Below are 139,338 nucleotides of genomic sequence, written 5' to 3'. Positions count from 1 at the left end.
ACCTCTTGCAGAACCCAGCTCAACAACCTCAACCAGAACTGGGATTCCTCCTTCCTGGCCAATTGCCGTCCTTCCTTCTGGAATAGTTGCAAGATTCGACAAAACAGCAACTGCCTTATCAACCATACCTGCAGCAGGGTCCATCAATTCTACAAGGTACTTCACTGCACCAGCCTGCACAATACGTGCCTTGTTTTCATGAAATATTGACAAGTTAAACAAAGCTGTGGCAGCATCTTTCTTTCCCCTTGGGGTTCCATTTCCCAATAGATCTACTAGAGGTTGAATTGCTCCTGATCTCCCAATCCTGACCTTGTTTTCCTCAATGACTGAAAGACTGAAAAGAGTGGCAGCAGAGTTCTCCCTTGCTTCAGGACTACCAGTCTGAAGAACATGAATCAGAGGTTCAATTGCATCTGCATTTGCAATTGCAGCCTTGTTGTTATCATTAATTGATAAGTTGAGAAGAGCCGTAACTGCATTTTCTTGTAATTTGGTGTCTGCTGAATGAAGTAGATTAACTAATAAGCTAATAGCACCACAATTTGCAATCACAATTCGATTATCCATATTATGCCTAGCAAGTAGGCGAAGTTCAGCAGTGGCATTTCTTTGCACATCCAAGGAAGTACACCTCAAGTCCTCAACTAGTGTTCTAACCTGAGCCTCAACACCAGAAAGATCAGCCCTTGTTTCAACTGCAGGAGAAGAAACAATTCTTGGAACAAAATTCTGAGACGGTCTACGCCAAATAGTTTGGCTTCGAGATCTTGTCTCCAGTCTTGACGCAAACTCTGGCTCTCTTTGTGGTGTAATTAAATTAGAAGCTGGCTGGGGAGCCGATGTAACCTCCCCCGAAACATCAGAACCATAAGTTAAGCCCTGGGAGGGTGCCTCATTGCCATCACCAGGCATTGAATTAGAATGGGTGCTAGAAGCTGATTGAGTTCTATTATGACCCTGAGATGACTGTTCATCTGCCCCAGCACTGTTGTCTCTAGATGGGGACAAATAAAGCTGACCACTTCTATCTCCGGAGTTGACCAATCTATCCTCAGAACTTCTCCGTGGCACATTCTCAATATCCAGCCCATGTCCATTTCCAGCTACTCCAGGCAGAGAATCCTCAGAAGATGAATGTGGATGAGATGGAGGTGATCCCTCTTGTTGGATTACACTAGATGAGATTAAGGACCCGATAGGAGAACCTAAAGACCTAGTTGAATCTGGTGATGCAGAACGATTACTCCTGGAATGTGGTTGAACATGGGAATCCTTCGGTACACCAGACTCAGCATGTGCAAGAAGCAAAGCAGGCTGGTTCAGGCTCATAGACTTTAAGGGATCAGGCAGCTTCACATTGTTTGTTTCACACCAATTTGCAATTAGTGCCTTCACAGTGTAATTAGGAATGAGGTTGGTATGTGCTAGAGTTTGCCGTGTCTTGGGGCAAACAGTAAGCCCAAGATCAATCCATTTCCTGATAAATGCCCGCTCATAAGTTTGTCCAGATGCAACAATTACAGGGTCTGTCATGAGTTCAAGTGACAAAGGGCAACAGAAATCGGCAGGTATTGATACAGGGCTACAGCTTTGGGACTGTTTCATCAAAACTAGGCAGTCATGCATGTGGGTGACAAGAGCAATCATTTGATCTAAATATTCAGCTTCTCCATTCTTCTCAGCTTGTTCAGCATTCTCTTTCAATTTTTCAAGGGCTACAGCCTCAATGAGAAGCTCTTGATTTGATTTTAAGCGCAAGCAGTCGGCAATTTTTGCCAGGCTGTCCGAACTTGCTCCAGATGCCTCCACTTGATCCTTAATAGCTTCTGTAATAATTGCTGATGTTTGTTCACTACCTAAATGCTTGAGTTTCTGTATGCAGAGCTGCAACTCAAAGAACACTACATTAGGCAAACAAGTCATCATATACACAACCCACAGCCAATTTTTCAACACCAGCAAAATAGAATTCATTGAATCAATACCTCTAAAGATGCCACACTTAATTCCGCGGGGAGGAATCCATCAAAAGACTTCAGCAGCTCAAAAATTTCCAGTCCAGAAGTTTTCACTTTTGCAATCAGTGATTCAACTTGCAGAACCTACATATCAGGCAAATATTATGTTCCACTAGTCAATGGTTCCAAAATCAGTTGTCCCAATTAACATGCAGCACAGGAAAAGACAGATTCTATTTCAACATATTAAATTAGCTGAAATATTCTGTTCTGCCTTCTTCCTTGCATTAATATTTTCAAGATATTTGTAAATAGAGGATCTCAACACATACAAAATAAATTTTACTCATCAGTGGCTGCCAGTTCTCAAAGAGCTCCCTCAAATCTTCAACAGCATTACCAAGCCCAGTAAATGCCTTTTGAAGCTTTTCATCAGAAGTTACTTCAGCATCAATGATGGCATCCAGAACTGGCTTTACCAACTTCAGTATCTCTTCAATCTTTTGATAATACTTCTGAACTGGTTGCAAGTTTAAGTTTTCACGAGCTGACAGATGAAAAAAAGATGATATACTGTTTACAAGCACTTTTAGCAACTTTATCTCCATTCCACCTGGTCAATCGAATTGAGAAAGGGTTCAGAGATCAAGAATGAACTCTCTTGAAAGATTCCTTTACCAAAATTTAGTGAACTTTAAAACAAGACTATAAAGAAATGGAATTTTCACTACAACAAATAGGTAACAAATAAAAAGGAAGAGAATTATTCCAGCTTAAACCAAGATGCAACAATTACACTGTTTTATAACAAGTGCAACAGGAAGAAAGAGAACTTCTGACAGATAATAAAACATCTTTTCCCTAAAATTTGGTCAATAGAGAAAGAGTGGCACCTTTATTGATTGTTGTGTGTAAAAAATCGCATCCACACATACGGGTTTTCTAATCTGCTTTCAGTCAAGCAAGTCAGTTATACAGATAAGGAATCAACTTGTGTGTATGTCAGTAGGTTGTGCATGAGAGAGAGAGAGAGAGAGAGACTGTTTGCCTGAGTAGTTGACAATATACAGAAATAAATTATCACATCCAGTTATTCAGAGCATTTTCCACCTCCTATCATTGAGAAAACCTGAAGGACCTAAATTTGAATGATCTCTTCTATTTATGTATGAAATTTTTGAAAAGACAGATCTGGTAATTCAAAACCTAAAGGGCACCTTAAAAATAACTTGATTCTTTTATATGCTCACTTGTATAGTAATATGCAAGACGAACAATTAAGATTAGCTGCAACTCAACAAAAATTTATAGCCACCATTCACACAAAACAGAAAAAATACCTTACTTCGTAAAGCTGTAAATTTAATCCCTCATGCAATCTTTCGTATGGTGCTGATCGCTGATAAAGTAAACAGAGGGAAGAAGAGTATCCTTAAAATGACTTAGGTCAATTGGGCTATTATAGAAGGAACAACAAAATGCTGATAACCTGCAAGAGAAAACTGTCAACCGTGAATCCCATAGAATGCAAATTAACTTTAGATACGGTAATCTGCTCTCACTACTTCACTTAAAAAAAAATGAAGTGCAACTTGCAACTAAGTTGTCAAAGTGGTGAGAGATAAGTAATTGTTGGCAATCACTTGAAGCATTATTTCTAGGGAGAAGCATCATTTGTTGTCAAAATAAGAGAGTATGGGAGAAGCTTTGGTGCGTAGGGATAGACATTTGCACGAGAATGGAGATACTTGAACCACTAGGCCCCACCTTTCAAACACCGAACCCTGCCTTCTCTTCTTGTTGGATTTGCATCTTTTTACACCACAACACGTCTAGATAAAGGATAGGGGACAGGGGACCTATGCCCCAATGTATTTCCTTTCCTAATAAGTATTCTAAAAAAGAAGATCTGTAGCTTGTTCTTGCCACTTCAGAAAGCCAATAGGTAATAGAATGTGATGAGAAAGTTTTACAAGAGTGCATAGTAACATTTAAAGAAGTTTTTATGGATGTGCTTTGCAAAAAGGGTGGAGAAGAGAAGTGAGGAATGAAAGACGGCAAGAGATTAGTCAGAAACCAAACAACAGGTCTGGATGCTTTCCTGTTGCATGGTACACTATTCAACAAATCGAAGAAACTCGGTTACTGAGAGTGCATACTCAAACTAGAGCCAACTTCTAAATCTAAAGTCCGAAACCGAAGGACCAAAAAATATGACCACGGGAAAAGTTTATAAATCCCTATTAGGGAACCAAGATAAAATTTAGCTTCAAGCGCCTAATGAGTTTCATGCCAGCATATGGTTCAGTAAAACAAGTATTCATGATATAAGTGCAAAAACTGGGAAAAGAATGAGTAACATGACTTGATATTACTTGATTTAGTATGCCGCAGCCAGGGTATAAAGGCATTCCAATGGGCAATAGGGAAGCCTAAAAATAAAATTCACAGACACTTTCTAAATGACACAGAACTGACACCAATTGTAAAAGGAGGACGATGTCTTACAAAGCATGACAATTGAGACAATTATCTAAAACTGCAAATGCTTAGTAAATTTTTCCCATAAAAATAAAATGAATTTCTTGAAGAAATGAAGGATTATACAATATTAGTACTTTTCAAGCTCTATCAAACCCTACCAGATTTATAAAAATTCAATTGCAGAACCATCGACTTCATTGAGGTGTACCACAAGCAACAGCACCAGAAAATACATATTTAAAAAAAAAAAAAAAATCTGCTTTTAAGAAATGAAAATTGAACCTGACAAACATACTTACCTTGCCTAAAAGCAATTGAATTTTTTATGGTTTGACCTCAAAGTAACAGTGACAAGCCTTGGGTGAGGTTCCTGTAAGTGATTATGGTTGGCAAACATTTCCACGCAAACCACTTGAAATTTCAAAAAAGCAGGCTAAAATCAACAACTATCCCATAAACCTCAACGAAACCACCAAGTGCTTCTCAAGAATACAAAAAATTTAGACATATATCAAGAACTCGAACAAAAGAACCAGATAAATCAGCAAAAGCAACATAAATAAGCAATTTCCTATTCATATAGAAAGTGAGAAAAACCAATTCGTAAGTAACAAATCAGTACATGAGCATACATTTCACATCCACAAGCGTCCAATTCACGTCCACGGCAATGGAATTAGGATTCCCGAGATGAATTTGTTCTCTTTCTGAGCTTAATTTTAATTGAAATGATTTTGGAAGAACAAACGCGATCACAACCACAAGGATCAGGAACAGAAGACGAAAAAGAAAAACCCTAGGCGACGGATCAAATAAATTTGCTGAAGAAAGGAGAAAGTGAATACCTTGGTTGGAGAAGAAGAGAGCAACGTCGTCGTTTTCTGGAGGGGGTTTGGTTCAACTTGGTAACCTTTCCCCGTCTAAAGACTTTCTGTAAAATTTCCTCGTCGTTCAGCTCCTGCTGGTGGTTTTCTCTGTCATCGTCTTTCCCGTGTTATTTTATTTCTCTTTTACTACTTAATGCTTTTATTTTGTCCACGTCCTTTTTTTTTTTTTTTAATTGTCCCGGAGTTTTGGTTGTGTACATGAATAAACAATTAACCATATTTGTCTTGGGCTCAAATAACGAATTTGTAATCTATCTTCTTTTTTCTTTTTTCTTTTTAAAAAAAGGTTGGAAAAGCATTCAATTTGTCCCCCCCCCCCACCCCCAAAAAACTTAAATTCTTATGCTATGTTAAGATTTTGTTTCAAGTTTTGTATGTTCTTAGGACTCATCAAAGCACTACTATTTAATAGGTAACTTTCAACCCCAAAAAAAAAAAAAAAAATCTTCTCCATTTTGCATAAGACAGTTTCGATTCATCTAATCAAATGGAGATTGAGTTTAACATTCAAGAACAATGCTTCTTCAACAATTAAGTTCTCAATCAATAGTAGTATTACGAGGATATTTGACTCTTGACTATGCAACATTTACCATGTGAATAATAATACGTTTGTTTGGATTGGGTTTTATTTTCCCAAATTTATTTACTTACATCATCATTACAATTTCCAATACACCTTTTTACCTTCCCAATTACCTTTTTATCTCACATACATCACATCACAAAAAGTGCTACAGTAAAAATATCTCTAATAATTCACAATCCAAACAGATTTGTAGTATTAAAATCCAAAAATTATATTCTCAATCAATAATATTGCGAGACTATTTGACTCTGCAACACTTACCGTGTGAAAATGTTGCAGTGTCTTTGAATAACATATAGAAAAAGGGGATAATAAACATATATATATATATATTTTAAAAAACCGAAATTCAAAAGATACCATGGAATTAGGGAGAAAGCGGTTGAAGAAGAGATATTTTGTTAAAAGGTTCAGGTTTTATGTCCAAATCAGCAAAGGTAGGAGTTGGTGGGTTTATTCCATATGTGCAAAAGTCGAACGGTTGGATGATACATTTTAAACGCTTTTAACCCTCAAATCAGTGGGTCCAAATTTGAGCGTGTATTGTTGGTGAGATTTGTAATAAAAATCAATCTTCTTACTTATAACCCAATATTAAATAGCACATCATCTCATCTTCACAAACTTTATACTTATGCCTTGTTTGGATTGCAGTTTTCTGGATTTTTTATAAAAAAAAATACTGTAATGATTTGATATATGTGAAGTAAAAGGGTGATAGGAAAATGTGTTCACGGGAAACGTGACAATTTTTTCTGAGGAAAAAAAAAAGCATCATAAGAAATAAGTGAACTGCTAATGACAAGTATTTAACAGATAATTCACATAGTTAAACTGCTAGACGAGTAATTAATGATACGCAAGCCCAGATAGATTTAGAATTGCTTGTACGCCTGCCGGATTGTTTGATAAAAGGTTTGATAATTGTTGCATTTGGTTTCACTTTTAACAGCTTCATGTTTTTCATCCGTTCAAGATTGAATTGATAGATGATGAAAGAGGTCTGCTGGAAATATTCCAAATGCCTCCCGTGAGGGTGACAAAAGTGCCACATTATTACCTGGAATTTTCCGTTGTATTGGAGTTTTCTTTTAACTACCTTTCCTTTTCGGATGCATCAAATAACACAAAACAGTGGTGAGATGAGATGCGTCTCCAATCAAATACTAAATAATGGTGGTGCATCTTTTTTTTTTTTTTTTGTATTAAGGTGTTAATTTTGGAAATAAACAGGAAAAAGAAAGAGTGATCCGAGTCTAATTCTTTTCTTTAAATACTACTAGTGCATCTTCTGCCGCGCGCGCCACTTCCGACTTTCTCATTTTGACCACTTAAAAACCACGAGGATTATCAATTATGAGAGACTCCCAGGGTAGAGCGTTAGCGGCCTGTTCTTGCACGCTTGCTGTCTCTCGAGTGAAAGTCTGCTACCAGCGTAGTCGAACATGTCAAAGTTTTGAGGTGGTCGGTCAACTTTTATATTCTTCCAATTTCTGTCGTTCTCACCCCACCAATAACAAGGTGAAAATACACAATTATCTTTTCGTATTTTACTGGGGTAGGACTTGGGAGGAGGATATTTTGGGAAGGTCAGAAAATATCCAGCCATAACAATATCATCGCATTTTCTTTCTAACGTAACTCTTTGACTCCGTAATTCTTGGATTAGCAGAAAAATTAAAAAAAAAAAAAATTATTTGAAGCCCACTAATTTCTTCTAGGTGTTTCTAAAAGTGAAATTTCAACTCTAATTGAGGTTAACAACGTGGCTTCTCCATTTGCTAAACTAATAACAGAAATCATTCAATTACCATGTATATCCTAGATTGCTTTTTTTTTTTTTAACGTCATGTTGCCTCCATCAGCAAGCTGGAAGTCATGTTGCCTCAGTTTGCCTCGTCCCGTCGATCATGCTTGCAGTAGACCTGAACAGAAGAATTAATGGAGTACAACATACTAGAAGCTCGGATTACTTATTCGCTTGTCCAACCAACAAACAACCTACTTGACTCGCAGGAAGAATCCTGCAAAGGGAAGCCAGGAAGATAGTCAATCCAGACCCATCAGGTCAGTCAAAAAACACAAATACTAGATTTTGCCTCGTAACTAGAAACAGCAACAGATATGAGGTCCCTAATGCAGGTAAGAAAATGGCAAGAACAAGCTTGTAGAGTTTTTTGCCAAACTCTTAGCTTAGAGCCTGTAGTGGCTGTAACAAAAACTCAGCTTCCAGTGGATTACCACTGGCAGCCCCCATGCATGCAGAGCGCCAACTTAGGCTGCCATTCATCAGCAGCGACCCTCAAATACTGCTAAATTTCAGGGTTCAAAGGGTGAGTGACACTTGAATCAGCCTTTGTCAAAATGCAAACGTTCGAAATTGAAAGGGAATCCCACTATTGAGAAATTTCATAGCTCACATAATAGGAAACTAGCCAAATGCAGCTATGCATGATCATCTCTTGCCTTCGTATACTTGCATCAAAGGCAAGCAAAGATGATCATGCAAGTATACAGATGCCAATCAGATAGATACCAACATCCTTTTACTAGATTGCATCCTTCAATTATTTAGAAGGGATTAAAACATTACCTTCAATCTTGGATTGGACCTTCTTACACTTTTTGATGAAAGAAAGCAAGGACACCTCAGCCCAATGCAGAGTCAAGAAGAAAACTAGACTTCCAGGTTGCAAGGCAGGCCTGCCTTTAACTATGATGGAAGAAGGCAAAGTGAACTTCGGAGTGACATTTTATCTTTTCCACTGCTTATATCGACTCGTCAAGAAAAAAATGGAGAATAAAATGAGGCAAAACCACTTTTAACATGAAAAAAAGAGCAACCAAAAAACATTAGATAAAATTAAGGACTCCTTGCCATAGGATTAATTCCAAAATACTCTACACTGGCCAATATCAACAGTGACAACCTCCACCCCCACCCTTCAGATTAGGAAAAAAAAAATGTATATTGGAATCTACTACTACATACAATACTTCACCTCAGATCTATATTGGGCCTTGCTTTTCCCATCTCCAATACATAGAGGGATGAGAATTGCAAAATTGCACAGAAACTAGTACAAATTTCCCACAAGCGATTCAGGTAAGTGATTGTCACCATCTTTGTAGACACCTATTGCGCGTTCCAGAGATGGAAAACATTTATATGCACAAGGGATCTTTCTGGCAGAGAAACAGTTGGCAATACCAGAGATGGAAAGTCCTGAGTGCTGCGCACTTGGCAAGTCATTGACAGAATCATCGATTAATTTCCTGAGTTTGTGAGCCTCTTGAATTTTAATGGAAAATTAGAAAAGGTAATGCCTCGTGATACAAGGTATACTATAAAAGCCACATATGCAGCCGTAAAAACAAATACGACTGATGTAAGTATCACTCCACTGACTTCAGATGAGAAGAAATCCACTAAGAGATATCCGTTAATCAATATGATCAAAACAGCAACTAGCCATGAAATTATCTGCAAGAAGAAACCCAAGAAATTCAAAAGATCTGTGTATAAGTTGTGTCTCTATATGTTGATTCTGATGATGCCAGATCCAACTATCACGTATTGGTCTCTTAGTTGTGTTTGACCATTAAATGTATAAAATGACAAAGGCTCCAGAAATATACCACACTGTGGAAATGTTATGGCACCTAGTATGACCACGTAACTTTGGAATAACTAACAAACCAGAAGTAACGAACCAAAAACAAAAGAAAAATATCAAAACGTGCAGATTGTAGAGGTCACGGAATAAAGAAGGTAAAAACAAGCACAAGACCTGGAGCCATCATCACATACTTGAGCCTTTGCTTGATCATGGGCAAGAACATTAATTATAAAAGTTCTCGAAACTTTGTGGCAGTAATGTGGAATTTTTGAACAGAAAAGTGCAAGATTTGTGCACTTCGTGATTGGTAAAAAAACTAATTCTAGTAACAAGAACATTAGGTCCTCATGAGAAGAGTCCACACAAAGACAGGTCATTGGTCAAAGACAAATAGTATCTGTACAATCAAACCTATTTCCCGGCAAACATGCCAAAAGCTAAATAAATTAGTACAGAAAAAAAAATTGACTTGTTTTTTGGTCAAATTACAGTTTCTTCAACTATAAGTCAAATTACAAATCAGATGGTGGTTACAAGGACTAAATAGGGAGTGGGGAATGACAAAATCAAAACTAGAAAGTTATATTATGTCCTGGATTCAGATTTAAAGTTTCTACCCATGATGTAGAGGGCATATACGTTTTAAGCTTTTAGAAAGTACTAGATATAATACCACGTGCTCCTAATAAAGCCAGATTATGGGATGGACAGAACACTCAAATTAGTTTGTCATGCCAAAGACAATGTTGAGTTGAATGCAAGACTAATGTGAGGAGCTACAATTTTCATTCCTCTACAGTAAAGTACTCCAAAGTGTCACACAACAGCAGAAGTCAACCTAAGAACTCCAAGAATTTGGATAAATACACACAGAACTTGTTCATAAGCCTCTAGCAAATGACCACAGAAGTTACACATCACTTATATCATAGCAAACCAATTGAAACAAGAATGAGGAGGAAAAATTCCAATTACTGCATATCTAATGAGAATTTAATACAACTAAAATCAGAATGTCATCAACATTGCAGCACAATGCAAAATAACATTTAAGCAAGCTGATCAAGAAACTAATCCCTGTAGAACTATAAAATTGCAATGATAGTTCTCTTTACCAACATCAAGGAATCTAATTTTATAAAGTTAGCTGTCAATGTAGGCTATAATGAATGATGAAAATGCACAATTAAATGCAAAATTGTCATATCTTTTTAAGAAGGGAACATACCTTCAGAATGGGGCCAATTCTGAATACACCCATTATGTCCTCCTTGGAGACCAGACAAAGTAGAGGAATAAGGGCAAAGGGTATCTGAATTGACTGAAGTATGTTCAGCCACTCATTCATAGTATCCAATGATCCTTCAGAGGTTTCAAAAATAAGAGCAACAGCCAGGGTAGGAATTATGGCAAAACTCCTAGTGATCAGTGCTCTCAGCCACTTTTTTAACCGTAAGTTCAAGAAACCTCCCATGATAAACTGACCAGCATAAGTGCCAGTGATGGTGCTACTCTGACCAGCAGCTAATAATCCAATAGCCCAGATGTATATAATTGGAAGCAATCCTCCACCGTACTTCTCCTCAAGATACTGGCCTGCATTCACGAGGCCAATGTCATTGGCTAGTTCAGTACCATAAAATGCCTTCGCAAAAACCGTTGTAACAAACAGATTGATGATGAAAGAAATTAGAAGGGCAGCTGCGGATTCTATGGAGTAGTAGTTGATTGCTTCTCGAACCCTGCCTATCTTGCGGGCGTCGATCTCTCTTGACTGTACAAGAGCGGAATGTAGAAATACATTGTGAGGCATGATAATGCAACCCACAACTCCCACTCCCTCCTTTATTGTTTTGGAGCTCAGTTTTGGAACCAAAACACCTAACATCCCAATGGACAATGTCAGATATAGGCAAGCTTAAAAATACACAATTGAATAAGGTACCACATATCGTTAAAATAATAATAATAATAATAATAATTTAGTGTCTCACCAAGAAGAAGTTCAACACCATTTGGTTTTGTTTCACCAAACATCCATGCAAACGAGAGCGCCATGGTTGCTATGAGAATTGCAAAAAGTGCTTCGAGCTTCCTGACCCCATAATTTTCGAGAAATAGAAATATAAAACTGCATCACGACATCATGGTGGAAAATCAAGTCAGCAAGTCAAATCTTGGGAAACATCTTCACAAATCACAGAGAGTAATAACAAAAGACCTAACAAATACGAGTGTTCCAAAATCTAGTAAAATCAAATGGTTACTTCACATAGCAACCACCCCAGAAGCTAATTACTTGGTTACCTAAAATTCTCAATAAACAAACGATCCATCATATTCTTAAAAACCATTCATCATCAGCATATCACAAGAGTCACAAAAAAGGCATCAGTCTTTCACATTCAAAGGTCTAAAGCTTAAAACTTTAGAACAGACAACCACTAAACACAAGCATAAAAATCGAAATAAATCACTCAGAGCAGAGGGGGAAAGAAAGCATTTTACCAATCCAGAGCAGTGATGACGACACCAGCCCAAAGAGGCAACAACCCATTACTCAAAATCTTAATAGCGATGGCGCTGCCAATAACCTCCTGAATATCAGCCCCAACCAAAGCCACTTCAGCCATGACCCATAAAAGAATCCTAGCCCACGTGGGATACTCCACCCTACAGAGCTCAGCCAAGTGTCTCCCAGTAGCCACGCCGAGCCGAGCCGACAAGAGCTGGACTAAAAGCCCCATAGCCGTGGCCCACAACAGCAGCCATAGCAAAGAATACCCAGCAATGGCACCCGCCTGAAGGTCCCCTTCCAAGTTACCCGGATCAAGAAAAGCTATGCTCATCAGAAAACCCGGCCCAGTGAAAAGCCAGAGCTTCTTCCAAGAGAATGGCGGCGCCTTGGTGGAGCAAACGTCGCTGTTATCTCCTCCTCCTTCATTAGGTTCGTCCGCTCCTATTATGTGAACTTTTTCTGTAGAATCATAGGCTCTTTCTTCATCGGAAGAATCCAGAAGTGGGTTCACCAGTAATCTCTGTTCCTCTTCGTCCCGGGGAGGCATTTTTTTGTCTCTCGTTTTGTTCTTCTTCTTTTTTTGTTTTTCCAAAAAAGGAAAAACCCTTCGCTGTTGAAGAAGGGTCGCTTTTCTCTAATTACAGGAGAATAACACACATAAAAACACAGTGATGGAGTGGGATACAGGGACAGCGGGGAGGTCTATATATACATGGGTTTGCTTCTTCTCGACCCCTTTTTTCTTTTTGTTCGAGGAACAGGGATGAAGAAAGGAAGCGAAGAATAAGACGGTTAACAGATGGTCATCTCTTTCACCTAGTCTATATATTTCCCTTTTTTATCATTTCTCTTGCTATTTCTTTTCTGCATTATTATTTGTAGTGTGCTAGGACACAAATATATAAATCTTTGGGCCCGTGAGCTTTTGAGGATTGTCACTTGACAAGGCTATAACGGTCATTCAAGATTGTTTTTGTTAGTCTCAAAAGACAAAAAAAAGATTGTTTCTGTTTCTTTTTTTAATCATCTTCGTATGGTTCAAAGATCCTCGGCATTGCGCTGATCAGAGAATTACAATTACGTGTTTGGTGAACTGGAAATTGGCCACCATTCATATCTTACCTGAACATTCTCTTGATTTGGAATGTAGAACTGTCTGTTGGAATGATTTTCCTCTTTTACCGGTGATCTATAATTTGAATCAAAATGATATCTTTGTTTTACTCTCTCAAAGGAAAGCATCGCGCGGTTCAGGGCACCACGCAATGTGTATATTCCAAGTGATATCGGTGACAATTTTTCATCCAAATCGCAAAATTAAAATTTAGATTCAGCTGCTCGATAGTATTTTAAATAATATTTCGATTGCATTTTCTCATTGCCGGACAATTTAGGTCGCCAATCATTGCCTGTAAGTTGGAAATGCAACAGAAGACAATAATATTATCTTATCCAGTGGTAAGCGGTGAGATTACTTGCAGGCTGCAATTGGCTACAAATCTCATCCCACCGCGGAGTTTAGGTTGGGCATTGAACTGACCGATGGATCCTACTACTTTCTTTCGGATTTGTTTGGATAAAGTATTATTTTAAATAATTATTATAATATTTTTTATAATGTAACGTAAGTACGTGAAATAAAAAAAATAATAAATTAGAAAATAAATTTATGATTCAAGTGAAATATTATTTGAAAATTTTTCCTATCCAAACAGATCTCTTTTATTTTTCTAATGCCAACGGGCACTTCTTTTTTATGTCAAATCAGATAATTTCAGAAGCTGCTCATACTAACTAGTGGGTTGTAAGACATCTGTCTTCAGATTCCTGTTTTTTGGTTTTCAGTTTCTCGTTTTTATGGGTTTTTGGGTCCACCGTGTTTATGGAGAAACAGATAATAAAGAATAAAACATCATGTTTTAGGATTGAGCTTTGATTCCTTCTGCTAAATCTTCCTAAAACCTTTATATCACTCGTATCTAAGACATTTTGGAATTCGTTTTCAAACCAGGGAAGAAGGCTGTCCAGTATATTTTCCCCTGATTTCATGTCTGTCTTTGATGCTAAGTTTTTTTTTTTATCAAGTACACAGCAACTAAAAAGGAGATTTTTTTTCATTTTCAAACAAAATGGGGAAATTGTTAATTATAGTGGTTGAAAATGTCGTGTTTCCCACCTTTTTTTTTATTGGGCATAGAATAGTGATTAAATTCATGGAAGGAAAATAGCACATATTTAAAGGGTTTGAATGTGACATCTTAGTAAACTCTAATATGTGACTCGTTGCAATCAATTTGTTTCATATGGCATCTTATTATAAGAAATAAAATAAATCGTATTCACATCTGTATGCTTAGGTACTGATTTTAAAAGGCGAACATGAAATTCATCACAATTTACTATGCCATGACTCGAAACTTTTGATATTAAACTAATCTCATAAAGTCTTAGATCAATTTCTTCAATTAACAGTGAGTGACAGTATATATATATATATATATAATACGAATGTATATAAAATTGATTACTCTTTTTTTCATTTCATAAATAAAGGGTGAAAGTTAGAATGTTGTAAAATGTTTGGCACCGGGATTTACACATTTATTACCGCCAAGCCCCTAACGTATGACGCAGGCTATAATGGTTGGTGTCAATTATATATAGTCCTATTCGACACCGAAATTTCGAATAGAAATTCTAGTCGGGATTAACGCTGCTGAGTAAGAATTTGAATGAAGCTAAAACCCAAACCTCATAAGTCGTAACACACACAGTTGACATTAGAGTACCTGTTGGAAGTCTCCAAAATTCTCACCGGGACCGGCCCCGGCCCACGAAAATATATACCACCATTGAGGTTGCGGCAATTATCCAGAAACTCCCCTCGCGTGTCAGATTCTGATGGGAACTGCGATCCATGAAAAATTTTTACGTGGAACTGAACGGATAGGCTGGAGGAGGAATGAAATGATCGAGGAGACGACTCCTTCGCTCCTGTCGCCACATATCGTGTAATTGGTGGGGCCGGGTTGGAGAGGGGTGGGATGTGGTGTAGGTGCAGCGCAAGCAGGCGTGTGGGTTTGTCGTGCGGGTCCTGGCGTAGCGCGAGCGCATCGTATTCCCTTTGACGACAAAAGCAGAGCAGAGAGCATAGAGCACGACGTTTTTGTCCTAACGCCAAGTCATTAGTACATTTTACTTTTACTCTTGTTGATCTTTTTTTTTTTTTTTGTCAACACAGGGGTATCTGGAGGTAGCGGTCTGGGACTGGATACCTGACACCGCCATTAACCCCAACTAATCCCACTGCGCCTGAGAGAGCGGGCCCCACCGAATCATCAGGAATTTACCCCGGCTGCCCGAGCTCGGAATCGAACCCAGGCCCTTCTCACTCAATGGAGCTACAAGGACCGCCCGAGCAAACCGTGGGGGCTACTCTTGTTGATCTTGTGATGTGATGACACCGGTGACTGACTATTGCATAAATCATAGTATAATCTACAAGTGGACACGTAGATTAAAAAAAAAAAATTTTTTTGGTGATAATTCAAACTTAAATAAGTAATATTTGCCGTTCATTTATTAGACCTTGTTGTTGTTACCATGATCAGATTCAAGGGTTCGTTTGGATTGAACTTTATTTCTCCAAATATATTTGCTTACATCATTATTACAATTTTCAATATAATTTTTTATCTTTTCAGTTACCTTTTCATCTCACATACATCACATCACAAAAAGTGTTATAGTAAAAATATCTCAAATAACTTACAATCCAAACAAACCCACTTGGAATTCTAGCGTGTGTCTCCATTTTGCTTTCCATAATTTGATGATTTCTCAATCACTTTCTAATCATTTGGCATACAACTGTCGAATTTTAAAGAGAGGGAGATAAAGTTTTCATACGTCTAAGAAAGCAAGTTTTGCTTCGCAATTTTTTTTTTGGGAAAAAAAGAGAGTAACTTTTACTTCGCAATTCAAAGAAACTCTAAATTTAACAATGGGAAACAAATATATGACAGTCCAATTCAAAGCCTAATATTAGTTACTAGACTGGTGTCCGAGTCGAACCGCAATAGTAGATTGGACAATAAAATTTTTTTAAACAAACTCACGTTTCTAAAACTTGGGTCCAATATTACACGCTCCCGAATTTGGTGATTTTCTGTCAATTTAATGCAATCAGATTGATCCTTTTACTAATTATGGTTCGTGTAGATTGTAAAATTGTCCCAAGAAATCTAGCGATCACATGAATAGCAAAGACATTTGCTAATATACAACCGTGACATGTAAAAAGGAGTTAAAGTTCATCTTTTTCTCATGACTTTCTTCATTACACAAACCTTATTTTCCTTGGAAAAGGATTTAATCAATTATATTGGCATTATGTGGATAATTTAGAGTGCGTTTAAAGTGAAAATAAATATCATTGTTCACCATCCTTGCAAGACTAATATTAAGTGTGCTAATCTCGTATAAAACTAGAAATTGGTTTAATTTAGGTTGTGTTTGGATTGCATTTTTCTAAATTTTTTGTAAAAAAAAATTATTATAGCGATTTGATATATGTGAGATAAAAAGGTGATTTGAAAATATGTTCATGGAAAACGTAAGAAATTTTCTTTGAAAAAAGACTGTTCAAACAAGGCTCTAGATGTTTACTCTCAAGAGTATAGTTCAGCAAAACTTATTACTCACATCGGCAGTTGTATATTAAGATCCAAAAGTAGGCATGAGAAAATTGAGAATCCGAACAAACAGGCCTTTGATATTTGAAAAAAAATTAGAATTGCGAGATTCGGCAAAAAAGCTTTTTAGTTTTGAAAAGTTAATGAACAAAATACACAAAATTTGCCGAAAAAATCAACTTTGAAATCACTAAACTGCAATTATAGTATTGGAACGGGGGAGATTGAAAACGGACTTTGAAACTTCTTAGTATGGCTTTAGACTTGTGTAATTTGTAGTAACACAAATGAAAGATCATCCTGCTGTCCTTTTGAAATGATAATTGCTGATGGGGGAATATGACTTCTTCCTTTCAATCGGTGTATGGGATGTGACCCAATAATAAGACAACATTAATGTCCTCTTCCTCGGATCATTCCAAGCTGCGAAGTGACATACGAGCAGCCATGTTTTGGAAGCCTTGATGTTGGCGTTTTCTATGGCTGTGTGGAGTGAAAGTAAGGTGGACCCATGTAACCCGGTGAGGCATGGGAATCCAGGCGGGAAAGGAAAAAACGAAATCACTGCCAGCTGGAATGACAGAGGAATGGAAATGAAGTGGGCAATAACGAAGCGGGTGGTGACGATGGCCTGTCGGTTCACGGAATAGTAAGAATCGTAAATCGGTGTATGAATATTACTTATGCTTAAATTAAGTTTTGGTGATCGTGACCTACGCATAAATGAGTGTGAAGGTTATTTGTTAGAGGCCGTCATGTGCACTCAACAAAAGCTGAAGTTATCATTGTTGGGGTTATTCATAATATGTAAACCCGTTGATTACACTTTGTTCCCTTCAACTTGAGCCTTTGTAATTCTTCGCAACTCTAAACTCTAAATATGTACATTTTACACCTTGTGATCAGCTTTTTGTCAGGATTAAAATGAAGTTATATTTTTCATGACCAAAATATTCTTGACTGATTCGTAAACACACACATAATAACTGTAACATAATAAATACTTATTTCTTTAATAAAATTAATTAGTGCATTTTGGATGGAGAATTCATCATTAACGTTTGACTAATTAATGAAGGGGGCAAAATATATATATTTAAAGTTTAGAAGGAAAAAAGTATTATACTGTAATAAAGCCTATGCAAAAATAGGAGACTAGCTAGAGCCTAGATGAAGAGAAATAACGCTGGATTTGGAAACTTGGGATTAATACGCACATGTCGTAGAGTAGTTAACTGTAAAAGTATCATGCATTGTGGCGAGGAGGCCATTGGTTTAGCGTGTGCTGAAGAGTGAGAATGCAGAGCTTAAATAAAGATCGTAGCGACAAACCCCCGCTACCCTTTATCGGTCATAAGCTCACACAATTTTCGTCTTGAGGGGGGAAAATGGATGGGAAAAAAGTTTGTGGCATCGTATGTCGGTGTTGCAACAATTTGATGCGCATGAATAATTATCCACAAGGACCTTCATGAGTATGTACCCGGATTAGGCTCCTCTCCATTGCTTCATTTTTCCAATTTCCCTCAATACATACATCTTTAGATGATAGACACGTATATAAAATGGCAATCAACACATGAGATTGACTATTTTGGCAATTTATGTCTTAACTAACTTCTTAAAATTTGACAGTCTTTATCATAATTGGAACTAATGCTTGATTGCCGAATATTTAGAAGATTAAACCATATGAAAATAAGATGAGGTTCAATCTCCATCAGATTCTCTCGACTCAGTAAGGTCACCTCTTAGAGTAGACTCCCCCAGTAGGAGTAGGAGTAAACTATATTAGGTTAGATATGCCGTTATTATTATTATTTTTTTTAAAAAAAGATGAGAAGTGTTTATGCTTTGTACCCAGATTTCTCTCTCTCTCTCTCGACTCCAACAATTTTTTTTTAAAAAGGATACAAATTTTTCAATAAAATACAAAAAATACACTAATATTTGATTATAGAAATCTTGTCCTATTCCACGATACATTTAGATTAAAAATAACAAATCATATGTTTCGCACAAAACATAATATAGTTAAATTTACAATGAGATTGTAAAAATAATTGTGGCAAAAAATTTATTTAGTTTTCAAAATAGATTGTTAAGTTTATAAGTCAATCTTTGGCTGAACAACATGCCGTATTTTGTTACTATAGCTTTGTACGATTGTGGAATATGAACGGTAAAAGAGTGATTCTTCAATTGTCAAATTATCAATGTTTATTATAAATTATTGTAATTTAGCCAATCTTTTGCTATTGCAATAGGTTTTTAACCACTTCCGTCGCATTAAAATTAAAAGGAAGCTATTTTGTACTTCCAAATAGTAAAACTGCACATTGTTCGAAATTAAAAATCGTAGCTAAAATAATTTTTTTTTCATTGGTTGACTTTGTAAGTTAATTGTTTGCACCCGTAAAACATTAACGCTATTTTAAAAGATTTACATTAACTAAAACATTAATACTGGCCATTTCTACTACCAAACAACAAAATTTGACATTGGCTAACAAACAAGTACGACAATGAAAAATAGCCCACTGGTTAGATAAGTAATTTCAAGTATTTGCGCTCGTGAGGTTATAAAAAAAAAAGTTTGCATATTAAAAAAGGAATTCATCAGCCAATGGCATTAATTTTTAAATTAAAAAAAATTGCTTTTGTACGAACCATTTTCTCGTCTCGTATAAAGTATCGTCAATAAATTATTTTGTACGACTTAGGCGTCCCGGTTAGTGATCGGATTATCGAACATAATGTTAGTGATGGAAATCTATAATCAAACCAGAGAGCATTGTATTCAAGAATAAAAGATAAACATGAAATAATAATATGAAGTGACAGTAGAGTGTATGTTGTTTATCCCAGTTGCCACTCTTTTGGCACGATATATTTTGTAGATATTATTATTCGGTGACGAGGCTCTATCCATCGAGATGACGTGGGACCTGAAGATGGCTTCCGGTGGACCATCGAAAATGGCGAGAGTACGGCTTTTTCAATTAGCGACAAACAACGGCGACACATAGAGGCAGGAAAATAGAACAGTACCAAAGCATCAGCATCTCTTCGCTTGCTCTTTAATCCGGCTCTCTTTTTCTTGGTGCTTACTTTTTTATCTGGCGTTAAGCTGCCCGCTGATGGACGTCATATTCCTTTCACAGCATCTTGCGTGAAGCAAAAGCATATTAAATGTGAGAATATTTTAGGGAACGTCTAAATTGTTGTAATACTAGTCAACTTTTGATTTCTCATTTATTTCAAAATTTTAAATTAGCACTTCAATAATAAAAAGCGTCAGGTTTTGATCTATTTTCATTATTAAACAGATGGTTTCCTGCTGTGGTTTTTTTTTTTTGAAAGCTAATTCTAGACTGCGATTTGGGACTCATTACTCTGATCATTTGGCAGATAGCAAAGGATTCTAGGCTTGATTTGATTCTTGGATGATGCGGAGATGGGGAGTTAGAGACATAATAATAGACCTTGTTTGGAATGTGATTATTTACAAAAAACAAAAAAAAATCTACATTTTTTTGTAAATAATTCATTTACTTTTAATTGTCTTTTTAACTCATATACTATCCTATTTTAAAAAAGTGTTACAGTAGTAATATTTCCCTCAAAAGCTTTCCAAAAATCGCAATCCCAATGGTCTCGTTCTCGTGAAATGACCATTTGGACTCGTATTTTTTTTTTTTGTCAACTTCAAGAAACCTGACTATTGACTTTACAAACCTAAGTCCACAGTACACCTCAAAAGCCATGGTAACTAGTGAGGGTACTGAGGAGACTTATAAACCCAACACCCAAACCCCCCCCAAGCGATGTGGGATAGAAACCCCACAGGGTGCCCCGCTGCTAAGACCTAACTAGACCCCAAGCCCCCCGTAACGGAGTTTCTGTCTTTTTTGTCAACTTCAAGAAACCTGACTTGGACTCGTATTTGATAGCGAGTTTTCTCTTTCTTTCTCTGAGTCAAGCTTGAAACGCAAAACGATTTTGATTCTAAAAACAACGCTTTCAATGGATTCCGTTCATACGGATACCAGGCTGTCCCACTATCCTTAGTAGTGTGTTGTTTAGTCCTCCTCCTTTTTTTTTTTTTTTTTTTTTCAAACCCTCTTATATTTATCGGTCTTCTACACTTTAATTTTACTTGGGGCGATGTTATTCTTCTGGCCCTTCAGAGGTAGTCAGAAATTTCGATTACGACATTAAAAGTGGCAAACTATCAAGTTAACCTCTAAACAAAAAAAGAAAAAAGAAAAAAGAAAAAAGAAATCAAGTTAACCTCTAAACAAGAAATTTTTTTGCTACCCTGGAGGTCTAAAATAAAATTAAAACGTATTTTTGTTCAGGAAAATTCTTTTTCTATTTTCTTCTCTTATTTGGGTAAATTTTTTATTCACCTTAGTACATCCTGACAGAAGCAAATGGGAATAAATGCTTCAAACAATACTTTTATACACACAAAATAAAATAAAATTGAAGAGCTAGAGTTAGTCTGTTAATTTTTCATAGTGCTCATGTTAAGTGATTAGACCTTTTTAAAGTTTTATACGTCATGAATATGCCGCACCAAATTTGGGAGAGTAGTCTCTTTCAAGTTGTTAACGATTGATTGGACTCGAACCTTTACAAAAACAAATAAATAGACAATCGCACTCGACTAATCTTGTCTTAATTTAACTTGCCAACAACATTGTAGCCCTTTTCTACATTCATACATTGGGCTTGGGCTTCTGACAAGAAGAGTGAAATCTAGCTTCCACTGCCCATTTATGTACAGGTGGGGAAAGGTAGAAAAAAGAAAACTTGCCCCATAGTTCAGGGCGAGTTTGTACAGCAGCAAAGGCTCAATAATAATGGCCCATTTACATCGTTTTGTGATTTTCCGACAAACTAACTACACAAACAGTCTATTTACAACTAAAGAGAAAAGAAAAGGAAAAACTAAAAAAAAAACTGAAGCAAAATTTGACGGGCATCATTTCAGGAAATGAACAGCTTTCTTACTTTGTGAATATATCTGCGGCATACAGGGCAAGTCTTGGTTTCCCCTTCGGTAATCCTGCACCATTAATCCCTCTGTAAGTTTCAGAAATACTGGGAATGAATATGGGAAAAAAAATTGTTTTTTTTTTTTGGGGGGTTAAAATTTTAAAGTCAAACCTTCGGGCACAAATGGAACAAGTAGCACAGTGACCACAAGGGATGAAGAAGCAATTTCTTCGCTCGTCATAGCAAATTACACAAATCTTTCCATCATATAAATCGTCCGAGGGACTGCTACTGCATTTTGCAGACTCTAAATCTTCTTCACAGGTCCCATAGGTGAATGGAACCACCTCTTTTGCTAGCAATGTATTAGTTTCAGTTGCAGCCCGAGCCGCCGTGGCCTGGCGGTGAATACTGCTGCTGCTGCTACTACTGCTAGCATCTCCATCGCAATGTCCCAAAAGTTTAATGATCAGTGCAACAATCATCATCAGCAAGGCTGAAAAACCATTAAAAAAAATTGAATGTACAAACAAAATTAGTTTCCCTGCATCACTGAGTTGCAAGACAAATCCTAAATTATTATTGGGGAACGTTCCATTGACTTTTGCGATGTCAGAAGCCACAAGCAACGTAATAAACTAATGCTCTATAGAGTTCTTCGTTTTCATATAAACTAGTAATGCTCTATGATGAAGCATTAATGTGGGAGAAACCCACCCAAGATTGCGACATAAATGACGATGCGGCTGGCAAAAGCAAGCGCGATGCTCCACTCGTTCTGTTCATCCTGCAATCAATGAGACGGACCAAACAGATTAAAATCTTGAAATTGAGGTAAAATTGGTTGCCAAAGGAAGAAGAAAAAAATGAGAAATATTTTTACATCATGGGTTGTAATCAGGATGGCACGGTTGTTGGTCATCATGTGAAGTTCACTACCCGGAGTTGTTGGAAAGCGGTATGCCATTTGACAGGTTTTTGTGGGTATTACTGCTGTTATCTTCTGTTGGGCTCGCTCCTCCTCTGAAAGTGGAAGCGGTGGAGTTTGATATTGCTGCAAGATACGGGAAAAAAGTAAGAAGAGGGAGCCATAGATTAGAGAATCTGGCATGTGTGGGGCGTGCACTGTGGCATCTATAACTGTTGCTTTTGTAGCACTCCACTTCTTTCCTCCAAGGAAAGGAAAGTGGAAAACCAGCTTTTACTACTTTTTATTGAAAGTGAAAGAATTTATTCTTTTTTCAACACCGATAAATCCCTCAAATCTAACCCGACCCACCTCTCTCTCTCTCTCTATATTCCTTTTTGGAAAAGACGAGATAACGTATTCTTTTCTCCTCCTCCGTCCGAGAATCTGACGGGATTTTAACACGGAAGCAGGGGAAGTTCAATGGTTCCAAGAATTCAACCTAATTCTAGAGCCCAAAAAAAAAAAAAAAAATTGAACAGAGGGGAGTGGGGAAGAGACCAAGTTGATTGGGTTAGCGGTAAATTGACTCAAGAAACAGCAAGAGGAAAAAAAACCGCATTCAACCCTCCCCGCAAAACATAAAGCAAGATTCCACCATTTCTCCCTTACTTTCTTCGACAGAGATAATTATAAAGACGGAGACAAATTCAAAACCAGAATGAACAAAGAAGATTACTGTAGAAATTTACCTCAAAATCTCTTGGACATGAGTTAATACCCCCCGGAACAAGCAGCTAAATTTTCGAGAATTGGAGGATAGAGCTTTAAAGAAGGGTCATGAAGAAGTGCCAAAAACAGAGCAGCTCTGTCCTGAAATGCAAAGAAAAGAAACGAGCGCAGCGCCGTGAAGACGAATGAAGTTCATGGTGGACCTGAGACCTTGTATAGCTTTGGGTGGAAGGGGAGTTCTGGTAGTTGCTTGCTCGATAATGTGAAGAAACGAGGGAGAAATTTTAATAGGAGGACTATTAGTACAATTAGACAAGATGATTTTTTTTCCTTTTTAGCTCTCAACTAACTAACTAGTTCACTCTCCAGTTTTTGGGAACTTTTGGGGAGGCGTGTCTCTGAAGTCTGAATGGTAGATGGTCTTTTTTGACAGATTCCCACTCCCACCGGCCCATATCCGTATGACTTTCAGACGAGCTTCAAATTCATGGCATTAATAGTACGCCGACAACAAATAGAAAAAAAAGGAAAAAAGCAAATGGTTGGAAATGGAATCATGACAACAGAGGAGGAAACGCATATTTCTGTTGATGGCGTAAACAAACGAAATTACTTGTTGACAAGAAGTTGAAAAGACGGGGGTGGGGCGGGGTGGCGTGGGGCGCTAGTTACAAGTCACAATAAGCAGTTAGGCAGCTTCTTGTGAAAAAATTTAGTCAACGGCGTACCATTTACTTACTTAATCATCTTGGATGTCCGGTGGGATTAATCTCGTGTTTAAGTTTAATACCACTATAACTTCAAAACCCATTAAATAGTCGGTGGCATTCAATGTACTAGCTGTACTTGGAGAGCTTATTTAGCACTTGATGGGGCTTCTGATGAGAGTAAGGTGGAATCATCCAATCAGAGGCTAAAAATGAAGAGCATCAAATTGAAATCTGTCAAGAAGTAAAATCAATTCAGCAGCCTTTAGCTTTACTCTTGAGATTATGCTTTAAATGAATGACGTCAGTCCCAGATTTGCAGGGAGAAGGAGGGTAGGGGCGTTCTCGTCCCGATCCCGAATTTCCGGTGCAGATATGTGAATCAATCAACAACATTTGCAGGATGAAAGACCGAAGAGGGCCCAAGCTCAGGGGTACGTTTGTCCAGATCCTAATGTAGGATGATATTCTCGATACGACGTGGTCCTCTCCCTGTCACTTTCTTGCGTGGCAGGATTTGGGCAGGTAATTAATATGTCGGACCGGCATATGATGCGTACGTAGAACTAGGCTATCAACGAGATTTCTCTCTCTGGATCCTATCCCAATTAGCTTGGGTGGGCCTTGGGAAAATTGGACGACAATCTTCTGCAACATAAATTTTATTCTTCGACAACCGTGCAAAAGAGTTAATGAGGGATGGACATCCGGTACCTCTTTTCAAGGTGGCCCAATGCATCTGAAGAAGGACCCATGAACTGCCCGGGATAAATCCGTTTTCTGTTTCCGAGACAGCCCAAAATGTTTAAAGCCTGATCGGCTCTAGCTCGATAAAAGGGACCTCCTTCGCTTTGAGCAGAGATTTTGAAAGAATACACACACAGACATATCAAACGAATTATCTACCTACACTCTCTCTTTGTCTTTGTGATAAGGGAGAGGTGGAATTTAAAAAATGGGAGATTTTAAATTCAAAACATCTAATTTCTAGACTAAAGTCTGCTCACAAAATAATATGATCTCATGATTCAAAGAATTGGCATTTTGTCCCGCAAGTACCAGCAAATTTTAGGATGATTGACTGTTAATGCACTAATTATTAACTAATTTAATCCACAAATCTAATTTAGATCTAATCTACGGACGTAAAATAGCATTGCTAAAGGGGTAGTAATGATTCTTTAGAAAATCTTGAATATTTAGAACATTTATTGAATTGCGGGTTCTTTGCCAAAATCCGATTGCTCGATTCTAAATTAACAAATGAAGGGGGAGGTAATTTAATTTTCCCCCTGCCTATTGAGAATAAAGAAATAGTCACATATCTCGCTGTGTCCGAAGAGACTTCCATCACATTTGACTGTGCACCGATCCAACTTACAAGACCATAACTTATACGCATTTTGTATTATGCTGCCTTATTTAATTAAGTTCAACTATAGCTTACAGATGACAAAGTTTCATACAATAATCATTCTTTTTCAAAGTAATCTCGTAATTATTAATGCCACCTGTTAGGAGGCAAGTTTGGCATCATTGAAGTCTCCCCGTTAAAGATAGAGAGAGAGAGAGATCATGATCATCACACAATCTCTCAACAGGCGGAATGATTCCTGGAAGCTAGGAACTTACCGCTAGCTAACTTTTGTGTAACTAATTAAGGACCCCTTCGGTTGTTTGTGGCATGGATGGGAATGAAACCTTCCAATAAGTCAAGTATAAGAGCGGCGGGATTTGGTGCCCGTGATTTCAACTACCATATGAGAAGAAGATAGAATCAGATACATAGATTTTGCAAATGCAACCTGTGGCAGTCTTGGGACTACTGGGTGACAAAGTTTTATAAGCAAGCCGACATGCATGGGGTCTTGATGCATCGTAGGAGCTCCATAGGAGGAAAACAAAATGAAGGCATCCGAAAGTGGTGGTTGGGAATACTTTTCTTTGACGTGAGATTATGATTTATGCAGCGTTACGTCGAGAAGTTCCTCAGAATGAACGTAGCGCACAGCTGGAGCTAGACGGAAGACCAACAACGCCCATCTCATTTCTAATGCTGAAGGAAGGAAACTGGTGCTGCCAGAAATTGAGTCCTGTGATGTATATGCTGCCAAATATCCAGCCTAACAACTAATTTTTGTGCAAGAAGCTGACACATCAGCCAAACTTAGCTAGGATTAACAACTAGTACTAAGTTGAGAAAATTGTTTGAACGGAGTATTTTATTAAAGGGTCTCGATGCAGTTATTTGATTCAAATTCTAGTTTGATTACAAAGATTCTATTTTTATTTTACGGAGCCCCCAACGCAAATGAGGAAATACTTCTCGGAAATTGCCTGGACTTCCCTACCTGATTTATTAGAGAATGCATTAAAATTAGGGATAATTTCACAAACGTCCCCTGAGGTTTATGACAATTTTACTCAGCCCCCCTCAAAATTTTCAAATTACACAAACCTCCCTTGTCACAATAAATGACTATAATGACCTTCACTTAATAAATAATTCATAGTATAATGAAATGAGATTAAAAAGAAAAAGAAAAAGAAACCTGACCTTTTCGACTATCATGTTTACAAGTTACAGCAAACGACAATTGTCTCTTATTTTCTATCACTTCGTTCTCATCTATCAACTTGCTTTCAAATTAACACAAACCATTGCCTATAATTGTAGCCAATCACACCACAAGTAATCCCTCAAACTCTACTATATATTATCCCTTAAAATTATTACAAAGTGAAGGAGACGTGAAGTCTTGAAATCTTTTGACAATAATCATCCTTGAAGTCGTTAACTTGTAAATTCTGAAGTCCGAGGATAATTAACTAAAATTGATCTGTCAATCTCCATTATTTGGACATTTAATTAAGCAACTTGCTCCCTGAAGCTAACTACTTTTACAGGCTCTTCTTTCCAACTAATTAGTTATCTATCAATTTCAGTTGAGTGTCTGACATTGATTGACGGAAATTTTAGAAGTCAGAAGGCACGAATCATATATATTTTTCTTTGTGGAATTTAAAAGACCAAACTAAGCTGCAAGCAAGAACATGAAGGTTCAAATTAGAAGCAGCCCAGCAACGATACTCCTCTAATTATCGTAGCGCTTGTCTCATAGGTGACCAATGGACACGTAGAAAGAGAAGCCTTATGTGTTAGCTTTTCGAAAAAGTAAATTAAATCAAGAAGTATTTATATGCAAAGGAGTAATAAAATTGGACTAATTGGCGCCAATTGAGCACTCCTTGCAAAACCCATTTTCGTGAGCTACAAAGCTAACTAGAGGAGATAGGGAGGCGCAAACACTGCTAAAGGTTGTGTCTCAATAATTTTGGTTCTCAAGAAAGTTGAAAATTGATGCTAAAGGTTTGTTCGTCTTTTTCTTAAAAACTGATTTTGATTTGTATTGCACTACTTTTTCCCCTTTTTTGATCCTTTTGGCGTGCAACTTTGCACTGCCATTCTACATTCTACTCATCCTTCATATAAATAATAATTTGTTACTCGAAGCAAATTCCCCAGCGTGATCATTTTGATGAAGTTTATAGGACCCTGTTAAACTAAATAAAGTTCAAGGAGAATCATCACTGCTGATTTTTAGATGCGTACAAAAGAAATCCACAGCCGGCTAAAGACACTGCAGCTTCCATGCAAAAGAAACCGGTTGACTGAGCTAGCTAGGTCATTTGCAAAATTTTATTACGAGTAAGAAATTTACAATCAGCAGCCAGAATTAGTCCAAGAAAACAATGAGAGGATACTCTAATATGTCACAGGGAAAAGAAAAAAAAAAAAACGCCAGTTAACAAGAATAATGTGTAGCACGTGCTTGCTGCGCAATTCAAATCCATGCAGATAAAGACCAGATATATTTTAGGCAGAGACAACAATAGCCTCATATCCGCCATCTTTAACAAGTGCTGACGAAGAAAAGTTCATATGGCTACTCAAATTTTATTACACTTTTTCTACACACACACACACATATATATATATAGATATATATTGACAAAGCGAGCGACAACAACACTTTTTCTATATTTGCTGTCTTTCTTTCTGACATGCTTTAAGAAAGGTAGAGGACGAAGACCACCATACATTCAGTCAATATATTCATATCAATACGAATTAGTAATTACATAACATCATGGGACAACACGGCAGATTATATGAACCTATCTATCAAACAGACCCAAGTCCAAAGACAACGCAGATGTCAAAAGATAATTATTAAAGAAGCCAAGCCCGCTTTTAACCCTTCTTCTTCTTCTTCTTCTTTTCTTCTGGGCCCAATCAAAAGCTAAGACTAAGATCACAAGCAGCAACGACACTGAAAAGAGAGGGCACAGCAAGAAAGAGTGTTTTCTTTTTTGTCCATGTGCCAAGGGGCATGCACGGTTTATTGGTGACTAACCACATACTACTAACCCTTTTTTTCCTTTACGTATCTCCTCCATTCCAAAGCCGTCAACGTCGTCGTTCAGGGGCCCAATGTGGTGCAGCTGGGCTATAGTGAACCGAGACCACCCTGGAATCAAGAAGTTCCATGATGGGTGCAAAACTGACGCACCTTGGGACCTTGTATTGGTTGATCGAAGCACCCCTCGAAATTGCATAGTCCATCAATTCTTCAAACGTACCGTTTTTCACTACCCTTATTTCTAGTGGTCCAATTGAGTTGTCAGCCACTCGCCCCTGTCGATACACTGAATTCAGAGCCTCTTCTATTGCCAGGCAGCACTGGTTCAACACCTCATGAGTCGGTGGGTTGGCCGGATCCTTCACCAGCAACTCCCAGTAGATAACATAGTGCCCCGGGATGATCTTAGTATCCGCATAGCTAGTGTATTCAACCACACGCGTATCAAACTCGCGCAAGAGTTCAGAAGCATTTTCAATCCCCTTTTGCAACTCGGCCTCGTCGGTCTTGTCCGCATCGATGCTTAGCAGAACATTCTTCCTCCTGATGAACTTGAACTGTGGCGCTGAGTTGTGGAAGCCAGTGACTCGAAGGATGTCACCCACCCGGTAACGGCAGAGCCCGGCATAGGTGGTGATCACCAGTTCGTACTCCTTGCCGACTTTCAAGTCAGCTAGATCGACGAGCTTGGGTGGAGAGTCGCGAGAGAGTTGAACCGGATTGGCCGGGTCGTGGGGGAGGAACTCGAAGTAGCCCATGTTGGCCATGATGGTGTAAGAGACTTCAGAAGGCTTACACATGGGCTTCAAATTTAGGCCGAAGTAGCATTCGGAAGATGCGTACATGGTGCATGCAAGTGGTAGCCCACCGCTGTAATAATCAAGAGTGGGAATATACTGAGCCATTGCACCTGTAACAATCACGTCAAGGTACTTGGTGTTAGGCCAGATTCTGGTAATGATCCGATCCCAGTTTTCGCCTTCACATTCCTTGACGATGAAGTCAGCAAGATCAGAGTTTGGCTTGAGGATCTCCGCCATGCGTTTTCTTACAGATGGGTCGGTGACTTTAGGGTTTAGCACCCCGGTTTTGATGTCCTCAGAAAGTTGTTTCCAGTTGAGTTGAAGGAAGCGAATGGCACGGAGAAGGCCGGAGGCAAAGACGGCGCCCATTCGGAGGACTTCTTCCCGCATGAGGAGGCCACAGAGCATTTGAGTGTACATGCTCTGGAAGGAATCAGCGCAAAGAATGGCCTCATCAGGGCTGGTGTAAACCAAGTAAGGGTCATAGGGTCTGTTCTTGAATTTGTCACTCTTGTAGTAGCCAGTGAGCACCGGACGAGCAACAAGCCCACTTGGTGTCTTGGCTTCTGCCTTGATGAAAAGGAAGTACAAACCCTTCCCCTTGTCCAAATCCGGGACATGGCTGTTCGTCATTAAAATATCAGATCTTGTTTATTTGTTGTAACTGCCAATAAATATATGCTGACAACAACCAAAGTGCAATCATAATATACGGCCAAATAAGTTAAAGATGAGCAACTGAATAATTCTATACTGGCAGGGTCATGACGGGTTCACAATAGTAATAATCCAAAGTACAATCATACTAATAACTGCTAGTGCTCTACTCACAGGTTCATGACGGGCATGAGAAGACTGTACAATTTTTGTCTGCGATCCCATTCTTCATGAATTGTTGGCATCAGCTTCCTTTCTCCAGCAGATGTGCCAGAACTGCCAAAACCCATTTTCACATACGCTACAGAATTAACGAAACCGTTTTCGATATTCATTTGCCACATGAAAGTTTAAAAAATCATGTTTCTGTTTATTTTTTCCTCTTTTTTTTTTTTTTTTAGAAAAAAAAGAAAAGAAAAGAATAATTTGCATACTACCGAGTACAAAATTGTACCAGCTAGTAAGATAATTTAGTTCAGCATACCTAGTGAGGAATTCAGAGATGGGGTGAGACGAGAGAATTGGAGAGCGATCACCATTAGCAATACGTTGGATATAGGGATGAAGATCCTCGTAAGTCACAACAGGAATTTTGGACTTGAAGGAGTCCCTGTCGGTTGCCCCTCCAAGTTTGAATTCCCTGAGGTATTCAGTTTGGGCATTCCGGCTAAGGATTTCAGCCAAAACCTTCTCCTGCACGGAATCACAGTTTCTGGTCATGTCTTCAATAAACTGAAGAGCCTTGGCATCATTCTCACATGCAGGAGGGCCAAGCAGGGTGGAGTCAACAGCCATATCCGAGCGAGTAACTAATTATCAAGAGAGAAAGAAATAAGAAACTGTAGAGGAATTAGCGAGGGGATTAATGGGTGGGGAAATCAGAAATGAAGAGGGTGGGGTGTGGGTTTTGGAATGGGGAGGAAGGGTTGGTTTTTTTATAGTGAAAACCGGGTAGCATTTCGGGAGGGAGGATTGCGATTGCTTGCTGCCATCGATAGGTTTTTATTATTTGTTGACGTCAGTTTCCACGTAAAAGAACTTGTTGTGCACTTTGGGATGGATGGATGGATGGATGAGCCGGTCGGGATTTTTAGTATTTTACTTTTGGCGGAGTTTATAGTTACTGTGGTTTACTTTTGGACGTGGAAATACAATTTGTCGTACATAATGTAGCAAAGGAAGGGGACACGTGGGCCCGTAGGACGTCACCTTTGTCCCTCCGAGATAGACAACGTGGACCCACAACGACATCCAGGTCAGCGTTCTCCAGCTTGGCTACATTTGTCCGAAGCTCCCTCCCCACGGTACTCTCTCTCTGGTGGTGAAGTTGTTGGTCACGGACAACGATACCCCGCCGGCGAACAAGGCCTCCGTTTAAATATACTACTATACCATTCCACTGGGAATATAACATTTCTTTGATGGCTACAATCCAATCCTAGGTTCGCATATAATTAATATTTTCCTTTCCAACGGGATAGGCCGGGCGTTGGCCACCGCCTAATGCAGCCTCCTATTTGTTTATCAATAATACCGCTATCTAATAATAGCATTTACTTACGCCATAGCCAATCCAAATAAACCAAACAAACAAAAATTTTAAAAAAAGGGGCCAATCCAAATCACTAACAACGAGAGACTCTAGTAGCATAACACATATTAACTTTCAAAATTACAGATATACAAAAAAAAACTGCGTCAATGTTAATTTGTATTGGTTAAAATTGAAGTATCTACAATTTAATTTGCATTGCTCGGATTAAAGTATCTACGGATAAGAAGGAGTGAAAATATCTAAAATATATATATATATATATATATATATAGGAATAACATTCAAAGTCATAACATTTCTATTTCTTTTAAAGTAAGTAACCCGGTGCCCCCGCGTGAATGGTCCAGCGGCAGCGCCTCTCACCAGTGAATCTTGAGGTCACAAGTTCGAGTCTCCGCTTCGCTGGATTTCTCCGCGCACTTAACGCGTTCGGGCCGGGTTGGAGCGCCGGGTCCGGGCCACAGGGGATTAGTCGGGTCTCGTAAGAATTGACCCGGACACCCCTGTGTCGACAAAAAAAAAAAAAAAAAAACCCGGTAGAGTGGGAATGTTTAGGAAATTGGTGGTTTATCGTGTTAGCAATCAATTAATAAAGTGAAATAAAAAAAATTTCGTACACAAGTAATCACGTGGGAATTTCCATGTCCCCATAGCTGTTGTAGAGTGAGATATATATATATATATCTATTGGTTTTCAGCTTTTAGTATGGTGTAAGTGATGAAATTATTTGTATTTTCTATGTATAAGATTAGCACGAGCGGATAACATATGACTATCCCTTCATCACAATGCAATGTTTTCATCGCCAGATTTTTTTAATGGTCATGTCAAGTAGAGCTGTTAAAACGAACCGAGCTGTTCGGTAGCTCGGTTCGTTTCGACTCGTTCGTGTTCGTGAAAGGCTCGTTCGAAATTTAAAACGAACCGAGTTCGAACGAATTTTTGTGTTTGATTAATAATCGAGCGAACACGAACATGTTCGTGAGTTTTAACGAACGTTGGCGAACATGCTAAACGAACGTTCGCGAACACGAACATGTTCGCGAGTTTTAACGAACGTCCGCGAACATAGACATAATTATCATTTAACAAATTTTAGGGTTAATTTTATGGCTGGATTTTTATATTTGAAGGGCAAATTTCTTTGTTTATTTGTTATTTTTATGTTAATGTTAGTTATATAGTTAATGAATAATAGAATTTAGTCACGTAGTGCTTTAATTATTTTTTAGAATGATTAATAATTTGCATGGCATATTTAAGGCATAAAATAATTTGGATTCGAGCATTTCGAACATATTCGCGAACGACTCGTTTATGTTAAACGAGCCGAACTCGAACTCGAACTCGAACACGAATTTTACTTAACGAACCGAATACGAACACAGGTTTGGAGTTCGAAAATTAACGAACGAACACGAACGTTGTTCGAACTGCTTAATGAACAGAGCTCAAACATGAGATACTCGATTCGATTCGATTCGTTTACAGCTCTAATGTCAAGTCACGGAGACTTTTGATTTAGTGCTAAAGCTTCTTGCAATTACGAGTGTCCGAATTGTCCGAGTGGTTTTCATCCAATCAATCAGACCATCTCATTCGTTCGGGTAGCTGCTGTTGCCAATTAATAGCAATCCCGAGGGAGGGCAGGGTTTATTGATGGCCGTCCGTAACCATGATAATAAGCTAATTATATACCGTATGCTCTTTTCTGATGTGCCTCCAGGGTGTGACAAATTGAGGAGCATCCTTCTTCAGGATAGCCATGATCATAATTACTACTACACCAAAAGACGGCGGGTAAAACCCGATCGATTCTCTGTTTTAAATATTTTAATTCTTCGACAATCTTGTGCTAATGGCAAGAGATTGAGTATTGTGGGGTCCAATGCCTTCCTAGGGTAAGAGACTTACCCGACCCACTTCTTCTCCGATACGGACCTCAGATCTTAGCAGGAGAGGCCCGAGATTCACAAGCATTCTGATAATAATATGATTGATGTGTTTCAGTCAGCAGCCTACAGTCGATTTACTGTCATTAAAGCGATCATCGGCTTCCAAAGATCTGGACAACACCCTTCTATAAATTTCCTATTTTTTTTCCGAATGCTAGAGGTAACTCATTTTCCTTATCTATCTCGCTCTTTTTATTTTGAGCCTTATCATGATTACTAACTTAAGCATCGGAGGTAGAATGGTGACCTAGCCTCTCCTGCCCTGTTTCTTTCTGTTGCGAGTGCCGGATCCAATCCAATAGTCCAACGACCCGGTTTGGCTGATCCGTTATTGCACAAGTATGCTTAATGTAGGACATAGATATTGCATGTCATTTAGGAGATTTTGTTTCATCCATTCACAAAGATTGACTTGACCTTTTCGAAGATACGAGTTAAGGAGATGTCTCCAGCTCTAGTACGCGATATACATTTTGATATACATTTTCCCCCACTTTTGGGAGAGACCCTTGATATACTCCTTTCATGTGTGATTAAGTTAGGGGCTGCATTTCACAAACGGAACAGTTTGAAACTCTACGACACATTCCGGAAAAAATATATATATATATATATTTTTTTTTTCGTCTTTTGGATAAGAATCTGGATACCTAAGTTTTATTTACCATTTATTATGCAATCAAGGGCTGCAGCTGCACTTCTCGAACGGCGTAGCCTGAAACCTTTGACCCATACTACCCTCATCCTATTACTGAAAAATGGCAGGTTTTTTCCACGCCTCAAATGCATTTCTGATATGGGAAAACCAGACTTGCTACAATCCAGAAGTTTCCTCACCTACTAGGGCAGATATCTCGCCCACTGAGATGGATTGGAATTTGTAAAGTGGCGATTGGGACAGGAGAAAAGGAGAAGAAGTTTCCAATCGGACAATAAAAATAAAAATAAACATTGATCGGAGGCAAAGTACTTCTTATCACAGAAGGGCGAGAGAGATGCCGAAGAACTTGGACACCCAAAAAGCAGTGTTTAACACTACGATCTTTAATTACTTGGTAACATCCGTGTTTACCTCAATCCTTAATGTAGATGTCCAAGATGCCGTATATTAAGCTGACATTATTCATGCATGTAACGAACCTTGATTAAGCAATTGTCGATGGCAGCCGAAACGAAAATGGAACTGGGATCATAAATGGTTAATTTGCCATTTATGGTTTAGTACTTTTAGAAACCTAGGAGAACATCTCTTAAATCATCCTGAGGGCCTGATACATTGTAGCTCGTTCTTTTCTTTTACCACACTCTTTTTTAAGAAAAAGAGAGTAACTAAAGTAGTACTACTTAAACATGTGAACTGGATAGGAGTCGAGACGAAGTTGAAAAGCAAGGGGATCAAATTTTTTTAGTGTAGAGACTTTCACAATTAACGTGCATGGTTCTAGTAAGATAGTGTGTAGCTTTTCTTTTTTTTTTTTCCAACAAAAAGTTAAAAGAAAAGCCGCATGTTGTGCTAGACCCGAAATAGAGAGGAGGTTGTTGTCCATTGAGAGATGGAGCACATTATGTTATGTAAATTTCATGTGTCGAAGTGGCAAAGATTCTTCATTGCCATCCCGTCATAATGCAGGAAAAGTTAGCACATCGTAATAATCTCATTTTCTTCCAATTTCATTGCTATGTATAACCAATTTGAGAGCTTTATATGCGAGTCTGTGTTTAGTTATTCTTTTAGTGCTGGTACCAATTTGATAATAAGGGTTCGAACAGCGAAACTTTTTTGCGCGTCCTTGTTTGCTTCTCGCGATTACGGGTTTAGACATCCGGCTTGAAGAGTAATCAAGTTGAATACGACTACGCATAACCAAGTCAAATTTTGCATTATTTTGCTTGCTCTACGGTCCTGCGGCCTGCCTGCGTGTTTGTGTTGTTTTGGCGGTTGAATTTTTTTTTTTTTTTTTTTTTAAGAAAAAAAGACTTTTAGGCCACAAGACAAAAGGATCGAGATTAATTATGAAACTACTGGTACAACTGAGGAAATTGTTTACATCTGCAATCTGCATACGCAAAATCATGGAAAACTCTACACGGTACGGTACCGGTGCAAGTACAGACTTTTTCTAACTAATGGTTGGTGATTAGTAGCACGGAACTTCAAAATAGCATAAGCGTCAGAGAAGCTAATCAATTGAATACATTTGAGTAACGTCATAAGACTTATTCAATGTTGATATGTTCCCACGTAATAGACAAAGTTTGGCATCATTTGTTCTTGTCATGGATAATTGTAAAAGGATTTATCTATCTAGATGGAAATGTATGGTTAAGACAGCATTACTGTGCACTAGCACGGGCAACTGATTAAGTACGCCTTGAAAAACCGCCCTTTAAATCCAGACAGTCTTGCGTCCAACCTGTGATTGTAATCGAGAAGTTTGAAAATCCCATCTCCCACATTGGCTGATTAATAAACCAGTTTTTTTGTTGTTCCCCCACATGAAAATTGCAGAACTTGACATCTTTGGTTGCGTCTAGCAATAACGTGCTGCTCTGCGTTCTATATTGCACGTGCACTTGGGAAAAATGCGGATGAATATGAAATTTTAGTCAGATCAGAATCAAGAGAGACGGACGACCCTTCTTCTACTGCAGACGTACATGGTGTCGTAATTGTTGCAAGTAGTGTTATGTATCTGGAAAAATGGAGGAACATAAATGGCAGGCATCTAGGTAGAGACAAAAAGCAATCCATGGCCCTTTATTGGCACTGCTGCCACCGTCTTTATACCTTCTAGAACTGCCTCATGAAAAAATAGCTAGGTAATTATACGTCACCCGGATGGTGAACCGTTTCAAGCCTGCAAGCAAGCCGCTGTGCAATTGTCGACTCGCATATTCCAAGCCAATCTTGCAAAACTTTACCAGTAACCATTTGTTTGATACCTTTCTCTACCTTAAAAAATGGTGCAGCTTGGATTTTTACAATCTTAATAACAACAACAACTGCTTGGGAACATTCAAACAGTTAGGGATAATGAAGTTCTCGTAAGTTGAGCCTAGCTTATATTGCTGGTTGATAATGATACCTCCTCACTGGTTAATGAAAGGTTCCTCCCACGACAGAATCATATAGTTACTCTGTTTTTCTTCTTTTTTTTTTTTGGGCTTTTGAGAATTAAACGATATGCTTACTACTTTGCGTCTGAATTATTCTCTCCATTGGTTCCAAATCTCCATTTAGTTTCTAATAGTATTAGCCATTCATTCCTTTTGAAGTTTTAGTCGCTTGGTGAACCATGTAATAATTGGAAAAAATAATTTCTCTTTAGCAAAATCTGCTTGAGATTAGCATATAAAGGCAAAAGTTTACGGGCTATGTTGAAGTGAGAGCCTAGATTCCTCCAGGTGCTAGGAAGAAGAAAAAAAGTGCCCCAGTCCGGTTTGATTAGTAGTGAGGTAGGGCTAGAATCCATTCAAAAAGTTTTCCAGGTCATATTCAATTCATCTAGTTCTCGACTCTAGAATCTCCCAACCACTTCCAAATTGACGTTTCACGTTATCTGAAGTTATCTCGTTGATTTTTTTTCCTTCTATCTTCCAACCAACTCCAGTTTTAAGATGTGTACATCTATACCTCTATTATTTAGTAGCACCATTCCAACCAATTTCCAGGTCATTTTTTTTTACTGTTTCATGATCCACCTGTTCACTTGAGTGAATTTAACAAGCAACCCCTCATTGAACAAATTATACAAGTATCCTACTTGTGTTCTTTTGGAAGATTTCAATCTTTGTAAGGTAACAAAAGCACCTACCAAAATAGCGGAACGTAGCAAAATCTGTGCAGATCAGCACGAGTCATCTGATTTTGTTTTGGATTCAATGAATTTATGCTCAATCGCAAGTACGACTTCTGTTGGCCATTTCCAAATCTTTGAGCAGCTGGGGCACTGAATTTGGCTACATCACGGTGCTTTCAGGTTTTTTCTGGCCCGATTTCGTCAATAGCTCTGCACGTATCTAGTATGGAACCGGAGCTGTTGTTACCATCATGTCCCCGTATTCGTTTCAAACCATGACAGATCTATGTCTACTCCTCTTCCAGAGAATGATTTTGTGGCAGACGATGAATGTCGTCCCGACGGGCCACAGGTCGATAGTACAGTACACTGCATCTAGCTAGCTATTCTGTATTGTAGGGTTTTATGACTAAAGTGCTACTTTTATGCACCAATTGATTTGGCCAAAAGTAGTGGCAATTGACTTCCAAAGCCCGTCCCGTCAATTGAATTTCATTTTCCGCTGATAACTTTCTTGCTGATCAGGACCAACTCCTAATTTATTTGTTCTATGATTGAATATTAGTAAATGTGAAAAACATAGCGGACTTCCTACTTCCTTATCCTAATACTTGATCAGAGCTAAGCCTGGTTCAAGAGTCGAACATCACCCCAAAAAAATTAAAATATATAAATAGCTAGAGAATGAAAATTCTGCCTGCTCATGCGACAATTCAAATCCACAAGCCACATGACTTGAACTGTCAAACATGGTGCTTGCTTCTATTTTACCAAACAAAGAGAGCAAGTCATGCCATCTTGATGTGGCCGCTCACACGGAACCCTATGTTGATATTCAACAGTTTAATGCTAGTAAGACAGAAGTCAATAAAGACTTGTGCTGGCACGGCTGCTCTCTCTGGTCTGGAGCAGTGAAGTTAAAAAAATACACAGGCAACCAGCGGAAATTCTGTCTCTTGGACTTTGGAGGAGGATTCCCTGAAAGCGGTAGTTGCAATGCGGGTGTATAATGCTCTTGTTGAGAAATCACAAGCACCAATAGGGCAGACTGCCATGTATGTGCATTATATCTGGAGTTACTAATGCTTGTTGTCTGAGGAACTGGCGTTATAATCACAGGCACCTGACCTGGCTGGCTGTTGCAGGAAACATGGTCTGGATTTTGATTCCATCCCGTGATATTATTATGTAGTATTAGAGACACCTCGGATACAATTCCGTCACCACAGTTGGTATGTCTCCGCCGGGCCTTAGAATTATCTAACCTACAGATTTTGCAGGGCTCAATTTTAATAAACTAACTCGAGGCTGTAGCCTTGTGTGATCTTAACTTACCTTTGCATCATAATTTAGGAGTTAGTCAGCAAATTTGAGAGATGGATCGGATCCTAGAGTGTATATTAATGTATTCACAGAAGCCCTTTTTTTGATGAACATTAAGTGCGAGTATTCTTGTATAAAGACAGCTCAGGGAATTGATCTTAAGATGCTGGTGAATACTAGCTACTTTCCGTTGATAATATGTAACGAATCCATGCATGCACTTTGTTCACAAAAATCAATCTTCTCCTGCATGCTTTGGAGGAAAGAAAGAACAACGGGAGTGCAAACCACCCAGTCGCGCATAAGATCCCCGCCAGGAAGGAACTTGATAATTTTGGGTTGTTTTTTTTAGTTGAAAAAAAAAAAAATTCTTCTCACCTTGTATGATTAGTCATAGAAGTTGTTCCCTAGGAACACAACAGCTCGACCAGCCATCCTATTCCTGAGATTAAGTCTTGTACTAGGACAAGGAATTAGGCAGCTATGCTCTCAATTTTTTTTTTCTATCTAGTTAGCATGACGAAAATGGAGAAAACAAATGAAACGCGTATCAGAAGTAAAAACTAGAATAAATTTTTTTTATTTATTAGTCAAATTGGAAAATCATTTACCCAGTCTATGTCATCAACTGGTTTGGTTATAAAATGTGCTAGCATATGACTTGCTACATTAGCTATTTTAGATATAAAAGAAGCTGTATATTGCTCAAAACCTGGTGTTAATTCACCAGTGTCCTTCAGGATGGTTGCTAGATGTCCGTCCTGCACATCATCGTTGCTCCTCATTTTGTCGGTGGCTGTTTTGCAGTCTGATAGGATTGCAATTTTCCTCCAGCCTGCCTCCAGATTGCAATTGGGAAAAAAAACCGTAAGTTAATCGGCTAGAACTGTGCATGAATTTTGCAGAACAATTTGGGTTGATTGATGTACGTATCGAGAGTCAATGGAATTGAAGTTTGAACGGGGAAAGATGGGTTCGGACGGCAGCCATTAGATTTTTAAAAATCCTCATACATCCCTCTCTACCCATCAAAATCTAAGTCAAATTTGCCTATAAATAAATGTAGCAAGTCCACAGACGCCATGGGTTCGCTCTGTGGTCAATTCCTGGGCCTGCGTTTGGATTGACTATGAAGGCAATTATTCTTAAATTGGCGAATCCTTTGCCTTGCACCGCAGTTGCAAGAAATACAAAATCTTTACAATAAATTCCAACTATACAGTAATAGCTTTGCTGGAACTCTCATTAGGAATTCCGTCAAGGCTATTGAGTTGACAAATCGCAGCACGACAGGCTTGCTTAGTCCCTGTTTTCCAGTTTGACTTTTGCGGGATTTGTGTCGCGCTATTGATCATTGTTAATATTCCAAGCCTCTTGCCTAATCCCCCAGGCTACTGGCTGGAGTGTTCTGTTCTGTTTGTTGGCCAGCCAACATTGTTGAAGGTTTAAAACTAAATTTTGACTTTTTGGGTCGTGACACGTACTCGTAGGCTTTGGTGAGGTCGAGTCCGTACACGACAAACCGAAAAAATGGTGTAGATATTGGCCCAAGACCCAAAGCCTGTAGCCCTATGCCCATGTTCCGCACCAACTTGGAGCCAAATTTCGCCCGGACTGTTCTCTTCCTGTGCCCGGGTCTAGGTAGGTTTAGGCCTTCTAGAATATCCTCCTCAAAGAAAATGAGGGCGCTTTTAAGAAATCTCCATTTCCTTAAAAAAAAATTTAAAAAAAAAAGAAAAAGAAATATTCTTAACCAATCATTGGGGAAGTCTATTGGTCACTGATAAACCTTTAAAACTCTGCCAAACTATTACAGGCAGGGTTCAAATTTCTCTCCCTTAAATTGGTCACTGATATATATATATGAAAGGAGTCGTATTAAAGATGCTTCACTTGTGAACACATTTGCAGTTGAAAAAAAAAACTAAAATTATTGGGATCTGGTCAAAAAATTCTCTCAATTTAAGAAGGAATTTAAAATTCATATCAAAAAAACGCGTAGCAAGTGCACCTGCTTGCCCTGGGAGTGAAATATTAAAACCAATCGTACATGCCAATGCATAACCCTGTTACTATTACTATATTTTATTTTCGCATAACTGTTTTTGTAACTTTAGAATTTGGTAATATATAAATACACAGTAATTTCATAAACAAAATATTTATTTTGCCTAATTGAAAATGAAGTAACTTTTCTTTCCAAGTCTTGAACTGCCGCTGACGTAACTTTTACTATTATGCCTATCTGCGAAGAGAAAAACGTAAAGAACATCTTCATTTTGCTTCTTTCCTCTTCTTTTCCCTTGTTCCTTCACCAAAATCCAGAATGTAGACCGACAAAGAGGATCCCTGTTTATTGTTTCGACTGATCAAGTTTTCATTCTAACGAAAATGTAAATTAAAACGTTCCGCCTAAAACTAGAACACTAAGCTCCTTTCCACGGAATCAAAGAAGCGATTGAATATCTTGTTAATGGGTGTTTAGTAAAATTCTTGGGGCTTGGCTTCGGAAGACAAAAGCGTAACGTTATAGATGGTGTCAAATTTACAATAATGTAAGACTTGGGTCGAGCCCTGTAGGAGCTTTAATCGTATGGAAGCTGCAGGGCCAGAGCAAATTAATTGCATCCTCAAGCACAATGGGTTTCCATGCCGCACCAACGCCAGGAGTCACTAAATCTGGCCACCATCTTCGTCCCATCTCTGCTTGCCTTGTGCACCAGAGCGTGGGGCTGCACAACACCATCATCGTCTGGGATTGGTACCTTTTGAATGCCTTCCTTTTGTCTCTTGCAAGCATTTTGGTGACCACCCAATGCTTGTGAACGACAAAACTTCCTCAAAGGTTGCATGAGAGAACCTTACTGCCAGTGGTCGTCTTTCACGAGGTATATTAATGGCCGTACCACAGATGGGCCCGTCCACATTGAGGCTTAAACTCAACTGCTCGCGACAAAGGCTGTCATCTTTAACATTCCCTCCATCGTTGTCATTATTGGTTTTCAGTTCATAGTCTTGGCCCATTGCAGAATTGCAAGAATTTAGCAGGCATTTCGATTACAGGGTGCTCAAGCGACGGAGGCTCATAGAGTTGTATAGACGCCATCACCGCTTTAGCGGACAGAAGAAAGGGAGGAATACTTAAGGCATCAGAAGGGGCAAGAGGCATAATTTAATTTCGTCTCATCTTTGGATACGTGTTTCCACCTAATCATGATTTGTTAGGAAGCGCAGCTCATGTCAGTTTATGCTATTTGCCTGAAAAATGTAGGATTCTCGACTTGTCTTGCAAGTTTTTTATGAGCTTAATGGCATAAACACCATGATTCTACTTAAACATCTGCCGAGCAAAAGGCCAACTATATTCACGAGTTGCCACAATGTTAGTCCCTTGTTTGCTCTTCCCTTTCTAATGATGTTGTTTCCGTAATATTAAGACTTGAACTTGAGGGAAATCATAATTACAAAATTCTAACGCTCTTAATTCATACTCACTGAGAATAGCGTAGATATCAGGTCCCATTCTCGAGGCGTGTATTTGCGATTATATTCACATATGCGCAGTCGTGTGAAATTAAACATAATACTAAGACTAATCACAACAAAATATTAACATACAGGCATCCCTGCCAACCAATAAATGAGTCGGAAAATATTTTGCAAAGCTCTCAGCAAATTGTGATCCAAATGATCTAAATACTGGAGGCCTGCACCAACCAACCACCCACACACCCCCCACCCCAAAAAGAAAAAAGAAAAAAAAAAGACCACTTCATCTGCAGAAATAGCCATCAAAAGTAAATTAAAGGTACAACTGCAATTGCGGCCTATGGAAACAACCTGTTAGACCCCCTAACAACCCCGAGCAAGCTCGCATTTATTCTCAGAATCGAGTTCCAGAAATTCAAAGAAGTCCGAATACAATAAAGAAAGTATGTCCTGAGTTCAACCTCTCTCTCCTAAAAGTGACTGTGAAGGAGCTTTCAGGAAGAAGCTTCCGCACATATATTGGAATGATGAATCAGAACTGGATCAGCAGACCATTTAGTTTTCAATTATTTATCTAAAAACATATGTTCATGCTTACAATTGCAATCTCAAAGAGTTATTGGTCCATAAAAAGGTTTAAGTGCCACTTAAAACACAGATATCCAGTTACCAAACATCCAAATCTAGTTCTTCTAACATTGTACTGCAGGTAAAGCATCAAGGCACAGTGATACCAAACTCCAGTAAATAATAAACATTGCAGAACTGTACATTTGTCACTTTCCCTAAGAAAATAAATGTCAGATAGGCAGGAAATTTTGAAGAGGGATTCTATGACAGACAAAGGAAACAATCTCAATTACTTTCCAGAAGCAACAAAAAAGGAAGACCCCAAAGCATACAGCTCAGCTCCCCAACTAAAGGCCCTACAGCAAGCTCCATGGTATGACACATCCAGCACTTAGAATGCTGGTCCATAAGTCAATACCTTAAGTACCTAGATATGAAGAACATCAGATATTGGTGAATACCATGGATAATGCAAACAAATTTCAGCATCTCAACAGCAAGCTACATCTCACACAAGTAGGTTTATTCTTCCAAAGGCACGGGACTGACCCACAAATAAAGATCTCAGACATTCTTAGCAGAGTTTATGAATTCAACTAAGCAGGACAGCGAAAATCAATCAAGAACTTTTCCTATTTGTTCCATATGTTCTTCATTTTCTTAAAAATAAATGACAAGAAAATGACAAAAACTGGCTAGACATGTACACAAGAAGTCAAACAAAGCTTTACAATCTGATGTTGGCAAATAATGTGAAAATCCTAAACTCGGATACTAAATGACAAATAAATGTCTTATAGAGCAGAACGCAATTGTGTAATGGTTTTCCAAGCACTAAAGATGGGGGGAAGCAAAAGATACATGCATTCCCAATATTCAAACCGGCAGATGCTCAACAATTTCAAGGTTGAATGTAAATCATATTTTAACTACATTAAGCCCATTGCCATGATAAAGGGAAACATACGAATTAGCAACAGCAGCAACTAGTTGAATAATTTAGTACAGATCACTGAAACTTCCCTCATGCTCCGTCAGTCATATTATTACTGGTCCCTTCACAAAGCACATAATACAAGTATACACAGTACATGCAGAATAGCAACTTTGTCAAAATTTACTACTAATTGACCTTCATAGAGACTTTTCAGACTTCTAAGATGAAGTCTTTAAAACTTACAAACAGAAGAAAGATCGAAAGAAGAGCATTTTAAGAATATGGAAATTTTTTCTGCATGCGTTTGATAGTGGACAATTTGTGTTTTGGATAAATCTGAAGATTTCTCAATCCAAGTGAATCGGAAATGAAATGAACATGAAAAATCACATACTAGGCAATTGGCCATATTGCGTTAGCGACAAGGGCAAGTGCGAGAGAAAATGATACCCTGAGACAACTCGCAGCAAGTGCGCGCCTCGACAGCGATGTGCGACGTGAGACGAGTGGCGGCTACCACGCTGTGCAGAGGCAGTAGCGACTGAGTGCAAGCGAGAAAACCGCCGCTCCTGAGAGTCAGATAAGTTTAAATTACCGTGTACATGATTAAGATTTAACAGGCCAGGGATTTTTTTTATTAAAAAAAGAAAGGTAACAGGGAATGAAGCAGGAACCTGAGAAGGTCGGAAGAGAAGAGGCGGCGAGAAAGAGCGTATTGGCCGTGAAGAGGAGCTGACGAAGTAGGACGGAGACGGGGGAGGGACGGCGAGGAAGAGCGTGCGGTGGAAGCTCTTGCATTTGAGAGGAGAGACCTTGAGAGAGACCCGCGCCAAGCCATGTTTTCGTTGCTCGTGCTATTCTGATTTTGAGCCCGTCAACAAGAGGTTTAGAAATGCCCAGTAGGGTTTTGGAGCTGTAACAGCTCGACGACGTCGTCCGCTTTCAAACTCTTTTTCTTTTCTCTTGTTTTCTTTTCTTTTTTGGTGGCCAGAGTGCATCATATGAACTTTTTGAATTTTTGTTTTATTTTAATAAAGTTTGGGAGGCTTCAAAACTTACGGCTCCTTTTCCGCCTAGCATGTGATTTTTTTCCTTCTCTTTTTCATTTTTCATCCGCACCACCCCGTCGGGCCCCCGCCAAAAACCAGTAATTTGTTTCGGCCCTTTTGGTGCATCGGACAGCCTAAACCAGGAGTCTACCAGTAGAACGGCCTCGTGGATGAGATTGCTTTTACCCAAAACATGCTAGTTTTGTTTCCATGTAGTTTGACTCCCCCAATTTTTCGTCATAAATAGCAAAATTTAATCAACATTTTTCGCACGGTTTCTTAATGAGGAAAATTAGTAACACTCAATTTGATATCTAAAAATGCGCCATTCGCCTTCATCCATTTCTTGAAACTTGCATTGCAACAAATTTTCTCTCGCTTAGGTAATGGTGAAGGATGTTTATCAGGAAGGAAAGAAAGGAAAAAAAAAAGTAATGGTGAAGGGTGAGATTAAAAACCAAGATTAGTCTGATTAGTTACTGATATAGCTTGGGTCCTTGAAGTTGGACTAAAATGAGGATCTCTCCAACCCCGCTGGATTTGCTTTCTGTGTTGGATTTCACATTTTTTTGGGCTTACTCCAAAATCCCAAATAACAACGCACTTGGAGCCTGTAGACATTGCATTATTCACTCCATCTCACTTTGATAGTCCTGTTTTCCTTTTTCGTCTGTCCCAAATTGTAGTCCACTTTCCAATTGAAGAATGTAGTTGTATTTTAATTTTTCTAAAATACCCTTATTCAATGTAAGTTGTTGTTACTATAAACCTACTCCATTTAATGAGAGTTTATTCCTTTTTTACCATCAATTCAAGTTCTCATAAAATTGTACTCTAATTAATGTGAGAATATTTTAGAAAAATAGCTACCTAAATTGATTGCTCCAATAAAATTAACTATTTTTTCTTAAATTGTGTGAAAAAAGAACCTGGACTATCAAAGTAGGATAGAGGGAGTATTTCGTAGCAGACACCCACCCCACCCAAAAAAAATTCACAAATTCGATATACACGCCTGCTTAACTCGAAATTTTCACCGTTTCATTCGTAAGGACATATGAGTACTTAATACTAATAAGAAGCACAGGAATTAATTCAAGTAAGAACGAAGAAAAAGAATTTCACCTCCGCCAAATTCCCCACCAAAAAAAACAAAAAAACCAAGTTTGACCTGCTAAACGCCTAAGACTAAAACCAGTCACCAAGAAAAGAAGTAACCGTGAAGTAAAAAGCCAGAGAGAAGTCAACAACGATGATGATTACAACTTAAAACGAATGTTAACTAATTAATTTCCTATCCATAACCCCGGGGGAATTTCATTTTGTCTAGCGCATATGGAATGGAAGTGGGTAGTCCTTCTAATTACTTCTAACATTTAAGGCTGCTGCTACCCAACCCACCACAACATTCAATTCCCTTTTGAGACCAGTGAACAGAGAGTATTTTGATTCGCCCACCACCGCCTATTCCTACCTCCGTGAATCCCCCGCGCCACCCGTTTTCAATTTGTCTAAACAAATACTAATGTAGTTGACCACATGAATAAATCTCGAAAACAAACGAATCGCGTTTAACAATTTGTATAAATTTTGCTGCAGTGTCACTTGTAGAACACTAAAAGAGATGTTAACCTTGAATTGAATTGACGCCATCCATATTTCATTGCTTTGTAACACCGGAATCTGAATTTCATTGATCAAACCTTCTTCTTGACGTCTTCAAGTCTCGACGACGCACAAGTGATGGAGGAGGAGGAGGACCACCAGACAGCTTCTTCTCCATCGAATTCGAACCAACTAGACCTCTGCAAAACGGGGTGAATTTTTTTTTCCTTCTTCTTCCATGCTCCAATATTTTTTATTGCTCATTGTTGGCTGAGCTGCTTCTGCTCCTTGAGTCGCCGTAACACCCCTTCAAAAGCTGTTTCGAAGGCATCTCTACTATTCTCCCCATCATCACCGGGCATAGCATACAAAATTGTAGGTATTAAGTTAGTCACCCGTTCTCTCATCATCTGAATCTCTTCTATACCATAGCCCTGCAAAATCTTCTTAATGGAAGTACCATTTCTGACTTTGTTCTCACCTATAAACACCGAGAACCTCTCCGGGTCATCCCTCATGAACCATTCAAACTGACCGTGGATGCTCCTTTTCCAAAAGAAAACGGGTATCGAACCCGCTAACATACAGTCAAACGTGGATCTTCTCGTGTAAGCATCACCTCTAGGCTGCAAACAGAAATTCGAGTCCAAAAACGACTCCAGAACCGCCGGCGTTCCCTCCGCACAGGGAGTCTTAGAACAGTCCACCGCTTTGCACGAATCAGCCTCCTTCCGACACTGATCTAACAACAAAACCCTGAAATCGTTCTTTATCTTCTTGCGTCTTCCACCAACGTAAGTGAAGAGCTTTGACCGGTTGCGGGTCCGGACAAATTTCAGCCAGCTCTCCAGCTCAGCTTTGGACTTGGGATGAAATCCCGTAGGGTAAGGAACGCTGATCTCCGACCGATCCCAAGGATTACGCTCGATTGAGAGCTTTAACGTCTGCCTCATGGGAGGCATGAGAAGGAAGCTGGACCCCCACTTCTCATCGGTGTTCCTTCTGAAATCCCAAGACATCCTTCCCAGCATGATAAAATGGTCAGCCCCTTTAGACCTCTTCCAAGAGGGTTGGCCAGTGACCCACTTGAGCAGGCTCTCGCATTGAGAGTCTCGCTCGCTCGCACTAGAGTTACCGTACAGGTACTTGGCAGTTGCTAATCCAGCATAAAAGGGGATGTAGAACGCCGTGGCCGAATCTGGGTCGTAGGTTCTGCACCTGTAGTTGGAAATCCTCGCATGAAACATAACCTCCCCGGAAAACATGTGAGTCCAGTACCAAGCTTGAGTAAGATCTCTGGGCATAATCCCGTCGAGGCCGGTGGCTTTTGGGCCAAATCCATCGTTGGAGAGAGTTTTGCAGAGGGAAGTCCACGGATCTAGATCGTAGCAATTATCCAACAGCTTTTGGTTGAAGATCGGAGGAAGGTCGTAAACGTAAATGGTGCCATATTTGCACTGCCCATCTTGGGGAGCTTGGAGACGCTGTCGTAGACGGCGGAAAGAATGGTAGTGCTTTGGAGCACTGGTGAAGAAGAGGAGGAGGAGGATGGGTAAGAGAAGACCAGCAAAGAGCCAGGCACGACGGTTCTTGGGTTTGTCGAGAAAATTCCGTCTAGATGTCGTGAATCTGGCGAAATTCTGCATTTCTTCCCTTGCCTCTACTCTCTAGTGTACAGTTGGTAGAATCGGCGAAAGTTGCCTAGGGGTTTGGCTCCTACCTATTAGTATGACACTACCGCCTCCTACCAGTACCACGCTAGTATTTTTTTTATTATGGAAACTTTAATTACCGACGAATAGGAGCGTGTAAAATTAAAAAATTTTGATTTGTCGATTGAATTTAAATAGAATTCAAAATTTTGAATTCGATAATTCGAAATGAAAATTGGATTATTCGATTTTGAGTTAGAGGAAATCGGGTCGAATTCGGTAATAAAATTTTTTAAATTAGAAATTCTGATTTTGAATTCACAATTCGAAATTGAAATCAAAATCAGAATTCGGAACTCTTGTTTCGATTTCAAATCCGTTTTTCATATATATATATAATTTTTATATATACGTAATATAATTTTTATATTATAATAATAATTTTTATATTTTTGAATGTAGTGATTCGGAATTCCTATTTCGATTTCAAATTCGTTTTCATATATATATATAATATTTTTATATATATGTAATATAACATTTATTAATAATAATAATTTTTATACTCTTGAATTCGGTAAAATCAGAATTAACGAATTCCAAATTAAATTCAGAATGAATTCGAAATCAAAATCAAATTCGATCAGAAATTCTGATGCCAAAATTTTAAAAAATTTTGATTTCAAATTTTCAAATTATCGATTTCGATTCCGATTCACGCCCTATCCATCAATGACTTCGGCAAGTGGCGTCTTAAAAGCATGCAGTTTAAGTCGTCATGGAGCTGGCATACACACTTGAACTTGGGGATTCATTTTTGTTGGCAAGATATCCACACCGTACGTAATCCGGGGCTCAAATGATCTTCGTTCTTGAATCGTTTTATTGAATAATTTTATTCAATTCAATAGAATGTTAGTTTTTTTTTTTTTCCTTTTTGTCGACACAGGGATGTCCGGATCAATTCTTATGGGGCCCGACTAATCTCCTGCGGTCCGGGCCCGGCGCCCCAACCCGACCCTAGCACGTTAAGTGCGCGGAGGCAATAGAATGTTAGTTGATTTGTAAAAATTGCAATTCACTTTCAATACGCAGCAAGATATAAACAAATTTTTTTCAATTTCACGTATGACATTATAAATGAAATACATACTTTTTTTTTCTTTTGCTAATCTTTGCCTTTAATCTTTATATATTTTTTTTTCAAAAAAATGTATATACTTTGCATCTGAACTACAGTCTGGTAGACCAATAGCATAGGGCACGGATTCCCTTTTCTTTTTTTTTTTTTGAAGGCTGCGACCTTGCATTTGATGCACTGAATATCGTACATAAGGGATGCGCCTTACAAGTCTAATTTACAGATGCATGTGTGTCACAATCTGACGATGATAGAATTAATGAATTAATACATATTGGATTGAATGACCTTTTCTGATGTTTATTTATCGAAGCAGTAAATAGTTTTCATTAAATTATGCAATTGTTGAGTTTACTTGAGCAGTAGTTAATTAGAGATGAGTTTGCCGAGAGAAAATAAAATTTGCTGGAGAATAGTACGTCAACCCCGAAATTACATCTCGAAAGTATCCTAGCTTGTGACGTGGCTAGAGAAGTACCTTTTGTGGCAACTGGCAAGTGCACCACAGCTGGACCGCTGGTATTAATGTTGAATTCTTTTCACAAATCACGGGGCCTGCATAAGCGGTGCCATCAACACTGTCGGTGATTTGGTTGATAATTATCAGCTCCTCCTTACATATTTTTCACCGTAAAATTGAGACCCGTCACTTTTTGCTATGAACAAATAAATTCTTCTGTGCACCCAATTAAGATGCTATTAACTTGCCTATTGATAGCGTAGTTATATTTCACGAATAATAATTCTTTTTTTTTATAAAGTTTTATGTTTAGCTAACCACAATGATATATATTTCTCCTTTTATTTAAAATAGTAGTAACAATAATGTATATGATAATTTCTACAAATTTACACATTTAAAACCAATAAAGTAATACACTTTTGATCAATCCACTACCTCGTACACACGCGTTAGGGTTAAAATTAGTGTAAACGTAACATAATTTTTTAACATTTTAATAAATTTACTTGTATCTACGATCTCTTATCTCTCAAATATGTTCATAGTTTTGCAAATTTTGTATTCTTACATCGAATTTTGAGTCATACTTTTGTACATAGATGTGCATAATATGCATCTGCAAAATAAAATAAAAAAGTCTAAATTCATGTTTTTTCAATTCTAAATCGACACTTTGTACGGGTTTATTACTAACTATAAATATCATCAATGCATCAAGTGTGTGAATTTAGAAGGAATGAACGTGAATTTTCTGTATGGTGTACCATCCCTTTCCACCTTTCTTACAGGTGTAATGCTTTGAAGATGCACCTTACACGCACTTTTCTTTCTTGCTCGCTTTCGTTTTTTTTTTTTTGGGTGGGGGAGGGGTGGCCAAAGGATGCACGTTATACTCTTATTCGTTGCGTTGGTTGGGGTAAAGATTTAACAATGACCGTTTCACAAGGAAAAAAAAAAGAGAAACAAATTATTTAACAAGCGAGCTAAGCTTGACCGTAGTGGATGGCAGGAGAGAAAATGGGCCTGATTGGATTTTGAATTTTTTGGATATTTATATAAAATTTTATTATAATTTACTATAAAATTTATAGAAAAACCTTTTAGGCTGCTCATTAATTCCTTCCGCCCCGCCTCCAATTCCCTACTCCCCCGTCACGCCCCGCCCTGCCTCACTTCCCTGCGAAATTAATAAAAAATTATAATATGGTTTTATTATAATCAAATTTTAATAAATAATCACGTACTAAAATATCAATATATCACTAAATTATGTAAAACATTTTTTTAGGTTGTGTTTGGATTGTATTTTCCGTGATTTTTCATGAAAAAATTACTGTAGCGATTTGATGTATGTGAGGGAAAAAGGTAATAGGGAAATGTGATTACGGAAAACGACGTAATTTTTCGACGGAAACCGGCAATCCAAACAAATTCTCTGTCTTTTTGCTTTTCTTTCTTCTCCTTTTATTCTCTCCCACTTCACCACTACTTTTCCTCTTCCCCTCTCCCGACTATGGGCTACCGATCGTAGGTGGAGGTTGACAATCCCCTTTTTTATTTTTATTTTTTTGTCTCTCTCTCTCTCCGTCTTCTATCCTCTACTCTCTCTCCTACTTTCTTCTCCTTACCTCTCTTCCTCCTCTCTCGCTCTCCTTCTCCTCGCGACCAAAGGCCATAAAAGGGGAATGATGGCAATAGGAAGGAGAGAGGAAGAAGAAGAGATAAGAGGATAATAAAGGGAAAAAGGAGGAGGGAGGAGGAAGAGAAAAGAAGAAAGAGAAGAGATGGAAAGGAGGAGAAGAGGGAAAAGAAAATGAGATTTTTTAACTTGTGCTAGTCAATGGTGGTGGGTTAAGATAAAAGAAGAAAGAGGAAAATGGAAAGAGAGCAAAAAATTTGCATGCTTTTGAATAAATGTGAATTTTGATCAGTTTTAACCGATTTAATTGATTTTTTGGATTATTCATTAAATCAAACTGATGGTGTGATGGGTTTGCGATTCGATCAATCAAGCCAATCGATTCGATCCGATTTTTAAAACACTGATGCAATTTGGAGCGGAATTGGACATGAAAAGGAATGAAAAAGAAATAAACTTATATGGAGAAGATGAACCGCTTTTCTTTTTTAAAAAAAATTATCGATAATATCAAAATCCGTTTTGATTGTTATTTTTTAGAAATTTTATTAAAAAAATAAATTGTAGCAATTTGATGCATGCAAAATAAAAAGGTGATTAAGAAATGTGTTGACGAAAAAATTTTAAAAAATTCTTAAAGAACAACAATCCAAATGAAGCACAAGTTTTTTCTTTTCTTTTTTCTTTTTCGGCGTTTGTTTCATGTATCATAACATTTCTTTTCTTGTCTTTTTTGCTTCATTCTTTTTATCTACGTTTATGCTTAATTATGGAATCGCATCACTCTCCTTTGTTCCCTTTTTTTTTTAACATTTTATAATTTGCTAAAAAATGCTCTCTTATCGAGTTCCTTATTTTATTTTGGAAACCTTTTAGACTAGAGTATTTTTATCATTTCACAAGAGTTATTGGTAGAAGGCAAAACTTAGAGCTGGCAATTTGTCCCAAGTCCCAATGGGCTACCCATGCCCAAAGGAACTTTGGGCGGGATGGGTATTATAATTTGGTATTGGGTTTAAGTTGGGACACATCCCAACTATACTCATTAATGAATGGGAAAGGATGGGAAATACTTGGGTACCCATTGGGCTCAAATGGCAAGGGCTCCGTTTGGATTAGCTGTTTTTGGTAGGTGTTTTTGAAATATTTTATTGTAGCAGTGTATATGAAAAATTTATACTATAAATTTTTTTTGAAATATTTGATATATTAATATGGATGGGATGTTTCTTGAGTTATTGTATATTACTGTAACATTGTATTTGAAAAACTTATTTTTTGAAAAAAAAGTCAATCCAAACGGAATCTTAGATTCAAAAATTATCTTTAACAATTTTTATAGTTATACCAGCGAATATAATCTAGTAGTCTTCCTAGTCATTATCCACAAGAATTTCCAGCATTTCAGTTAGTTTAGACCTGTCATCCTTGGACAATGATAAGGATAAATATTCAACATCCTAAGGACCTTGGCCATCTTGATATATGTTGGAATATGGCTGTATATCTATCTTTTCCTTTATTTGTTAATCCAATTTTTGGTGGGAATCTTGAGTATAAAGCACTTGCATGTTTATTTAATAAAACTAAAAGAAATTTAATAAATAAAAAATATTAAAATTATATAAAAATAAAAAATGAATTAAAGGAAAAAAAATATGTAGAAAATGGATTTGGGTATTGGGCGGGATCAATCTAAACCCATCCCAAAATGATCCCGCCCAAGTTAGTCCCAAAACACATATGGGTAAGGTTGGGCCCAAACCCATATGACTCGGTTCCATCTCAAACCCAAGCAAATCCCGCCCATCCCGCCCATTTTGCCACCTCTAGCAAAACTATAGAAAAAATCTGATTTGTAGCGTGGATAAACTTTAAAAGAGGTAAATATAATTAATCCTAATATTTAACCCAGTGAACATGCGCAGCAGTCAGCAATTTGGCCTCGTCTATTAAGTAGTAGTATTATTTTACGCAATTTCTCTTTTCTACCAAAATAAATAAATGAATGAAAGTCAGCAATCAGAAATGTGTCCATCCGGATCCGGGCGGGCAGGTTGGGCTTGCTGACTAAATTCTAATATAGAAGGTGCCGCATCGCAATTTCATAGCATAGTACTAGTATGTGCTCCTGCCTATAGTTTTAGCTTTTGCTTTTGCTTTTGTGAAACAGGTCTTTGCCTTTTACCTTTCGTGAACAGAAACAGGTCAGGATCGCTGGAAATTGTTTTTTTTTTTCTTTTTTGGATCTACACACAGCTAGGTGTGTACATGTAATTCTCATCAGGGCAGGACTCAGGACAAGCAACTTCCCTTTTCTCAACCCCTGTACTTGTCCTCCTCCCAACTCCAGGACCCCCTCATCCATGAAGTTCCAGACCCTCGACCTTCCCTTGAGGAAAAAACGACACGAAACGCGAAAGCAGGCTCCAAAGATAGCCTCCCTTATAGTCCTAGCTATTCTTTTATCAGTTATCTCTGTATATTCTCCACCTTTACGGTTCAGAAAATTCTCCGAAGCATCCTCTCCTTTGGATTCTCTCAAGGAGTCAATTAATACGTCTCTCCAGAGTTTGCCATGCCGTCCTGAGGACGACGGTTCTCAGCCCTGCAGCAACACTGAAGAAGGTGAACCGGAGGCCCGGCCCGAGATAGTTGAAAAGTGTGATTTGTTTGCTGGGGAGTGGGTGCCGAACCCAGACGCCCCTTATTATACCAACACCACATGTTATGTGATACAAGAACATCAGAATTGCCTGAAATATGGGAGGCCCGATTTGGATTTCCTCAAGTGGAGGTGGAAACCAGATGGATGTGAGCTGCCGACATTCGATCCGCACCAATTCTTGGAACTGGTTAGAGGAAAATCCATTGCCTTTGTTGGAGACTCTGTTTCAAGAAATCATATGCAGTCACTATTTTGCCTCTTGTCCAAGGTAGGTTCATCTTCACTTTTCCCAAAGAAAATTCTGGATTGAATCATGGTTTGTTGTCCAATTCATCTGTCTCTGCGACCCTCGTATGAATTAAATTCCACGCTAATTATATTAGTGATTGAGTGGTCATTTACTTCAATGATATCTATCCAAAACACAGATGTAGTTATCTGTTTCCCCTAATGTTTACTTATTTGACATAGACACTGATTATTTTTGAAAGTTATGGTTAAGGCTAATTGTGACACATATAATGTAACTTTCAGAGTTACAAATATACTACACTCTCTTAATCGTTAGATTTTGTATCTCTAGGGATGTTCATAAATCAGGTGAGGAAATACACCTAAATTTTAGGGATAAGAGATAAAATGTATTAACAGACATATTGAAAGATTAAAGACTTCAACAAAGCAACTATGAGTTAAGTATTAAGTGGAAACTCTGGTCTTTTTGAAAATGCACCGAATAGAGATAATGGGAGTTGAACATCTACAAGAGCATACTCCATCATTTAGCACACAAAATGAAGAAAAACAAATTACTGTGCTATACAACAATAATTATCACAGACTACAAAGTTGTCTCCCGTGTCTCTAGGTTCTTTATCCTGAAGAGATCTCAAGCACAACAGATGAGAGCAGACAATGGAAATACAAGGAATACAACTTCAAGATTTCAATTCTTTGGGCTCCTTATTTAGTGAGATCCGCGGAAATCACCAGTCCGATTGATAAAGCCCGCTCTTTCGGTCTATATCTTGATGAGTTTGATGAAAATTGGACAACCAAGATCGAAGGATATGACTACGTTGTCATCTCAGGTGGCCACTGGTTCTTTCGACCAGCAATGCTCTATGAAAATGGCCGAATTGTTGGCTGCTTATACTGTCCGCAGGAAAATGTAACTCACGTAACACCATTATTTAGCTATCAGAGAGCTTTCAGAACTGCTTTCAGAGCTCTTAACAGTTTAGGAAACTTCAAGGGTGTAACGTTTCTTAGGACCTTTGCTCCCCAACACTTTGAAAATGGAACTTGGGACAGCGGTGGGAATTGTGTGAGGAAGAGGCCTTATAAGAGGAATGAGATCCTTTTAGCGGATAACAATTTAGAAATGTACAAGATCCAACTGCAGGAACTCAAAATTGCACAAAAAGAAGGAAGCAAAAGAGGATTGAAGTTCAGGCTATTCGATGCAACAAAACCTATGCTGCTGAGACCAGATGGTCACCCCAGCATATATGGTCATTGGCCATCTCAGACCGTGGAAATGCCTAATGATTGTGTGCATTGGTGCTTGCCTGGACCAATCGATACATGGAATGATTTTTTCCTAGAGCTGTTAAAAAGAGAGGAATCTGAAAAATCGGTTGCTTAGAGTTTACCTAAATTTATTTGGGGGATTCAACTCCCACGCCCCCACTATTTAGCTCTCTCTCTCTCTCTCTTTTTGTGGTCTTGATGGTTTTCTTTTACAGCTTACCCAATGCCTCTTTTACCCTATTTCAAGCAAACCCATTTTTCCCAGGCCGAGGCTCGGAGTTTGTGCTGAGTATATATTGTTTTTAAAGTGTTGTAGAGATAAGTGCGTGATATACTTGACAATTGGACGGGTTGATATTGGATTTTCATCTAAATGGGTTATATCCAATTCATCCAACTTTAAATTGGATTGATTTTAGGTTGGGTCATATTGGATCATCTCAAATTCATGATCCAACATATTAATTAATACATTGTGATACATAAAATCTTTCTTATATATTTACACAAATAAAAAGATTTTTTTTACATACATAAACATATTTTCATAGACATAAATATATTTTCATGCACACAAACTCACACTCACTTCTTAAACTCCTTGGAAAAATATCATAAATAGAATAATATTTTATATTACTTGTATTGCGAATTTTATTTAATAAATTGTACATTTAAATAGATTACCTAAAAAAATTTGTTTACTTTATACCTTTTAATACCACTAATTGATTGAAACTTATTTTTGTCACAATTTATTTAACACTTTTACTATTCATATTTGCTTTATTGTAAGTTGTTTGTTTTTATCAAATCTAACAAAAATTCATCCTTTAAAAGTAATGGGCAGATTGTTGGGTTTTGAGTTTTTTTGTCAACTCTAGTGCGTGATATCGGTAAATCCGAGTTGTTATAAATGTTTTGCACTCTTATCCACAATTTTCATGTGAGGGAGATGCTAAATCGGCGTTACATTCCACTAAGTTAACACATATTCTAAGCATTAATCAATTGCAACATTAAATGTAAACTAAAGCTTGTAAGTAGATATATGGGTTGTCATCCGTGAAAACTGTGCCATTCCACAGAATAAAAGAAGAAGAAGGTGGATGGACCATCAAGATTAATACTAATCTTCTAATTGTTAATTTGCTGTCTTGAGGCTGCACCGATTCTCTGTCGATCGAGTTGTCAAGGAGGAGTACTAAATTATTGTTGACTACATGAATTCCTTGCACCGCCCCCCTAATCTTATTTTGTACTACTAGTATAAAAAGAAAATTGGACATCATTCACATTAAAATGGTAAAGTAGAATTTTTTTTTTTTTTTTTTATAAAAAAAAGGAGTTTGAAAATTGGTACAAATTGCTAATCTATCGTGATATTTAATGCATGACTTGTGCAATTAACTAGGAAGACTCGTATTGGATCGCGATTTTGAAAAAGTTAAAAGAGTTTGTCAGCCCTGCAAAAAGTATGCACCCCCAACCAACCTGATGCCAGAGTAGTTGAGTTAAATAAAATACTACTCCACTACTTAGCCAAGCAACTAAGTACACTTTGGTCAATAAAACACTACTACTCTATCAATGACTTTTGTACCTATTCGACAGGGATTATTGGAGTCCCATCATTTATCCTTTCTTTGAAAAAAAAAAAACCCACAGAGGAAGAAGTTCACTTATTTTATAAACTTTTAGTTCGACGTCTATTTTTCTTGGTACATGTTCACACTGAAGTTTGGGCTGTTGTATTATTATTCCTGAAACTTTTTCATTTGAATTGTTGTTTTTTGGTTTTTTTTAGAAATATTTACTATAGAGATTTGATGGATATGACGTAAAAAAAATGTGCTCATGAAAAACTCTATAAATTTTTTTTTAGAGAAAAATGGCTTTTTGACGGATCCAATCACGGTGGTCCTAAATTTCCATGAATGTCATGAATGAAGCAACAACGACGTCAATGGTGCTGTCGCTTGGGTTTTTTGGCCAGGGGCAAGTTTAATGATTATGTTCACAAAATTGGCACTAGAGACTTATTTTACATTTATAAACACAATTAAACATTCAACATTCATATGGAACGTTTAATTACTACTATCTCACACACTTGGAATTGCAACTTGTTAGCGCCCGGACCACATAAAATTTTAGAAGTGATTGGGATTATTTTCTGCATGAAAAGCTACTTGTTCGTTAAACATTTTAAAAATATATATATAAACTGACAACCAGTCCTCGAATGCTACTCGATCGAATGGAAACGAAAAGCATCCAGCTTGTCCAGTTGTAGTTTATAAATGGTCAAACCATTCGGAAGCTGCTTTCTATTAATTACACCGCGCAGTTTTCTATCTTACCATGCATATAAACTGAAGTTCATTTGATTTGCAGAGTTGTTCCATCGTCATGTCATACTCATAGAAGAAACTTTTTATCGTACCATTGCATTGGACTAGGATTCGATCTTGTTTCACCCCGACCTATATTTCATATTTTCATTCCTCATTCCTCATTTAGTCACGTGCCGTGCCATTTTTCTATGCATATATATACACTACATGTATGGAGTACCAATTGTTTTAGATCTTCAGCACAAACTTATATGTGATTCTGATCACTCCATTCCTCTCATTGGCTCTTGCTTGATTTCTTTCCAGGCCTCCTGAATGAATCTTCAAATGTTTGATCTTCCAGCGCATCAAAGACGAAGAAAGGCACCCAAGGTAGCCTCTCTTGTAGCCTTGAGCATTGCTTTATCCGTTGCTACTATTATTTGCGTATATTCTCCTTCACTACTATATAATCCTGGGAATGTACCTCAAGCGGTCCCTTCTTCTGATTCTCCCAGGGAATCGATAAGGAGACCTGAAAAAGATGATGAACCTGAGGCTGCAAATTCACCGGAAATAGAGCCAAGCGAACCACCAAGCTCCATCAAGAGTGACTTGATAGTTGCCCAGACTACATTGGATAGAAATAATTCTGAAAGGCGGTCTGCTCCATCTCCAAGCCCAAGCCAAGGGGACGAAAATGAGGGAAGAACGAGAATTCCAATCCAACGATCACCGGAACAAACTAAGAGGGTATCTCCAGTTCCTAATCCTGCTGGCGGCATTGACCACAGCAAATTGGGAGATAAAGAAAGCTGCGACCTGTTTACAGGGGAATGGGTTCCCAACCCGGAGGCACCGTATTATACCAACTCCACGTGTTATGGAATTTATGATCATCAGAATTGTATGAAATATGGAAGGCCCGATACTAACTTTTTGAAATGGAGGTGGAAACCAGACGGATGCGAGCTGCCCATATTCGATCCGCACCAGTTTTTGGAAGTGGTTAGGGGAAAGTCCATCGCCTTTGTGGGAGACTCTCTGGCAAGAAATCACATGTTGTCATTGATGTGCCTCTTGTCGAGGGTAAAGTCCATCTTCACATTCATCATGTTAGCTCAGTCATGTTTGATTTGTTGGTGAAATACTTGCATTATCTAAATTTTTGGTTCAGATTACTCCATGCTTGCAGATTTTATCTTTTTTTTTTTTTTTTTTTATAAAAAAAATCTCCTTGCAATCTGTACAATTTCTTTGTGTGGTAGGAACGGTCCTCCAGGCTTCCTTGAGTAAGACAAGGCAGAATAGCAGCCGTATGAGTCCGAATTGGTTATGCTCTGCTGTGCATTTTGTTTTTGCTTAATTTGCTTATATGTGATCAAATTTAAAGCTCCACCTTTTGAGGAATTTAATTTTGCTTGCCCTCATCACACGAGATTAAGTTAATCCGTTTTGTTGTAAAACTTGCGTCGTTCACTAAAGATTTGCATTAGTTATACTTTTAATGTGCTTATAACTTTGATGCGCACAACTTTTATGAACAATAGCATAAAACTTAGTGCTCCAACCCAAAATATTTCCTATTTTTATTTCATCTTCCTTCAAAATGGGTAAGTTAGCAGCGCAGGATTTACACGAAAACAAAACTCATTGTATTAAAAACAACAAAGAAAAAAAAGGATCAACTGATTCCGTGTTTCCACTGACTAAATCAATTTGATGTCTTCCTAAAGCAAGAAAAAACGAAGATATGATGGAATGAGAAAACGAATTATGGGATGATTGACAGTAATTGTTAACTGGCCGAGGCAAATTACCACCCCTTTTTTGCAGTTCTTGAACATCAGTCCACCGTATATTATTCCCTACAAAAAAGGAAAATAAGAAATAAAGATGAAAATGTTGTGCTGCAAATGGAATATATAATTTTTATCCGTGTATTTTCAGGTTCTTTATCCTCTGGATGTTTCAACTGCTAATGACGAAAATAGACGCTGGGTATACAGGGAATATAACTTCAACGTTTCCATGTTCTGGGCTCCCTATCTGGTAAGGTCAGAAAGAACTGATCCCAACGATATAACCCGCCCTTTCAATCTGTATCTTGATGAGTTTGATGATGGCTGGACAACAAAAGTTCAAGCGTATGACTACATTATCATCTCAGCTGGGCAATGGTTCTTCAGGCCAACCAATTTCTATGAAAATCGCACCCTCATTGGCTGCCTGGCCTGTAAACAAGACAATGTTACTCAGTTCACAATGAATTTTAGTTATGAAAGAGCTTTCAGGACAGCTTTCAGAGCAATTATCAGCTTAGCAAACTTCAAGGGTGTAACAATCCTTAGGACCATTGCCCCGTCGCACTTTGAAGGTGGGGTTTGGGACCAAGGTGGAGATTGTGTGAGAACGAGGCCCTTCAACAGGAATGAGACTGTCTTGGCGGATTATAACTCAGAACTGCACAAAATACAATTGAAGGAACTTAGAATTGCTCAAGAAGAAGGAAGCAAATGGGGTTTAAGGTTTCGATTATTTGATGTAACGCAGGCTATGTCGCTGAGACCAGACGGTCACCCCAGTAAATACGGTCACTGGCCAACTGAGAAAGTGACTAATGATTGCGAGCATTGGTGTTTGCCCGGTCCGATCGACGCATGGAATGACTTCTTACAAGAATTAATCAAACGGGAGGAAACAAAAAAATCATCATATAGGTATACCTAGAGTAGTTGAGGAATTCATTTGGGATTCTCCCCACAAAACGTACTCCCAAAAATTTTATTACTGCGACAGCAATAAACTTCTAGCATGCATTTGTTTCTTCCATTATCCTTTTCTCTTTGCTTTTTTCTTTTTTTTTTTTTTTGACTCCTTGAAGCAATTTTGTTCAACGGTTTGAATATTTGTGTTTCCTATGAGGATACAAATAGAATATACCTTCATCTTATTACATACACTAAATTTTAATCTTTTATCATGGTTATTTTTTTCTTCAATTAATCCAAAAGTACAAGCTGACTTTGTTGACCACTTAGATACTTGCATACTTACGATACTAACGAAGCCTGATCCTCTGAATCAAGCAATTAAGAGCCAGGCACGACGGTTCTTGGGTTTGTCGAGAAAATTCCGTCTAGATGTTATGAATCTGGCTAAGGGCTGCATTTCTTCCCTCGTCTCTGCTCTAGAAGTTGCATATGGGTTGGCTCCTAGCTATTACTATGACACTACCACGCTAGTATTTTTTTTTTTTACTTGTGGGAACTTTCATTACCGACGACTTCGGTAAGTGGTGTCTTGAGAGGGAGCCAAGTTCCGCAGCTAACTCTGCAAATAATAGTTGTTTTACCTAATATTCAACGGTTTGAATATTTGCGTTTCCTATGAGGATACAAATAGATCATCAATATACCTCCATCTTATTACGTACAGTAAATTTTACTCTTTTATCACGGTATTTTTTCTTCAATTAATCCACAAGTACAAACTGACTTTTGTTGACAACATAAATACTTGCATACTTACGACACTAATGAAGCCTGATCCTCTGAATCAAGCAATTAATTTCCAGCGTTAATCAATTAGCAATACACTGGTGCTGTGAATTCATCAACCGGACCTTATTAGAGGTCCGAACAGCAAAATTGTTGTTGTTGAACCACGCAAACGAGGACCCCAGAAGAATCACCCACTGCAGGCCTTGAACTGAGGTCTCGAGCCTTTGGCGGGTAATTTGTTTGCGCTCATTGTCGCTCGACTAATCTTAGCTCCTTGAATCGTCGCAGCACCCCTTCAACAGCTATATCAACTGCATCTCTCATGGTATACTTCCCCACACCACCATCATCGTATTCATCATCACCGGGCATAACATAAAGAAACCTAGGTATCAGATTAGTGACCCTTTCCCTCATCATCTGAATCTCTTCAATGCCATATCCCTCCAACACTTTCCTAATAGAAATTGTCCCGTTTCTCACTTGCTTCTCGTCTATAAATACCGAGAACCGCTCGGGGTCATCTCTCAGGAACCAGTCATACTGACCAAAGATGCTTCTTTTCCAGAAGAAAACCGGTATTGAACCAGCCAGCATGCAATTAAATGTGGATCTTCTCGTGAAAGAATCACCTGATCTGGGCTGCAAACAGAAGTTGGAGTCCAGGAAGGGTTCAAGAATTGCCGGGCTTCCATCGGAACACCGAGTCTCCGAACAGTCCACAACTGTGCACCTGTCAGACTCGTCGCGGCACTGGTCCACCAACAAACCCCTGAAATCATCCTTCAACCTCTTTTCTTTCCCTCCCACAAATGTGAAGAGCTTGGACCGGTTGCGAGTTCTCACGAATTTCAACCAGTTTTCAAGCTCAGCGTTGGACCTGGGATGAAATCCCGTAGGATACGGCACCCCAATCTCGTAGCGGTCCCAGGGGCTTCGTTCAAGTGCCAGCCTTAGCGTCTGTCTGATAGGAGGCATGAGAACGAAGCTCGACCCCGATTTTGCATCCATGTGATGATCCCCAGGCCTGAAATCCCCAGATACTCTGCCCAGCATAATAAAGTGATCAGCGCCGCTGGATCTCTTCCAAGACGGTTGCTCAGTTACCCACTTGACCAAGCTCTCGCCCTGCGATTCTCTCTCGCTCTCAATACTGCGATTAGCGTACAGATACTTGGCGATAGCTAATCCCGCATAAAAGGGTATGTAAAAAGCTGCTGCAGAATCTGGGTCGTAGGTTCTGCACTTGTAATTGGAGATCCTGGTATGATAAATAACTTCACCGGCAAACATGCTAGTGGCGTACCACGCGGGAGTAAGATCCTCGGGGATGATTCCCTGGAGATCGGTGGCTTTCGGGCCAAATCCATCGTTAGAGAGAGCATCGCAAAGTGAATTCTGCGGATCTATAGCGCGGCAGTTGTCTAACAATTTCTTGTTAAAGGATGGAGGAAGGTCGTATACATAGACGGTGCCGTACTTGCACTGCTCAGAACCAGCCGGAGCTCGGAAACGTTGCTTCAGACGACGGATGGATAGATATTGCCTCGGAGCACTGGTGAACATTAGGAGGATGAGAATAGGAAAGACGAGAGCAACGAAAAGCCATGCACGACGGTTCTTGGGTTTGTCCACAAAATTGCGTCTACTACTGCTGCTACTAGTGCCAGACGACGATAATGAGAATTTGGCAAAGGGGTGCATTTTCATGGTTCTTCAAATATTCTTGTGGCCGGATAAATTATTGTACTTGATGGGATTTCTTTTCTTTTATATATATATATATATATATATATAGAAACCAGCTAGAAATTGTGAGGCCGCAGATCCTATTGCAACGAGGACTCGAGGAGACAAGCTCCTTCAGTAGTTAAGCTATATTCTACGTGACACTACTGTTATATAGAGTAGTTTCAACCAAAAATAGTTTAAACAAAAGGGCACCGATGAAATACCCCTGAATCCTCCCAATCTCTAAAACATTTAAATGTTCCTAATGATTAACTCGCAAGCTTTTGGGAATTTGGTGCATCCATCATGTCATCTTAAAAGTTATTAGCATGGAATACATAGCGCTGTCACATTATATATATATCAAGCCGAATATTTTCTTTTAGATTTTTTATTTGTTATGTAATAATTGAATATTAAATTAGATAATTACTTTTCCAGAAGAATATTACTTATTTAGATGTTTCTATTTATTGTATAATAGTTGAAAATTGTACTAGATGGTCGTTCTTTATTCATCGAGTTATTTTGACTGTATACAAGGTTATATAAGGCATTTAATTATTATATTCAGTTGAGAAGAATAAAAAAGTTAAAGAGTATTATTATTGTGTGTCATTAGTAGTGTGTTATTTATTCCTCTTCGACTACACGTATGTATGTTTGTGTTGTATATAGCAATCTCCCGTTATACATTTGTTAGTGTGTATATTTATCTCTCCCCCCCTATACAACATCGGACCTTGCAAATGTGTTAATCACAAACCATGAGAAGTTGATAAAAGTAAAATACAGTAAATATCCAAATTTCTTTTCTGATTCCTGTACGTTGGCCTGATTGTGTATGGTTTACTATCAGATTCATGATCCAAATGAGAGACAAAAAATTTATCAATTCACATATCTTTTACTTCATCATGTCATAGGGAAGAATGAATAGGAAGTTTTTTTTTTTTTTTTTTGGCTGACGGAAAGGGTATCCGGGCCATCGGGTAAATCGGACCCGACTAATCCCCCATCGGTTCGAGAGAATAGGCCCCATCCCCCGAACACAATAACCATGGAACTCGAACTCTTGCGGGAATAGAAAGTTTTTAGTTAAGATTGGGAATATCCACTAAACTGTTGTGCTTTTGTTGCCTAGCAAAATTCAATTCAATTGTGAGAATTAAGGGGTTGGAGACCCCCTCCAACCAACTTGGCCCAATGAAAAGGAAAAACTAAACGAGATTTAGAGAAAGTCCCCTCTGGCCCCAACCAAACCGGACGCCACAGCTGGATAGGCCGCAATTTGGCATAATCTCAGGGGCCTACCTTTGGTTTTATTCGTCCTTAGAGCTCATCTTCTAACATCCAAGCACACGCAGGAGGAGGCTTCCAAAAACAGACCTGCCAATTACCATTAAATAAAGTGCAGGGACGATCTGTCGGTGATCTTTGTGATAAGGCCTTGTTTGGAAAAAATTGAAAATTTGCTATATTTTTCGTGAATATATTTCGCAATCATTTTTTTACATTACATATATTAAATCGTTATAATAATTTTTTTACAAAAAAATTCAGAAAAATGCAATTCAAACATGTCCCTGATTTTTTCCTTCTCTTTGTATTACGTCGCCGTGGAATGGAATTTGAGGCAACAGAAGTTTTACTCGTGCTAATTAAGCACTAAGTAGTCCTAAAGTTTTCTATTCCTTATAGCAAACTTTAGTGAAGGATCCTTGTCAGGGAGAGGGGGAAAGGGGAAAAAAAAAACCCAAGATCTCGTTTAAAGTAGCTAAAAAACTGGCTTGTTGGCTGGTCCAGCCTTTTTTTTGAAAAAGAGCGTGGCCTTATTCGTACTGTTTTGCAGGAAAAATTGAAATTGCTTCAATAGTACTCATAAAGTTTGGCATCTAAATGAGGTAATTTAGGGCGTTTGTGTTTGATATAGCAGACCACTTAAATCCAGAAAGTGCACTGTAATGCGTTCTATCATCTATGGTTTAGAATTTAGATAACTTCAAAAACACCAAAAACATAAAAAAATAACCTTAAAAAACACCAAAAAAACAAAAAATAACATAAAAATAACCTCATCTACTGTAAAAGTTTTTCAACTTCATTATTACAGAAAAATATTTCAAAAATATCTCCAAAAATAGCTAATCCAAGAGTAACATATGCAATATTTATATAAAATAAAAATCTGATTTATCTACATATGGATCCGGCAGAGAACATGTCGCCATCTAGACGGAGACAATGGGCTGATAGAAAGCACGTGGTAGGGAACTGCTTTCCATGCATTGAGTGAAAGCAATAATGGCATTATGTTGGGGTTTTACTGTTCACCCGGACCTCTGGTTCGATGCAGACAAAAAACCAACCAGAAGAGATCGTCATAAAAAGGACGGGTGGGCCAGTCTTAAAAGAATATTATGAATTTAATTATTTCCCTTCGTAATGTATTCTTATGAATTTGATGATTTCCCTTCGTAATGTATAAGAGAATAGTAATTGACAACAGCTCCAAATATTTGAAATTTCACTTTTAAAGAAAGTATGCTTAAAAGTTAAAACGCAAGACCTTAAGAGGAGAAAGTTTGAACATTTGGCAACTACTCCCTCCGTCCCATTTTGATAGTCCTGTTTTCCTTTTTTATTTGTCCCAAATTGTAATCCATTTTTCAATTAAAAAATATAGTTATCTTTTAATTTCTCTAAAATATCCTTATTTAATGTAGGTTGTTATTAAAAAGAACTAATTTTGCATGCTACGAGGTTATAGGTTTATCAAAATTTAACCCCAAAAAATGTACCATGCACAATAGCATGAAAACATGTCCGAAGTTTTGATAATGTTTAGATATATTTTATGTCCACGTCTTTTTCTTTTTTTTTTTTGTCCGAAACGAAACATTACACACACACCGAAACAATGAGAGACATGCAGCAAACATCAGCAAATCGGCCAGAAAGCAATCTAAGGGGGACCCACAAGAAATACCCATCAAGCCAAATGGTGACAAGAGGATACCCCTATGGACCTTAAACTCAGAGTAAATACCCCATAATCTACTGATATCCTCGTCAGTTAGTTGCTTTTGGTAACTTTTACGGCCTTTTTTTTTTATATAAAGTTATATTCAAAAAAACTAGAAGTGGGGAAATAGTAATATACTTGAGATTGTGGGGTACGTAGAAACTTGTTTACTTATTCGAACAGCTTGAGCTGGAAACTTTCAAGTTGAGCTGAATCATCGTTGCTAAAGTAGCCAGCACCTAGTTTCAAACAAGTGCCAAGGAGGCAAGGACACACTCCATGTTTGTATGGCTTAGAAACATTAGCTTTACCGTTTTGGAAAAATAGAAACATTAGTTTTTTTATTCGGAAGAATTTAGTAAAAAAACTTTTATAAACAAAAAAGTTTGATTTTTAATAGTTTTTTTAATAAAATTTTAATTAACTTGATGATTAAAATGTTTTATGGGTAGTTATGTAGGTGACATATGCCTACATAGTAAGGGTGAAGTTTAATTTTAGTTATGTTAGTTAGCATGATATGCAATCACGACTGATATAATTACATAATTAGAAGGGCGAAATTGAAAATTTTAAAAATGACGACAAAACAAAGAAATGTTTACACCAAATCTAAAACTCCACCTTTATGTATTGTAGGCGACCAAAGCAATTTTGGATTAGAATCTCCTACAATAGTTAGTAAGAATTGTACTATGCAATATATTTAAACAAACTAAATAAATCTAGATATTAAGATATATTCATATTATTTATACCTGCATTGCAAGTTGTATTTTGGCATTTTATTATATGAGACTCTACTATAATTATTACTAGTGCTTTTAATACATTCGATTCGATTTGCGTGCAATAAAAAAATAGGTGGAGTAATATTTATGATAAATGAATTTTATATAAAATTTTTATTGTCAAAGCAAACTTTAATTTCTTAATTTATTCGGATGGTAATGGTTACATTGGTAGTTGTAATGCTTAGAATTAGTTATATATGGGTAAGCGTCGTGCACTGATGTCGTGGGAGCAGACACATGCATTTGTACTATGGCCCCACATTTGAACAAACCACCGAACCCGGGCCAAGTACCAAGGCAAGCTAAGAGCCAAAGTTCATCACCATCTTCGTACAGAGCTCTTCTCCTCTTCCTTCCGGACATTTTCTTCCTCTCCTCCCCCATTACCCACTCTACTGCCGGTTTCTGCTTGACAAGCTGCCGCGGGTCCTAATTCTCCTATAACCTGCCACAGCCCAGCCTCACTTCTCTTTAAACTGGATCTGCCATTCTGCCTCTCCATCCCTTGACAATTTCATAGTACATGACAGCTTGTTCAACTGTGCATCTCTATACACGATTGACTCTCTTTATCGCACGAATTCTGGTCCGAAGGCGGAATGCTCAGGAGAAGTTTGGAGGTAACTCCATTTTTTGCTGATTAGGTCTGACACTTTTGTATGCTGTTAATTAATTGAGTAGTAATTATCTTGATTATCATATACATCACCAGTGTCATGTCTGTTATCATGATTTTTATGCGGTATACTGGTGCATGAGATAATGTAGAGCATAACTCCTGCTTGGTAGTATTTGTTGCCTTCTTTGATGACTGATGACTAAACTGAATGGACCGTCCAAACTACGACCATACTGCATGATTGACACTTAGAAAACAACGGCAGTACCACATTTTAATGAGGATTTGGACTTGTCAGTATACACTTAATTCGTTTAGGTCGATTCGTTTTGTCATACTTGTAATAATTTGAGTTTAACTGCTAGTAATTCGTTATTGATTTGGTTGTATAATGTATAAGTAAGACTCTGGTCGTCAACTTGGAATTGGAATATATATTGACTTTGGTCGTTTTATGGACAAAAATGAAATAAGGTATATTTTTTCTTGAGAAAATTGAACATAAAATTCCAAGATAAAATGATCTTTTAACTACTTGTATTTCTAAGATGAAACTCTGTGAATCATTTGAAAGATTCACATGAATAAACTCATACTTATTGGTTGGCGTGAAGATAAGAAGCACATGCTTACCACCACAAGTCACAAAGAAGGTTTGTCTGACAATGTGGCTGTGGAAACACGTTAAGAAGTTGTTCTCTCTAGAGTCCAACCCAAATATTGACATGCTAGTTGGAATTAATCTTTGCTCATCTTGCATAACTACTGTTACTAACCAATAACATCTAAAGACTGTTATTCTAACCTTGATTTGCTGACAGATTGAGTTGGCTTCTTGTTCATACGGTTATATTCTCACCATCGAACTGGTTATGCTAGTGATAATTGGAATTTTAACTCTAACCAGTAAATTCTTCCATGTTTTGCAATGAACACATAGGTCATTTAGCTAACCTTTTCATCATGTTTCAGCATTTAAAAGATACTTAAAGCTTGTTTAATGAGTTGTTCAAGATGTTAGTGAAAAAGCAAAGTTAAGAGAAAAAGAGGAGTCGTTGAAGTTGCAGCAATCATGGTCTTAACTTTGTATGTTTTGATGCTTAGGCTGTTGATACTTTCAGTAGCCCTGCTGCAGTAACATCAACTGTTGAATAACTTTAGAACATGATGGCTTCGGCTTCATAGTCCATAGTCCACAATTTCCCACTTTTTATTCAGATCTGAATTGACTACATATGAGGCATTCTTTGTTGTTTCCTAGTTTCAACTTTAAAATATTAATCTATACACAACTGTGCCAAGGCAATGCAGAACTTGCATTACTAAAATTAAGTATTACTGTTGTTTCTGGGTTTAAGCAGAGAAAATAGTATGAATTGCATTGCTCTGTTTTCTGCTCCTTATGTCTCACATGCTCTGCGTAAGAAAAACCTCCAACTCTCCTGCTAATACGTGTTTTATATTTGGATTTGGTTTTGTGAAGGAACTTCCAATACGTGCCTTTGTTAAAAACTCGAGAGGAACGTTGGCCACAAGTTCTTTCTGATCTACTACTGTGTGTAGTTCCTTGGTGGCTCCTTCATCCTCATTCTCTCTTTCTCTGGCTTAATTAGTTTTCCTTTAAGGCCTTAAAAATGAAGTTCCAAGCCATTGAGCATTCACTAAGGAAACATCAAACTAGAAGAAAAATACCAAAGATAGCCTCAGTTGTAGCCCTAACTATTCTGTTATCAGTTATCTCCATTTATTCCCCTTCAACACAATTCAATACGAAGAAAGCATCCAAACTTCCTTCTGAGTTTGATTCTGCGGAGGAACCAGTAAAGCCAACTGCTTCTTCAGGTGTCCTTTTGGAGGCATGTCGTAATGAGCATGATGGTTCTGAGCCCTGTAACCGCAGAGAAAGTGAAGTAGAGGACCGAAAAGTAACAAAAGAGGATGAGGAGGAGCCACCAAGCCTAAAGGGAGAGGAAGTTGAGGTTTCAAAATCAGCAGAAATAGAAGCACATGGATCACAAGAAGAAGAATACTGCAACTTATTCTCAGGGGAGTGGGTTCCGAACCCTGAGGCACCGTACTATACCAACTCTTGTTATGGAATTCAAGAACATCAGAATTGCATGAAATATGGAAGGCCTGACATAGAGTTCTTGAAATGGAGATGGAAACCAGATGGCTGTGAACTGCCTATATTCGACCCACACCAATTCTTGGAACTTGTCAGGGGAAAGTCTATTGCCTTTGTCGGAGACTCTGTGGCAAGAAATCACTTGCAGTCATTGATGTGTCTCTTGTCCAGGGTAAGTTCACTGTCACCTCTAAAAATATTTGCTAATTCGGCATATTGTCCGAGGTCTAAATTATTGTCCAAGATGGCCACTATCACCTCGTTGTTACATTGTTGTTTTCATTAATATCAGAAGATTGTATCTGTAGGGAGGAAAAAAAAGGATTGTGATGCTTTACGATGATTGATGGACACCAAGCAAAATATTTGATCGGTTGTTACTGGTTCCCTTGAATTCTTTTGCAACTGAGATTAAATGCATTTAGGGGTGCAAACGAATCGAGCCACTGCTCGAGTCAAGCTCAAAATATTAAGCTCATTAGCTCGCGAGCTTGAGTATATATATATATATTTTTTATTTTAATAGTAAAATTATATATATATCCTTAATATTTTTATTATTTATTAAGAAAAAAATATTATTTTATTTATTTTAAAAAAATAGTTATTTTTATTTTTTCGAGCTCGAGCCTTGCCTTAGTTTTATCGAACTCAAACTCGAGCTCAAGGCTTGACTCGATTGGACCAAATCTCGACTCGACTCGATTCGTTTGCACCCCTAAATGCATTAATGTCACCTTTGGCATAAGATAATGCATATCGGTACTGAAATCCTAATTAATGTCGAACCTGAAGTGCTACCTAATTTCATACATCAAAGAAATCATTGCTATCATAGTACACACAAGTAAAGGATGTAGTACGTTACACAGACACACCCTAAAAAGGAAGCCTTTTTTTTTTAAATTGGGGGGGGGGGGGGTGTGTTGTGTGGGGGTGTAGGAGAAGCTTATTGTTGTCCCATTTGATTTTGTGTAAATTAATTTCTCTCGTTATGATCAGATGGTGAAATTAAATCTTTTCACTTTATTTCCAGGTGCTTTATCCTCGAGAAATTTCAAATTCAACTGATGAGAACAGGCAATGGGAGTACCAAGGATACAATTTTAGAATGTCAATCTTTTGGGCTCCTTATTTGGTAAGGTCAGTTGAGATAACTGGTCCCCAGGACAGGACCCGTTCTTTTAGTCTATATCTTGACGAGTTTGATGAAAATTGGACAACCAAAATTGAAGAATATGACTACGTTATCATCAACGCTGGCCACTGGTTCTTCCGACCAACCATGTTCTACGAAAAGGGCAATTTGGTCGGCTGCCAATATTGTCCACGGGAGAATGTCACTCGCTTGACAACATATTTTAGCTATCAAAGGGCTTTCAGAACAGCATTTAGAGCCATTAATAGTCTGCAAAATTTCAAGGGTGTAATATTTCTGAGGACCTTTGCTCCCTCGCACTTTGAAAATGGAACTTGGGATAGCGGTGGAAACTGTCCTAGGACCAGGCCTTACAAGAGAAATGAAGCCGTCTTAGAGGGATATAATTTAGAGTTGTACAAGATCCAATTAGAGGAACTTAGAATTGCGCAGGAAGAAGGAAGGAAACGAGGATTGAGGCTTAGGTTATTTGATGCAACGAAAGCTATGCTGCTGAGACCGGATGGTCACCCCAGCGTGTATGGCCATTTGCCAGATCAGAAGTTGGAGTTGCCCAGAGATTGTGTGCATTGGTGTTTGCCTGGACCGATCGACTCGTGGAATGATGTTTTGTTAGAGTTATTAAGGAGGGAGGAATCAGACAAACCAGTTACCTAATTAGTAGTATTCTGTCGGTCGCCGAATGAAATGACATTTGATTATCGAAAGATTTAAAGAAGAAAAAACTGCTTACAGTCATTGAATTCATTAGGGAGCACAAATTGACAAAAGCCATGCCGCCAGAAGCTGTATGGTTTTTTTTTTTTTTTGGGGTCAAGCAGAGAGGGTAGGCTTAAAAAGCCGGGAAAAAAGAAGAAGGGATATTTGAATTCAAGATGTGTAAGGTTTGAGGTCTCAAAAGTTGGTCACCTCCTGTATGGATTCTTTTTGATTTTATGTTCAATGCTTTCATTTATCTTTACTTTTTAAGCCGTAGGTGGTTGGTGGTTCCCCCTTTCCTTTCTCTTTCTCTGAAGTTGGCAATCTGATGTATATACATTGAATAATGCCGTTATTAGTTGACGGATTCCAGTGGCTTTGATAAGTCAAAGGACATATTAAAACTCTCTTAATTCTTGTTTTATATTGCTTGGTATTTTAAAGATTTGTCAAAATACTTACACAACATGGGTAGAATTGAGAGTGAAAATACCTAAATTATAGGAATCAAGAGAGAGAATAATAATTATAGGAAAACTAGTAGTTCATAGTTGTCTATATAGGTTTGGAGTCGTATGTAATTGTGTGTAATTGTCTGTAACTTTTAATTACACCTTTTGCAGCCCTTCTAATTTTCAACTATGGATGATTTTACATACTCCTATTTGTTAATTATGAGTGCAGAAAGATTATTATTATTTATACAAGTTAGAGAGAGAGAGAGAGACAGAGATGAAACATTAGAGAAATCATAATTTATTGTTTGGCATGGGGTTGGGCTTCCTCTGATAAAGCGGCAGGATACTTGTACCTAGGCCTCGTCAGAGGGCTTTCATAGAATAAAACAGCCTGCATACGCCGGCGTTCGTGCATAGGACTTGTTGGATGGATTGGCGGCCATTGAGCATCGGACTTGTTCCTGCGAGACTGGGCTAGCTGTTTCCCCCACTTCGCAGCTGCTTAGTCGATTGATTACTATTTTTTTGCTCGATTCATCTTCTTCCTGGGGGCGCCGCATCGCTTTAGGTATGTCCTGTCCTTTTTCTTTTGCCCCTTCGAATTTGATCTGCCAACGAAGCTTGTCGATTTTGTATTACATTGCTATGGTGAGATCTTGGAAACTATATACGGATTTGGCGATTATACGAGGCCTAACTAATCCAATCAGTTATGAATGAATGGTTGAGCCGCGCCGCAAAAATGGTTTTGTTTTGACTTAGAGAAGAAGCTTTACCTATTCTTTCTTACCTTTCTAATTACAAGGACAGCAAAACTTAAAACATGCGCACGTACGTACGGATACAAAGAAATTCTTGTCGACCTTTTCTAGGCACGTTCGCCCGTTGAATTCTGTTGAGTTCGATAAATGGAAGGTTGTGGATTGTCTGTATTCAATGTATACATTTTTTTTTGGTTACCTTTGAAATCATAAATCATAATAGTAACAGGAACCTGAACTTGTGAATGCCATATGGATGGTGAACAACCATTCTTTGATATATATATATATATATATATATATATATATATTTGTTCAATTGTTATCATCTATATCTACTTCTACTCTAATTTATTCTGGGAGTAACCCAACAGGGTACGAAAAATTGATTGGAATCATCGAATCATATGGTGCATCATGCACCCATATGAATTTAAGGAAAATGACAGTAAGTAACAATTTTGATAGGAGGTAACCTCCTATTCCATAAGGCACGTGGTGGCTAACTACTCTAGTTATGCTACAGTAAAATTATATGCTGCACAACCATTCTTTGATACGCTGCACTAAAATTATAAATTTTTTGTTTCCATTCTTGAATCCTGCGGGTTTAACTTTTGAGCCGGCCAGGCAAATAATATGTGTATGCAGTAAGTAGACAAAAATTTTATTAGTAGTAGTAGTATTTACTTGCAGTCATATTTTAAGCTGGAGTAGTACTTGGGAACCCCGGCTTAAATGGCCACACTAATTTCATCTTTGACTAAACGGGGATGGTTTTGAGTTTCAAGTTTCAACATGTCTGTTCTTGCAGCGGCAGAGGATATTTAATGCATATAAACATATGTGAGAAAATAGTTTTTTTTTTCTATTTACCACTCAACTCAATACTTCCTCTCTCGGAGAAGTTTATTAATCATGATCTCGACATAAATAAATATCTTTACAACAATCAAAACTCTTTTGCTCTTTTCAACTGAAAACAATACTTTAACACATTATATATATACATATATATATTCAACATGAATTGATAAATAAGAAACAAATTTAATAAGTAAGTAATTACTTAGTATAATACTCAATTACTAAATAATAAAATTATTAAAAACTTAATTTGACCTAAAACCTGCTAAACAATAATATAATATAGAAACTACTATAATTATTAGGCTTGATTTAATATATGGCAAGACAAATTGTTGCTTTTGTAGCATGTACGAGTGAAGGCCTTTAATTTTAGTGGTGCTGTCTCGTTGAAGTTCGTATTTTTTTTTGAGCAGATTGAAGTTCGTAAGTATTCCTTATATCCCCTGTACTGCTGCAGCCTTCCTTCTGTTCCCCTCTCGACCTTTTCTAACCAAGTTAGAGTTACGGCTTTTACAAACTTAAACCCAGAAGAAGCTCCAAAACTAAAAGCCGCAAAGCCTTCCTTCTGTTCCCAATCCTTCTCTTTATTGGGGAAAGGAAAAGTCAATATTTGGAAAAGTTGAGTCGCACCGTTTATTTTCCCCCCTCCTGTTGTGTTATCGTCATTGAAGTTATGAAACGCCAAGCCGGTGAGCTTTCCTTACAGCTAAAGCTAAGAAGGATACCTAAAGTAGCCACTTTCCTCATCGCCATAACTATTCTTTTGTCTCTTGTCATTTCTGTGTATTCTCCTCCTTCATTCTGGTACAAGCTCGGTGAAATATCTGAAGCAACCCCTTCTCTCGAGGAGTCAACGATAAGGAGGCCTAAAGATCCCGAATGGCCGGAATCTAATGATACAACGAAGTCCAAAGAAATTCTAGGCGGCGATGAGCCCGGAAGCCAAAAAGCAGCACAAGAAACAGCAGCTGCCGGCAGCACCACGTCCTCATCAATTCCAAGCCCAAGCTCTCCTGCTCAGATTGATCATAGTTACAACAGGACAAATTCCCAGAATCCAACAGGTACTACTCAAGAAAACTACTGTGATTTGTTTTCAGGGGAATGGGTTCCCAACCCAGAGGCGCCATATTATACCAACGCCACCTGTTATAGGATTCAAGACCATCAGAATTGCTTGAAATACGCAAGACCCGACACGGGTTTCTTGAAATGGAGGTGGAAACCAGACGGGTGCGTGCTGCCAATCTTCGATCCCAACCATTTCTTGGAGCTGGTCCGAGGAAAGTCCATTGCCTTTATTGGAGACTCTGTCGCAAGGAACCATATGCAGTCATTGATCTGTCTCTTGTCCAGGGTAATTAAGTCCTCCCCAAACTGTTCACTATTACGATCTCTGATCTTCTTAATTAGTCTTTATTTAACCAATGGTCCTCACTGTTTTCAGTATGAGTAGAACTTTTTCTGTCGCCATTTCTGCTAATCTCAACGGAAAGGGGTCATTAGAATTTAAAGTCCATTTGGCCTAGTAGTTGTCCCTAATCCTTGTCAGGTGACGATGTCTCATGTTCTGGCACCCAAATGGTTTTGAATGCTTCAATACGGTTTAATTAAGACTTCAAAGTGAATATTCGTCGCATTCCTTTGGTTCGGTGAAAACGGTTAAGGTAATCAGCACCTACTGTTGAAGATTTATTGCATTTCCTTGGGAAGTTGCGGCTTTGATAGGCAGTTGCCGGTTAATTTTGGGTTTTTGAAACAAATTGAATGGCTGAGGAGTTTAGGATCTTCTAGTAAAATCACATATAGTGACTTGGCTAGCATCCCTTTTCTGGCTTCTGACATTTTAGAAGCTTATCCATACAAGACATTTGGCTGCCGTAGTCCATGGATCTTTCTTCTTAATTTTGTCAGGATTACATCTAGGAGCTGTAATGAACCACCTGCGTAAATGATCTGAATTACAAATCTGGGTCAGGCTAGCAAGGCAGGATCTAGAAATGTCGACCATCCACTTCAGTATTCTAAGTTTAATAACTCTGATTATATATCAAAAAGAAACGGAAAGATTATATAATCTCTTTTTACATCTAATATGGTAAATAGGAAATACGCACTTTCGAGATGATGATGGCTATCGTCTAGATGGCAGATTGTTTCTAGTAAAAGCTCGAATTGATTTCTTCTACCAAGACTGAGACAGAGTAAACATTGAGAATGTATCATTCACACAATTCAACCCAAAGAAAATACCTGGCTAATCAACCAACCAACTGGAAAACATCATTAGTTTATGCTCTGTGGAAGTTGGGATTAAACATCTTTTCGTGTATATCCAGGTTCTTGATCCTCTGGATGTTTCTACTGGGAATGATGAGAACCAGCATTGGGTATACAAGGATTATAACTTCAATATTTCCATCTTTTCAGCTCCGTATCTGGTAAGGTCAGAAAAAACTGATCCCAACGACGTCACCCGCCCCTTCAATCTATATCTAGATGAGTTTGACGAGGACTGGACAACAAAGGTTGAAGGGTACGACTACATTGTTATTTCAGCTGGCCAATGGTTCTTCCGGCCAACCATTTTCTATGAAAATCGCACTCTGATTGGCTGCCTCGCCTGTCAACTGGACAATGTTGCTCACTTGAGAATGAACTTTAGCTATGAAAGAGCTTTCAGAACTGCTTTCAGAGCCATTAACAGCTTAGCAAATTTTAAGGGCGTGACATTCCTCAGGACCATTACCCCGTCACACTTCGAAGGTGGATCTTGGGACAAAGGTGGAGACTGTGTGAGAACGATGCCTTATAAGAGGAATGAGGCTGTCTTGGAGGACTACATGGTAGAAATGTACGAGATTCAACAGCGGGAACTCAGAATCGCACAAGAAGAAGGAAGCAAGAGAGGTTTGAAATTTAGGTTGCTAGATGCAACACAGCCCATGTTGCTAAGACCGGATGGTCACCCAAGTAAATATGGCCACTGGCCAAATGAGAAAATGGCTAATGATTGCGTGCATTGGTGTTTGCCTGGACCCATTGACACGTGGAATGACTTCTTGCAAGAGTTAATCGAAAGGGAGGAAGCAAGAAAATCATTGGTATAGGAGTAGTATTTGGGTATAATTCCTGGATTTCATTTCGCAGAAACAGTTGCCGCAATTGGCCAGCCACAGCTAGTCAGCTACAGCCACATATACCAAAGAGATAATTTCAAGGAGACATTCATATTTTTTCCATCGTTTATAGTGCTGTTTTTTTTTTTTTCCTTCTTTCTCTAAACTGTTCTTTAAAGATTGTTTGTTCCCTTCTCTATCGGAAACTTCTCTATCGGAAACACCAATACCGTTCAGCGACTTGGATTTGTATCATCTATAGCAATTTTTTCACAATCGTGAAATTCCAGTGCACTACGTTATAAAAATCACTGATCATGATCTACAGTTATCTGATCAGTGCGACCCTCAGTTTACATACACGTCCATTATAAGAAAAATGTTCATTAAAGGCAATCGATTAGCAATGGATGCTAATTGATCACCCATGCATCCACTCATGGGAATAAAGGCCGAAACACTTCCTTCTATTAAACGTCACAGATTCTAGCTGTAAATGATTTGTTGATTTTCTAAAGAATGTGTTGGTTCTATTGCTAGAGGATTTTTTTTTTGTTTGGTGGGGGGGGGGGGGGGGGGGGAGTACTAATGGCTGTCTTGATCAGCTTCGGTGCAAGAAGTAACTCATTTGTTGTTGACTTGACAAGCATTTTAGCACTTAATCTAATCATACATGTTCTTTTCAACCATAACTCATTTGTTGTTGACTTGACAAACATCTTAGCACTTAATCTAATTACACATCTTTTTCCATCCATTACAGACTATCTGTTTGCCCTGTGATTCTTCACATGTTCCATTAATGTCTGGTAGGTGGCATATTATATTAGGTGTTAAAAGATGTGTAACTAAATTATTACTTGATGATAAAGAGTAAATCACAAGTTCTTAGGGCAACACGACATCATATTTCCGGGAAATCGAAATCCAACTGTATTCGGAAATAGAGAATCTGGAAATTGGCAACAACTTGACTTTTCCATACAAAAGAAACAAGGGACAACCAAATTGTACGCGATTAAGACAGGGGATAGTCATTGCCCTTTTTTGTTTTTTAATATAAGGGAAAGGATAGTCTTTTTTGCATTCTCTCTTTCAAATCATTGAATTCATTTTTTTTGGTTCTTTTCTTTCTTTAATATTCATTTTCACTCATTTGTCAGCAGCTCCCTGAGTGAAGAACTCAACTCATCAATATATAGTTGATGCCTAGCATGACATTTTTTATGAGTTCTAATAATATTAACGTGCAAGGCTGTAGAATTAATGGGAGAAAATAAAATACATGGGAGAGAAGAGATGAATAAACGTAATTACTGACAATAATTTCTTTAATATCTCAAACGAAAGAAGAATAAGAAACTAACAAGTTGGTAATTTATATAGTATTTAACAAGTAGCCGCCTATCTATGGCTGACAATGCTTGAACAATTAGAAATTACCACACGAGTAACCGTTTAATAAAATATCAATTACTCAACTAAAAAAATTACTAAAAGCATGACACTAAAGAAACTACTAAAATACGAATAAAACAAATTTCTGGAAGCTTGATTTATTTTGCTCAACCGGGTTATCATTGGGGGAAAGAATAAAATAAAAGGAAGCAATTCATATCGAACGTCTTTGTTGTTCTTTTATAAAGGAGGCGAGAAGATGCCTCGTTCCAGCCAGTGGCTTCCTGCTTTCGCCTAAACTAAACGGTGTAATTTTGTGACAAATGTCAATCCCTCGCGATTCGACAGTGAAGATGAAGGGGACAATCGATTGGTGCAAGCACATAGTAATACGATGCCCAGTACAAACACAAATTTTATACGCAATCCACAAATATTGACCCTAGTTGCTGTTGTTGCAGACAGACTTGTATCATTCTCTAATTCATCCGACAACGCTCGGTTTGATGGTGTTTGCGCTAGAATTAGTCTCGTCGGTTGAGATTAACGTTTTAACAAACTAACACGAGCATACGCATATGCAATTTGCACTCCCAAGACGAGACGAAGGCCAAAAGAGAGGACCAAAGCCACCACTTCAGATCAGAGTCGGGGCAGAATGCTTCCCCTTTCCAATTCCTCGTCACAAGTTAAGGACCGCGGTGTCCATGGGAATCCCAAGCGTACTATTACTGCGTTCGATTTCAAGAAGGCGTTTAATTTTGTCCGCTCCCATGTTTCTTTCCACCAATTCGCATGGGCCCTCATTCTTTTTCTCTTGGAATTTTGTATCTTCCTAGCCTTCACTGCCACCACTCGTGCTCCCAGTCCTCCCACAGCCGCCGACCGATTGTCGCCCGTCCGTCGTCCCCAGCTCCAGGGGACGCCGCCGGAACAGGTTAGTCAACAGCTGCTGGTTCCTCCCCAGCATCCCGATGACCGAGCACAATGCAAGTATGGAAGGGTTTATGTATACGACCTTCCTCCAATTTTCAACAAGAAACTGCTGGAGAATTGCCAGGATTTAGACCCCCGGAGATCCCAGTGCGCGGCGGTGTCCAACGACGGGTTCGGACCAAACGCCACTACGCTCGCCGGCACGGTCCCGCGAGAGCTCGCTCATGCTTGGTACTGGACCGACCTTTTCGCCGGCGAGATTATCTTTCACGCTCGGATTTCCACCTACAGGTGCAGAACCATGGAGCCAGAATCGGCTGCGGCATTCTACGTGCCCTTTTACGCTGGGCTGGCGGTTTCCAAGTATCTGTTCACAAACTACACTGCGAAAGAGCGCGATGCTCCGTGCCAGAATTTGCTCCGGTGGATCAAGGGCCAACCGCAGTGGAAGAGATCCAACGGTTCGGATCATTTTCTTATGCTGGGGCGTAGTTCGTGGGATTTTAGACGGGCCCGCGATGGAGACTGGGGGACTAGCTTCCTCCTCATGCCCCTCATGAGACAAATGTTCCGCTTAACGATAGAAAAGAGCCTTGGGGACCCACTGGAAGTCAGCGTACCCTATCCCTCCGGATTCCATCCCCGGACCACCTCGGAAGTTGGGCAGTGGCAGGAATTTGTTCGGAGTCGTAAACGGTCGAGCCTCTTCACGTTTGTTGGGGGAAAACGCGGGTATATCAAGAACGATTTCAGGGCTTTGTTGCTGGATCAGTGTTACGAGGAGTCGGATTCGTGCAAAGCTGTGGACTGTGCCAAGACCCCATGCTTGGACGGCGCTTCCTCGGTCCTGGAGGCCTTTCTGGACTCGGACTTTTGTCTGCAGCCCAGGGGGGACTCGGTCACCAGGAGGTCCACGTTCGACTGCATGCTGGCCGGCTCCATACCCGTTTTTTTCTGGGAGGGAACCATTGGGGGCCAGTACGAGCTGTACATGTCTGATCAACCCGAGTCCTTTTCGGTCTTCATCCACCGGAATAAAGTGAGGAACGGGACTTCGATAAGGAAAGTGTTGGAGGGATACAGCAGGGAAGACGTCAAGAGGATGAGGGAGAAAGTGATTGACATGATCCCGAGGATTTCGTACGCTTTTCCAGCTGCGGAGGGAGGGTTGGGCAATCTCAAAGATGCCTTCGACATAGGCGTGGAGGAAGTGCTAAGAAGAATAGTAAAAACTGCCAAAATCCATACGGGTCGGGACCCGTATCATGAATGAGATCACGTTCCCAGAGTAAGTCGATGGCTACGGACGACAACGACCCCCGCCGCCGGGGGGGGGGGGGTTGCACTCAGCAACTCACGGCTCTATTTTTTCTTCTTTTTCTCCCATACATACTTTGATTGTTTTGTTCAATTACTTATTTTTTTGTCTCTTTTTTCAAAGTGAATTTGTAACCATTTTAGAAAAGGATGTATGAGAGACATCACACTCGCTTTTAAGGGATAGATATTTTTTTTCAACAATTCTCAAGTTTCTTCCAATACCTTTAAATCCTTCATTAGTTTCTAGATTGATTGAACACGTATTCATTCATAACCTACTCAGCAACGCGTGCCATTTTCAAATGGGAAAGAAGATTAGAGGTCGATTGGTCACTCCTTTGAGAATATGAAAACAAAAATCTCCCAACTATGAATCCTTCCTCGTTTTTTCCCAGTGCCGTTGATTTCGTGCATAAAGCTTTGATGGGAGATTCGGTGGTCTTGATTTGTGACGTTGCCAGTTCAGCTGCTACGCATCTCCAGCGAAATTCTTCAGTCTGTATTTGATTACTACAGAAAGGAAAATCTAAGCCAGCCAATATTGAAAGCAACTGACTTTAGCATTTTCATGTTGTCCATATTGTGCATCGTTCATTTGACAAGTAAACAAACGCATGACACGGCCCGAACTTGCATCACTCAAATATTAGCTACTGGATGGAAATGAAACGATACAGCTTTCTTTTTCTCCCATTTTTTTTTCCTTTCTCCCTTTTTTCGGTGGCGTAGGATTTCAGCTAAACTCAGCAATGTCAACCATTTACATTCCGTGTGCTGAAATTGTCGGTGAAGACTAACGAAAGTAAGAATGGAGCGGGTTAGGTGCCCTCTAATTTTTTTTTTTTTTTTTTTTTTATCAAATCATGTCTAAATCATTTGTCAAGTTCTATCGTGTAATCCTAGAGTTTTAACTCCATTATTATCAATCCCTCTTGCTTTCTGGTTTGGATTATAGATTGGATACCCTTTACCCGTTAATCTAAATAATTCAAAAAAAGGGTATTAATTATCATCAAACTATAATTCATATATACATGTTAAATTAACACATTACTTTAAATTTCAATAGAGTTAAAATTATATTTCATTGGACTATAACGTTGAGGCATGTGTTTTTACGTATACGTATATGTGTGTTTACGTTTATGTATATATATATATATATATATATATATATATATGTATGTATACATTGAGTTCCTAGGGTTCTCTTATCAAATCCTGTCCGATTGTTTGTTGTCAAGCGCTCGTCAATATCAAATCTTAATGGATTACCCCTCAATCGTTTAATTGGATTAACCTTCGGATATCGGACCTTACCTTGACTGCTGCCACCCCTAAACAAAAGAGATTCCTAGCAAAGCACGTACCTGTTTATGATTAATTGGCTTTGAAGATTTAAAATATACTATACAATTTTAAAATAGTTATGTACTCCTGTACATTACGCACACAAATAAAACAATATGTAAGGACAAATATTCTAACAGCAAAAGGTTGTTAAAAACAAAATCTAACAAGAAGTGACCCTACATCATGATGATTGAAGTTGTAGTGCTTTACCCAGCTACATATAATTAACACATGAAGCAAAGAAAGATTATATTCGGGCATCCCTGCATATGTATACATCTGCAACAGTACTAGAGATCAAGCCAAGCCACTCTAATTGATCGGGGGCGGGCAGAATGAATCCCTTTTCCAAATCCTCATCAACGGTTAAAGGCCATAATATTCTTGACAGTCACCCTATGAAGAAGACCACCATTAATTTGAAAAACACTTTCAGATCGGTGAAATCTTATGTTTCTTTCTACCACTGTGCATGGCTTCTTATGATCATTCTTTTCCAGTTTTCTATCCTCCTAGTCCTCCTCACCACTCGTGGTGGTCCTAGTCCTCCTCCGATACATGAGCAATATCCGCCCACCCATCTACAACAAGAACAACAGCAGCAGCCACAGGTCATTCAGCAGCTGGATCTTCCTCTTGATGATGATAAAATTCAACAAGAACAAGTAGTGGTACAAGAACAACAGCAACCCAAACAACAACCACAGGAAGAAGTTGTTGAGGACGGGAACAAACCAAAAGATGACGTTAGTCACCAGCTGGGTTCTCCTCCTGATCATGAAGATGGTGATAACAATACGAAACAAGTACCACTAGAACAAGCCATCGAAGGTCACCAGCTTGCTTCTCCTTCTGATCAAGATGATAACCATGAACAATGCAAATACGGAAAGGTTTACGCATACGACCTTCCTCCCATCTTTAACAAGGAACTAGTGATCAATTGTCACGATTTAGATCCTTGGAAATCCAAATGCCCTGCGGTCTCCAACAATGGATTTGGCCCAAACGCCGCTGCCACCCTGGCGGGAACTGTCCCTCAGGAGCTCGCCCCATCATGGTGGTGGACGGACATGTTCTCCGGTGAGATCATCTACCACACTCGGATGTCAAACTACAAGTGCAGAACCATGGAGCCAGAATCCGCTACGGCTTTCTACGTCCCCTTTTATGCTGGACTAGCGGTTTCCAAGTATCTATTCACCAACTACACAGCATCAGAGCGCGATTATCCCTGCGAGAGATTCCTCGAGTGGGTTAAGGAGCAACCTTACTGGAAGCGATCCAACGGCTCGGATCATTTTCTCGTGCTGGGGAGGATGACGTGGGATTTCAGACGGAAAACCGACGACGACTGGGGTACCAGGTTTCTTCTCATGCCCTTGATGAAAAATATGTTACGGCTGACAGTTGAACGACACCGGTGGGACCCCCTGGAAATCAGCTATCCGTATCCTACGGGATTCCATCCCAGGTCCGCTCCTGAGATTGAGCAATGGCAGCAATTCGCGGGGAGTCGTAACCGGACGAGCCTATTCACGTTTGTAGGAGCAAAGCGTCGAAAGGTCAAGAACGACTTTAGGACTCTGCTATTGGATCATTGTCGCAACGAGGCGGACGCGTGCAAACTCGTGGACTGTGACAAGACCCCGTGCTCCGATGGCTCTTCTACGATTCTTGAAGCGTTGTTGCACTCGGACTTCTGCTTGCAGCCGAGGGGTGACTCGGATACCAGGAAGTCCACGTTCGACTGCATGTTGTCCGGTTCGATACCGGTGTTTTTCTGGGAAGGCAGTTTCCGGGGACAGCACGAGATGTTCTTGTCGGGCGAGCCGGAGAGCTATTCGGTGTTCATAGACCGGAAAGAGGTCAGAAATGGGACTTCAGTAAGAAGAGTGTTGGAGGGTTTTAGGAAGGAAGATATCAAGAGGATGAGGGACAAGGTAATTGAGCTTATTCCCAGGTTTGTGTATGCTTTTCCTAGCGAAGGGTTGGGGAATGATGCCAAAGATGCCTTCGACACAACTGTTGAGGGAGTTCTACAAAAAATAGTCCAAAAAACCAAGCTTCATGGCGGAACAGTATATCAGGGACAATGAATGAAGCGTAGGGAATTTGACAGAGATTTCATTATCAGTTTTTGGTTTCGACGGGAGAATTGGATTTTCCTTTCTGTTACTAAGGACTTGGTGGGATAGTTTGCTAGAAACGTCTTTCAGTTCAGTAGACATTCATTGATGCGCAGAGGATCAGAGATGAAACGTAAAAAGACGCTCAACTCCGCCGGTCTTCAACAGTCACCAACCGGAGTGCCATCTTGATTTGTTCAACTTTTTGATCTTTTTATTTTTGTTTTTTCTGTGTAGGAAATTACTTCTATCGTCATTCTACTGTCGTTTGCCCTGTCTCCTTGGTCTGCTGTGTTTTATCCTTTAGGATTATTAAGACTAAGGCGGAAAAGAGTTTAGAACAAGAGGATGGTAGTGGTACACCGAATGGAAAATGATAGAAAGCGTAGCCTGAAATATCTATTTGTATTTCAACGATCAGAACAATGTGGCAGACAATGGACGGCGAGTGTACAGGACATCACAATCAATCACCTTTAAGCACCTTGTCATTTTCGCACCTCACCATTATAATCACCTTCTAACACTTTTTTCTTTGGCTAATTATGCAAGACAACTTTGCGTCGTGAGAATAATAACATTTGTCTTCTTAACTTAATAAAGCATAAATATGGTTAGGTGGTACAAGCTACAAGCTAGCGCATCTTTACCTCCTTTTGTGGTCTCTCCTAACCAATGTATTGAATTCTTTAAGATTAATAAACGTTTTAATATGGTTATAACCCATTTGACCAATGTATATCGAAATTGATCCACACATATAAAAATCTTGAGGATAAGATGATAACATTAATTGGCTTATGAAGGCTGTCCCAACAAGAATTTTTCAGCAAGAATTTTTAACAATTCATCTAATTAGTTGGGCATGTCACATGTGCGATATTTGTACACCAACTTGAAGGACATTAATTGTTAGTGCGAGTTGTACGTAGATATTATTTGATTCTTTTTTGAATATTAAATTAACGATCGATTAGATTAATTTTCAAGACTCAAACAATGTCTAGTTTTTCTCTCTTGTTTTTTACAGAGATGAAAGGCATGCTATGTAGACACTGTAATAAAAGATTCTAAATAGCATTAGATATATAAAGCCTACTAATATGACACATTTATATTTCATAGTATTGAACAAATATTGCTCGAAGTCGAAGTCATGCATGGCGTGGCGGCTGAAGAGATGGTAGTTCTCCTAGTCCGAGCTATGGTGTGGATGCGTCGTGGCGGCGGCGGCAATAGTGATGCCTTGGGTTTGTCAAAAGGAGGGGGGCCGGTGCGCAGATGGACAATGGTGGATTTACACTGAGGCAATTGGCCGCCATGATTAAGTCACAGAAACAAACAAAATGACCACAAGACTAATTTCATGAAATTGAAAATCCTTAGTGTGCAACATTTCGCGGTATCCTTGTATCATATGTACCCCATGTAGAATCTAAATTTAAGGTTTCAATAATAAATTACGTGTAGGGTTATAAATTCAAGGGATAAATTAATCATTCAAAATATATGTACAAGAGAAGAAATAAATAATACACAATATTATTAATACTTCAAATAATAAAAGAAATACCAGATTTCTATTAGACTCTCTTGACGGTAGATTCTCTTGAGAACGTATTTCAACTAATGTCCTGTTTATAACTTTTTAGACTTGTAAAACAAGGAATTATCAAATGAAACATAAAATCATGCATTTTAAGATGTTTTCTCATTATTTTTTACCATTTGAATTGTTTTTCACCGTTAAGAAGTATGTAAAATTTTAAACTTTATTCCTTAGACAAATTTGCTATCCATGGCAACTCAAGACAATTTATATAACTGAATTAAATCTTTTCCCCTCCTTTTGTCAAATTTCCTGGCCTTCTTATTTGACACCCTTCAATCCGTTAACCTACGCAATGAACAAATACATTTGTCGAACTTAATTAATCATCATTTTACCGACGCTCTTAAGTATATAATTTAATGAAAAGAGTTGGCTTCTCCTCCTTGATTTCTTCTAGCCCTCTACTTAATCTTTGTGAAGAGCTGATTGGTATAAATTCTCGGGAGCTAGTCCTACTCTGCAGCTCAGTACTTCTTCTTGAATTTTGCAGTTTCCCTCTCAATATCTCGTGTATATATGCTAATTAGTTTTGGGACAGAAACTTTCTTTGGGTCAGAGGTCAAAGACGTCAAAGACTTTGGAAAGGATGATGGTTTCTTTCTTTTATTTTGTGGCCGTTATACTTGCGATTTGGGTTTCATACTCCTCATTTAAGCCACGTGGAGCACTAAATCTAAAATTTTATAGCATCCGTATATACCTTGCCTATGCTAACTGAATTCATAAACTAGTGTCAACAAACAATCTGAACAATGCAAAATTTTTTCGTTTCTCGCCTACAGACGCTGCCAATTTGATTAATCAACATTTCTCCTAAACGTGATGGTAGAGGGAAAATTTTGCTTGCTGAAGAAAACGAGAGAAAAGAGAATCGAAGCCAAAATGGGCACACAAGGCTTACTTTGCCAAATTGTTTAATCTATTGTGTATCGTATGGTACTATGCTAGCAGTGTTTTAGGATAATATCAGAAATTTCCCTTGAGATTTCCGATAATTTCAAGGAGCTCCCCTAAGATTTGCATAATTACAATTACCCCCTTGCTTTCACTATTTAAGTAACAAAACATAAGAAAGAATTATGAATGTCCTAAAAAATCCCTTGTGTTAATTATTTTTCTAGTCATATATTTCCCCAACAAATTCACCACCTCTTTTGCTTCCCAAAACTGCAACGAAATCATTAGATCATCAAGTCTATTCTACAATCCCTCTCCATCAGCATCACGAGTGAGTTTGTTTGGATAGAGAGTATTTGGTTTGCAAAATTTATTCTCACAAATCCCAATTACCTTTTTATCTTCCCAATCACCTTTTTATCTCACATACATCACATCATAAAAAGTGCTACAGTAACTGGATCAAATAAATCATCCAAATAAATTCTTATCCAAACAAACTCTGGCTCCACAACCATCAAATTGGCCTCTTTCCAAGTTTTCCTTCCTTGGAAAACTCAAAGGACTCCTTTCTTGAACACGGAAACTTGGAAAAAGCCACTGCTTTTCTCCCTGGTCCACTTCTCCCTAATAATAATACTTGTTGCTTCCTATAACTATCCAAGCTGCAAGGATTGATTGATAATCCTCTTACTTCTCATCTCATGCAACAAAAATCTTCATGAATTCATGCCTAACCTCTTGCCCTTTCTTCACCCTAGCCCTCTTTTCCTGCCTGGATTTCCATTCTAGTTTTCTTTTCTTTTTGCTTATTATCTATGCCTCACCAATTAAAGATTCTGTCAATAAAATACTATAAACCATAAATCAATGGCACTACATATGAAATTGGGTGTGTATAGAAATAAATCACAAATTTTAGTATATTCTAGGGTTAGGTGCTTGGCAAAAAATAAGGTATAGGTGCTTAATGAATAAGAAATAAAGGGATAGAAAGGAAGAGGAAAGTTAGGGGGTGAACTTTGGTGGGGAAAAATTGGAGGCAACGAACCAAAAGAAAGGAGAGGGAGTTGCTTTAAATTGTTCCGTTGGCTTTAGCCTTTGTTTTACTTTCCAGTGATGTATATAATTGTTGCTTTAGTCATTTTATTTAATGAAGAGAGTTAACTGTAATTATAAAAACCTCAAAGGAGCTCCTTGAATTTGTCAAAACGACTTCCAAGGGAGGTTTCTTAAATTATCCTAGTATTTTATTTACCTTTGTTTTTTTCTTAATCTCACAACATTAATTGTCTACGCTATTCAAAGTCAACTGCGAGGGTTGGCTCCAAGTCCGGCACATGCACGTTAGCTAACCAGCGATGGGGAGCTAAGTAGCTAACTAGTTGTACAATTTCTTTTGTTGCTTCCCCCTGCTCTGACAACAGAGTGTGGTTCAAGTTCAATACCCCATCAACCTATCATAACTCATAAACTTCTTCGGAATCCACTGTGTTAGTTCAACGTATAAGTAAATGTACAAGTGAAAGCCACACTCTGTCTCTTTGACAGACCAGATTGAAAAAAGTCACTGCAAGTGCAAGAATACATTGGAGAATGGAAGAACCGCTGCTTGGAGATATGGCACAGAGGAAAAGGGTGGTTCCAAGATGGGATTTATTTCTCCAAGAATTGAAGATGTTTGGCAGCATAGCATAGCCCTTGGTGGTGGTGACAGCTTCACAGCACTTCTCCCGGATTGCATCGATGATCATGGTTGGACATTTTGGTGAAGACTCCTTCTCTGGCACATCAATTGCTACTTACCTTACCGATGTCACCGGCTTCACTCTCCTTGTAATATCTTCTTTCCTTATGATATCTTCCAGAGCTATCGGTTTCTGTAGCAATATTAGTAATCTTTTAAAGTAATCCTGTATTAATGCAGCGTCGTTTGTTAGTTTTTTCTGATGTTTTTCATAAAGATATTACTCGTAAAGGCTTGTTTTGAATTTGAATTAGAATGCGTAGGCATTTGTCCAGGAGGCTAGTAGATTATAAGCTTAATTTAGTGGTTCTGTTGTAATGCTAAATCTGATGAGATTATTAACAGCTTTTGGTAAAATGATTTTAAGCAGGTACCCTTTGCACCTGGATCCCACCATTGATGTAGCTAAATTGTGGTTCCCTTGTCTATGATTTCCTTATAACTCGCAATCTTTCACATGAGATTAGAAGCAACCATGCAATTGTCACAATTAAATTATTGCACAACTCTACATTATGAAATTGTGATTTTTGCGCAAATCGTATCAGAGCTAATCCAACAGTCGATTGATTTCCACGCAGTTTGGAATGGCTAGTGCATTGGAATCTCTCTGTGGCCAAGCTGGTGGAGCAGGGCTTTACCACAAGCTAGGGATGAATACTTATGGTGCCATCATATCTCTAATCATGGTCTGCATACCAATATCACTACTGTGGCTCTTATTGGACAAACTACTGATCTTCACTGGTCAAAACCATTTGATTTCAGCCGAAGCTAGCGGATATGCATTTTGGCTCATTCCTGCATTATTTCCTTATGCTGTTCTCCAAGCGCTGATTCGCTACTTGCAGACTCAGAATTTGATCCTCCCACTGGTCTTAAGTTCAGTTGCAGCACTATGTTTCCATTTGCCTGTTTGTTGGGCTTTCGTGTTCTACTTGAAACTGGGGAATACTGGAGCTGCCTTGGCACTTGGGTTATCCTATTGGTTTAATGTCATATTGCTTGTTTTATATGTGAAAAGACCCGTATTTCTTTCTCAACAGATGCTTTCTTAAGCATGGGAGAGTTCATCAAAGTTGCTATCCCTTCAGCGGTCACGGTATGGTAACTCTCTGGATCCTTCTTCCCAGGAGCAGAAATTGTTCCTGATCATCTTTTATGGATTATAATACTATCATGATGATTACAGTCTTGAATGGTGGAAGTTTGAAGTACTGGCTTTACCTTCTGGACTTCTGTCAAATGTCCCATTTGAAGCTACAGTGATTTCGATATGGTATTTTTCCGCATTTTAGAAGTACATTTATCCTATATTTAGTTAGTATTGAAGCTCCAGTTTTTTCGATACTAATGCTTAGTTCTCCTTCCAATGATCCAACAGCCACTCGATTACTTCGTTGCATTACTATGTAGCGTACTCTCTTTGTTGTGCTGCTGCAAGGTTTGCCTTGATTCCCTCCAGCTCTAATTTTAGTTCTGTATACAGAGTTATTGCCCTCAGAAAAAGAATACATCGACCCAACTCTTTTGTTTTCGTAGCACTCGAGTTTCAAATGAACTGGGAGCTAAGAATCCAGAGGCAGCTCGAGTTGCTGTCTGGGTAGCGATTGCATTTTCGATTGCAGAAGTGAGCATTGCAGCAACAAGTCTCCTCTGCCGCCGTCATTTTCTGGGATATGCATTAAGCGATGCGAAGGAAGTAGTCAAGGAGCTCACTCCGCTGGTGTGTCTTTTGGTTGTCATAGATGGCGTTCAAGGAGCACTTTCTGGTTTGCCTTGTCTTGTTTCTTTTATGTTAAGGTTTGATCAATAATCAAGCACACAACCTGATAGTTTCTCTGTCGATTCAGGAATTGCAAGAGGAAGGAAGTGGGTGGCAGCATTTAGGGGCAAATGTCAACGTTGGGGTATATCATTCCAGTGGCCATAGTGCTGGGTTTTGTCCTCCAGTTTAAAGGAATTGGCCTCCAGTTTCATTTGTTAGGCTTGTTCACATTCCTTAGAAATAATGGGTGTTTTGAAGTATTGGAATGTTACTGCCATTATCGACGTGTTAAAGCTTGTTCAAAGCATGTAAGTATTCATCGTGAAAAATGGACATGCAGAATTTTTAAAAGAAAATGAGGGCAGGAACTAGACAAATTTGATGGCATATTGAATTGAATGAATAAAACTGTAAAAGTGTAACAAAAAGGTAAAGATTGGCAACAAATATTATCGAGTCAAACCACTTTACTATCTTCTTTTTTTTTTTTTTTTTAAATCTGTATTGTAGGACCTCGTTCCTTTTTATATGTAGACTTCACAATCGATCCACCACTCAACCAAACTGAGTACTTCATATGCCTGCAAGTTAAAAAAAAAATCCGATAAAGATAGATTTAAATAGATATTTTAATACCTGAATTCTTCTCTCTCTCTCTCTTCACATACTTTCCACTCAAAAGTATATTTAATTTTAACATCTGAGTTCTACCACCTCTCCTTATATCCTTTCCACTCTAAACGTCAGGTACATGATTCGAATCCTGAATCTATCAGTGAAATGAACTCTAAGTGCTCTGCTCTTGCTATTGGGTGCCCAACTATCAAATACATAATTCGAATTCTGAATCTAACAGTAGAGAGAATGCTAAAGCCTTCCTCTAACCATTAGGCCCATCCCAATCGTTGACTAACCATATACACTTGCTAAACTATTGTGTTATTTTGTGGGAAAAACGTATCTTATATTTTGCTAAACGAATTTTTTAGTCATTTACTTTTAAAATGTTAATTTTGCGTCCCTTACAAATTCAAGCTAACAAAATTTAGCTTCAACTTAAGTTTTGGACGAGTTTATATTTGCCTATACCTTCTGCAATTCATTTTACAGAAAGAGTTGCCACATTTGGCCAGCCATGGCAGTACCAAAGAGATAATTCCACTAAGACAAATGGATGTAACTTTTGCGGTCGTTAATAGTAGTGTGTTTACTTCGCCCTCCCTTTCTCTAGACGTTTTCTAGAGCATTTTTCTTTTCTTTTTTTTCCCCTCATCTGTCGAGTAAACCAATATGTTGTTAACTGCGGATGTCATTGGTCATGATCTACAGTTAAGTGATCAATACGTCCTTTATTCAAAAAGGAAATCCAAGAATAATGGAAAAAGTTTTGAGTACATTTGGCTGAAGCTTCCTTTTTAGGGACCAAGGATACGAAAGCCTTTATTTTTTTATTTTTTAAAATTCTTGGTTAGCCAATTAAAATAGGTACTTAAAATGCCCAAGTGCCATTTTCTTTTTTCTTTTTATTTCCTTATCTTTTCAAAGCATTCCCTCTTGATTGAAGTGTTGAATATACATTCGATACTTAAGCTAGCTTAACAGGGTCCTCGCTGGGGAAAAAAGTACAGTAAAACAGAGGGAAGAAATATTCATGTCAAACGTTTTTGTTGTTAGTGTTGATATGAGTGGTACACTAAGTACCAAAACTCTGATTTCACAAAGTTGACAAAGAAAGTGGGGGTTGGATGATGATCTTGAGTGCATTTTTAGTAGTAAACTGCAACGCACCAAAGGTTACAGTAGAATTTTTCAAAAATATCTATAGAAAATATGTAGTAATTTATATGGACCCTGGTTATACTTGAAGGACATTTATTGTTTTGTGATATTTTGGAAGTCGTTTAGTAATACTCCTAGTCTTTTAGTTGATGACAATTAGTGCTTACTGCCTAGTTTTGCGGAAATTTAATTTTACAATACTGCTAGCATATAAAAAGTACATAATGAAAGCATATTTGGCACATATAAAAAGCAAAATTACCTTTATAAACAATGGAAACTCTTACTAGCATTTCATAATAATTTTTTTCTGTCTCACTCTTCTCACCTCATTAATACAACACTAAAATACCCTATAACAAAGACTTATAGAGTACAACACTAAAATATTTTTCTGTCTCACTCTTCTCACCTCATTAATACAACACTAAAATACCCTATAACTTTGGTGTAGCAGAGTTTTTAGATTAGCTGTTTGGGGGTGTTTTTGAAAAACTTTGCTGTAGCAGAGTTTTTAGAGTATATTTTGAAATATTTTTAGAAAATGTTTTGAAATATTTTTTATTGGCACTTTATTATGAGATATTTGGTAAAATTTTAAAAAAAATTTAAACTAATTTTTAGATTATCTTTTAGAGTACTTTATTGTAACTTTTATTGTATTTGAAAAACTAGTTTTTGAAAAACACTCCAAAAACAGGAGATCCAAACAAAGCCTAATTAGTAATTAAGAAACTACTAAATAATTATTGCATATTTTAAATAACTAAACTACTAAAATTTGACTTTCTATGCGCATGTGCATGTGCATGTGCATCGATTCTGTTCATAATTGAAAGAAACATCTAAAGACTTCCATTAATCATTGCTCATCTTGCATGACTCTTTGTTACTAACCATTAAGTAACATCTAAAGACTGTTATACTAACCTGCTGACAGATTAAATTGGCTTTTTGTTCGTACGGTTATATTCTCACCATGGAACTGATACTCGGAATTTTCAAATCTAACCATTAAATTCTTCCATGTTTCGCCACTAACAAATAGGTCATTTAGCTAACCCTTTTATCATGTTTCAGCATTGAAAAGATGCCCAAGCTTGTTTACCGAGTTGTACAATATGTTAGTTAAAAAAAAAAAAAGTTAAGAAAAAAAGAGGAGTCGTTGAAGTTGTAGCAATCATGTTCTTAACTTTGTATACATTGATGCTTGAGTTAAGCTGGTGATACTTTCAGTTGCAGTAACATCAACTGTTAATACCAAGAAAACATAATGGCTCCACAGTCCATAGTCCACAATTTTCCAGTTTTTATTCAGATCTGAATTCACTGCATACGAGGCATTCTTTATCATTTCCTAGTTTCAACTTTAAAGTACAGTATTAATCTATACGCAACTGTGCCAGAGTCAATGCAGAACTTCCATTACTAAAATTATTTCTTGTACTGTTGTTTCTGGGTGTAATCAGAGAAAATAACTATGAATTGCACTGCTCTGCAGTTTTCTGCTCCTTATGTCTCACATGCTCTGCGTAAGAAAAACCTCCAACTCTCACATGCTAATACGTGTTTTATTATTTGTATTTGGTTTTGTGGAGGCACTTCCAATACGTGCCGTTATTAAAAACTCGAGTGGAATGTTGGCTACAAGTTCTTTCTGAATCTGATCTACTGCTGTGTGTAATTCCTTGGTGGCTCCTTCTCCCTCATTCTCTCTTTCTCTGGCTTAATTAGTTTTCCTTAAAAATGAAGTTCCGAGCCATTGAGCATTCACTAAGGAAACATCAAACTAGAAGAAAAATACCAAAGATAGCCTCGGTTGTAGCCCTAACTATTCTGTTATCAGTTATCTCCATTTATTCCCCTTCAACACAATTCCATACGAAGAGAGCATCCAAACTTCCTTCTGAGTTTGATTCTGCGGAGGAACCAGTAAAGCCAACTGCTCCTTCGGGTGCCCTTTTGGAGGCATGTCGTAATGAGCATGATGGTTCTGAGCCCTGTAACCACAGAGAAACAGAAGTAGAGGACCAAAAAGTAACAAAAGCGGACGAGGAGGAGCCACCAAGACTAAAGGGAGAGGAAGTTGAGGTTACAAAGTCAGCAGAAATAGAAGCACGGGGATCACAAGAAGAAGAATACTGTGACTTATTCTCAGGGGAGTGGGTTCCGAACCCTGAGGCACCGTACTATACCAACTCTTGTTATGGAATTCAAGAACATCAGAATTGCATGAAATATGGAAGGCCTGACATAGAGTTCTTGAAATGGAGGTGGAAACCAGACGGCTGCGAACTGCCCATATTCGATCCACGCCAATTCTTGCAACTCGTCAGGGGAAAGTCTATTGCCTTTGTCGGAGACTCCGTGGCAAGAAATCACCTGCAGTCATTGATGTGTCTCTTGTCCAGTGTAAGTTAACTATCACCTCTAAAAAAATTTGCTAATTCAACGTATTGTCCGAGATCTAATTTATTGTCCAAGATCACCAGTATCACCTCATTGTTACATCTTGTTTTCATCAATATCAGAAGATAGGATCTCTGGAAATAAAAATAATAATTAAAAGAAAAGTTTGTGAGGCTTTACGATGATTGGTGGACAGCAGGCAAAATATTTGATCGGTTGTTGCTAGTTTCCCTGAATTCTTCTACGACTGAGATTAAATGCATCAATGTCACCTTTGGCATAATATACACGTATTAGTACTGAAATCCTAATTAGCATTGAAGCTAAAGTGCTACCTAATTTCATACATCAAAGAAATCATTGCTATCATAGTTCACTACAAGTAAAAAAATGTAGTGCGTTTCACAGACACCCCCCAAAAAGGAAACCCTTTTTTTGTTGTGTGTGTGTGTGTGGGGTGGGGAGAGAAACTTATTGTTGTCCCATTTGATTTTGTGTAAATTAAACTTCTCTCCCTATGATCAGATGGAGAAATTAAATCTTTTCACGTTATTTCCAGGTGCTTTATCCTCGAGAAATTTCAAAGTCAACTGATGAGAACAGGCACTGGGAGTACCAAGGATACAATTTTAGAATGTCAATCTTTTGGGCTCCTTATTTGGTAAGGTCAGTTGAGGTAACTGGTCCCAAGGACAGGACCCGCTCTTTTAGTCTATATCTTGACGAGTTCGATGAAAATTGGACGACCAAAATTGAAGAATATGACTACTTTATCATCTCCGCTGGCCACTGGTTCTTCCGTCCAACCATGTTCTACGAAAAGGGCAATTTGGTCGGCTGCCAATATTGTCCACAGGAGAATGTCACTCGCTTGACAGCATACTTTAGCTATCAAAGGGCTTTGAGAACAGCATTTAGAGCCATTAATAGCCTGCAAAATTTCAAGAGTGTAATATTTCTGAGGACATTTGCCCCCTCACACTTTGAAAATGGAACTTGGGATAGCGGTGGAAACTGTCCTAGGACCAGGCCTTACAAGAGAAATGAAGCCGTCTTAGAGGGATATAATTTAGAGTTGTACAAGATCCAATTAGAGGAACTTAGAATTGCGCAGGAAGAAGGAAGAAGGAAACCAGGATTGAGGTTTAGGTTATTTGATGCAACGAAAGCTATGCTGCTGAGACCGGATGGTCACCCCAGCGTGTATGGCCATTTGGCTGGTCAGAAGTTGGAGTTGCCCAGAGATTGTGTGCATTGGTGTTTGCCTGGACCGATCGACTCGTGGAATGATATTTTGTTAGAGTTATTAAGGAGGGAGTTACGTAATTAGCAGCATTCTGTCGGTCGCTGAATGAAAAAAAGAAGGGATATTTGAATCTAAGATGTCTAAAGTTTGAGGTCTCAAAGTTGGACAACTCCAATATGGATCCCTTTGATTTTATGATCAATGCTTTCATTTACCTTTACTTTTTAAAGCTGTGGGTGGTTCCCTTTTTCCTTTCTCTTTGTCCGAAGTTGGCAATCCGGTGGATACACATTGAATAACGCCGTTATTACTTCAAAGATTCCAGTAGTACAATACTAAAACACTCCAAAACAAAGATTCAAAAGTAATTAAGAAAATATTAAATAATTATTCTATGTTTTAAACAAATAAACTACTAAAATTTGACTAGAATAATAACTTCTAAAGTAAAAATACGAAACGTCAATAATTAGAAATAAATGAGAGTCACAAGTACAATATGCAGGTAATTAGAACTTTTTCTTCTTAGTATATTTACTTATCTAAAATTAGCAAAATACATATGGTAACTTTTGTTAGTATCCTCTCTGTTGACGAGAGAGCGGTGAATAGGGTATTGGCCTGGGGTGTAGAAGTATGTGCATGTATGATGCCGCCGCATGTTGGCAGTCCTCTTGGTTTTCAAAAGTTAAAAAATGCATATCAGTTTTTTTTTTTTCTAAGGAAAGAAAACTTTCATTAATGCATGTCAGTTTTAGCAGCTTTTATAATGGGGGTGGAAAATTATCCCAACATACAAATCTGTTCTCGAAATTTAAAACTAACTTAGCGAGCAAATGAGCTGGGACATTTCCAATTCTACAGGCATGAACCACATTAGATTTTATGGAATCCTTGAATTAGGTTCCTTACTTTTTCTACTAAATGCCAGTTCAAGAACTGGTGGTGTGGAACTCCAAAGATGGTTCAAAACCTGAGCTTTTCTGTGTTCATAGACCGGAAAGAGGTGAGAGATGGGACTTCAGTAAGGAGAGTGCTGGAGGGAGGGTTTTAGTGAAGAAGATATCAAGAGGATGAGGGACAAGATAATTGAGAGTTTATTCCCAGGTTTGTGTATGCTTTTCCCAGCGAAGGATTGGGCAGTGACGCCAAAGATGCCTGCGACATTGCCGTTGAGGGGGTGCTACAAATAATATTCCAAAGGCCATGAAAGCGTCGTGGCACTATTTCAAGATAGCAAGGTACACAAATTTACGTACATGATTTTTTTATTATAAATATATTTTTTATTTTACATACATCACATTAATTTAAAAATACTCATATTCGAACACGCTCATCGATTTGTATTTCAACGACTAGAACAATGTACCATGCCCATAAGTTAGCTGTTTCAGCTAGGGCTTCGTAACTTTTCTGTTAATAAGAATGTCAGTTTTGCATTGGTGTCAGCTAAAATTTTTTTTTTTTTTTTTTTTTTTTTTTGAAAAAAGAGCTTTGGCGGGCAATGGACGGCGAGTAAAGCCCAGTGTTCCAGAAGGCTCACAAAAATGTAAAAATGACCAGGAGATGTATACTTATTGGGGCAGACTTAGCTCAAGCCCGTTAGAGAACTTTGGGCCATGGTCAGCCTTCGTAATTTGAGGCCGACTTTTTTGTTGGGCTTCATCATCAGCTCAGGGCTACAACCCAGTATTTGAAAGAGAAAAGACACGCGAGCTTTTGCATTTGAAAGTCAATTTTTTTTTTTTTAATTTTTAAGCTCCAGAAGGCTTGGTTAAATTAGTGCTTCAACGAACGTCACATAATAATATTCTTCTTCTGTTGGTCTGTGGTGTTATGTTTTCTGTTCTGACAAATCATTTCCAGCCAAAAAACAATTTCTCCATGGGTAACTTTTTCCTCAGGCAGATCACACTTGAATGTTTCGTCTGCATTTTAATGAAAGTTTTCCAACTCACGTTAAAGATACAGAGCGCCTCAAAAGCAGAAAAAGAAAGAAAAGAAGAGCGTGGTGGGGATAAGTGGTAAACATTCAATGCTTTGAACAAACAGCGTATCAGAGAAGAGGAGGACGTATTTTTAAGCCCACGTCCATGTCCATGATGTTTTTTAAGATGGAGTACAATAAATTTTTTTTAATTCCTCCTGAATTTTGGTAGTGTAATCTGTAATGGAAACTTTAAGCCATAATTTCAGGAAATGAGTCGACCAAAGGGGAAACACCCCACGCACTCACGCCTTCATCAGCGGGGCTCCAGAATTTTCTTTGTCAACCCACAGCCGCCGCCCACCGGGCGAAGTCAAGTCTTCTTTTCGAATAGTGCATTAACTTCTTATAGTAGTAGCAGGAGTAGTTACTATTTCCCCCAGATCCGTTGGAAGCTACAGAATTGCAAACAAGTACAAGTCCTATCCTGTGGCGCCAGCACAGGAGATAGTAAATATAGTACCAACCGGATGATTTAAAAGGACAAACTTAGTCCCGAGATGGATGACAAGGGTGGCAGTCTAGTTTGTTTGGATTGTAAGTTATTTGAGATATTTTTACTGTAGCACTTTTTATGATGTGATGTATGTGAGATAAAAAGGTAATTGAGAAGGTAAAAAGGTGTATTGAAAATTGTAATGATGATGTAAACAAATATATTTGAAGAAATAAAAGCCAATCCAAACAAACCCTAGTGTTCCAACCTTTTACCAAACTAATTTTCCTGCGCATATGCACCCCGACCCAAAAAATATACAAGACGACAGAAGGAATCAAACCTGACCACAAGGTACCAAGATCTAACTAGACAATCCCAACGCCAACCGAACCAACTCGGAGGAGGAGCCTCGTTTAAAGTTCCCTTGTTAAGAAAAATTTTACGACTATTTGAGAAAACAAGAAAAATAAATAAATAACTACTAAAGGATAAGACTTGCGTGCTCTTTACGGCGGGTTTCCTTCCCTCCCTTTCATTGCCCAAGCAAAAGAACAAAAAGGGGGTAATCACCAGTCCTTCGATTTCTAATAAAAGAATATCAGTCCGAATAAGGAAACTTACCCTGCTAGTACCATAGTCACTGGGTAGTGATTGAAGGTTAAACTGGGGGTGTTGGGAGAGGGACATTGCTGGTGAATAATTAATGGTGAATGAGCACATTTCATTTCACTTTACCCCCAAATCTTCCTAAAATCTTTTAGTTTTAGACGACTAACGTGTGCTGGACAAAGTAGTAGAGCATCGTCAAATGCATGAACCAATAAAACTATACCTTGTCTCTGTCGGTGGAAACCTCCCTCACGATATCAGAACCCACATCCGCCCTCAATCACTCCCTAGTCAGTAGCTCCCATACCTGCTAACATTTCCACTTCTTTCCCACCACCACGTCCAAAAAAATTTATAAGAAAAATGCTTCCGGCCTGCTCCAACAACCCAATCTCATCATCATCATCATCATCTTATTCGTCGGACCTCCATAATTTAAAGAAACCCAAAACCCCTGAACACCACCTTCCCATGAAGAACGCCACCACCTTCAATTTCCTCCACACCCACATCTCTGCCAACCCTCGATTCTGGCTCTTAGCCGCCTTTCTCTCTGTCCAAGCTCTCATTCTTTTCATCACTCGTTCTGCACCGCTCTCTCTTTCCCCTAAGCCCCCAGCAACGAACCAACCCCATTTTATCCAGCATCGCTTCCCTACCGAAAGTGATGTCCGTGACCAACGCAGCAACAGGCCTTCCATTCCCGATGACCCGGAATGCCAGTCCGGCAGGGTCTACATCTACGACATCCCTTCTATGTTCACCAAGGACTTGGTGCTTTCCGAATGCAACGATCTTCATCCGTGGAGATGGCAATGCGGCATTGGTCCCAACGACGGCTACGGCAAAGACGCCGTTGAGCTCGCCGGAATTCTGCCGGATAATTTCGTTCCGGCCTGGTACCGTACCAACCAATTCTCTTTAGAACTTATCTTTCACTACCGCATGTTAAACTACAGGTGCAGAACTCGGGAGCCAGAGTCTGCTACGGCGTTCTACATGCCCTTCTACGCTGGACTGGCGGTTGCCAAGTACCTCTGGATCAACGACACTGCCAAGCGTGATTGGCATTGCAATATGTTCCTCAAGTGGGTCAAGAACCAAACCTACTGGCAGAAGAACAAGGGCTCGGATCATTTCATCACGCTGGGCCGCATCACATGGGATTTCCGCCGGTTATCCGATCCGGGAAGAGAGTGGGGCTCCAGCTTCCTCAACTTGCCGGAGATGGAGAAAGTCATGCGCTTCAACCTGGAGAAAGCCCCCGGGATCGACCTGGATATCAGCGTACCTTACCCAACTGGATTCCACCCTCACTCCAAGAAACAGATCCTCCAATGGCAAAGCTTCCTGCGCAAACAAAACCGCACCAGTTTGTTCACGTTCATCGGGGCCTCACACGGCAGCTTAGACGACGATTTTAGGTCATTACTGCTGAGTTATTGCTACAACGAGTCGACGGCTTGCCATGTTGTGGACTGCGCCCTGACTCCCTGCAACAACGGTTCGTCGGTGGTGTTGAAGGCTTCCTTGAGTTCCCATTTCTGTTTACAGCCCAAAGGCGATAGCTATACGAGGAGAGGGGTTTTTGATTGCATGGTGGCAGGTTCAATCCCGGTGTTTTTCTGGAAGAGAACGGCTTATGATCAGTACCAATGGTTCTTGCCGGGGAAACCCAAGAGTTACTCGGTCTACATAGACCATGAGGACGTGAGGAAAGGGAAGTCGATAAGGAAAGTGTTGGAGGGGTATAGCAAAGAGGAGGTGAGGAAGATGAGAGAGAAAGTGATCGAGACTGTACCAAGTCTTGTGTATGCTAGGCCTAAAGATCCGTCAGAGAGTATTGGAGATGCTTTTGAGATTGCCGTTGAAGGTGTTCTGGGAAAGCTCAGGTACGAAAAAATATGGAATGAAGAGTGGAAAGATGACGAAGATGATGAGAATGTACTGACAAGGTAACGATCCTTTGAGAACTGTTATCGTTTCCCCAGGTGCAAATATACAGTGGGAGTTGAGGAGAAACAGAGAAAACCATGCCTGGATGGGATTATCCATACCACCTGAATCCTGCTACTTAGATTTGCAATATTCACAGTGACGGTAGAACTTCCATAGTAGGTAGTCGCTCCTGTTAGTTCTGAATTTTACTTTAGTCTTCTATAACGTACACAACCAAGGCGTAGTGAGTCGGAAAGATAATAAAATCACTAAGGAGCTGGTTATAGCTTCGATGTCTTACATCACAGCTCAGCCACCGCAGGCTGCTGGTTTGGTTTTAGATTTATATTTATAATAGAAAAGATGGGGTAGAACAGAATATCTTTAGATTGACAAATCTTGTAATGTCAGCATTTTTACTTATGGCGAACAGCAGAAAAGGGTAAAACCTTGGATAGACCTAGTCTTGTAGGTCTAGTGACCCATACTTTGTCAAGTCTTCAGAACTTGAGTTAAGTTGGTGAGATAATGTGACAAATTTTGAGCCACTAGATTTATATAGACCGAATCTATCCAAGCGTTCAACAAAGAAAATTATACCATACGTGAGAGCTCAACATAGACTAAGCTCATCAACTATGTCTACTTCAGATTTATGTAAAGGTTGCAACGCTTTCTAATCTTGAATTAGACATGAAATGAATCAAATTCTGCAGCACAAACATCCATCCAACTACATGACGAGCAATTTTAAATTTTCAACAACCAATGAAACTAAAAAGCTAGTAGTATTTAGACCTAAAAGGCTAAAATTTAAAAAAAAAAATTTAGAGTCTATCCAAGGGAACTTCTCTAACTAACTATTCATGGTTCACTCTAATCTGTACATGACTGCTCGCCAATTACCTCAGAGCATATCAGTTTCTGGGTTAGACAATGAAACCACACATCTACATGGTAAATCAACCTTGAAATCAGTGAAACTCTTCCCCCTTCCAGACTATGTCCATGACTTTCAATTGTGAATTAGATCATCTAAAAAATGCTTCATCCTACCTTCTGAAATCCAAAACGCAAACTACGTTATTGGCAAAACAAGCAGCAATTTTATCACCTTCCTTGTTCCAGCAGACTTCGAATATGCCTCCATTGCCAGTATATCTTTTGATAATCTTGCTTTCTTTCAGGGACCAAATGAGCACACTCTTGTCAAGAGAGCCACTGGCCAGGTACTCACCATTTGGGCTAAAAGCAACAGAGTACACAGGTTCCCTGCCAATCCAATCAAAATGCTGCTGTAGTTATACACCCAGATGCACAAGTATGTGGTCAAAAAGCAAGAATCAACAAAGATGTTTCCCCCACATAGACCTTTGAGCATTTCTAAAACAAGGTAAACTCATCAGATCAATAAGCTAGTAACAATTAATCTCTAAAAACTCAAAAACTTTCAAGAATTGAACAATTTTATAAAGATGAAATTTGTTTTACATTTAGAAGGTAACTGATCCAAGCCCTGGAAGTCAGAAACTAATACTTTAGAAACATCTCCAATATATTCAGACTGTTAGTGGCATGCACTATATACCCATGCTTTAGATCAGAAGGTGAGATAAACTGCAAAGAGCCTGAGTGATTCTATACCTAGGTAAATTGCCTCTAGGTACACAAATTGTAATTGTTCCAAATTTCTCCTTAAATTATCATGATATTTAGTGAACTCTCTACCCAAAGAACAATGTGATTATGCGATACAAAACATTAAATCCCTATTCTGCTTTGTAATGCCTGCACCTACAATGCAACAGACAAAAGATTTTAGAGGTTTTGCACCTGTGACCAGTCAGGCTGCAGAGAAGTCTCCCCTGTTCAACATCCCATAGCTTAACTGTTGAGTCAAATGATGCACTGCAGGTGGGAATGGGTGAGCAGATTTTATTCTACAAGTCTTTGCAAGAAAAATAGCACTTTTCATCCTAAAACCACTTCACCTAGTTACTTAGCCCAATAGCATATTACATATAAACAAGGAGAAAAACAAAGAAAAGTCAAATAATATATAAAAAATAGGTTGGCATTCATATAATCATAAACTGATCTACTGTCTGCAGAAGCTAGTGCATGTTTCTTGCAAAGGAACAATTCCTTGACCAAGATCCGATTCCACTAACTCTAGTGTATGAATGATAATTTTATTTTTCAATAAATCATATTCGAATACCAAGTAAATAAACTGATTTATCTTAATTTAGGCCCTTCTCAGGATGCCTAAACATTTAAAAATGAAAATAGTTTTATATGGCATCCCCCTTACTACACTCCATCCATGAAAAGATGCCAGCTGTAATCTCACTCTGGACAGATTAACAATGCCGAAGGATAAATACATGGTTAACAATGCCAAAGGATAAATATAAGTCCCATTATTTAAAATAAATAAATAAAAAGCCTAATGTATCTTATCAAACCACTCTTGACCAGACAGAGTGAATGCAAAAGTCCTAAACTTGCATTTGAGGGTGGAAGCCCATTAATCATCAAATAGAGGGAACAGGACTCAAGAGCCCAAATCAGGCTTCCTGACTAAAATTTTCACCAAATTCTTTTAAAAAAAGCACCCCATAATTTCTACTTTAAAAAGGGCATTCCCCCTGTGATGCGCGTTTCAGGAGACACAGCAATACAGAGAATCAGATGCACTAAATGGAAATGCTTTCTAATGAAAAACAATTTCCATGAGCTTCTTATTTTAAAATTGCATTGCGGTTAATAATCATCAGCATCAGACAACGTAGTTGATAATTGAAAATCATGAAAAGCTACAAGTGCACAGTATAACCATTTAAAGCAACCTTGCCAACAATAACGGCAGATTTGGATTATTTGTGCCAGGTCCGGTGGGACTCCATCTGATAGTATATATCTCCTGTAATTAACAGATGACACAAATGAGATTCAAATGGAATGCAAGAGCTAAAGAATGTGAATTTTAGCAGAATTCAAAAAGAGTAGTACTTTATCATGTTCCTTAAAATCATGAATGCACTTGTCCTGCTTCAGGCTCCATATCTGCAATATGACTCCCACGCCGTTGAAGAGAATATCGGAATATCTTACAGAAAACGTGCAAGTCTATGTGTATTTTTGTTGGGGAACTTATAAACTCACACATTTCGCATGAAATACGCATGTATATTACTTAGCTGTATGGGATCATAACTTAAGACAGTGCCATTCCTAAGCAAAAAAAAAAAGACCCTCGACTAAAGGTTACAGAAAAGAATGAGGCTACAAATATTCTAACTGTGTTGAAGAGCTTTCTAATTTCATGACAAATGAGGAAGCAAAGAACACATTTATCGAGGGAAAAGGGAGCCATATTAAACCTTTGCAGTGACATCATCGGAGCAGGATGCCAACAACGTACCAGTTGGATCCCACTTGAGACAATTAACTTCACCCTGAAATCAAAATTGTCGAGGCAGAGGCATCAGCTTCTTCAAAAGTTTTATGCTACGCTTACCTCCATCTGATAAACCTCACAGTCCAATCAGAATACCACAAGAGCAAAGCTAAACAAACTTCCAAAGTTAAGATTGCCTAACAAAACTGGCAAGCCCCAACTATAAAACTGAAACTGCTAGGCAAACTTTGAACCTTTTGTAAGATTTTCTAGGCATTGCAACAATGATAATAAGTCTGAGATTTGTATAAAATGCAAACATGACCTGTAGTAACTAGGAAAAACAAATTCACAATTGCAGGGGCCCAAATTGTGAGTGCAAACCTGATGATCAGAGAAGGTTTTTATTGGTGAAGTCTCTCCAATCTTGCACACATAGATCATATGGTCAGTGGAGCTGGTTGCAAAAGAAACATTATTTCTCCAGTCAACATCTAGTATTGGGCCTACAAAGAAACACATTTAAAGGTGTTGGCAATTATGCTAAAACTGCTCCACAAAGAAATGATTTCTCAAGGACAAAATTAACAACACAGCACCTGAATGGAACTCAAACTGTTGTTTGAATCCCTCAGTTTTTACGTCCCATACAACTGCAGTCTTGTCACAGCTTCCAGTAACAATATAGTCACATTTCTTGTTCCATTTCAAGGAGAAAATGGGTCCCTTGTGTCTGGTTAAAGTACTTTTCAGTTCACCTGAAAGCGCAGGATTATGTACACTTACTATAAGCTTGAGACAATTCCAGAAAGGCAAAATTAGAATCTAAAATTCTAAATGCAATATCTTGAACAGAAAACAACATAAAGAGCATAATTTCCACTACCAATGACATAACAAAAGGACCAGCCAAATATCTCACCATCTGTGCTCCAAATTCTAGCTTGCCCATCATAAGAACCTGTTGCTAGCAGCGTCCCATCAATCTAAGAATGAAAGCAGAAAACTGACTTAGGCATGAGAATCCAGGTCTTGAAGGTTTGGAGCATATAGGAACAAACAAGTGAAGAACAGGCTAAAGTGGGAATAAGGAATAGAAGATTGTTTGGTTTATATAAGCTTTTAGTTACAGACAGTAAAGCCTTTCCAAAGACATAATCATGAGTCCAGATAAGTCACCAACCGATAGCAACCAGGAGGTGCCCTTGAAAGCAACCCCTTCTAAGAGAAATGTAATAGATCACTAGTCTAATTTGACAGAGAGATTTTAACCCAGTATAAAGATATAAAAAGGTATCCCTGGACCTGAAAGTCACTCTGTGGTGCCTACTTTGCTTGCATTACTCCTCTTTCTCAGGGCATTAAGTAATCAATTAAATTGATAGGATGTTAAGCAATAACGAGAAACCAATCCAAAAAAATTTAATACTCACATTCCAATCAATAGCTGTGACATCTTTGCTTTTCTCATTTGTTTTAGCTTTTACATGCAGCAATACTATTTCACCAGCAGGACCATTTTGTGAACTTGATTGATTGGTCCCATCACCAATTCTCCAAATCCGCGCTGTTGAATCTCCAGATCTGGTTGCATAAAACAATCAGCCACAACATAAGAAGAATTTCAATAAGGAGGCTCGGAACACTGCAAGTGTGGTTGTTACCGTTACCAATGATAATTCTTACAGCTGTGCAAAGGGTACCCTATGTATACACAGGAAAAGACTCTGGTTTAATGAATTAGATGATTATTTGCCAAGCTAAGTTGACCCCAATTTATTTCAAGAAGAGAAAGATAATGAAAACACAATTTTAAAATTTGGAAAATATTCATCCAAAAAAAAAAAGATAATAGAAAGCCACAGAATAGCTGTAAAAGAATGGCCTAGATAGGACTTCCCCAATGTGGATGTGCAGCCGATAAGTATCAACAGTAAAAATTGGACTCTCACTGTGCAACCAAATAAAATTTGCTAAGAGCTACACAGAACAAACTCTAGTATTTTACCTGAAATTGCAAAAAAGACACAGGTAAATTTATGCCTGCAAGCAAAAGTTGAAAAGTAACTACATTATAATATCATTTCCTAAGCCAGTACAAGTAGCTGTTTATGCTGAAAACTGTTACTCACAAAGGGAGGAACTTATTTAAGAAACTGCTTAAAGGGGGTCTAACTATGGAGTCCCCAACAAACGAATAAAAAGTTTCCCTGTATAACTAGTGTAAGGCATTTGCCTGATATTCTAAATTCTTATTGGCACTATACTGTTAAAATTAGTTACTCTTCTTTGAATACAAGCACCTAGTTTGAAACAAACAACCAATCCCAAGAAAAGTCTTCAAATTAAGTACCAATATTTCCAAGATAAATTTTCTTCACCAATTTTGTTCCTTGTGACTATAAGCAGGCCAACTAAACATGGAGACAAACAGCTAATTCAGAAACTACTACATGAAAAGATGACCTAATTCAGCAACTACTACTTGAAAATATGACCTAAATCAGCAAAAATTAACTGTCATTTCCCTGCCATAGCTATAGAATACAAATGACAACCTTCTCCTAGAAGCAAACTGACAACTATAGCAATATAGCCAGTTAACCAAAAATTGATTCAACTTGAGAATTATTAGGAACTTAAATAAAGACAAACATGTCACTCCAATACAAGTTCTGAAACATGAAGACCCACCCTGATGCAAGGAGTGAACCTGACGGGCTCCATGCACAAGCACAGACCTACAAAGAAGAAAATCACCAGGACTGATATGAAAGAAATATAGAACAAGATAGTAAAATTGCAAACATGAAAAATTCAGGAAATAACAAACCTCAGAAGTGTGGCCTTCCAAAATCGTGACATCACAGCTAGTAAGTTCAACAATTTGAGATGTAGAGGTGGTAGAGATTTCCATTGGTTCTGGTCCAATAGCCAATCACAGAGAAAAATCACTTACAGATAATTGACCAGCATCAGAAAACAGCAATTGGTGGGAAAGAATCCAAACTATGAAAATCAAACCTAAGCAGGAACTAAGCATTTAATATAAGCACAGTTTCCTGAATACTAACATTTGACTGCCTAATTGTGCTAACAGAATCCCTTTCTATTTGATAAGAATTACAGAAAATTAATCAATTAGTGTGGACAGATTTTTGACCATGCAAGAGATGACGTGTCTGGAACAAGAAAGATGCCAATCCAAATCCATGATTTAATTATTAACGTTTATCCAAGGCCAGAATGTGGATTAAAGTTAAATACTAGGACATGGTAAAGAAATAAAATTTTTTAAAAAGATTAGATAAAAAACTAACCATCTAAGTAAAATATATATAACTTTCATGTATAATTTAAGAAATGTGGCTCGCACCAGGTGAGTAAATGGATCAATCTACCAGGTTCAATTTGAAAGGAAAATTTCCACAAAAGCATAAATTGTAGTATGAATAACTATACATCCATGGCAGGATTGAATCAGTGACCACAGCACCGGAAAATGTCAAGGCAACAATCTTTATGCAAAGAAAATGTACAGAAAAATCATAAATCGTAGTATGAATAACTATAGATCCCTGACTGTATCGAATAAGTGACCATGGCCCGACAAAATGCCAAGGCAACTATCTTTAAGCAAAGAAAATATAAGAGAAAAGGCAAGAGAAAACTACAACATTTTGCCTCTAAGTTGCAGCATAGATATAATATCAAGATATCACATGCACTTGACTAGTCTTCAAGTATCAAATCCACATCAAATTAACATGCAAAATCCCAAAACCCAATGGAAATGAAGAAGTTTATGCAGCTTTACCCCCAGAAACCCCATTTTCTTCATTTCTAACATTTTTCTGGTCTTCATGATTGGTATCAACCTCTTTGTCATTGTGATAGCTATGCTCCTTTTCTCTTGGCTTCTCTTCTGTTCGCTCTGTCTCCTTTTCACGCTCTCTTTTCCTCACTTGTTTTTCCCTATCTTTCACCAGCCCATGTGCTTCTTCATGTTGCTTATCCAATTCTTTCTCCTTTGTTTTTTTCAGTTCATTCTTTCTCCTCTCCTTTATTGTACGACGCAACTCATAAACATCCTTTGTGATGAGATCGAGAGGTTGTAGAAATGAAAAATCCTCATCCACATCAGAGTCAGCCTGCAGGCTTAAAACAAATTCTATATCAAGCCAAAATGACACATTTATAGATCCATCCAACTTAAATTAGGAATTGATAAAGAAACAAACAAGTGCAGTGCAATCCTGCAATCCTAACATTACTCAAGTTTGCTTCCATCTCTAAGTACTGAAGTCCTTTTTGTACAAAAGTGACAAGTGCTCCAGGTGGAACCAAACTGCCATCAATCTGGCACTTGTTGATACATGCCTCATACCCAAAAGCAAAAGCTGAATGAGTAAAACCTGCCAAAAAGTATAACAAGTGACAAAATGTACAGACAAGAAGAGAGAAAGAAGCGTCTATTGCAATCCATGAGAAGAAGAAAAAATAACAACACGGACATTCTTCTTTGTCTTGACTCAAATAATCAATAAGTTCCACCTTTTTCCCAAACTTGGCTCCTGGAAAATCATGCCATCTATTGTGTATAGCAGAGAGTGATCCTGTTCAGTGTAGATCCCACTAACTACAAATAATAAGATGTAATTTAAAAAACTGAACTATATTTTGCTATCCCATTGCACTGATCGGGGGCAGTCATAGTGACTTAGGGGGTTAGTGACCAAGAAGTGAATTATTTATACCAAATATTCTTCTTACGGTTAGATCCAATCTCTTGGTCCCTGCAGAAGGTTTGCTATTAAATTCAAAATATGCTAGAGATTCCTCTGGTCATTTAGCATTGTAACCAGTTTCCTCCTGTCTAACTGAGCCCTGGTAAATTGTACTAGGTTGATGCCATGCATCTCGACAAGACTCTGGAATATGGATCAACAGATCCTGACATGTAAATCCAGTGAGGATATTTTACTGTTCACAGTTACAAACAACACTGTGTCTGAGCACCTTAAGATGTGTTCCTATGACAAACAACAAGTCCAAAACTGACGAAATGACACATTTTTTTTTTAACAATATTAAATGGAAACTAAAAAGTAATTATTAAACCATTACTATTAATTTTGTAATGTTATTGCAGATCACTTTTTGGACATTTAAGTGATCAAACACTTTGACTGGTATCAGCACTCAATACATCTAGCTGCATACAATAATGGCCATAAAGCCCTCACAGCTGCATTAAATCCTATAAGGAAAAAAAAAGTTGTTTGATAGATTGGAAATCCATTTCTATCTCACAAGCGTATATAAGAAAAAATTGTATCTGTAAGGATTGCTTATGAAAATTCAATTTTGAAAAACTTGGTTAACAAATTGAAAGGATACTACTATGTTAGATATTCTGAAAAGAATAAGCTACTTTGTGAAAGTACTTTACGGGGCTTTAAAAAAACACCGTCTTCATTTAAAAAATAAGATAAAACTAAACTACAATAGCTTAAATAAGTTATCATCACCATTTCCACTTCAGCTATAACATGTTCCAGCTTAGCAAAGAGAAACCTCTTTTCCTCAATCTTCCATTTTTTTTCTCATTTTGGGCACAGACAGAGGAGGGATGCGTGAAATTTCTCAAGCATTTCAGAAGGGTGAAAAGGAAAAAAGACCCAGCCAGTACCTATCAACCAATAGTAAATCACTCTGAATTAACAGTCAATTAAGGCCTAATCCTTTATTTCCCCCCTCTTTTATCCTCTTTTCAAAGATTAACCCAAAAATAAATCAAATTATAGGTAATTAACAATAAAGTTCTTTACTTTTCTTGATGTGAACCCAAATGGACCTCCCAGAAATACTAACCACAGCTAGACATGCCCTAATCAGAAACTTTAGCACAAAATTTCACTACAAAAAGCTTAATGTGGGCGTCATTTACCCAACCATAATTGAAAAAATTAACAGCATTACATGCATGACATTACAAAAGGAAAAGAAAACCCACCGAAAAGAAAAGAAAAACGGGGAAAAAAAAGAGAAAGAAACACAAACCCTAGCATGCTGAAAACGCTCCATTAAACTAGGTAGGGAGAAAAGATATAGACCTGACTCTTGGAGATAACGAAAGATGAGATAATTCAATTCAACGGAGGTGATGGAGGCCATGCTAGCAGAGCCCCACCCGAAGTTGACAATGCTGTTGCTACTTCAGGATCATGTGAAACCTAAGCGGCTTGGTTTTCAGCGGAAATAACAGTTGGTGGCTATTTGCCGGTTAGAAAATTCAGGTGAACTGTTACGCTCTTGCCGTTACGTCAGAGGCGCGACGGGAGGGAGGTAGGGAGTGGGGAGGCAGAGAATAGGGAAGATGATGACGTTTAGGGAGATATTCTCAACAGCTGAGCCAAACAGCTCCCTGAGTCCTGATACAACACAGAGGGTCGTGAATAGCAGCAGTGCTCTTCCTTATCCAAATTCTACACATTATTTTATTTTGCTTTGCGGACTAAGGGGAAAAATAATAATAAAAAAAAAAGAACGCAAAGTGTTTAAAAAAAAGAAAAGAAAACCTATTCTGCAAATTTCTTTGTCACAGACAGTCCTAGCTATTTTCACTTTCCCATAATTAGGCCTTGTTTGGATTGCGATTTTCCGTCGAAAAATTACGTGGTTTCCCGTGATCACATTTCTCTATTAACTTTTTTCCTCACATACATCAAATCGCTACAATAATTTTTCCATGAAAAATGCAATCCAAACACAACCTAACTTTTCCTCCTGCCAAAGAAGTCACTGGTATGGTATGGAGATTAAATTAAGGTGATGCCAAAAGAAAATTCAGTAGGCTAGTGATGGAATTGGACGGTAAAAGGAAAAGAGAAATAAAAATGTCCTTAGTAGTTAGTAGTATTAAGCGCAATTTTTTTTAAAAAAAAAAAGTCTTAAAAATAAAAAGGAAAAAATTGTCAGTCTTATATTACTTAAAATTAAAGGTTACAGAAGAATAACAACAATCAAGTGAATTCATTCAAGGGAATGAGTTGGGTGAAGCACGGGAAGAAGTGTAAATGGGAAATCCGGATTCGAACACTCCCACTTACACAATAAAAAATAAAAAATAAAAAGTGGATTCATCTCAAGTAAGAAATAATTAAACATAAGAATGTTTAGTTTTGCATGTTTGACATTTGCTATTATTGCAGTGTATGCAAGTGATTTCTTAGTCGTTTCGAATGGTTTGCATCATCATCAATGACCCATAAAAATTATACTCAAAGGACGGTAAATCGAAACTAGAAAAATTCTGAGTGTATGATTCGGAATTTGGAGGAAAAAAAATCTAAACCACTAATTACCCAATACTAATAAAGAGACGTAAATAGTCGTGGAGGATCGGTAAATACGTGACAATAAGCAAGAGTTCAATTTCGTTTAGTAACAAATAAGTGTTGGTGGGGGTGGCCAATTTGACGACAAGTGTGATTAGATTGCCTGTTTGGGGAGAAGATAGAATATTCAATTACATGTTCAATATATATTTCAATATATATATATATATATATATATATATATGTATATATTGTTTGTTGGTAATTACATGTTCAATTTACTTGGTGTAGCAGTGAAAGCAAACAAAAGTCACTACACCTTTTTTCTTTTTTCTCTTTTTTCCGGCTTTATTGAAGAAAGTCCTTCCAATGTATTGTTATGTTTCTGGAACAAGAATAATGTGTAGCTCTTTCCACAATTATTGTATGTATAATAATTTATGGTAAAACTTGTACACACCATTAATTGAATAAATATTTGTATAAAGATTTGTCATATTTGCAAGATAAGCACATAAAATAAATGGAACAACCGTACTATAAATTTCACATATTGTTATAAACCACCCTGAATTGAGAAAATTTTAGTGAAAATAATTTAAACTTTTACGAATTATTAAATAAGGAAAATCATTTGAAACATCTCTGAAAATTCGCCAAATGAATTTTTATAAGTCATTCGCTTTTAAAATATTAACTTCACATCCCTTATAAATTTAAGTTAACAAAATTTAATTTCAACCTAAATTTTTAACTATTTTTTAGCCTAAAATGACTACATGATCCATACATATGTAATCATTTTTCATGTACAGTAGCTAATCTATGACATTATGGGGACTTGGAGAGATACTTGCTTGGACTTCATATCTTTATGTCACCGCCTTAAAGCATGTAAGAATCTCAAAAGCACGTGATTGAGTTTGAGCTCGAGGAAGGAATTACTCTTTCCTTTCTTTAGACATTTTTCTTTCTTCTTACTTTTGTTTTTTTAAAAAAATTCAATTTCCAATCGAAGTAGTTTTTTTGTTATGATATGAAACAAATGTATACGTTAAGGTGTAACAAAAAAAAAAAAACAATTTAATTGAATATTCATTGCCAAAAAAAAATAATTTACTCTCAGACTTAACTGCATTGTTATCATGAAGAACCCCAAACACAAGCTCATTCAGATGGTTAAGCTCAACATGCTGCTCCATATATGAAAATTGAAGACTATTCATCAAAATGGCGTCTATATCATCCCATAAATTGCCTAGCATCTATTTAGTTTATTGTTGAATCATAATGCACCTATTTATTACCTATACCCTTGAAACAAAAAAAAAATTAAGTGCTCGACGAGGAGGCTTGTAAAACAACCTTCTTGTTAATCATATGGCGATCTTTGCACATGGCCTCCAATGGCTGAGCTTTGGATGCCTCCAGCCAAATCAATTTATTCCTCGATAATCCTTTTCCAATCAAAACTCTGAATTAAATTGTTAAAGATCCAATGCTAAACCGACCGACCACCCTATGCGCCAGGCCAACACCAGTACAAGACCTCCTTCCTAGAGGTGGCAAAATGGGTGAGATGGACCAAATTTACTTGAGTTTGAGATGGAATCGAGTCATATGGATTTGGATCCAACCTTACCCATATGTATTTTAAGACTAACTTGGGCGGGATCACTTTGGGATGAGTTTAGATTAATCCTGCCCAATATTCAAATCTATTTTCTATATATTTTTTCCTTTAATTCATTTTTTATTTTTTATATAACTTTAATATTTTTTATTTATTAAATTTTGTTAGTCTTATTGTGAATTTATATTTTCATGAATTCATTTTTTCATCAAATAGGGAATGTAATGCAATTTCCGACAAAATCATATTACCATAAAAAATGATCTTTGAGTTAGCAAGTAGTAGCATTGGGTAATCGAATTAGTCCACCGAGTCTGAATAACATTGATTTACGCTCTAGAATGATCAATAATTGCTTAAAAAAGACATAACATTTTGGTAAGAATACACATATCTTTTCCCTGGATTAAATCAAAAGAATGAACATTTTGGTTTATTCATATATGAAGTTGATGTTTTCACTTCCTCAAAAGCATGAAAACAAAATGGTTAAGGAAATAGCTAACAAGAAAAAAAAACATGCAAGTGCCTTATACTCAGGATTCCCACCAAAAATTGGATTAACAAATAAAGAAAAAGATAGATATATAACCATATTCCAACAGATATCAAGATGACCAAGGCACTTAGAATGTTGAATATTTATCATCATCATTGTCCAAGGATAGCAGGTCTAAACTAACTGAAACGTTGAAAATTCTTGTGGATAATGACTAGGAAGACTGCTAAATTATATTCGCTGGTATGACTAGAAAAACTATTAGAGATAATTTTTGAATAAACTAAATTTTTTGGTGAGATATTTGGACCCAATGGATAACCAAGTATTTTCCAAAATTTCCCATCAATTAATGGATATAATTAAAATTTGTCTCATTTTAAACCCAATATCAAATTACAATACTCATCCCGTCCAAATTCCCCACCGGCATGGGTGGCCATTGGGAGCCACCTCTACTCCTTTCCCTTATTAATCCAAGAAAGAAAGCCCTCGAATTTATTGTACTCCACAGTCCACAAATGTTCATCGCCGGTAGTAATAAAAAAAAACAAAGAAGAAAAAGTCTCATCCATACAATCTCTCTCCAATAATAGTAGTATATAATAATAGCAATAATCTGAATTGCAGATGAATATTATCATAAACAGGGTGAAAAGATGAATCCAACGGCAGATACCAATCCAAGACCATCTAAGAGCTCTCACTCCGGTCGGGTTTGGAAGACTTGCATGCAACCTAAGTCAAAACAACAGGTTAACAACATAAGATACCAATCCGTGTTGTACTAACGTTAATTAATTTTAATAGTATATGTTTCGTAATTCTACGGATTTGTCAATTGATTAGCAATAGCATTTCAGCTCGACCGCACCTGATGGTTATCAAGGCTGGGAATCCACTCGTTCGTTGCCGGGTTGGTTTTGAAAACCACCTCTCTAATTCCTCCGTGATTATTCTCCAGCCGAAGATCATAATCATTTCCGTTGATCTCGCTCGCCACCTTTATGAAACCGCTTCCCGTCTGGCCAATAAAGCACCACTTATAATTAAGCTTTAGGCAATATCGTCACTGCACTTTTTTAACACCCCAAAAAAAAAAAATTTTGCTATTACAAAACAAGATCTTCTGAAGAAAGGCAAACAGTGTATTGACTGGACCTTATGGTGCTGTTTGTCAACGGAATCCAATTCTTCATAGTAATGGGTCTCCATGAACTCTTCTTGCACCACTGGGCTCGTGCCAAATAAAGTTGCCTACAGAAAAAAAAAAATCATGCATCTTTGTTCAATATTTGAATATTAAAATTGAAAGGACATAAATAGAAGAGGCCCGCCGCCCGGAGGGGGGGGAATCATGAGAAAGAAGCAGACATGAGATTGAGATTGAAGAGATATAAGCTTGTCCAGCTCCGGGACAGCGAAGCCGTGTTGATCAGGGACGTAGGATGTTATTGGTGGGGTGGATGTAGAATCCGATTCGCTTCTATTGGGCTTGGTGGGTCGGTTGGGTGCCAGGGACTCGAAGTGGGCTCTGACCTGGTTGGTGATCTGTTGTTGCTGATCTGCATCTACCACCTCATCGCTCCGGCTAGGTTTGGTCACCGTCGGCTGTCCCACCATGGTGAAGAAAGGGAAGTCTGAAAGACCCAGCTGATACTCTTTCTGGTGTTGAAAGGAGTTGAGGGATAGAATGAGAAATTGAGAATACGATGATGATTTAGAGGGAGCAGGCTTTCTTTTACCATCTGAGTTGACGAAAGTCATCTAATTTGTTTAATACTGCAATGAGGTAAATACAATGGGAAGTGTGGGGGTAAAAGTGGTATCAAAATAGTTTATTGAATTTTTCCTAAAAAAAAAACATATAGTTTATTGAATTTTCAATGGGTAATAACTAAGCCATGGACCCAAAGTTACGGATCTAAAGTTTGAATAAAAGTAAAACTAGTCCCAAATATTTCAGTTTATATGCACATGTAGTCCTAATGACGAATTTTATCAATTACTGCTGCATCATGGTCAAGTGTCAATAACTAATTTTTGAAAAAAAAAAATCAATAAAATTTTTTTAGCCATAATCTATAATAAAATATGACTAATTACTCATATATTGGTTACATGACTACTTAGCCTTTAACTTTTTTTTATCAATTGAATTTTTGTATTTATGGATTAAAGGTTAATTACTCAAACAATCGTCATGCAAGTAATTAGTTCTTTTCTACTACAAATTATGGTCAACAATATTTATTTCAAGTTTTTTAAATTCTTTTTTAAGAAATTAACTGCCAATACATAATAGCAAGTGACTAGATTCCGATATCAATTGGTAAAAATAAATTAATAAGATTAAATGTGTTTAGAGATTAAAACATTTGGAATCACATTTATTTTTTTAGAACTTTGGAGACTAAAAGGGCTCATTTTCGAAATATTTGGGATCAAAATTGCAATTCTTTCTTAGATGAAAGAGAAAATTGAAGTTTTGGTACCAAATATTTGCAGATCCACAATTTTAGTTCCTAAAGTTTAGACAAAAGCAAATTTAGTACTGAATGTTTTAATTTTTAAGCACATTTAGTCTAATTAACTAGTTTTGGCAAATTATTACCGGAATCTAGTCATGAGAGTAGTACATGTCGACAGCCAAATATTAAATTTTCTATATATGACGGCTAAATTTTAATTTTCTATATATATATATAGCAAAAAAAAAAGGTGGTGGCCTCAATCTATAATTAAAACTTTAAAAGGCACTAATTAGTCGTTGAATTGGACGTACTTATTGTACGTGTCGGAGGTGGCCTAATTAGATGCCTTCAATTTGGTCCTCTTGATCAAAGCCATGTCAGTACGGAGGTGAAAGGCAGGTTTGGTTATCTTGATTCGAAGTACTTTAGATGCCTTCAATTAACTCAAAAATCTGATGCGTATTCTTTTGTCGTTGTACTTCTTGAAGTGCTTTGTGCAAGGCCAGCCATTGATAACTCACTTCCCAGGCAGCAAGTAAACCTTGCTGACTGGGGAATGTCTTGTCTAACGAAAGGAGAACTTCACAAAATCGCTGACCCTCTACTCTTGGTAAGATTAACTGGAATTCATCGAGAAGATATGGGGAAACTGTTGAGAAGCGTTTAAAAGAATGTAAAGTTAATAGGCCTAATATGGTTGACGTGTTGTGGGATCTTGAGCATGCATTGCAGCTTCAACACACTGCAGTTCCAGAACAATCGCATGAAGACGGCAATACGGATATTTCATACAACTCGCCATTGCCAGTAATTCGTCGCTTGCCTTCTCACAGCATTGCCATCAGTGAAGATGAAATGGGTTCAGGTACTCATCTGACAAAAGTAGCACAAATACTAGATAGCGAGGTGCTCTCTCAGCTATGGATGGATGATGCTAGATGATGTTGTGAGTTATATGTGATTGCCGTCTACTTTGTTTTATCCGCGTAGATCTATTGCCTGTTCGAGAAATATTTTGAATCCTTCCTGTAATGGCATTAGTAAATTTTTCTGTGATGCGGAATGCAAGTCGAGCTACCAAAAGCTTATTAATTAGTTTAGCAATTCTTAGGAAGGTAATGAGATTCCGCATATTGGTGTTGGCATCTCTTTAACAGCTTTGACTAAAAAGTTAGAGACTTCTTATGGAGATAAAACGAAAAGAATACTTCTGCTAATACATGGTTGTAACCCAAAAGAAAAAAAAAAAAAAGGATTGTTCCCAAATATCTAGTTCTGATAATCGCCATTGCAATGTGACAAAGATAAAAAAGACTCATCAGCAATTGCTTGCTGGATAAGGGCTGTTACTTGATAAGAATTTTCTTGATTCATAAGATGGAATGCGTATAACATGCAGCAGTTGCATTGTTGGACTCTATGAAATGGAACTGGAAATCATCTTTCGTCGGTAGACTCCAAATAGAAACAAATTTCACTTGTGCCCATTGCCCCTTCGATTTGGGCCAGAAGCGAGGGAACGCATTCTGGATCTCATGCCAAAGGGGCTTCTCGTGCTCTCCCATGGTTCAGAAGATGGGCATAGCTTGGCAGATTCCCGGGGAACTTCGGGGCTTGCAGTCTCGTTCCCTGCTGCACAAGTCGAAAGAAGAATTCTAGAGTCAATATAACATGGAAGAAATGTGCATTGAAGAGAGACTAATAGAATCAGCATCGCCCACATGCCTCTCATGTTTGTGTTTGTCATTCTCTCCAGCTCTTGGCTCAATATGTAGCGTCAGCTTTTGGTGTTGAAGCTGCGGAACTGGTGCGCATGGCATCTCTATGGTCTAAGCCAGTTGTGCCCGAGATCTTGAACTTGTCATGGTCGAATAAATTTCTCAAGGACGGGTGAATTAGCTTTTCAGGGTGGGACCTTATCATTCCGCTCTGGATTTTCGGTCGGTAATAAGATTGAAAGCAATAATGCACCTTTTAACTATTTTGTGTTTGTCAGATCATTGAGTTTTCTTCAAGTTTGCTAGTAGTTAGTTGCCCTGTGCGCTTCACCTTTTCCAGCACCGTTGACTTTAGATGTAGCCAGTGGGAAAGTATACTTTATTAGCAGTCGCCAGAGGGGAACTTGAACATTTGCCCTGTCCGTAGTAATACCATAGTCATGAATTCCAACAATTTTTTTCTGGTGCCTGATCTCCTGAAAAAGCAGGAGCAATCTGATTTTCCTTGCCTTTTCCAGTTTGTTTCTTTCCTTTTCACCCATTACCAGAACAGGGAGGGTAGAGAAGCACGCATTTCTCTTCCCACCACTTCTGATCATGTAGTAGATTTTTTTCTCATGAACTAGCGGTATGCTTCCCCTGGCTGAAGCAACCAACAGTAGTAATTAAGTCTCGATGGTGATTGGTGAGTGAATATGAACTACATTCCCTGGGAATAATTCATCTCAGAAGCAGTACCAACCATGTTATCTGCACATGTATGTATATGCATGCATACATGATACGACTGTGCAGATTACCGCCGACTCCATCTTCGGTGGAACAATTATACATAGATAAATAATTGAATTGAGTGAAAGCGCTACTATTTCTTCCCTTCTAGTTCAAGTTGATCTCCTCCACAAGATTAAAACGTAACTTTGAAGGTGTTCATCGAAAGTCATATTGCGGAGTTAGAGATAATGGCTTGTGACTCAGACGGCCAGACCCAAAAAAAAAAAAAAAAAAGAAGCCCGGAGATCAAAACATTAGCGTTCAAGTTCGCATCGCATGATTCTCTCTGTTGCTTGCTTGCATTTTTCTGTCACGAGCTTTATTGCTTCTTAACACTCTAGTGTGGTAGTAGTAGTTTTTAAGAACAAAAATGATTTCTTCCATTGTAAATCGTTCGTAAACCCCGCGGCATAATGCATGGAGATTGTACAACTCAAAAACACCTGCATGAGGCGACATGATAAAATCAAAGATCTCGCTGCCACTTTTTTTTTCAAAAAAAAAAAAAAAAAAAACTCTGGCGCAACTGCATTTCTTTTCATCAGACCTTTCCTATCTGTCTTTTCCCTATTTTGTTGTTGTATGTGTACATGTTAAACAACATATTCTTCTTCTTTTGCTCTGTCTTTTTTTTTGTTTAAAATTGTTTCACTAAATTGTTAAGAAATTCTCTCCACAAGTTAAGGTTCACCGAAGGCCAAAGGCTTTTGATTTTGATGTCAACTGTATGGATCTGTAATGCGTGTGTCAGCTTTCAGGCGAGGCATGCTCTCATGCTTGGAGAGTTTTCTCAGACTCGTGAGCCTAACAAGTACTATTGATGTTTATAACAAATTATGTACATACAATTTAAGTTCAAAATGGTCATCTTACTTTGATTATGGATTTCTTTAACTGGTGTGCAATTAGTATTTGTTAGTACACTTAAATTTCAGTATATTAATAGACATATTTATTGCACCTTGCATTTTAGTTTTTTTGAATTAAAATTATTTATTTGCAAATAAATCTTATTATTATTAGAGTAAATCTTATATACACTGACGATATATACACCATCACGGTTAGATATATGATACATGCAAAATTTGAATTTCAAATTCAAATTCGAATTATGTATCATGCATCTAAGGTTGAAAGTGTATACACTATTGATGTATAAAAGATCAATCATTGTTATTATTTATTTATGTTGGAGATTGGGACTAATCCAACGTAGAGTGAGGGGGAGGAATTTGGGATAAACAAATTATGTCTTTAATACATAGTCTAATATGCCCTTACTTCTAAAGAGAATTACATTATTTTAATTACTCACTTTTCTACAATCATTCCGTATGTATTGAATTGCCCTCCGAGGCTTGGTCTGGTGGTTGAGGTTGCTGAAGATGGAGCCTTAGATTCCTGGTTCGAATCTTACTGCTAGCAAGTTGTGGAGGGTAGGGAATAGTTTGCGAGATCCACTCCCTGCGGGACACCTCTAAAAAAAAAATCCATATGTATTGAATTAACCACCACTTTTCCAAAAAAAAAAAAATATTTTTTAAATTACAACAATTTAACTATTTTAAATTATTACTATTGTCTGACCAAAAAAATAATTCTAATAATTTTTAACATCTTTTTATTAAGGTGTTTTTCTAACGGGTGACTAGAAATTTTTCTAACAAGTACCCTATAATTTTTGTTAATACACCTATATTTCACCTAATCAATCATGTATATACACACTAATAATTACTGTGTTTCTTTTATATTTATATAATTTTTTAATTAATTTTATATTTCTAAAATTTTAATATGAAAATACATTTTAACGAGTTCACTATACAAACCGTTTATTATTATCACTGGGTGAGCCTTAGCCACTGGCACATGTAACATGGGCGGAGACCCGTAGAAAAGCAACATAGAGGCATACCGCATACAGGCACAGCACGCACGTGACGCGGGGATTACCCACTCGTGCCTCAATTGAACGGACCAAGAAAGAGGTGGGAAACGTAAAATTTGTACTCGCTAATTCGCCACCGTACGCCGCCGCGGCTAACCATTCCAAACCTGACGCTCAAGCGCTCTTGTTTGGCGTTAGGTTATCCCCCAGCCAAAGGACTGAAGCAAGCAACCTCACCTGCTAAAACCCCATATTTTCTTGTTCCTTCTAGTCAAGATATAAATCTGATAGGGAAAAAGCGTAAAACGAAGAAGGGAATGGTGAGTTCCAAGGATGACTCAGCTAGCGACGGCGAGAACTCATCTGGCGACGTACCGGAGTCAAAGAAGTCCTGTCTGTTCTCCGAAGGCGAAAAAGTCTTAGCTTACCATGGCCCTAAAATTTACGAAGCCAAGGCATGCCCTAAAACCCTAATTTTCTCTATTTTCAGAATAGAAATTTCCATACCACTAATTTTTTATTTGTTAATTTTAAATATAGTCAACTTTTGTGCGGGTTTTGGTGGTAATTTCAGTTTTGGTTTGTGAATCTTGCTCTTGCGATATTGTTCTATTCAATTTATCAATGTCAAATTCCTGATTATGCATCTATTTCTTGGAATTCTGTTACGATTTGAGATGGTCTAGTGGAAATTTGTTATAAATTTCTGAATGTAGTATGATTTTTCTGTTCGCTTCCATTTCCGAGACTTGGAACTATTGGCGTAGAGACATTACTCTAGGGTTTAGGGGCAAGTAATTCAGTGTAAATGAGCTTTTGGGTGAACTAATTTCTTCTTTTTTTTCCTACAGGGTTAATCAATGCTTTAGACTGCTTTAGTCTTTCTACTTCTAATATAGCTGAGATCTGGTAACTATGTGCATTGGATTCTTTAGAATGAGCTTAACACTTTGAATACCCTTGTTTTGCACGTAGTACGTGTGTTTTAATGCCTCTATATTGTTTGAACTGCTTCTTTTCATTGTAAAGATTCTTTATTTAGCATTTCTCTTGATAGTTTATAGTTTGTCCATTAGCACTCCAAGGGCTATTTATAACTTCTATCTGCCAATTTGTAGGTTCAAAAAGCTGAAGTCCGCAAAAATGAGTGGAGATATTTTGTCCATTACCTTGTAAGTCCGATAGATAATACTTTTATCCATGTTTCCATTTTGTTTGCCTTGAGCAGAGCTTGTGTTTTAGCCATCAACCTAACACACATCTTTTTTTATTTTACAGGGTTGGAATAAGAAGTGAGTTGCTTCTAAAGAATTGTTAAGCTCAAAAATGGTTTTAATTATTCCATTGAAATCTGACCCATTTCTTTTGATTTTCTCTTGCCATTTTCTGGGGCTCTCATGTAACGTCATAATGTCAAATGTGGATACTTGTGCTCTATGAGATATGAGATGCACATCAGTGTTGGCTATTAGAATTTGTCCGAGTTAGATGTTGGGTCTTGTGTTTCCTGATTAGACATTCCCTTTCCATTTAGGTTTCTTCATGTGGTTTTGACTCTGAGAAGATATACAATGAAGCCCTGAAATAGTATGTGTTGTAATTAAATCAAATTTCTTTGAAAACTATTTTTGGAGGTATATACAGAGTATGATATTCTTGTCATTCTGACTAAATTCTAGACTAGCTGCCCAGCTTTCTTCAGCCTTTTATCCTAAGAATACGTGCTTAAAAAGCCATTCGTGTTTTATTTCCCATGTTAAGGCGGTTTGTATCTAACTTGGCCTTGTGAATGGGGCCGATATGTTATTTGTAGCAGGAGTTTTGACTAGCGTTTGGCTACATTGTTTGTGCCCATGTTATATACATTGATAGAGCTAGAGAAGAAGCTTAAGAAATCAAGTGTTGAAATATACATAAGCTTTTTGTACTTGACCAATCTACTAGCTTAAGACTCAGGCACAAGAATTTGGAGATTTATTTGTGTGCTAAACATACTACGTTTTTGATCCAGAAAAACATCATGCTTGTTTGATATGTGTTTGATACAGAAATGTGTAGGGAAATAGAAGAGTCTGGACAATGTATTTGGTGTAACTTTTACCTGGGAAGATAAGAAAGGAAAATGTTCTACTGAAAGGCAATGTGTGTGTGGGATTTGTGAACCAACTGTAAAGTTCATTTGTTTCTTTTTTTTTTTTGGTGGGTCAACAGTTGGGATGAATGGGTAGATGCGGGGCGCCTGATGAAATACACCGAAGAAAATGTTTTGAAGCAGAAGGCTCTTGACAAGAAAAAAGGAGTGAACACAAAATCAGGTCGTTCAACACAATCGAAACCCAAAACCTCTGCTGGTATGTTACACTATCTGTGTTTTAAAGCCAACTGCAGGAAAAACCACATATATAAGACTACACTATCTGTACATCTATATTTCGTCCATCTGTACAAACATATTGACATGTTCGCCCAACCACATGCTGACATGTGCATATGTATATATCTGTACCACATTGTGCTTTCCTTTCACATTTGTTTTACGCAAAATTTTCGAAGTACCTTGATGAATGGACAGGTGAAGCAGAGATTGTTGTGTCAGTTACAAATGTAGCTGAAATAAAAATTGATTTTTTGATTTTCTTTCAGCTGTGGTAAAATGCCAATTTTGTATATTCTTTGAAAGCTTAATTATATGGTTGTCTTACATTCTGTGTGCTGTTTGTTTGTTGAATTCAACAGATACGAAAGTGGATAAGGAGGAAATCAAGAACACTGGTAGTGCATCTTTCTTGGATTTTGTTGGCTTGCTGTTTTAGACCTTAGCTTAATCATTTTTTTTTTTTGTCCACTGCACCAAGAAAAATCTCCTTTCTCTGGATATTTGATAATGTTTGCATATTTGTATTGGAACCTTGGGCATCACCATCTTAAGGTATTAGTATTGTTATGAAGTAGGTTATGTGTAACTAGAAGGATGGAATGACTGGTTAAGGTAGAATTCCATATTAATCTCTAAAGTCAGGGGTTTAGTATTACTCGAGTTTCTGAACTCTGTTTTTCATTTTGATAACCTTATCTCTGTCATAATAAAGCAGATAATAATGCTGTCAAGTTGAGTGGGTGGAGTTTCGGGCACTGAAGTAGCCTAATGGCAAATATACCATATTGCCTTTCTTTTGTTGTTTGTTTATTATTCCATGTGCTTACCTGATATTTTCCTGAAAAACAAAGCTCCTGTTGGACATAATTTGTTGTTGTTTTTAGCAGCTGTTGTTCAAGAAGTTCTAAACTTTGTGAGTAGCATTGCTTTACCGAGTATATGCCTATAAAGTATAGTAATGTGGTCAATATACTTGTGTAATGGCTTCTCTTCAGATAAAGCCTTTTCTGCAATTTACTAACATTCGTGATGTGAAGGATTGCTAAAATTCAAGGCAAATAGTTTGTTGATAATGATTTAAAATGTTTGGGCTGCACCATATTTTAGGCAATCTTGTGATATATGTACTTTAAAGGGATTTAATTTCTCCGTGTTCCGTTTTTTCCCCTTGAAATATTGCAGCATCAAAAGGAAAGAAGCGTAAGGCTGATTCAGGACCAGAGGTTTGCTCCAGTCTGTTGTTTTTATATTCGAAGTGTCCGTTTATCTTTCCTATAGTATGATAGTGCCATTCTCTCATACTTGCCCAAAGCTGTTTTGTTCTCATTCCCATTTGTCACTTGGAGTTTCCTACTTACTAAAACATTTAAAATTACCCTGTATTCTTTTGAATTCTTAGATTCTGTTCTGAGGATTTTGGGCCAAAAGGCCTGCATGTTCGTCACCTTTCTAAAACGTTTGATCTCAACCCTCAGTTAGACTCAAACTAATTGTTCCTTTGCAAGTCTGTTAACTTTGATTAGGTGGTTCAAATGCAGGGGTATTTTTGTCTTCACTGTATGGTTGTGTTCTCTGTTTTGCTAGTTCTTCGCTTCCTCTTACATATCTTGTTATATGGTTTTTCCTTGGGCATCTTTTAAGTTGGTTTTCATTTCAATTTCTTGTGAGAGTTGTCTTTGAGATTGATTGATGAAGTTTGAATTTGTTTATTTGTAGAAGGAAAATGTATCTGCAGAGAAACTCATTAAGATTCAAATTCCATCAACTTTGAAGAAGCAACTGGTTGATGATTGGGAGTTGGTCACTCAGCAGAATAAGGTCCTTTCTCTCTCTCTCTCAAAAGAGAATTCATAACAATGGCATTTGCATGGAAAAGAAAATTAAGTAGCATGACCCAACACCAATAATAAGACTTGCCAGACGACTACTAGGCATGCTGTTATACAGTCTGAATGATATTGTATCAATGTTTTATTCAGCATTCAGTAATTCTATCTTATGATTTTGTGCTGACTCTGCCTTTCCTTGTCCTTAAACGAAAAATATCATCGCTACAGGACAAGCAACTTTGACAATTGCAAAGCTTTACATCTCTGCTTCTTATGCTCAAGTTGAAGTAGTTTAGTTTTTGGCTTCGGTTTCTGTATTAAAGTGCTGGGCGTGGCAGTTCTCATAGAGGTTGATTTATTTTTTTCGGTTGCAGTTGGTAAAACTTCCACGATCCCCCACAATTGATGATATATTGACAAAGTACCTTGATTACAGGTCAAAAAAGGATGGCATGTAAGTTTCTTTTACACCTTTGGGCTTTGTATGAAGTGTGACCCTTCTGTGTATGTTTTCTACAACACTTATGTTGATTCCTGTTGTATATATGTAACTTTCAGTTGTTGACCAACTGAGCTTCAGTTCCTACCGTGCATAATTGACTAGTGCATATCTGAGCATTTTAAAAATCTATCAGATTCAGTTTGCAATGTTGCTCAACCATGTTTTGACAAGGTTGATATTGAGCACTTTTATGTCAAATTTTGCGCATTTGGTAAAAATTGAAATGATTTTTAAAGGGCATGCGATTTGCTTTGTGAATTATCCCCATGAATCTGTTTCTTCTGGATTCAGGATGACTGATTCAGTTGGAGAAATTCTAAATGGACTGCGGTGTTACTTTGACAAAGCATTAAGAGTCATGCTTTTATATAAAAAGGAGCGCCAGCAGTATGATGAAGCTATTTCAGATAATGTTTCTCCATCTAGTGTTTATGGTGCCGAACATCTTTTGCGCCTCTTTGGTATGCTTTATGCTTATTTATAGAACCATCTTATGTAATACTTATCATACTGGAATTGATACTATTTCACTTGCTTTAATGAGATTGAGGACCTTTTTGTTGCTAAGTAGTGAAACTGGTTATCTTTGAGGGAGGTATTCCATGTTTTTTGGAAAAAGAAAATGTTTAACATGTGTACTCAGTTCAATGCCTTTAAATTGAATGAATTACCGAGAAATTGGACTTTCAGTAGGTTTATTTCCTTAGATGCCAAATGCTGTTTTGTCTTCATTGCTGGCTCTATGGAGAGGAGCATTTGTCATGATTGCTCTTGTTTGCAGTAAAATTACCGGAGTTATTGGCTTATGTGAAAATTGAAGAGGAGACACAAATTCAGCTCCAGCAGAAACTGCTTGACTTTCTCAAGTATGTTTTACATAATCTTTTATTTGCTGCTTCCTATCCTTGTGGAAGATTGGATTATGAATTTGTTAAGATGATGAGAACAATCATGTTGCGTATATATTTTCAATTTATAACTTTTAACACATATCATGCTTTTGCATTTCTATCAATTTTTAGTTGCACATAGAAGGAGGTGGTGGTGTTGATATATGGTGTCACTGTGGTTATCTCTTCTGAAAGAATCAAACCTGATTTCTTGAAAGCTGTAATGCAATTCTGACTGCTTTTTTTTTTTTTGGCCTTTTTGGTGCTTGTCATGGCAGGTTTCTACAGAAAAACCAGGGCACCTTCTTTCTTTCAGCTTATGACAGCCCTAAAGTTTCTGAAGGAAGTGGAAAAGGGAAAGATAATTGACTTGGAAATGGAAGACAATTGATGATCCGCCAAGATGTTGTAACAGTAAATGGTGAATGATTATAGTTAGTTTAACACCTCTGAACAGTTGGACTTCCCCAGCGGGCCGAGCAGCTCCACCGCTATATTTGTACAGTGCTTTATTTGTTTGTTTTTTGAAACTTCCGTCCAAGTAAAGCTGTATAGCTTTTGGCAAACTCTAATGAGGATCAAGGATAACAGTCCATACCGTTAGATTTGGGTGGAGGACTTGGGCTATGTTGTAATGATACATGGAGAAAGCAGCAGCATGCTCTCTATAGATTTGTGCATTCGAAGGACCAAAACTGGTCCTATGAACTATCAGTATAGGAATATCCGGTTATTGCTGTTCAATTTGTTCTACTTAGTACCTGCAATAAAAGTTCAGCTTTTTCCGTCGAATGTTTCTTTCTGAGGATTTTTGGTTTTCCGGGTTGGCACGTGTAATGAAGCTGTATTTTACGGGGACTAACTGAACTTATGTTATAATCTAAGAGATTTAAGTTTAATATCTCAAATAAGTTGAAACCAAAATTTGATTACCTATTGTCCGTCGATATATGATAACAGTTTGAATAAAATAATTTAGTTTATATTGATTGACATGATATAAGTTGAAACCAAAATTTAATTACCTATTGTCTTAGTGCATCTGGTCCATTTCAGAGGATGAGGTAATCTTTAGCTATGCATACCATTGGACTTCTATCAATTCTCAAAATCTAGTGGTTAAGATAATGGACATGTCAGCACTTAAGTAAAACTATATAATTTTGCTTTGAAGTGTACCATATGACTAGCATTTTGATCCATGTTATGTATAGGTTTATATTTCAATTCAAAACAATACTAATATGTATACTTATATATTATATGGGATTTATATTTCAATTTAAAACAATAATATATATACTTATATATTATAGTATAGGATAAAGTATATGAAAAGGTAAAAAAATTCAAAGATGTGTATATTGAACATGTTTAACAAAAGTTTATTTCGTAAGTACAAAATGGAATTTTTTAAATTTAATATCTCAATAAGTTGAAACCAAAATTTGATTACCTATTATTGTCTGTCGATATATGAGCACAATTTGAATAAAATAATTTAGTTTATAATGATTTACATGATAGACTAATTGTAAACCTATATAATAATTAAAAAATTCAAAATTCTATATAAAAAAAAAAGAATGTGGAGTTAGAAACATTTTGATTTAACCATCCTAAAAACCCTCTCTACAATACATACATATATATATATTCGAAGCAACTGTAAAATCAAAATCAGAAATACCAAGTAAGACTACTACTAACTGGTAAAAGACATTTACGCGGGCTTGAATGGGGTAGATAAAAAATTCTGAATGAATGAGCACATTCTGTGGCAAAGATGGCGATACCGCTAGCACACCCTTTGGATCAAAATATTTAGGAAATCGATCTATTTCAGGAGCGGATGCAGTTTTCATCAAATCCAAAAGAAGATTTTGAGTGGGAAAAAGAAGGGTTGAGCAAATTTGCACAAAAATAAGGAGAGGGTTAATGTTGTATATTATTTATAGTGTATATTGTTAGTATATAGAAAATTAATTTAAAAATAAAAAGAAGAAAAATTTTCAAAAAAAAAAATTAGAAAGAAGAAAAAAGAGTGTTCAATTTGACGCTTATGTCGAAATCTACTTCAGTTCATTTCGACATCAGTTTATATCGTAGGGGAAAAAATAAAAAATAAAAATAAAGTGAGCGCTCCTCTCTTCTGCAAACTGAAAGCCATCGGCCACCCTCCTGCCTCTAGCCTCCTACGCACCGGTCCTACTCCCTCCTCCCCTTTCCCTCTCCCGTCCCGTCCCGTCCCGTCCCGTCCCCTTCCATCTAGCCTCCTCTTCCCTCAGTCTCCATTTGCCATATTCACTAGTGCAATACACAGGCAAGGTATCCACCTACTTTGCTTTCCATCACTCATAGTCTACTAGTCCACACTTCATTAACCCAAAAAAAAGGAAAAGCTGCTGACTATAATTATGATCGTAATTTGGATGATTACTGCTCCTCCAGCAGTTTGTTTCTTCAAACACTAGCAATGTCCTAGTTGATGTCGATTTCTTTACAAATTTGATTCTCTTCTCTAATTCAAGCTGTCCTGTTCAAACATGGAAGCCTTTCGTCTACAACCCAAATTTACCTTCACACAATTGATCCTCCCTACCCACCAAAATATCACTAGAAAAGCTATCAAAGTCAAACCCCAGTTTTCACTTTTTTCCCCCTTTAATCTCCGCCTCAAACCCAAACCCTCCCTAATCACTCCTCGCAAGCTTACTTTTGTAACCCCAATCAATTGCAAGCACCATGACGAACATCTTCATGAATCTAACCACCACCATCACCATCACCACCACCACCACCACCATGGTCATCATGATGATGTGGGGTCTGAGGTGAAGCTAACCAAATCCCAGTTGGCGTTTCTGAATTTCGCCAGGGCGGTTAAATGGACCCAATTGGCCAACTTCTTGAGAGAGCATTTGGAGTTGTGCTGCTGCTCCGCTGCTCTGTTCATTGCGGCTGCTGCTTCCCCTTACTTGGCCCCCAAGGCTGTTGCCAGGACTCTCCAGCAAGTTTTCACTCTCGTTGCTTTTCCTCTTGTCGGGGTAATACTCATTTTCTTCATTTTGTTGATTCCTTCAATCTTCATTACTTGCTACTAGTAAGACTGCGAGTTTGAAGCACTTAATTGAACCCCTATCTGACTATCTTCTTTTTGTCGAAGAGAATATAGGGAGATAGGGGAGAGGGGTACTTGATTTTGGACATGGTTTTGTACCTTATGACCTTTAAGTCCATGTTTGTGTGTGTAAATGAACTATGGCTTGCTAAAAAGAAGCAATTTTTGACATGATTTTGTTCCTTTTGACTTTTAAGTTGTTGTTCGTGCAAATGGTTGAATGGGAAAATTACTGTGTTAGTGAATGATCGTGCTAAGTATCATCGATGTGTATGAACTGACCTTTTTAGCTCATTGCGGCTAACTGAATACTTTAACTAAGCTTCATGATTATCATTTTGTCTGTTTTTAGTGGGCAAACTATGTTTTCTTAGTTGATTTTAATCCCTATTTGTGTGTTTGACATTGAATACTTTTAGAGGCTACATGTTATCTTATGACAGCGCAAGAAATCCTTACGGCTTTAATCTTTTTTTGAATGGTTCTGAGATTATGTTCTAGGTGGAACGTTGGGGGATATCTGCAATTGATTAGATTAGAAGACCTTGTTTTCACATTTCTATTCTACCTTTTAAATCTTATTAAGCCTGTACCTTTCCTAAATTAGAGAAACCACTACAGGTTAATCAGCAATTTCCTTTTGTTTTCCCTGCATTTAATTGAAGGTTATAGCATGTCAACACTTTTTAATCATCCTTATGCACTAAAAAACTAGTTTGGATATTGTGTCTTTGTAGGCATTTATTGTTATCAGCATGCTGTTGATTTCTTAACTTAAGGCTAGGGACCTGTAACTGTCTATTTACTGTATTTTGAAATTGGTTATCTTTGGAATTTTTTGCTGTCAGGTCTCAGCATCATTTGATGCTATATTGGACATAGCGGGGGGAAAAATTAATATTCATGTACTAATGGCCCTTGCGGCCTTTGCATCAGTTTTCATGGGGAACTTCTTGGAAGGAGGCTTGCTTCTGGCAATGTTTAATTTGGCTCATATAGGCAAGTTTCTTGTACAAGATTAGATAGCAGAAGCTTGAATCTAGCTATAAATGAAGTTTCTGTAGGTTGAATATATGGATTTTGCAGCTGAGGAGTACTTTACCAGCCAGTCAAAGATTGATGTCAAGGAGTTGAAGGAGAATCATCCAGAATTTGCTCTCGTGTTGGATACAAAATATGGAAAACTGCCTAGTTTTTCAGACTTGACATATCACGAAGTCCCTGTGAATGATCTGGAAGTTAACTCATATATATTAGTCAAAGCGGGTGAGGTTCGTACTTGAAAATATTATAGCCTTATCTTCATCTGCTACTTTTCCCTGTGACTGATGACATTGAAGTCCCTCACTTTAATTTGTCCATAAAAAAATTTTTTGCCCTTAAATTCTTTCTTGATTCTTTGTTGCCTTCGTCTTCATTTTTGTAGAGATCTTATTACGTGAATTTTTGTCAATGAAATATTTTATGCTTTTCTGTTTGATTTTTGATGATGTAGCTGGTGAAAATAGTGTATTATGCACTACAAAAGGAAGGTTGTAGGTACCTTGTCTAATAATCTTGGTTTCTTTTTTGTTGTTAAAGTTCCACTGCCTACACAAAGGATGTTTACAAGAAGAATAAAAAGGAAATTCAGATTGTTTGATCTATTGAATGTATATGGATAACCATATCAGTATGGGGTGGAAAAAGAATCGGACAATATACTGAGCTCTTTGCTTTCACACACTAACATCTTCAGATACTTTTCTGTAGGCAATTTATTGATCTTAGAATTGTAGTACTACTATTTTTATTGTGTAATGCTTATAAGATGTGCCTAACCTGCAGTTTTATTTTATCATGATGAATAGTTTAACCTCTTGCTTTAATACTTGTTTTATTAGCTAAAACTCATGCCTAATGTCAAAATCACTTAGTGACATTGTGTTCTGGTTTCAAAACTAACTTGTCCTGACTTTGTCAAAGCAGAAGAGGCCTGTTTTTGTCTTAACTTCTTGTCTCAAGACTGAAAACTTCGTTCATTGTCCCAGCTTGTCATACTTGGCATGACAGTTCACCTTTGACCAAGTTTCCATTTTGAGGATTAATACCTGCACAATTATTATTTTCTCTTTTCCTTGAATTCCTTACGTTTATGCAGAATTTTGGTTACGTTAATTTCCTTATGTTCTATTTTTGCACAAATGTGTTCTTTACATGACTGTCTAGAACCTTCATTGATGCTGGTTTGTTGATATAAACAGTCAGTTCCAGTGGATTGTGAAGTTTACCAAGGTAGATCAACAATTACAATTGAGCATTTGACTGGGGAAGTCAAGCCAATTGAAAGAAAAACTGGGGACAGCATTCCTGGCGGAGCAAGAAACTTGGATGGTATGATGATAGTAAAGGTAAGGACTGTTTTTCCAACACTCCCAGTAAAATACTAAATAAGTAAATACTTTCAGATATACATATGCGTAAGGTATGTTCCTGCTGGTTTTTGACATATGGGACATATTTCCATGTCTTTCTTTTAGGTGACATATTCTCATGTTCGAAATTATAATAGTAGTCTCCAATAGTTTGTGATAAGATGAAATTTTTATTTTGTTTTTTGATTTTTTTACCTTAAAGCTGTTTTAAATCATCGTACTCCTTCCTCATTTCAACTCTTGTAGGCAAAGAAAACATGGAAAGAATCTATGCTTAGCAGGATTGTCCAGCTGACTGAAGAAGCTCAGCTAAGCAAACCAAAGCTCCAGAGGTGGTTGGATAAATTTGGTGAGATCTACAGTAAAGCAGTTGTATTTTGGTCTATAGCTGTTGCACTCCTTGGGCCACTTATTTTCAAGTGGCCTTTGGTTGGCACGTCAGGTAACTTTTAGGATCTTCATTTTCCTATTTTATCTTTAATGCCTGAATATCCAAAATGTTTACCTTGATCTAGATTTCGTTTGAGCTAATTGTACTCTGTTAGTCCATCACATGAAGAGGGCTAAAAACTCAAGATAAGGAACTTGTGGAGGTCGTTTGTTATCCATGTTGAGTTTACACTATTTCTTCATCAGCAACATTTTATAGGAAGAATTTGAAAATTTGTGTAGATCAATGAAGTCTTGTTGTATACCGTGTTCAGTGGCTAAGGAGGAACGATAGTCATGTGTTAATTGAAATATACTAAAAAATAACATTCACGGTCGCCTTTAACTATGTTTTTTGCTCTTGTATGTAATCAATACAATTGAGGACGCTTCACACTGTCTAAAGGCTGCTTATATGACATTGCTATCTCAACTAGCACTGAAACCTTTGCTATCATTAACAAGTTAATGGAAGTTGTAAACCAGCTCCGGCATTATAAATATAGTTAGATGATGGTGTCTTGGACTTTTGCAGACCTAGACCTGGCTCTGGAAGTAATTTTTCCTTTATTTTTTTTGAATGTCCACCTTTATAATAGTAATGTCTTTTGACTGTAGTATGCAGAGGATGGATTTATAGCATACTGGGTTATAGTTATATATTTTATGACTGTAGTTTGCAGAGGATCAATTTATAGGGCATTGGGGCTTATGGTGGCCGCATCACCATGTGCACTAGCTGTAGCACCGTTGGCCTATGCCACGGCAATTAGTGCCTGTGCTAAAAAGGTATTTGCTATCCCATACACATTTACATTGAAGTCCTAGTATGGTTTGAAAGGTTGTCTATGGGTCAACCACTGTATTTATACCTAATTTATCACAAGTTCTTGCAATTTTTTTTAAGTATCTGAATATAAATACCATTATAACAGAACTGTTGATATACCAGCCCTTCTTGTCCTAAGAATGGGGGTATCTTGTTCTTCTACCTTGCCTGATGGCAAAACAAATTATGAGGAACTAAGCTATTGATCTACTTTTACCTACGCTTCATGTTTGCAGGTTTTTTAAAGAGCAATGTCTCTAATAATAACAGCATCAAGCTTTTATAATATGTACTAGCACCTTGAAAATGACTTAATATGATTCTACAATATCAATTTGGCTTACAGGGAATACTGCTCAAAGGTGGACATGTTTTTGATGCTCTAGCATCTTGCCACACTATTGCGTTTGACAAAACTGGTACCTTGACAACTGGAGAGTTCACATGTAAAGCAATTGAACCTATACATGGACATCTCAGGAATGCTGAAAAACAACTTGCTTCATGTTGTGTACCCAGCTGTGAAAAAGAAGCGCTTGCTGTGGCTGCTGCGATGGAGAAGGGTACTACTCACCCAATTGGAAGGTTTTTAATTAGCTGGAGAATGTTTTTTATCCCTCAGATTGCTTAACTATGCTGTCTGAATGGTTTCTCTGATGAGTGCAACTGTTATGAATTGTTGATTTTTATGTTTTGCAACATTAGCTGTTTTTGTTTGTGATGCAGAGCTGTTGTGGATCATAGTGTGGGAAAAGATCTTCCTTCTGTTTCTGTTGAAAGCTTTGAGAATTTGCCTGGTAGAGGTCTTTTTGCAACATTATCTAGCATTGAGGTAGTGTTGTATTTTAGCATTTGGTTAACTAGTTGTTTATGTTGACTTACATTTAGAGATTGAACTGTTATCCAATTTTTGGGTCAAACACATGCCCTTCTCATTTTACCGGCACTGCTAACTTTTCTTTGTTTGCTCTGACTTCTGTTTTGGATGTGGTATTCTAGTGAGTTTGTTGTGCTTCTAGGAACTATTTGCAAACTTCTTGTGATGTGGAGATCCATGAGAGATCCCGGGCTGCCATGCTGGCCACCCTAAAATGGAATAACTAGTGGTCTTCTTCGATTATCAACTATGATGCACTAAATACATCAAAATCTTCACATTCTGGATTTTTTACTTAATTCCTTTTTCCCCCTTGTGACAGACATGCTGCATGAATTTCTAACTTTTCATATATTCCACCAAGTAATTTTGCCATAGGTATCTCCTATATGGGGTTATGCATCATGGTCCTTTGAAGATTCATGGTAGTCATTTTTCATTATGTGTTTCAGTATTCTGGCATGACGATTGAATTTAAGTTCCTTTCCTAAAGATCTTCTCAGTTTGTCACTGCTTTATCCAGGTCGAAATCATTTAATTCGTAGGATTTTGTAATGTTCACAGCCAGGACTTGGTGACGGTAAAACATTAAGAGCTTCGCTGGGCTCTGTGGATTACATTGCTTCGCTTTATAACTCTGAAGACGAATCAAGTAAAATTAAGGATGCAGTGAGCGCTTCTACTTATGAAGGCGATTTTGTTCGAGCTGCTCTATCTGTTAATAATAAGAAGGCAAGCATTTTTTCCCTGGATAGGCATAATTGTTAAATAAATGTAGTTAACTCTTCATGTGTTTTGCAAATGGATTTGGATACCTCTTAAAACCTATTGAAATGGACACTAGTGGATTTTCTTAATCACATTCAAGTTTGGTGACTTAGTTCTGAGGGATTATGAGTTGACATTGGATATCTCCATGCGCATGTTGTAGTGAATTGTTATGCAGACTTCTTTACCGTATGATGCTAAATCTGGGTTGAATTTGGGGACTACAGGTGACCCTTTTTCATTTTGAAGATAAGCCTCGACCTGGAGCTTTTGATGTTGTCCGGGTATTAAAAGATCAAGCAAAGCTCCGTGTAATGATGTTAACTGGTGACCACAAGTCAAGTGCGCGGAGAGTGGCCAATGCTGTGGGTATCGATGAGGTATACTGCAGCCTTAAGCCAGAGGATAAGCTGTATCATGTGACAAGTATATCTAGAAATACAGGTGATATTTACATTCTGTGTAATTCATCATGCTGAATCATCTGCTGCCTTCCACTAATAGAGATGTAAAATATTTTTTGGCGTCAGTAAGAATTATATATCTGGTTTCTTTTCTTCAATTTGACTTTTAGTCAAGGCAGTGGACAAACCATAGGCCAAATGAGATTTCCACTGAATCAGCAATTGAATGCTATGTGAATTTATGCAGTATAAATTTTTTTGTGAAGCATTTAGAAAAAATATGTTGGAATGTGTAGTGAAGATCTTATACATGTAAGATTTCTTCATTCTTCTGAAAAATTACTTTTTCTATGCTATGTAAGATTAACATTTTAACTCCATCAAATAACTTACTCTCACCGTATGCCTATTCACGTGGCTTTGTGTTTTTACAATCTTGGAATTCCAATCAAAGCATCGTGTTGCTCAAATTCTTGCATTTTAGTTCATTAATATTTGCCTTGAATATTCCCGACAGGAGGCGGGCTTATAATGGTTGGTGATGGTATCAATGATGCCCCAGCCCTGGCTGCTGCAACTGTGGGTATTGTGCTAGCAGGTCGGGCCAGTGCAGCTGCTATTGGGGTTGCAGATGTGCTATTGCTCCAGGACAACATTTCTGGTGTCCCATTTTGTATAGCGAAATCTTGGCAAACAACTTCCCTGGTAGTTTTCCTTTTCCCATTTCATTGCAAATATGTATGCTTCGTAAACCTAATATTGGCTGTAACACTCCTTGCAGGTCAAGCAAAACGTGGCCCTAGCTTTATGTAGCATTGTAGTGGCATCTCTTACGTCAGTTTTGGGATACCTTCCATTGTGGTTAACGGTATGAATCAACTTGTAAACGGTCTGCTGCAATACATGATAGGCAATGGAGATGATATATACTATATGACCATAAGAAATGCCTCAGAAGCACCCAGAACAAAATGTTTTCACATGTTGCCTTTTCTTGTTGATGATTGCAGGTGCTTCTGCATGAAGGTGGTACTCTACTTGTTTGTCTCAATGCCATCCGGGCTTTAAATCCCCCAACATGGTCATGGAGAGACGACATTCCACAACTTGTTAACAAATTGAGATCTGTATTTATGTTTGTGATGGGTGTCAGCCACCCGGAAACCCAAAGCGCAGCACAGGCGGCGGCACCCTCGTGATGGATGGATGGATGTACCGCCTCGAGTCATTCAGTTGGAAGCCATAACCCTCCAGGCTTTTGTGAATTGTGATTTATGAAATATTATAGGTAGAAGGAGGACCATATTCATTCTGGAGTTGTGGATAGCTTTTAGAAACAAGACAGACATTAGTTGTCAACTGTAAATTTCTCTCCAACAGACGATTTTTAATGGCGACAATGATGACCTGATCAAAACAGGAAATGACATCTCCTATTTTTCTTGTGTCCCAATCAAATTCTGTTGCGCTGCGATCATTATCCTCTTTGGATTTTGATATTTAATTGTGGAATTGCAGGTTTGGTTGCTTTAAATTCCTTGAGCTTCCCGGATGCATAGATAGCCCAACTGCAAACATGACGCAGTTCATATGCTTGTTCCCGGGCCACCGGCATTGCGCGTCGACACACGGAAGAGATGAGAAGGGGAGTCCAACACGCACGCTGTAGCGATCCGATCCGATATCTAAAAAATTGCAGTTGGTACGGTTACGTCCTGGACTCTCCCTCTCTCTTTTCTGTGTGACTTTGAAGGTTCTCAAGGGTGGATCGGATCTCTACCAGTATTGTATAATTGCTTTGCTTATATGGGTCATATGGTTGAGCTGGCCATTGCAACTTTTGCAACTCAAGCCGAGAGTTATAGAGAAGAACTTCAGCAGCGTCATACCAGCTACATTTCCTGCCTCAGCTGTAACCTAACCACCAAATTCAGTTAGCTCACAACGCCTCATCCTCCTCCAACCTTCAGTTAACCGCAGCCCTCTAATATTATATACACACACGCACTGTGTTAGTAGCGTTGAATGAATAACAGTTATACAAAATTTGAATTTTAAATTTAAATCATGGATCCAATGATGATGGTGTATACACAATCAAATCATCGTACACGGACAAGAATTGAAAAGAAAGCCATCAGAATTCGGCATTTACTGATCCCTACAGAAAAAGACCCATATAATAACGCAGGACAACCTCATTCGTCAACAGAGAGACAGAGGGGATACTAATGTTTGAATCTTTAGCAATATGTTGCAATTAAGAGCAGTAGCACCTAGAGAGGATTGAATCATGTACATTTGAGTCAGTTATTTAATGCCAAAAAAAAAAAAAATATATATATATATATATATATACGCCCTCCCATCCCATAAAGATAGATAATTTGGATTTTGAAGCTTCAATTAAGTGGCTACTCTGTTGTGGGTTACCATCGTATCTGTTAGCAGTGTCCAGAGAGTCCTTCCATAATCCGTTTATGGAATTTGTCCATTTCAAATCCATCGTTAATACTCGAGGTATAGTAGTAAGTATTTTCTTCCTCCTTAGGTAGCAAGTATTTGTCACTCGACATTTTATGATTCTAGAATTAATTCCGATCAGGAAGCTTCAGCTTTCAGTCTCTCTCCCTCTCTATGATGCCCAAAAAAACAAAAAGAACACAGATATATCATCTATGCGCTGTAACAATTTTTTACCGATAGGGTAAATTCTGTGGCCGGGGGAATATCACCATTCAGTCCCTCTCACAACAGTAGCAGTAGCGGTGCAATTTACTGTCTTGACAGTCCATTTTATCCTCTGTCACCATGGATCCCAGCTGTAATCTCCTCAGCTACACCGCTATCGCTATTGGTAGGATAGGATAGACACTAACTAGAGCAGAGCAGCGACAAAACTTTCCTACTTTTTCACCGTCTTGCTTTCAGTTCCCCCACCTTTGATTATTCTTTCCAGATTTCCGGGCTGCTTAATAATCATTACCACTGCCCACAGTTATCAAAAACTCAAAATGGCCAAAAATTTAAAAACAAAAAAAAAATATCACAAAACTGGTAAAGTGATATCCGAGCATGCATACAAAAAGCTTAAGATTGATTGAAAATTTAAAATTAGGTTTTTTTTTCCTCTTTTTTTGGGGTACTTCACATTTTCTGTCCCATGTTTTCTGTTCCTAAACTGCCGGAGCTACAATTTTTAAGGGCGAAAAAAAAAATGAAAGAAAATAAACTTAATTCTTTTTTGCTGGGGGGAGGGGGAGTTAATTTGGGGGGTGTTTGTTTCTCTCCCGGTTCTTTCCCAAACTCTCTTCACTCCTGCTATCTTCCCCCTTGCCTACTACGCCTTCTCTCTCTTCTGTACATAGGCCAAAATCGTCTCTTTCCATCATTCTTATGAAGGCCCATTTGGGACTCTACTGAGAAACCGAAACAAAGGTCGTTTCTTTCTCGAACATCCCAGAAGCTTCAACTGATCGAATTTCAACATCTTACCCTCAATCGATCTTGTTGATTCCAACACGCTTGACGGCCGCATTCCTAAACCCCTCATTAGCAACAGAGGCCTGCTGCATGCACATCCCCATCCCCATCCCCATTCCAATCCCGCCGTGCATCATCATCATCTGCTGCTGCTGCTGCTGATGCTGTTGATGAAGATTCTGCTGCTGCTCCATTCCCATCATGTAGTTTCTCACCTCGTTCCTTATCATCTCTTGCATCACCGCCAACAACTCCCCGGTGAAAGGAACAAATACCTTATCCTGCGGCTGAACCTGAGACCCAAAAGCTATTTGTTTACGGCCGTTCTGCTGGTCAACCGGTGCTGGTGGTGATGGAGGCGGGGGAGGAGGAAGGAGTTGAATCGGAGCCTTTGGTTGAGTTGAGTCGGTTGAGCGGGTGGACGCCTCGGTGGAGTCAACTCCAGGTAAGGAGAGGCTCAAACAAGTAGGAGGATCAGTAATGTTTTCCGAAGTCGTCTCCACCACCTGATGAGGAGGAAAAACGGGGCCAGCCCTAGCAACGGGTTTAAATACGTGAGAAGAGGAGGTATTGGGAAGGCTTGAAGAGCTGACGTCGGAGCCGGACGGACTGCCCGGGTTCAAGGACAAGCCACCCGAGACGTGTCCGCCGGACCCAGTGCTGGCGGTTCTCTTCAAGGGTTGGTGGTGGTGGAGTGGAAAGTCGTTGGAATAGTCGTTGGTAGCTTCGTCGGAGGAAGTGATGGAAGAGCACTTTCTCTTGAGAGTGGAATTCCAATGATTCTTGATGGCGTTATCGGTGCGACCGGAGAGCAATCGGGCTATGGTGGCCCATTTGTTGCCGAACTTGGCATGAGCCCGGATGATGGCGTCATCTTCCTCGGGAGTGAAGGCCCGGTGCTCGACTTGAGGAGAAAGCTGGTTACACCAGCGTAAGCGGCATGACTTGCCGGATCTTCCGGGAATGGATTTGCTAATCAAGGACCAGTTTCTAGGTCCATGCTTTTGAACCAGTTGTTGCAAGAGATCATCCTCTTCGGGACTCCACGGACCTTTGATTCGATCAGCATCTTTTCTCACGGTAATAGTAGTACTAGCACTGATATTATTGTTTATATTTGCCATTGCCTTTTTTTTTTTTTCTCAAAGCAAGAAGAACATGTAATCGGATATTCTGGGCAGTAGAGAGAGATGATGTAAGTTAGAGAGAGAAGAGAAGAGAAAAGAGAGAGGGGCAGTGTGTTTTGGTTAGTGTTTCTTAGGGATATGAGTTTGAGAGGGACGGAAATGGGAGTGGTGGGATTATGGGTTTATATATATCTGAGAGTAGTACTCTACCGTAATATATGAGGGGGGAAGGGTCGTGTGGAGGAAGAGATAGGGTTGAAGGAGGACAAGGAGAGCAGGGGGTTGACCGGTTAGACGGGTGAGAAACGGGGACAGGGAGGGGGAGTTGGTTATGGTGGGCGTTATGGGCACCGCTATTTCGAGGCAAGCGGTTGAAATGAGCAGAGGGGTGCGGGGCGCTTGGGATGGGAGGGG

At 38.1% G+C, this 139,338-nt stretch overlaps 19 protein-coding genes and 1 pseudogene across 31 annotated transcripts in view; 11 read left to right on the top strand and 9 right to left on the bottom strand.

The window, feature by feature from the left end:
• LOC113701470 (U-box domain-containing protein 4) overlaps window positions 1-5,449 on the bottom strand; it is a 5,934-nt gene extending 485 nt beyond the window's left edge. The window contains exons 1-7 of one of the 8 annotated variants that reach the window (XM_072058451.1): window positions 5,291-5,449; window positions 4,745-4,856; window positions 3,302-3,450; window positions 2,855-2,908; window positions 2,294-2,574; window positions 1,989-2,105; window positions 1-1,887 (exon numbers count right to left, since the gene is read on the bottom strand). The exon at window positions 1-1,887 is cut by the window's left edge and continues 135 nt beyond it. In XM_072058451.1, the coding sequence (XP_071914552.1) occupies window positions 1-1,887; window positions 1,989-2,105; window positions 2,294-2,574; window positions 2,855-2,894 (2,325 nt within the window). In that variant the 5' untranslated portion in view covers window positions 2,895-2,908; window positions 3,302-3,450; window positions 4,745-4,856; window positions 5,291-5,449. The other 7 variants (XM_072058450.1, XM_027222143.2, XM_072058449.1 and 4 more) reach the window with 7 other exon arrangements.
• Window positions 5,450-8,774: 3,325 nt separating this feature from the next.
• On the bottom strand, window positions 8,775-12,925 carry LOC113701757 (metal transporter Nramp3-like). The gene is made up of 4 exons (XM_027222534.2): window positions 12,050-12,925; window positions 11,536-11,672; window positions 10,770-11,422; window positions 8,775-9,405 (listed from the first exon to the last, which is right to left on the bottom strand). The coding sequence occupies exons 1-4, from the start codon at window positions 12,604-12,606 to the stop codon at window positions 9,190-9,192; spliced, it is 1,563 nt and encodes a 520-aa protein (XP_027078335.1). The 5' UTR covers window positions 12,607-12,925; the 3' UTR covers window positions 8,775-9,189.
• An 8,496-nt stretch (window positions 12,926-21,421) lies between these two features.
• Window positions 21,422-23,958, bottom strand: LOC113701440 (uncharacterized). Its single transcript, XM_027222099.2, has 5 exons — window positions 23,417-23,958; window positions 22,641-22,811; window positions 22,475-22,544; window positions 21,929-22,253; window positions 21,422-21,827 (listed from the first exon to the last, which is right to left on the bottom strand). The coding sequence occupies exons 2-5, from the start codon at window positions 22,722-22,724 to the stop codon at window positions 21,749-21,751; spliced, it is 558 nt and encodes a 185-aa protein (XP_027077900.1). The 5' UTR covers window positions 22,725-22,811; window positions 23,417-23,958; the 3' UTR covers window positions 21,422-21,748.
• Window positions 23,959-28,206: 4,248 nt separating this feature from the next.
• LOC113701545 (probable indole-3-acetic acid-amido synthetase GH3.1) lies at window positions 28,207-30,931 on the bottom strand. Its single transcript, XM_027222260.2, has 3 exons — window positions 30,472-30,931; window positions 30,162-30,263; window positions 28,207-29,952 (listed from the first exon to the last, which is right to left on the bottom strand). The coding sequence occupies exons 1-3, from the start codon at window positions 30,780-30,782 to the stop codon at window positions 28,575-28,577; spliced, it is 1,791 nt and encodes a 596-aa protein (XP_027078061.1). The 5' UTR covers window positions 30,783-30,931; the 3' UTR covers window positions 28,207-28,574.
• Window positions 30,932-46,531: 15,600 nt separating this feature from the next.
• On the bottom strand, window positions 46,532-47,917 carry LOC113701725 (xyloglucan galactosyltransferase XLT2-like). Its single transcript, XM_027222485.2, has one exon. It carries the CDS (start codon window positions 47,915-47,917, stop codon window positions 46,532-46,534), a length of 1,386 nt encoding a protein of 461 aa, XP_027078286.1.
• Window positions 47,918-53,283: 5,366 nt separating this feature from the next.
• On the top strand, window positions 53,284-55,631 carry LOC113702453 (protein trichome birefringence-like 19). Its single transcript, XM_027223670.2, has 2 exons — window positions 53,284-54,102; window positions 54,703-55,631. The coding sequence occupies exons 1-2, from the start codon at window positions 53,533-53,535 to the stop codon at window positions 55,480-55,482; spliced, it is 1,350 nt and encodes a 449-aa protein (XP_027079471.1). The 5' UTR covers window positions 53,284-53,532; the 3' UTR covers window positions 55,483-55,631.
• Window positions 55,632-58,039: 2,408 nt separating this feature from the next.
• On the top strand, window positions 58,040-60,535 carry LOC113701956 (protein trichome birefringence-like 19). The gene is made up of 2 exons (XM_027222877.2): window positions 58,040-58,792; window positions 59,654-60,535. Exons 1-2 carry the CDS (start codon window positions 58,040-58,042, stop codon window positions 60,431-60,433), a joined length of 1,533 nt encoding a protein of 510 aa, XP_027078678.1. The 3' UTR covers window positions 60,434-60,535.
• A 601-nt stretch (window positions 60,536-61,136) lies between these two features.
• Window positions 61,137-62,975, bottom strand: LOC113701952 (xyloglucan galactosyltransferase XLT2-like). Its single transcript, XM_027222867.2, has one exon. It carries the CDS (start codon window positions 62,914-62,916, stop codon window positions 61,453-61,455), a length of 1,464 nt encoding a protein of 487 aa, XP_027078668.1. The 5' UTR covers window positions 62,917-62,975; the 3' UTR covers window positions 61,137-61,452.
• A 4,027-nt stretch (window positions 62,976-67,002) lies between these two features.
• Window positions 67,003-71,623, top strand: LOC113701780 (protein trichome birefringence-like 19). 2 transcript variants are annotated; one of them, XM_027222573.2, is made up of 3 exons: window positions 67,003-67,376; window positions 68,859-69,675; window positions 70,540-71,623. In XM_027222573.2, the coding sequence occupies exons 2-3, from the start codon at window positions 69,010-69,012 to the stop codon at window positions 71,317-71,319; spliced, it is 1,446 nt and encodes a 481-aa protein (XP_027078374.1). In that variant the 5' UTR covers window positions 67,003-67,376; window positions 68,859-69,009; the 3' UTR covers window positions 71,320-71,623. The 2 variants fall into 2 exon arrangements, with proteins under 2 accessions (XP_027078374.1, XP_027078375.1); XM_027222574.2 differs by having other exon boundaries at window positions 67,003-67,400.
• Window positions 71,624-73,776: 2,153 nt separating this feature from the next.
• On the top strand, window positions 73,777-76,809 carry LOC113700353 (protein trichome birefringence-like 19). Its single transcript, XM_027220782.2, has 2 exons — window positions 73,777-74,807; window positions 75,790-76,809. Exons 1-2 carry the CDS (start codon window positions 74,124-74,126, stop codon window positions 76,558-76,560), a joined length of 1,455 nt encoding a protein of 484 aa, XP_027076583.1. The 5' UTR covers window positions 73,777-74,123; the 3' UTR covers window positions 76,561-76,809.
• A 1,121-nt stretch (window positions 76,810-77,930) lies between these two features.
• On the top strand, window positions 77,931-80,424 carry LOC113701366 (xyloglucan galactosyltransferase XLT2). The gene has a single exon (XM_027221981.2). The coding sequence runs from the start codon at window positions 78,626-78,628 to the stop codon at window positions 80,174-80,176; it is 1,551 nt and encodes a 516-aa protein (XP_027077782.1). The 5' UTR covers window positions 77,931-78,625; the 3' UTR covers window positions 80,177-80,424.
• Window positions 80,425-81,602: 1,178 nt separating this feature from the next.
• On the top strand, window positions 81,603-84,188 carry LOC113701028 (xyloglucan galactosyltransferase XLT2). The gene has a single exon (XM_027221475.2). The coding sequence runs from the start codon at window positions 81,912-81,914 to the stop codon at window positions 83,673-83,675; it is 1,764 nt and encodes a 587-aa protein (XP_027077276.1). The 5' UTR covers window positions 81,603-81,911; the 3' UTR covers window positions 83,676-84,188.
• A 3,421-nt stretch (window positions 84,189-87,609) lies between these two features.
• Window positions 87,610-89,234, top strand: LOC113700393 (protein DETOXIFICATION 14-like; annotated as a pseudogene).
• A 3,932-nt stretch (window positions 89,235-93,166) lies between these two features.
• LOC113702291 (protein trichome birefringence-like 19) lies at window positions 93,167-95,281 on the top strand. The gene is made up of 2 exons (XM_027223421.2): window positions 93,167-93,920; window positions 94,477-95,281. The coding sequence occupies exons 1-2, from the start codon at window positions 93,255-93,257 to the stop codon at window positions 95,245-95,247; spliced, it is 1,437 nt and encodes a 478-aa protein (XP_027079222.1). The 5' UTR covers window positions 93,167-93,254; the 3' UTR covers window positions 95,248-95,281.
• Window positions 95,282-98,246: 2,965 nt separating this feature from the next.
• LOC113701925 (xyloglucan galactosyltransferase XLT2) lies at window positions 98,247-100,536 on the top strand. Its single transcript, XM_027222835.2, has one exon. The coding sequence runs from the start codon at window positions 98,565-98,567 to the stop codon at window positions 100,158-100,160; it is 1,596 nt and encodes a 531-aa protein (XP_027078636.1). The 5' UTR covers window positions 98,247-98,564; the 3' UTR covers window positions 100,161-100,536.
• Window positions 100,537-100,801: 265 nt separating this feature from the next.
• LOC140011163 (WD40 repeat-containing protein HOS15-like) lies at window positions 100,802-110,022 on the bottom strand. Of its 3 annotated transcripts, none has more exons than XM_072059672.1 (14): window positions 109,659-110,022; window positions 107,812-107,957; window positions 107,360-107,693; window positions 106,376-106,464; window positions 106,237-106,283; window positions 104,976-105,126; window positions 104,465-104,528; window positions 104,142-104,300; window positions 103,927-104,048; window positions 103,526-103,600; window positions 103,155-103,208; window positions 102,992-103,065; window positions 101,973-102,047; window positions 100,802-101,431 (listed from the first exon to the last, which is right to left on the bottom strand). In XM_072059672.1, exons 1-14 carry the CDS (start codon window positions 109,717-109,719, stop codon window positions 101,323-101,325), a joined length of 1,560 nt encoding a protein of 519 aa, XP_071915773.1. In that variant the 5' UTR covers window positions 109,720-110,022; the 3' UTR covers window positions 100,802-101,322. The 3 variants fall into 3 exon arrangements, with proteins under 3 accessions (XP_071915773.1, XP_071915772.1, XP_071915774.1); XM_072059671.1 differs by having other exon boundaries at window positions 100,802-101,411; XM_072059673.1 differs by lacking the exon at window positions 109,659-110,022 and having other exon boundaries at window positions 100,802-101,411; window positions 107,784-107,923.
• A 3,547-nt stretch (window positions 110,023-113,569) lies between these two features.
• On the bottom strand, window positions 113,570-114,796 carry LOC113700422 (uncharacterized). The gene is made up of 4 exons (XM_027220858.2): window positions 114,389-114,796; window positions 114,176-114,271; window positions 113,889-114,038; window positions 113,570-113,752 (listed from the first exon to the last, which is right to left on the bottom strand). The coding sequence occupies exons 1-4, from the start codon at window positions 114,779-114,781 to the stop codon at window positions 113,708-113,710; spliced, it is 684 nt and encodes a 227-aa protein (XP_027076659.1). The 5' UTR covers window positions 114,782-114,796; the 3' UTR covers window positions 113,570-113,707.
• A 5,116-nt stretch (window positions 114,797-119,912) lies between these two features.
• Window positions 119,913-126,264, top strand: LOC113702047 (protein MRG1). Of its 2 annotated transcripts, XM_027222995.2 has the most exons (11): window positions 119,913-120,329; window positions 120,993-121,046; window positions 121,153-121,166; window positions 122,086-122,225; window positions 122,611-122,646; window positions 123,434-123,474; window positions 123,968-124,069; window positions 124,455-124,534; window positions 124,874-125,043; window positions 125,364-125,448; window positions 125,751-126,264. In XM_027222995.2, the coding sequence occupies exons 1-11, from the start codon at window positions 120,192-120,194 to the stop codon at window positions 125,839-125,841; spliced, it is 951 nt and encodes a 316-aa protein (XP_027078796.1). In that variant the 5' UTR covers window positions 119,913-120,191; the 3' UTR covers window positions 125,842-126,264. The 2 variants fall into 2 exon arrangements, with proteins under 2 accessions (XP_027078796.1, XP_071915208.1); XM_072059107.1 differs by lacking the exon at window positions 121,153-121,166.
• Window positions 126,265-127,556: 1,292 nt separating this feature from the next.
• On the top strand, window positions 127,557-135,772 carry LOC113702090 (probable cadmium/zinc-transporting ATPase HMA1, chloroplastic). Of its 2 annotated transcripts, none has more exons than XM_027223076.2 (13): window positions 127,557-128,519; window positions 129,442-129,592; window positions 129,680-129,864; window positions 130,837-130,983; window positions 131,254-131,449; window positions 132,113-132,225; window positions 132,612-132,850; window positions 132,992-133,097; window positions 133,707-133,874; window positions 134,138-134,354; window positions 134,832-135,019; window positions 135,096-135,182; window positions 135,325-135,772. In XM_027223076.2, the coding sequence occupies exons 1-13, from the start codon at window positions 128,019-128,021 to the stop codon at window positions 135,511-135,513; spliced, it is 2,487 nt and encodes an 828-aa protein (XP_027078877.1). In that variant the 5' UTR covers window positions 127,557-128,018; the 3' UTR covers window positions 135,514-135,772. The 2 variants fall into 2 exon arrangements, with proteins under 2 accessions (XP_027078877.1, XP_071915432.1); XM_072059331.1 differs by having other exon boundaries at window positions 128,220-128,519; window positions 129,530-129,592.
• A 1,618-nt stretch (window positions 135,773-137,390) lies between these two features.
• LOC113702091 (transcription factor MYB73-like) lies at window positions 137,391-139,299 on the bottom strand. Its single transcript, XM_027223077.2, has one exon. The coding sequence runs from the start codon at window positions 138,919-138,921 to the stop codon at window positions 137,812-137,814; it is 1,110 nt and encodes a 369-aa protein (XP_027078878.1). The 5' UTR covers window positions 138,922-139,299; the 3' UTR covers window positions 137,391-137,811.
• Window positions 139,300-139,338: the final 39 nt, after the last annotated feature.

This window comes from Coffea arabica, chromosome 7e (genome assembly GCF_036785885.1).
Source record: "Coffea arabica cultivar ET-39 chromosome 7e, Coffea Arabica ET-39 HiFi, whole genome shotgun sequence".
In the NCBI taxonomy this organism is placed as follows: Eukaryota; Viridiplantae; Streptophyta; class Magnoliopsida; order Gentianales; family Rubiaceae; genus Coffea; species Coffea arabica.
The sequence above is the reverse complement of the archived record's forward strand: the minus strand, read 5'-3'. Positions and strand labels throughout refer to the sequence as shown.

Bases quoted from the DNA above. Each gene is read 5' to 3' on its own strand.
- LOC113701757 (XM_027222534.2), bottom strand. From the start codon at position 12,606: ATGCCTCCCCGGGACGAAGAGGAACAGAGATTACTGGTGAACCCACTT. The intron at 11,673-12,049 runs GTAAAATGCTTT...GTCGTGATGCAG, and splicing joins GTCATCACTGCTCTGGATTG to TTTTATATTTCTATTTCTCG. The intron at 11,423-11,535 runs GTGAGACACTAA...TTGGGATGTTAG, and splicing joins TGGTGTTGAACTTCTTCTTG to GTGTTTTGGTTCCAAAACTG.
- LOC113701440 (XM_027222099.2), bottom strand. From the start codon at position 22,724: ATGGCATACCGCTTTCCAACAACTCCGGGTAGTGAACTTCACATGATG. The intron at 22,545-22,640 runs GTAAAAATATTT...CATTGATTGCAG, and splicing joins TCCTGATTACAACCCATGAT to GATGAACAGAACGAGTGGAG. The intron at 22,254-22,474 runs GTGGGTTTCTCC...ATGGTTTTTCAG, and splicing joins CATTTATGTCGCAATCTTGG to CCTTGCTGATGATGATTGTT.
- LOC113701545 (XM_027222260.2), bottom strand. From the start codon at position 30,782: ATGGCTGTTGACTCCACCCTGCTTGGCCCTCCTGCATGTGAGAATGAT. The intron at 30,264-30,471 runs GTATGCTGAACT...GGGTTTTGGCAG, and splicing joins ATCTCTGAATTCCTCACTAG to TTCTGGCACATCTGCTGGAG. The intron at 29,953-30,161 runs GTGAGTAGAGCA...AATGACGAACAG, and splicing joins CTCATGCCCGTCATGAACCT to CCATGTCCCGGATTTGGACA.
- LOC113701725 (XM_027222485.2), bottom strand. From the start codon at position 47,917: ATGCAGAATTTCGCCAGATTCACGACATCTAGACGGAATTTTCTCGAC.
- LOC113702453 (XM_027223670.2), top strand. From the start codon at position 53,533: ATGAAGTTCCAGACCCTCGACCTTCCCTTGAGGAAAAAACGACACGAA. The intron at 54,103-54,702 runs GTAGGTTCATCT...CCGTGTCTCTAG, and splicing joins TATTTTGCCTCTTGTCCAAG to GTTCTTTATCCTGAAGAGAT.
- LOC113701956 (XM_027222877.2), top strand. From the start codon at position 58,040: ATGAATCTTCAAATGTTTGATCTTCCAGCGCATCAAAGACGAAGAAAG. The intron at 58,793-59,653 runs GTAAAGTCCATC...GTGTATTTTCAG, and splicing joins TGATGTGCCTCTTGTCGAGG to GTTCTTTATCCTCTGGATGT.
- LOC113701952 (XM_027222867.2), bottom strand. From the start codon at position 62,916: ATGAAAATGCACCCCTTTGCCAAATTCTCATTATCGTCGTCTGGCACT.
- LOC113701780 (XM_027222573.2), top strand. From the start codon at position 69,010: ATGAAGTTCCAAGCCATTGAGCATTCACTAAGGAAACATCAAACTAGA. The intron at 69,676-70,539 runs GTAAGTTCACTG...CTTTATTTCCAG, and splicing joins TGATGTGTCTCTTGTCCAGG to GTGCTTTATCCTCGAGAAAT.
- LOC113700353 (XM_027220782.2), top strand. From the start codon at position 74,124: ATGAAACGCCAAGCCGGTGAGCTTTCCTTACAGCTAAAGCTAAGAAGG. The intron at 74,808-75,789 runs GTAATTAAGTCC...GTGTATATCCAG, and splicing joins TGATCTGTCTCTTGTCCAGG to GTTCTTGATCCTCTGGATGT.
- LOC113701366 (XM_027221981.2), top strand. From the start codon at position 78,626: ATGCTTCCCCTTTCCAATTCCTCGTCACAAGTTAAGGACCGCGGTGTC.
- LOC113701028 (XM_027221475.2), top strand. From the start codon at position 81,912: ATGAATCCCTTTTCCAAATCCTCATCAACGGTTAAAGGCCATAATATT.
- LOC113702291 (XM_027223421.2), top strand. From the start codon at position 93,255: ATGAAGTTCCGAGCCATTGAGCATTCACTAAGGAAACATCAAACTAGA. The intron at 93,921-94,476 runs GTAAGTTAACTA...CGTTATTTCCAG, and splicing joins TGATGTGTCTCTTGTCCAGT to GTGCTTTATCCTCGAGAAAT.
- LOC113701925 (XM_027222835.2), top strand. From the start codon at position 98,565: ATGCTTCCGGCCTGCTCCAACAACCCAATCTCATCATCATCATCATCA.
- LOC140011163 (XM_072059671.1), bottom strand. From the start codon at position 109,719: ATGGCCTCCATCACCTCCGTTGAATTGAATTATCTCATCTTTCGTTAT. The intron at 104,301-104,464 runs GTGAGATATTTG...CTGCGCTTTCAG, and splicing joins TAGAATTTGGAGCACAGATG to GTGAACTGAAAAGTACTTTA. The intron at 103,209-103,525 runs GTTTAATATGGC...GTCATATTGCAG, and splicing joins CCGATGATGTCACTGCAAAG to ATATGGAGCCTGAAGCAGGA.
- LOC113700422 (XM_027220858.2), bottom strand. From the start codon at position 114,781: ATGACTTTCGTCAACTCAGATGGTAAAAGAAAGCCTGCTCCCTCTAAA. The intron at 114,272-114,388 runs GTCTGCTTCTTT...TTTTTTCTGTAG, and splicing joins CTCTTCAATCTCAATCTCAT to GCAACTTTATTTGGCACGAG. The intron at 113,753-113,888 runs GTGCGGTCGAGC...GTTTTGACTTAG, and splicing joins CCAGCCTTGATAACCATCAG to GTTGCATGCAAGTCTTCCAA.
- LOC113702047 (XM_027222995.2), top strand. From the start codon at position 120,192: ATGGTGAGTTCCAAGGATGACTCAGCTAGCGACGGCGAGAACTCATCT. The intron at 125,044-125,363 runs GTATGCTTTATG...TCTTGTTTGCAG, and splicing joins ACATCTTTTGCGCCTCTTTG to TAAAATTACCGGAGTTATTG. The intron at 125,449-125,750 runs GTATGTTTTACA...TTGTCATGGCAG, and splicing joins AAACTGCTTGACTTTCTCAA to GTTTCTACAGAAAAACCAGG.
- LOC113702090 (XM_027223076.2), top strand. From the start codon at position 128,019: ATGGAAGCCTTTCGTCTACAACCCAAATTTACCTTCACACAATTGATC. The intron at 129,865-130,836 runs GTTCGTACTTGA...TGATATAAACAG, and splicing joins TATTAGTCAAAGCGGGTGAG to TCAGTTCCAGTGGATTGTGA. The intron at 134,355-134,831 runs GTGATATTTACA...TATTCCCGACAG, and splicing joins AAGTATATCTAGAAATACAG to GAGGCGGGCTTATAATGGTT.
- LOC113702091 (XM_027223077.2), bottom strand. From the start codon at position 138,921: ATGGCAAATATAAACAATAATATCAGTGCTAGTACTACTATTACCGTG.